The 144,179-nt window shown below is 39.6% G+C and overlaps 2 protein-coding genes across 3 annotated transcripts in view; one reads left to right on the plus strand and one right to left on the minus strand.

The window, feature by feature from the left end:
* Nucleotides 1–32,305: 32,305 nt before the first annotated feature.
* CSTF2 (cleavage stimulation factor subunit 2) lies at nucleotides 32,306–92,266 on the minus strand. 2 transcript variants are annotated; one of them, XM_016194510.2, is made up of 14 exons: nucleotides 92,117–92,266; nucleotides 90,773–90,851; nucleotides 90,206–90,375; nucleotides 89,420–89,556; nucleotides 87,454–87,573; nucleotides 87,204–87,338; nucleotides 83,550–83,673; nucleotides 57,103–57,168; nucleotides 51,388–51,529; nucleotides 50,285–50,460; nucleotides 49,499–49,836; nucleotides 41,029–41,139; nucleotides 40,159–40,285; nucleotides 32,306–34,969 (listed from the first exon to the last, which is right to left on the minus strand). In XM_016194510.2, exons 1-13 carry the CDS (start codon nucleotides 92,172–92,174, stop codon nucleotides 40,163–40,165), a joined length of 1,779 nt encoding a protein of 592 aa, XP_016049996.1. In that variant the 5' UTR covers nucleotides 92,175–92,266; the 3' UTR covers nucleotides 32,306–34,969; nucleotides 40,159–40,162. The 2 variants fall into 2 exon arrangements, with proteins under 2 accessions (XP_016049996.1, XP_060039024.1); XM_060183041.1 differs by lacking the exons at nucleotides 50,285–50,460; nucleotides 51,388–51,529.
* A 50,930-nt stretch (nucleotides 92,267–143,196) lies between these two features.
* Nucleotides 143,197–144,179, plus strand: part of LOC103126604 (small ubiquitin-related modifier 2-like) — a 4,562-nt gene continuing 3,579 nt past the window's right edge. The window contains exon 1 of the mRNA XM_060182662.1: nucleotides 143,197–143,559. Coding sequence (XP_060038645.1) covers nucleotides 143,271–143,559 — 289 coding nt within the window. The 5' untranslated portion in view covers nucleotides 143,197–143,270. The remainder of the gene's footprint in view (nucleotides 143,560–144,179) is intronic.

A 144,179-nucleotide genomic window follows, 5' to 3' on the forward strand; every position in this document is an offset into this window, starting at 1 on the left:
GTCTGAAATGAAGCATGCTGAGGTGGCACTCGTGTTGATTGCGTTGTGATCCGCGGATGCAATATTATTTGATTTGAATTAGAGAAGCATGCAGGAAAGTGGGCCCCACCCTGAGGTTCCAGGACCGGGGGAAATATAGGCTCTATAGTAGAAATGTGAGGTTCCTGCTGTCTTAGGGTTCAAGAAGACAATGGATAGTTATTGTTATCATCACATTATTTGGTGATTGGGTTAACTTTGAAAAGACCCTGTGTTAGGGTTTGCTATATACAAAATGCACAGCATCTTGTATATAGCTGTGTTACCAGTTGCTTCTGTTCTCCCTGGTCTAGGCTTTTGAGAGAGTCAACGTATCAGAGACAGCCTATGTACTAAAAAGACTCAGTCTGAGTTTTAAGAAGTTCTAGACATATGACCAATTTTCCCCCTCTCATATTAATTAAATAGTGGTTTATATGACTACACTTTAATAGAAGTGTACATAAACACCATTCCCACCACCAAAAGACTGTGTCCCATCACAACCACCACCACCACCACCACCACCCCGCACCACTCCCCCCTCACCGTGCCGGGAAGCTCAATGGCTACCCTCCCTTTCACCACAGGGTTTTTACTTTGGTGCCCTGCTCTCAATTTAATCAGATCCTGCTTTTAGTTTCCCTCTCTGTTCTTCTTTTTCAACTTCTGTTGATGAATGGGGACATCCCATACTCATCTTTATCTTTCTGGCTTAGCTGACTTAACATAATTCCTTCTAGCTCTGTCCAAGATGGGTCAGATAAGGTGGAGTCATTGTTCTTAATAGCTGCATAGTATTCCGTTGTATATATATACCACAGCTTTCTCAGCCACTCATCTGTTGTTGGGCACCTGGGTTCTTTCCAGGTTTTAGCTATTGAATTTGCTGCAATGAACATAGATGTACACATATCTTTTTGGTTGGGCATTATGGAATCCTTGGGGTATATCCCCAGGAGAGGAATTACTGGGTCAGAATCCATTTTTTCTCCACAGCTTTGCCAATGCCTGTTATTTCTTGATTTGTTGATTACACCTCCCCCCCTTTTTTTTACAGTTGAAGAAATAGATATTCAGTAATGCTAAATCACATCCATCTAAGAATGTAGAGCTAGAAAGTGGTGGCACTAGATTTTGAATCCAAGGTGTTTGATTACAATATCACATTTCAAATCGTATGATAAGTTGCTGAAAGTGTGCCAATGGTCCAGATCTAGGTAATGCTATTGACTATGGCCTTGGATGGAAGCCATTTACTCATGGTTGAGATGGTTCTGACCTGCTCTGGGATGGAGTCATATTTTAGAGGCATCCAGTTATCCTATAGTCCTGCTCAGTTATAGACTAATACCTCCAAGTTTGGGCTAGAATCCAATTTGTTGGTCTCCAAAGCAGTGGGCAGTGAGTTCTAAGTGCCCCCCTTATACAATGTGGAGGCAGGGCTTGTGATAAACAAAAACACTCTTCAGAGCTCAAATGAATCCAAAGCAATGATAAGTTAATTTGAAAAGAGACTCACAATCTAAAAGCAGGAAAATGTGTGGCACAATGTAATTAAAGAGGCTGCCCCATCTGACATGGTTTAATTCTTTTCAGATATGTATTGTTATAGATGTTAATTTTATTCTGTTTCTTTAGAAATCTACTTATTCACTTGTCATCGTTTAGATGCAATGATTCAATGCTTTAGTCCAGGAGTTAGCAAAGGCTAAGTAAGAACCAGTAGAGATCTAGGCAGTACATATGTTAGATTCTGCAGACCATATAGTCTCTGTCACAACTACTCGACTCTTTCGTTGTATCACAAAAGCAGCCATAAATAATTTAGAAATAAGAATGACTAAGTTCCAGTTCCGCTTTATTATGGACACTGAGAAGTAAATGTCATGTCATTTTTCATATGTCAAGCAATACCTTTTACTATGATCTATTCTACCACTTAAAATGTGAAAATAAAACAAAGCAAAACAAAGTATTCTTAGCTTGCTGGGTGTATAAAACAAGTGGCGAGCCACATTTGGCTCATGGGTGTTAGCTTGTTGACCATTCTCATTAGTATGTCTCAACATGCTAACTCACTTTGAAAGTAAGTTTGATGCTTGCAGAATTGCTCTCATTTAAAACACAAACAGATAAATAAAAAATAGTCAACAGTGTAACAGTATTTCCTATACCTAATCTATGGTTTCACATATGTTTCACATATGTGTTTCACATATGTGTTTCACATACTGTTTCACATATGTTTCACATCACTTTAGTCTTTGTTTTTTTCCTTCCTCTATGCTGCTTGGTTGGGGCTAAATATCTTCCTGTTTCTACATGCCTTATTGACATATGACAAAGCCAACAAGTTCTTTTACACAAGAGAAATCCTAGGGGTAAATATCACAGTTGTAATGTGGGAATTCCCCCCCTCCCCGCCCCCTCGGCACCTCCCCTCCTTATCTCTGGTTCTCACTCCTTGAGAACAAGTACTTGATTTCTTCTAGGCCCAGGATTAAAATATAGGGTGCCTAGTAAAAATTAAATTCTAGAAAAGCACTATTTTATTTTGCTATATTTCAAATATTGCATGGGAATATAGGTATACTAAACTTATTTTTTAGTCTGAAATTCTAATTTGTCTGGCTGTTCTGTATCTGACAACCTGACTAAGGAAAATTTCCTGGATCCAGTAGTGAAAACACACAATAAAGGAAAATGTGTTGCAGTAGTTTTTAAACTTACTTCTGTGGAGACTCAATAGTTCCAACCATACTGGTTGTGAGGGAAAGGTTAACTGGACAGACTCTTGCTCCTTCTCCAACCAAAGCAGTCTTTTCCTGACTTAGAAACTCCTTATAGTTCTAAGGAATTTGGTTAAAAGCAAAGATGAAATAGGGAGTAAGGGTGAGGTGGAGTAAGAGGGGAGGGGAGGTAAGTGGTCTGTTTTGTGTGATAGCACAGGAAATTTGATGTGGGGGTATGGTGAGTGGCACACACACAAGCACACATATGTGCGTGTGTTTGTGAAACTATACTAAAATTTTATAGTACTGTAAGCCAATGTGAAATTAATAAAAATTAAACGTTAAAAAAGATTTGAAAATCTTTGTTGTGGACTGACATTACAGGAAAATACCTGTCTATCCACCTAAAGGGACACTGGGGAGGTCTTTAGAGTGGGTGGTGTGATATAAGTAAAAACCTGCAGAAAGGCAGGGTTAGGTTAGAGTAAGTGATGGAGAATTTTGAGGAAGTGGAACATTTAAAACAGAAGAGGGAGTCAGGAAATGACTCACCTAGTAGAATTCACACTTTACCATGCAGGAGGACCTGCATGGGATATATGCAAATGGAATTCTTCATGAATAGTGAAGCATTACTGTGGTTTCTATCCTCCTTCTCTGTGTGTGCATCTTTCACTTTCTCTGTCTTTCACCATCTTTTAACTCTGAAAAAGCAAATAAAAGGGAAAAAATAGAGTCTGACAGCAGCAGTAGAGTCATACAAACACAGAATCAGAGAAGACCTGGAGGCAAAAATAGAAAAAAAATAATGAAAAGAAAAATTAGAAAAAGAAGAAAAAAGACAAGCTAGGAGGGGTGAGGAGTAATTAGGATACACTGTTATAGAGGTGACTGGTTAGAAGCCAGAGGTGATAATGGTTCTTACAGGCTCATCAATCTGGTGATGATGTGAGTAGAAAAGCAAATTTGACTGCTAACTCTAGCTCACTACTACCAGGTACAGGATGCAGTTATATCACTTTAATCTTGGTGGTGCATCTTTTTTACATTAGCTTTCAGCAGAAACCCACACAATGTACATATTTAAAGACAGCTTCCTCTTTTTAAAAACACTCCTTTTCTCTTCATAATCAAAGAATTCATGTTGTGATCACAACTAATTTGAATGTTCTGTTCATGGTTTATTTTACCCTGCTGTTTTCCACTTCAAGTGATGGTCCTTGATTCATCTTTGAAAATTATGACTCCAAAGGAAGTGTTAATGCGTTTTAAAAATAGCTTTTTATAAAGAGAATGATATAATAAATATGATTTGTTATTAAGAGGTGAATTGCTTCATTACCAAAATGTCAGCCACAGCAGCAAAATGAATCATGCTGCTTTCCTATGGATATTTCATTTTTAAAAGTCTTTCTCTATAGAATAATTTAATTATAAATAATGTTGCTCTCAATGAGATCAAAAGTATAAAAGTGTATAAATAAAAGGTGAAAATTGCCCTCTGTCTCACTCCCTGGAGAGAAATGTTCTTAGTCATTTGATGTGTGTGTGTGTGGCTGTGTGTGTGTGTGTGTGTATGTGACTGTTTACATATAGACACAGTTATGTATGTTCACAAATCAGACACAAAAGTTTTGTTTTAGAGGTAGCTATTATCTTTGTTCACTATTAAATATTTTTTGTGTATATTATAATTTGATATTTTGGTTTATCATTTTATAAATGGACTTTAAAAACACTGAGGACAGTTTTCTGTTTTACACTCTAACTCTCAAAAGAAAGAGTTATACATTTTTCCTCACACTTACTCTGTCTCAGATATCTTTCCATGTAAATGCATAGTCAATAGTATACCGGAACCTGGTCATAGTAGCTTACTATAGACAGTTGGACACATCATCTCCCACTTAATAGTGGTCTATAACAGCACATTATTATCTTGAAATCTATCATTGTATTTTTATATCACATAAGTTGAAAGCCTAGAAATCAAGATCTTCTCTGCATCTGAAAGCTGTGGCGTCAACTCTCATCCTCTTACAATAGACTGTAGTACTGATATATCATGACTTATTCAATAAGTCTATACGGTATTTATAAAATAATGCCCCCTTTCAGAAAATCTAGAGAAATAATTCACCATTAAACACAACAATTAGAAGAGGAAGGAATTTAAGTTTATATCCAAGGAGAAATTAATGACACCAGCAGTTCAATTAGAACATCAGTTTATATTGAGTTGAACAAAAATTGGAATATTTCAATGTGCTGAAATGGGAAAAATAGATTTGGTCTAAAAAGAATTTATCCATACAGATAGTTCCTCACAAAATATGTTACTGTGAAATTATAGTATTATATTTTCAATTCATTTGCCATTTTCAGTTCTAAGAAACCTCTGTAACTCAAATAAGCAAGTTGTGGGAACCAATGTAAAAAGGCAGAAGCTAGGAGTCGGGTGGTAGTGTAGCAGGTTAAGCGCACATGGCGCAAAGCGCAAGGACTGGTGTAAGAATCTTGGTTCGAGCCCCAACTCTCCACCTGCAGGGGAGTCTCTTCACAGGCAGTGAAGCCGGTCTGTGGGTGTCTGTCTTTCCTGCCTCTCTGTCTTCGTCTCCTTTCTCCATTTCTTTCTGTCCTATCTAACAACTACATCAACAACAACAACAATAGTAACTACGACAATAAAAAAACAACAAGGGCAACAAAAGGGAAAATAAATAAATTTAAAAAAAACTGGGACCTTGGAACCTCAGGCATGAGAGTCCCTTTGCATAATCATTATTCTCTTTTCCTCCACCCACTGTTCTTTCTTTTGGGGATGTTTCTTTAGTTCCAGAGTAACAGGGACCAGATCAGGCTCTTCCCCCAAAATAACAAATATATGCAACTACCAAACATAACAAAATACACCAACTACAGCTGAGACATCACAGAAACACCACAGCCTTAGATGGGTGCTTTCATGAGTGGTTGGGGTAAGAATGGGCATGGGACTGAAGTCAGGAATACTGAGCTCCAGCAGGGCATGGCTCCATTTTTCCTCTATACTCAATAGCAATCAAGGCAACATAGTGCTGGCAGTGAGAGAATGAAACTTATGACCTCAGGGGCATTAGCCTACTGAATTACAGGTAAGGATACACTAAAAAAAGCAGGGAGCATTTGTAACCAAAATAAATCTGGTTTGTTGCCAAAATATTTGAGGCAGCTGATAATGGCTAACCAATAAAGTTAACCCTGCTTCCATAAACACAGCTGAAGCCCAGCAACAAACACCTGAGGCTTGGTTTCAGATTGAAATCATACAGAGAAACCATGTATTCACACTGAATGAAGCACAATACAGTTAAAGGAAACAACAAAAAAACATAATCTCAACCCCCTCACCAGGTAACATAAACAAAAGCAAGTCCAGAGCCCATATCAATTTCATCACCTGCTGAGCAGCAATAATCAGTACAACAAATGTATAAATGGAAATACTGCAGAAACAAACTCCCAAACATGCCAAGTCAGAAAGATAGAAAGGAAACAGAAAAAATCCAAGAAAATACAGACATATAGGGACTATCAAAGAAAGACTACAGAAAGCTCAATATGCAGACTCTCTAAGAATCTAAGCATAGTGTGGAGAAACATATTCAAGATTTCAAAATATATTTCACTAATAAGTTAGGAAACACAAAAGAACTTCAAACAAATTTCTCTAGGAAACTAGAAAACATGGAAAAAGAACTTCAGTCAGAGTTCACTAAGCAGCTAGGAAGCATGAAAGAAAAAAAAATTCAAACAGAATTGAAGGGAGTAAAAAAACATTTTGAGTGTAGTACAAGGTCAGGTAGAAGGCTTATGATATAGACTCACTCATGCATTGAGAAGATTCAATTCATCTAGAAGATACAGTTAACCCACTCTTTGAATTTGAAGATGAGAGAGGGGAAAGGTTTAGAAATAATGAAGCAATTCTCTGTAAAATTGTAGACTCCATCAAAAGGTCGAATGCAAAAGTGATAGGAATTCATGAGGAAAAGGATGGGACTAAAGATGGGACAGAGACCCAAGGAAATTTTAGCTGAGAATTTTCCTTCCTTATGTAGGAAATCCTCAAAACATTTTCATTCAAAAGACAGAGCATACATTCAGGCACATGAATGCAAAATGACTAACACTAAGCACAACATTATCAAAACTCAATGACAAGGAAAATTTTTGCAGGCTGGTAGGGAAAGAAGTATAAAGATACCATAACAAAGGGACTTTTCAAAGTTAACCCAATTACCAAATAATGTGATGATAACATTAACTATCGATTGTCTTTTTGAACCCTAAGACAGCAGGAACCTCACATCTCCACTATAGAGCCCCTACTTCCCCCAGTCCTGGAACCCTTGGATAGGGCCCACTTTCCTGTATGCATCTCCCAATCCAAACCAAATAATATTGCATCCGCCGATCACAACCTAACCAACACAACGATTGCCACCTCAACATGCTTCACCTCAGACTGTGTCCAGAGACTTCACGTGTGGAATGACAACCCTTCAGCTTCATTACTCGGGTGAGACCTTTCCTTTTATAGTACACTCTAATTTCATCTCAGGTAGTTCACTTTCTAACAAAGTCCCATAACCTAGATATACACCAGTTTCTGTGAGAGAGAGCTTATGTGCACACATATCCATAAAATACTGCAAAATATATACCTGAAAGCAGAAGTACACTAGAGTTTGCAGTGAGTATCCCCCTAACACTTCCTCTCCACTATTCCAAGCTTGGGATCCATGATTGCTCAACAAATTGTTTGGCTTCATATGTTAACTCTCTTTTCAATCACCAGGTTCCAGATGCCACCAGGATGCTGGCCAGGCTTCCCTGGATTGAAGACCCCACCAATGTGTCCTGGAGCTCCGCTTCCCCAGAGGCACACCTTACTAGGGAAAGAGAGAGGCAGACTGGGAGTATGGACCGACCAGTCAACGCCCATGTTCAGCGGGGAAGCAATTACAGAAGCCAGACCTTCTACCTTCTGCAACCCTCAACGACCCTGGGTCCATGTTCCCAGAGGGCTAGAGAATGGGAAAGCTATCATGGGAGGGGGTGGGTTATGGGGATTGGGTGGTGGGAATTGTGTGGAGTTGTACCCCTCCTACCTTATGTTTTTGTTCATTAATCCTTTCTTAATAAAAATTTTTTTTAAAAAAAGAAGTATAAAGATACAAAGGTAGATTTATCAGGCTTTCAGCAGACATTTCTTCATAAACTTTAGAGGCAAAGAGAGTGGAATGACATATTCAAATTACTAGAGAGAGAAAATTCTAGCCACATATTTTGTAACCTGCAAAATATTTCCCAAATATGAGGGGAAAATAAAGGTCTCAAATATCTAAAAGCTAAAGGAATTTGCCATCATCAACCTCACCTTACAAGAATTACTGATAGCTGTTCCATAAGAAAAAGAGAAGCAAAAGGAATACACGTTCTAAGTGGGGGTGAACAGCAATACACTAGAACAAAGAACACAATAAAAAAAAGGAAAGAACAATAAAAACAGAAAGGGGAGAAAAATGGACAAAGTGGTTCTATCAAATGTTAGTTAATCACGACCAATTTTAAAAAAGACTTTTTAAGATACACTATGTTAGTTATTACACTTATAGTAACCACAATACAAAAAAACAAAACAGATTTACAGAAAGTAAAAGAGAAATCAGTGATGAACTCATCACAGAAACCCATCCATACAAAATGACAGATAGAAACAAATGGGAAAATAATCAGTAGCCTAAAACAATTTTAAAACAAAAATCAGAATAAATGTAAGTAAACCGTACATACCTATAATTACCCTAAATGAATGGCCTAAATTCACCTGTCAAAAGACTCAGAGTAGCTAACTGGATTAAAGAACACAACAGAAACTTAAGTTAAGAAGATGGAACAAGATGTTCCAATAATGCAGGGAAAAGGGCAGGAACAGTAATTCTGTTCTCAGATGAAATACACTTTCACGTAAAGAAGGTAAATAGAGCTAGAGAAGGATATTACATAATTTTCAAAAGATCAATTGAAAAAGAAGACAAAAATTATAAATATATATGCTCCAAATTTAGGCACACCCAAATATATAAAACATGTACTCATTAAACTTATGGGAGAAATTGACAAACACAGTAATTGTAGCAGATACACCACTCTAAGAAAGACTGATTATCTGAACAAAAATCAATAGGGAAATAGCAGTTTTAAATGAAACTATAGATGAAATGTATCTAACAGATATATATATATATATATATATAACTTTACATCCTAAGGAAATGAATACACATTATTCTCAAGTATACATGAATCATTCACAAGGATTGACCATATGTTGGTCAATAAAGACAGCCTAAACAAATGTGTGAATATTAAAATCATAAAACATCTCAGATCATGATGATATGATGCTAGAAATCAACCACAAAGAGAAAAGAAGGGGCTGGGTGGTAGCACAGTGAGTTAATTGTACATGGCACAAAGACCAAGGACCAGTGTAAGGATTCTGGTTTGAGTACCTCCAGGTGGGTTGCTTTGTAAGTGACAAAGCAGGTCGGCAGGTTTCTATCTTTCTCTCCACTTCTCTAGCTTCCCCTCTTCTCTCAGTTTCTCTCTGTCCTATCCAACAACAACAGCAATAACAACATCAATAACAACAAAGCATCAAAATGGAGAAAATGGCCTCAAGGAGCAGTGGTTTCATAGTATAAGCACCAAGCCCCAGTGATAAGCCTTGATATCAGTGGAATTCAAGAAACTATTATCAGACCTTATGGGGCACAGCAAAAGAAATCTTGAGAGGGAAGTTCATAGCAATACAAGCCACTTTAATAAAAAGGAGAAATCACTAATAAACCATATAACAACCCAACTGAACCAATTAGAAATAGAGCAACAAAAACATCCAAAAGTTAGCAGGAGACAGAAGATAGTAAAAATTAGAGCAGAAATCAATGAAGTAGAAAACAGTAAGACCATTAAGAAGATTACTGAGATCAAGAGCTGGTTATTTGAAAGGGAAAAAAAAAATAGATAAACCACTAGTTACACTCACTAATACAAAAAGAAAGAGAGCTATAGTAAAATTAGTCAGAAATGAGAGTGGAATATTACAAGAGACGAGGCAGAGATACAAAGGATTGTGTGAGACTATTATGGACATCTACATGGAAATAAAATTGACAACATAGAGAAATAAATGCATTCTTAGAGTCATACAACTGCCAACCTTGACACAAGAGGGTACAGAAAAATTTAACAGGTGGTTCACTTCCCAACAAAGTCCCAAAACCTAGATATAGACCAGTTCCCATGAGATAGGGCATATGTTCACATGTATCCACAAATTAGGGAAAAATATATACCTGAAAGCAAAAGTGAACCATATTATGTATAGAGTCAGTATATGCAGCAAGCAAGTAGAAAGACCTAAAAAGACACCATAAAGTTCATAATGAAATAGTTTCTACTTAGACTTAGATATCTTCCTCACCTACTTCCAATTATACTTTCCTCACTCACTCCAAAGTTAACCTTATAAAAGCAAGGTCTGAAAAAGCTAAATAAGGGGAAGAGACTGGCAAACTGTAATGATGACTCTTTTTTAAAATTTTTTATTTATAAAAAGGAAACATTGACAAAGTCATAGGATAAGAAGGGTACAACTTCGCACAATTCCACCACCAGAACTCTGCGTCTCATCCCCTCCCCTGAAAGCTTTCCTATTATTTAACTCTCTGGGAGTATGGACACAAGGTCATTGTGGATGCAGAAGGTTGAAGGTCTGGGTTCTGTAATTGCTTCCCCGCTGAACATGGGCGTTGACTGGTCGATCCATACTCCCAGTCTGTCTTTCTCTTTCTCTAGTGGAGAAGGGCTCTGGGGAAGCGGAGATCCAGGACATATTGGTGGGGTTGTCTGTCCAGGGAAGTCTGGTAGGCATCATGCTAGCATCTGGAACCTGGTGGTTGACAAAAGATTTAACATACAAAGCCAAACAAATTGTTGACCAGTCATGTGTTGATATGCTTCTAAAAACCCCTTCTGTTTCATTTGGTTTAAATCCCCCCTGCTTAACACTGCATTCTATTTACATAACCACTGTATTCTATTTACATAACCTCTGTTAACAAGCACCACTCTCCCTCCAGGGCATTAGTGGTTCAGTGGCAGAATTCTCACCTGCTCCACCCCCTCTCCTTGTCATACCCTGATTTTCACCAGTCACTTTTCTCTCCACCCTCTCTGTGTCGCATCCTGTTCCCACCCTACTGGACTAGTATATTTATAAGGACAAGATTGTAGTTTTTAGTTTAGCTTAGCTTGGTATAGATTGTGCTGCGTCCTGCATGAATAAAGAGATACTGCGTACAACCCAGCCATGAGTCCCAGGTCGTCTGTTACCCGCCCGTGAAGCCAGCCCGTTGAAAACAACAGTCATGGACCTAACAGCTGGAATAGTGCAGATCAAGAGTTGGGGGGTCCTTCATTTTGTGGATAGCTAGTAGGCATATTTTAGTTAAATTTCATAGGGCCTGTGGCTATACTAGGTTTTTTTTTTTTTCCTTTTTCTTTTTGTCCCTGAGCCTGAAATTTGATATGCCAGTGGATCCAAGTTATTGTCTGGTGAGATAATGTCATAGCTGGAAAAAGTACCAGAAAGCTGGATCAGGGAAGAGAATAGCTCCCTAATATGGGAAAGGGGTATAAATACTGTTGACTGTAAACCCCATTGATTTGATATGATCTGGGGCCCATAATTAGCATAGGAGCCTATGTGACCTCTGCATGCAGTAGATCTGAGCTCACATTCTGTGGTCATGAGTAGGAACATTCCATGCTGCCCCAATATTGACCCATCTTTCTCAGGTGTAGCATAGAGTATGTCATCCATCCTACCTTCCGAGGATGGAACATTCTCTATCATTGTTGATCCAGGTTGAAGGCAAGGTCCTATGAGGGTCCACAATGACTCTTTAGTCACTATCAGGCCACCCCATTAGCTGGGGGCCTAGTAGGGAAGTCCTGAGATTCCCAAATAGACATGACGGGCCTAGACGTTGAATAGATCTCTCTCTCCATTGTTACTGGTCATTTTTATCAGGAACAACACAATAGAACCCTTTGTGGGCCCCCATAGGACCTTGCCCTCAACTTGGACCAACAACGGTAGAGAATGTTCCATCCTCCGAAGGTAAGTTGGACAACATACTCTACCTTCCACCTGAGGAAGATGGGTCCTGATATTGGGGCAGCTTGGAACATTCCTAATCATGACTACAGAACATGAGCTCAGCTCTACAGAGATGCAGAGGTCACATAGGCTCCTGTGCTGAATACGGGCCCCAGGTCAGATCAAATTGATGGGGTTACAGTCAATAATATTTATACACCTTTCCCATATTTGGGAGCTATTCTCTTCCCTGCTTTCTGGTCCTTTTTCCAGCCATGACATCATCTCCCCAGACAATAACTTTGATTCACCTGCATATCAGATGTCAGGCTCAGGGAAAAAAAAAACAAAAAAATACCCAAAACTAGTATAGTCATGGGCTCATTGGAATATAACTAAAATAGGTCTGCTAGCTACTTCCAAAATTGTGACCCCCCCAACTCTTCATATGAACTTTTCCAGCCTGTAGGTTCATAATTAGTCAACATTTTTTGGCTCTGTATGTTAACTCTTTTTTCAGCCACCAGGTTCCAGATGCTAACATGATGCCAACTAGACTTCCCTGGGCAGAGGACTCCACTAATGTATCCTGGAGCCCACTTCCCCAGAACCCCGCCCCACTAGGGAGAGACAGACAGGCTGGGAGTATGGATCAACCTGCCACCACCTATGTTCGTCATAGGGAAGCAATTACAGAAGCCAGACCTTCCACCTTCTGTACCCCATAATGACCCTGGGTCCATACTCCCAGAGGGATAAAGAATAGGAAAGCTATCAGGGGAGGGGATGGGATATGGAGTTCTGGTGGTGGGAATTGTGTGGAGTTGTACCCTTCCTATATTATTTTTTAAAATTTTTTAAATATTTATTTCCTTTTGTTACCCTCATTTTCTATTGTTGTAGCTATTATTGTTGTTGTTATTATTGTTGGATAGGGCAGAGAGAAATGGAGAGAGGAGGGGAAGACAGAGAGGGGGAGAGAAAGATAGACACCTGCAGACCTGCTTCACCGACTGTGAAGCAACTCCCCTGCAGGTGGGGAGTGGGGAAGCTCCAACTGGGATCCTTACGAAGGTCCTTGCGCTTTGCACCATGTGCACTTAACCGGCTGCACTACTGCCCTACTCCCATCCTATGTTTTTTGTTAGTGTTTCCTTTTTTTTGTTTGTTTCCGTTTTATTTATTTATTTATTTATTTATTTATTTATTTTTTATTTAAGAAAGTATTAATTAACAAAACCATAGGGTAAGAGGGGTACAATTCCACACAATTCCCACCACCCATTCTCCATATCCCACCCCCTCCCCTGATAGCTTTCCCATTCTCTATCCCTCTGGGAGCATGGACCCAGGGTCATTGTGGGTTGCAGAAGGTAGAAGGTCTGGCTTCTGTAATTGCTTCCCCGCTGAACATGGGCATTGACTGGTGGGTCCATACTCCCAGTCTGCCTCTCTCTTTCCCTAGTAGGGTGGGTCTCTGGGGAAGCGGAGCTCCAGGACACATTGGTGGGGTCTTCAGTCCAGGGAAGCCTGGCCGGCATAGTGTTTCCTTTTTTATAAATAAAAATTTAAAAAGAGGAGTTACAATGCTTCAATTCACTCATCACCAGCAAAATGCACATTAAAATCACATTGAGATACCACCTCCCACTGTGAGTATGACCTCCATCAATAAATCAGGAGAAAATAAGTGTTGGAAAGAATGTGGACAGAAAGTAACTCTATGGGGGCCAGGTGGTGGCACACCTGGTTGAGTGTACACGACACAGTGTGCAAAGACCCGGGTTCAAGCCTCTGGTTCCCACCTGCAGGGGGAAAGCTTCATGAGTGGTAAAGCAGGGCTGCAAAGTGTCTCTCTGTATCACCCCTTTCCATCTCTCCCTCCCTTTTCAATTTCTCACTGTCTCTATCCAACAAATAAATAAAGATTTTTTTTTTTAAAAAGGAACTCTATTACACGGCTGGTGAAAATGGAAACTGGTTTAACAAGTATGGAGAACAATATGGAGAATATTCAAACAAATACAAATGGAAATACCTTATGATCCAGCACTTCTACTCCTAGGTATTTATCCAAAAGAGATAATACCACTAATTCAAAGGGATATATGTATTCCTATGTTCATAGCTGCATTATTCACAATGGCCAAAACATGGAAACAAACAAAATGCCCTTCAACAGATGTCTGGATAAAAAGTTATGGGACATATACTCAATGGAGTGTTAGCAATAAAAAAGATGACATTGTGTCCTTTGGAATAAGTGGATGGAACTGAAGAATTATGTTTAGTAAGTTAATTAAGGAGGTAAAGGACAACTACAGAATGGGTTCACTCATATGTGAAATATAATGAATTGAACATAGAAACATGAAACAAACATACAAAAAAAAAAGGGTCTCCTCACTATTGATCAACCTGTCAAGTCCATATCCAGCAGGGAAGCAATTACAGAAGTATTAAATATATTTAATACTTCAAGTTCTCTAACTGCCTATATCATACCTCTGAATATATATATATTCTTTTTTATTTATTTTCTTTTTCTTTTATTTTTATTTATTGTTAAATATAGAAAGGGAGAAATTGAGAGAGGAGATAGAAAGGAAAAGAGACAGAGACACCTGTAGCACTGCTTCACCACTCATGAAACTTTTCCCCCTGCAGGTTGGGACCAGAGACTTGATTGAACCTACATTTTTGCACACTGTAATGTATTCACTTAACCAAGTGGTCACCTGAGTATACATATACTCTTTAGCCTAAGTATTAAATGTTTCATATTTGTAAAATGATCAAATTCTGACACTGGACTTAAATAGTTTAGGCAGTTCTCTCTCTATCTTTCTCTCTCTCTCTCCCTCTCTCTCTCTTCATAAATATATATTGTCCATTTTTTCCTATGGTACTACCCCCTATTCCTTTCTAAGGAAGCAGTCGACTACTTTTTTTTTTTTACAGCCATTTTTTCCCACCTTATTGAACAGGACAGAGTGAAATTGAGAGAGGATGGGAGATAGAGAGGCAAAGAGACACTTTACAGGTAAAGTACAAGAACAAGTGCATTCTAAAGGTCAGCAGTTACTTAAACTAATTGATGGTTGTACTACAGAACTGCAAGTCAGCATTAACAGGTTTGTTGGTCTTTTAGATCTTTTTGGTGAATATTCTATTCATATCCTCTCCCCATTTTTAGATGGGGTCATTTGTTTTCTTGTTGCTGAGTTTGGTGAGCTCTTTATATTTGGCAAACCGTCAATTCCAAAAATGATAACACACCCTGAAATCTGTTCATGAACAATGAGGGAAGAAGCCTATGCACACATACGGTGATCAGAAAAAGAATTCATGGAGGCTGTGAGGACAGAGGAACCCTTCCACACTGCTGGTGGGAATGTAAATTGGTCCAGCCTCTAGCAGTCTGGAGAACTCTCACCAGGCTAGACATAGATCTTCCATATGGCCCAGTAATTCCTCTCCTGGGGATATACCCCAAGGATTCCATAATGCCCAATCAAAAAGATATATGTATACCTATGTTCATAGCAGCACAATTCATAATAGCTAAAACCTGGAAGGAACCCAGGTGCCCAACAACAGATGAGTGGCTGAGAAAGCTGTGGTATATATATACACAATGGAATACTATGCAGCTATTAAGAACAATGAGCCCACCTTCTCTGACCCATCTTGGACAGAGCTAGAAGGAATGTTGTTAAGTGAACTAAGTCAGAAAGATAAAGATGAGTATGGGATGATCCTACTCATCAACAGAAGTTGAGAAAGAAGAACAGAAAGGGAAACTAAAAGCAGGATCTGATTAAATTGAGAGTAGGGCACCAAAGTAAAAACCCTGTGGTAAGGGGAAAGGTGGACATTCCGCTTCCCGGGGCGGTGGGGGTGGTGGGGGGTGGTGGTGGTGGTGGGTGAGTAGGATGGGACACGGTCTTTTGGTGGTGTGAATGATGTTTATGTACACTCCTATTAAAGTGTAGTCATGTAAATCATTATTTAATTAATATGAGGAAAAATTGATCGTAAGCCTAGAACTTTTTAAAACACAGACTGAGTCCACTCCCCAATAAAGTCCCCAAACCTAGATACAGACCAGGTCCTCTGAGATAGAGCATATGTTCACACGTGTCCATAAACCAGGGAAAAATATATACCTGAAAGCAGAAGTACACAAAAGTCTAACACTTCATCTGCACTATTCCAGCCTTTAGGTCCATGATTGTTCAACAATTTGTTTGGCTTTGTATGTTAACTCTCTTTACAGCCACCAGGTTCCAGATGCCAGCATGATGCCGACCAGACTTCCCTGGACAGACGACCCCACCAATGTGTCCTGGATCTCCACTTCCCCAGAACCCTACCCTACTAGGGAAAGAGAGAGGCAGACTGGGAGTATGGATCAACCAGTCAATACCCATGTTGAGCGGGAAAGCAATTACAGAAGCCAGACCTTCCACCTTCTGCAACCCACAATGACCCTGGGTCCATACTCCCAGAGGGACAGAGAATGGGAAAGCTATCAGGGGAGGGGATGGGATATGGAGACTGGGTGGTGGGAATTGTGTGGAGTTGTACCCCTCTTATCCTATGGTTTTGTTAATGTCTCCTTTCTTAAATTAATTAATTAATTAATTTAAGAAATATATTTAGTGACTCAGATTCAGATGAACCTGGGTTCAGTTCTGAAAACTAGAGCTAGACAATCCCTGAACTTCAGATTCTATGTTAATCTATAAACATAGGACGTATATTATTATTTTTAAATTTTATTATTTGATAACACAAAGATAAATTGAAAGAGGAAATAGGAGAGCCACTTGCAGCACTGCTTGACCACTCGTGAATCTTCCCCCTTGCAGGAAGGAACTAGGGACTTGAATTCAGGTACTTGTGCATGGTAAGGTGCACTTAACCAGGTGAGCCATCACCCAATCCCCCATATTAAATGCCTATCTTACTCACTTGCAGGATTACTGTAAATATTAAGTGAGAGTGTATAAAAATGTATGGATTATAAAGCAGTATATACTCAATAAACTATGTAATCACTGTGTCCAATTGACCATAGTTAAAGTTGTTAGAGTGAATGAGATTACTAGGAGAGTGGTAAAGGACAGAGTATTAAGGATTATGTAACTGATGTGGAAAGAAAAACCAAGTGGGGGAAAGTGGGCAAGTGTTATAGAAGCCAAGGTGGGGGGGTGGAGTGGGGTTGGAGAAGTGTGTTGGAGGAGTGGTAAGATTAAATATGTTTCTTTATATCAACTATGAAGTATTTTCTTTATATCTTTCTTTGTGATTTAATAATAATTAACAAGATGGTGGGTTAAGAGGGTTACAATTCCATACAATTCCCACCACCAGAGTTCCATATGACACCCTCTCCATTGGAAGCTTTTCTATTCTTTATCCCTCTGGGAGTATGGACCAAAGATCTTTATGGGGTGTAGGTGGTGGAAGGTCTGGCTTCTGTAATTGCTTCTCTGCTGGACATGGACATTGACAGGTCAATTCATACTCCCAGCCTATTTCTATATTTCCCTAGTCGGGCAGGGCTCTGGGGAGATGGGGTTCCAGGATAAATTTGGCATCATGGTAGCATCTCCAACTTGGTGGCTAAAAAACATTAGCGATCAAATTCTTTATTAAGCAGAAATGAGAGCCAGTAGATAGGAATGAAATCAGTATGTAAAATGGAAGGGTGTTTGGGATAACCATAATAAAAGAATTGGCAAATAGGTGGGGAAATAATAGAAGGGTTTCTCCTACACTGCTTTTGGGAATATGATGTGGTATAGCTGTTGAGGGACCCTCAACGATTCTTCAAAATGTTACATGTAAAGTCACCATATAACCCAGCAATTTTGCTCATAAGTATATGCCTAAGAGAGATGGAAACATTTCCACGTGAAAACTTGTATGTGAATGTACACAGGATGGTAAAAAACTGGAAACAACCTATGTATATACACAACAGACTGACAAAATGTGATGGAGCCACAAGATGGACTATAAAGTGCTAATACATATTACAACATAGATGAACCTTAAAACATTTTACTAAGTACAAAAACCTAAACAAAAAGGGCCACATACTGTGATTTTATTTATATGAAATGTCCAGAGTTAGAAAATCTACAGAGAATGTAGATTTGATTGTCTAGGGCTGGTGGAAGAAGTTTGGGGGAAATAAGTGACTGCTAGTGCATATGGGGTTTCTCTAGGGAAAGATAAAAAATGATCTTGTGTTAGTGGTGATGGTTATGCAACTCTGTGACTAATAAAAGCACTAACTGTACACCTTAAAAGGATAAATTTTACAATGTGAATTATATTTCAAATAAAAAAGAGGAAATAGATGAAGGTATAAAGGAGAAGTTGAGACCCAGAGTATGTTTGGTAAGATATAATCTTGCCATCACTAACTCTTCAGTGTGAGAATATTTTTAAAATATTTCTTTCACAAGAGACATTGAGAGAGAGTATGTGAGTTGGGTGCTAGTGCACCACTCTGGCATATGTGGTAAGGGGACTAGAAGTCAAGGCCTTATCCATATACCAAATCTTGCATTTTACCACCTCACCATTTCCCCAGTTAGTGTGAAAAATTCTGAAGCAGGGCTAAGTAAAAAAAAAAAAAGTTATCTTTAAAATGACAACCAACACATAGAAAATGTTTTACAGAACTAGGAATACCAAAGGAGACCACCCGGGACCGAAACAAGACAGGACTAGAATGACCACAGGAACCCACTAAATCACCAGTGAGTACAAACACGTGTGGCTGGTGACAGAGAGGAGTGTAGGGCTCTCCCTACATTAAGTGGCTCTCCCTACATTAAGTGACTGCTAACAGTCCAGCAGTTTATCAGTTGAGACACCATCTCCAGTCTGCTCCACCAACAAGCGGACAGCTGAAGATAGGAGAGGACTCCCCAGAGACTCACCAAGTGCAACTCTGAGTCTCCATTGCTACTTCCCTCAGAATCTGGAGCAGCGACAGGGAGGGACACCAGGGGACAGAGATCTAACCAGGAACCTCGGTGGCATAGCTGTGGGGCTGTGAAAGTCTCTGTGCATAACCACTGGATTATCTCTGCCACACCCTGCTTTGTCTCTTGGTCAGGAGTCAGTGATTAAGCTAAGAAGCCTATTGACAGTTTAAAAGCCCTCAGGCTCCCATAGCCTACAGGGAAGGAAAAAAAAAAGAGGCTTTTAAACCACTGAGCTCCAACACAGGGATTAAAATACTAGTGAAACAACTGTTAACTTCCACCACTGTGAACCCTTTAATTACCTTACTTAGACACAAGTCAATCCAGGAAATAGTGATCAGTAATTTGAAAAGTACTGATAAAGGGAACTCATAAAATAATATATACAATGGTTAAGACAAGAAGAAATATTGGAGAAATGAACCAGGACAAGAGTCCAGCTAAAAGTTCCCCAGAGGGTGAAGCACAAAATAATGAGTTCAACATCCAAACACTAGCTAAGGAAATAATCACAGGAGTGAGTAAAGAATTTGAAAAAATTGTAATCAGAAATACAGGAACAACAAATGAGACTATGGAAGAAAACACTAATTATCTCATGGTTATTAGAGAGCTGAAAGCTGAAATCACTGAGCTAAGAACACAACTAGCTGAACAAGCTAAAACAGTATCAGAACAGGGCAACAAAATAGATGAACTCCAGAAAACAGTAGAGGGCAGAGAGAATAGAATCAATGAGGCTGAAGACAGAATTAGCAAGATTGAGGACGCATTAGAGACAACTAAAAAAGAAGTAAGAGATCTCAAAAAGAGATTAAGAGATGCTGAAAACAACAACAGAGTCCTATGGGATGACTTCAAAAGAAACAATGTACGCATTATTGGCATACCAGAGGAAGAAAGAGAAGGAGAGGAAGAAAGCATTTTCAAGGCCATAGTAGCTGAAAACTTCTCTAGTATAGACAACATCAAAGACATAAAGATTCAAGAAGCCCAGAGGGTCCCAAACAGAATTAACCCAGACCTAAAGACAGCAAGACACATCATATTTAGAATGGAAAGGAATAAGGATAAAGAAAGGATCCTGAAGGCTGCAAGAGAAAAACAGTCACCTACAAAGGAAAACCCATAAGATTAGCAGCAGACTTCTCCATACAAACACTACAGGCCAGAAGAGAATGGCAAGATATCTATCGAGTGCTCAATGAGAAAGGCTTTCAACCAAGAATACTATATCTTGCTAGACTGTCATTCAGACTAGATGGAGGCATCAAAACCTTCTCAGACAAGCAACAGTTGAAGGAATCAATTATCACCAAGCCTGCCTTGAAAGAAGTTCTGAAAGGTCTCCTATAAATAATCAGACCACCATAAATAGAACATATATCAGAACACTCTAAAACTCTACAAGAATGGCATTAAAATATCTTCAATCTTTGATATCAATAAATGTCAATGACCTGAATTCACCTATTAAAAGACACAGAGTAGGAAGATGGATCAGAAAATACAACCCAACAATATGCTGTCTACTGGAAACCCACTTAACTCAACAAGACAAACACAGACTTAAAGGGAAAGGATGGAAAACTATCAGGCAAGCCAATGGCCCACAAAAAATGGGCAAAAAAGCTATTCTCATATCTGACATGACAGATGTTAAAATAGATAAGATTTAAAAAGTTAGGAATGAACACTACTTAATGCTCAGAGGATCAGTCAATCAAGAGGACTTAACAATTATTAACATCTATGCACCCAATGAGAAGCCATCTAAATACATCAAACTTTTACTGAGAGATACAGCAATATATTAACAGCAATGCAATCATAGTAGGGGACTTCAACACCCCACTCTCTGAACTTTACAGATCATCCAGGCAGAAAATCAATAAAGACATAAGGGAGCTAAATAAAGAGATAGATAAAATAGAACTATTGGACATTTTCAGAGTCATTCATCCCAAGAACCTGGAATACACATTTTACTCAAATCCACATGGGTCATTCTCAAGAATAGACCATATGTTAGGCCTCAAAGACAGCATCAGAAAATTCAAGAGGATTGAAATCATCCCAAGCATCTTCTCAGACCACAGTGGAATTAAACTAACACTTAACAATCAACAAAAGATTAGTAACAGTCACAAAATGTGGAAGCTCAACAGTCACTTCTTAATAACTTCTGGGTCAAAGAGGAAATAAAGGAAGAAATCAAAATGTTCGACAATTTAATGAAAATGAAGACACAAGCTATCAAAATATTTGGGACACAGCTAAGGTAGTACCAAGAGGGAAGTTCATAGCTATACAAGCACACATTAGGAAACAAGAAAAAGCACAAATAAACAGCCTGATTGCACATCTTAAATACCTAGAAGAGAAGAACAAAGGAACCCTAAAGCAACCAGAAGGATGGAAATCACTAAAGTTAGGGCAGAAATCAATAACATTGAGAATAAGAAAACCATACAAAAGATCAACGAAAGTAAATGTTGGTTCTTTGAAAGAGTGAACAAAATCGAGAAACCTTTAGCCAGACTCACAAAACATAAAAGGGAGAAGACCCAAATAAATCGGATACTAAATGAAAAAGAACTTATCACAACAGACACTGAAGAAATTCAACATATCATGCGAGGCTTCTATGAACAACTATATGCCACCAAGCTAAAGAACCTGGAAGAAATGGATGATTTCCTAGATACCTGCCAACTTCCAAAACTAAGGAAAGAGGAAATAGATAACATGAACAGGCCCATCACAGCTAATGAAATTAAAACAGTTATCAAAAATCTCCCCAAAAATAAAAGTCCTGGACCAGATGGTTTTACAAATGAATTCTACAAAACTTTCAAAGAAGAACTAATACCTCTACTTTTAAAAGTCTTACAGAAGATTGAAGACACTGGAATACTCCCTGCCAGCTTCCATGAAGCCAACATCACCCTGATACCAAAAGCAGACAGGGACACAACCAAAAAAGAAAACTACAGAGCAAATCTCTGATGAACATAAATGCAAAGATATTGAACAAAATTCTAGCCAACCAGATAAAACAGTATATCAAAAATATTGTTCATCATGACCAACTGGGGTTTATCCCAGGCATGCAAGGTTGGTTTAATGTGATCCACCACATCAACAAAAGCAAGACCAAAAACCACATGGTCATATCAATAGATGCAGAGAAAGCCTTTGACAAAATACAACATCCCTTTATGATCAAAACACTACAAAAATGGGAATAGATGGAAAATTCCTGAAGATAGTGGAGTCTATATATAGCAAACCTATAGCCAAAATCATACTCAATGGTGAAAAACTGGAAGCATTTCCACTCAGATCAGGTACTAGACAGGGCTGCCCACTATCACCATTACTATTCAACATAGTGTTGGAAGCTCTTGCCACAGCAATCAGGCAGGAGCAAGGAATTAAAGGGATACGGATTGGAAGAGAAGAAGTCAAACTCTCCTTATTTGCAGATGACATGATAGTATACATGGAAAAACCGAAGGAATCCAGCAAGAAGCTTTTGGAAATCATCAGGCAATACAGTAAGGTATCAGGCTATAAAATTAACATTCAAAAGTCAGTGGCATTCCTCTATGCAAACACTAAGTTAGAAGAAATTGAAATCCAGAAATCAGTTCCTTTTTCTATAGCAACAAAACAATAAAATATCTAGGAGTAAATCTAACCAAAGAAGTGAAAGACTTGTACACTGAAAATTATGAGTCACTACTCAAAGAAATTGAAAAAGACACAAATAAGTGGAAAGATATTCCATGTTCATGGGTTGGAAGAACTAACATCATCAAAATGAATATACTACCCAGAGCCATCTATAAATTTAATGCTATCCCCATCAAGATCCCAAACACATTTTTTAGGAGAATAGAACAAATGCTACAAATGTTTATCTGGAACCAGAAAAGACCTAGAATTGCCAAAACAATCTTGAGAAAAAAGAACAGAACCGGAGGCATCACACTCCCAGATTTCAAACTGTATTATAGGGCCATTGTCATCAAAACAGCTTGGTACTGGAACATGACTAGACACACTGACCAGTGGAATAGAATTGAGAGCCCAGAAGTGAGGCCCCACATCTATGGACATCTAATCTTTGACAAAGGTGTCCAGACTATTAAATGGGGAAAGCAGAGTCTCTTCAACAAAGGTGTTGGAAACAATGGCTTGAAACATGCAGAAGAATGAAACTGAATCACTGTATTTCACCAAATACAAAAGTAAATTCCAAGTGGATCAAGGACTTGGATGTTAGACCACAAACTATCAGATACTTAGTGGAAAATACTGGCAGAACTCTTTTCCACATAAATTTTAAAGACATCTTCAATGAAACGAATTCAATTACAAAGAAGACTAAGGCACGTATAAACCTATGGGAGGTATAAACCTACATCAAATTAAAAAGCTTCTATACAGCAAAAGAAGCCACTACCCAAACCAATAGACCCCTCACAGAATGGGAGATCTTTACATGCCACACATCAGATAAGAGTTTAATAACCAACATATATAAAGAGCTTGCCAGACTCAACAACAAAACAACTAATAACCCCATCCAAAATGGGGGGAGGACTTGGACAGAATATTCACCACAGAAGAGATCCAAAAGGCCGAGAAACACATGAAAAAATGCTCCAAGTCTCTGATTGTCAGAGAAATGCAAATCAAGACAACAATGAGATACCACTTCACTCCTGTGAGAATGTCATACATCAGAAAAGGTAACAGCAGCAAATGCTGGAGAGGGTGTGGGGTCAAAGGAACCCTCCTACACTGCTGGTGGGAATGTAAATTGGTCCAACCTCTGTGGAGAACAGTTTGGAGAACACTCAGAAGGCTAGAAATGGACCTACCCTCTGACCCTGCAATTCCTCTCCTGGGGATGTATCCTAAGGAACCAAACACATCCACCCAAAAAGATCTGTGTACACATATGTTCTTGGCAGCACAGTTTGTAATAGCCAAAACCTGGAAGCAACCCAGGTGTCCAACAACAGATGAGTGGCTGAGCAAATTGTGGTATATATACACAATGGAATACTACTCAGCTGTAAAAAATAGTGCCTTCACTGTTTTCAACCGATATTGGATGGACCTTGAAAAATTCATGTTAAGTGAAATAAGTCAGAAACAGAAGGATGAATATGGTATGATCTCACTCTCAGGCAGAAGTTGAAAAACAAGATCAGAAGAAAAAAAAAACACACAAGTAGAACCTGAAATGGAATTGGCATATCGCACCAAAGTAAAAGACTCTGGGGTGGGTGGGTGGGGAGAATACAGGTCCATGAAGGATGACAGAGGACCTAGTGGGGGTTGTATTGTTATATGGGAAACTGGGGAATGTTATGCATGTACAAAATATTGTATTTACTGTTGAATGTAAAACATCAATTCCCCAATAAAGAAATAATAAAAAAAAAGAAAATGTTTTACAAATTATATGGCTTTTGCTCTCTGGAGGATATTCTTTTTATTCATATTTTGCAGGCAGGGAAATAGGAAAATTGAAGCACAGAGAGGCTAAGACACTGTCTAAAGTTACACAGGTGGGACAAGTGTTAAGAGTTAGGATCTGAACTCAGTTGGGCTCAAGACATAAACATTTAACCACTAACTACTTTGTACTATTATCTCATGAATGTTTTTTATTGTCACTGGGGCTCAGTGTCTGCATGGTTAATCCTCCACTTCCAGCAGCTGTTTTTTCCTTTCCTTTTTTTAAAAAAATACTTATTTTATTTATTTATTCCCTTTTGTTGCCCTTGTTGTTTTATTGTTGTAGTTATTATTATTGTTGTTGTCGTTGTTGGATAGGACAGAGAGAAACAGAGAGAGGAGGGGAAGACAGAGAGGAGGAGAGAAAGATAGACACCTGCAGACCTGCTTCACCGCCTGTGAAGCGACTCCCCTGCAGGTGGGGAGCCGGGGTTCGAACCGGGATCCTTATGCCGGTCGTTGTGCTTTGCGCCACCTGCGCTTAACCCGCTGCGCTACAGCCCGACTCCCCCTTTTTTCCTTTTCAATTATATAGGGGTAGAGAGAAATCAAGAGGGAAAGGAGAAATAGAGAGGGAGAAACAGAAACAGAGACCTGCAACACTGCTTGTGATCCCCCCTCCCCACCGCAGATGCTTGAACCTAGGTTCTTGTGCATTGTAACATGCGCAGTCAACCAGGTGTGCCACTGTCTGGCCCCATATATATATATATATATATTTTGAAAGGAGAGTGGGAAATAATGAGAAGGGGAGAAAGGGGGAAAAAAAGGAATAGAAAGGCAGGGGATAAGGAGGGAGGACCGTAGCACAGCTTCACTGCTTATAAAGTTTCCTCCTTCAAGTGGGGAGTAAGGGATTGAATCTGGGTCCTTGTGCATGATAGTGGATGCTCAACAGTTGTGCTACTCCCTCATTTATTTCCTAATAAAATAGATAAGGCTGAGTGCAGAAAGAGATAAGGACCCATGGTGAGAAAACTATGATGAAGAATGTGAAAGGAAGCCCAGCTGAATTTCTTTGCAAGATTGTTGGGAGTAGAAGATGCCTAGTGTCATCAGTTTCTTCATTCTCATTGACTTATTCAGCCTGGTTGGCTACATTCTAATATATTCCCACAGGTCTGTAGTGGGAGTCTTCTTGTGTGGTCCTCAGATTTTGTCAGATTCTTCCTAACTGTTGTCACCGGTACTCCAGCCCAGATCCTAGGAAAGTTCAATTTTACATCAACAGAGAGTTTCTGAATTATAAGAATGAGGACAGTAAAGTGCATTAATCCCTCTTTTGTTTTCAATAACTTAGTTGGTCTGGAAGGGCTTGAGAAGGTACTTAAAACTAGTTGTGATACATATACACAATACTGAGCTATTAAGAATAATGAACCCACCTTCTTCGATCCATCTCGAATGGAGCTAGAAGGAATTATTATTATTATTATTTTAATATTTATTTTATTTATTTATTCCCTTTTGTTGCCCTTGTTGTTTTTTATTGTTGTAGTTATTGTTGTTGTCGTTGTTGGATAGGACAGAGAGAAATGGAGAGAGGAGGGGAAGACAGAGAGGAGGAGAGAAAGATAGACACCTGCAGACCTGCTTCACCGCCTGTGAAGCGACTCCCCTGAAGGTGGGGAGCTGGGGTTCGAACCGGGATCCTTATGCCGGTCGTTGTGCTTTGCGCCACCTGCGCTTAACCCGCTGTGCTACAGCCCGACTCCCCAGAAGGAATTATTTTAAGTGAGATAAGCCAGAAAAGAGAAAGATGAGTAAGGGATGAGTCCACTCATAAATAGAAGTTGAAAAACAAGAACAGAAATGAAATGGAAATACAAAACAGAATTTGACTGAGTTTGGAGTATTGCACCAAAGTAAAAACCACTGGTGGGGGTGAGGTTGTATTTTCAGTTCCACTGTAGGGGGTAGGAGTGGGGATAAGGATATGGATCTTGGGTGGCAGGGATAATACTAATATATATTCCTATTAACTTATAATCCTATAAATCACTATTTAAAAAAATTTTATTATCTTTATTGGATAGAGATAGTCAGAAATTGAGAGGGAAGGGGGAGATAAAGAGGAAGAGAGACAGAAACACCTGCAGCACTGCTTCACCACTTGCAAAGCTTCCCCCCTGTAGGTGGGGACCAGGCCTTCAATCTGGGTTTTTGTGCATTGTATCATGTGCAGTCAACCAGCTACACTACCACTTAACCCCATAAATCACTATTTTAATCAATATTAGAGGGGGAAAATAGGATGGCTTGAGATTTTTTAATGATTTCAGTTCTGAGTATATATTCATTTCATCTAAGCTCTTCAGGATTCAAATTAGTAAACTGATTGAATTCTAATACTGGGGTTAAATTTAATTGCATTTCTAATAATAATTTTTAAAATATTAAATCACCTATAATCTTTGACCAGAAGCAAATGGTCCTGTCAGTATATGATATAGTTATTTGTAAGCATCATTAAATGACATAAATCATGGTAAGATCTTGTATAGTATAGTAAATCCTAACCATGGGATTTACAAAGTAAACCAACTTCCAAAAAAACTTGGGTTATAATAATAATAATATCTGGAGTAGGGCACCAAAGTAAAAACCCAGGGGTGAGGGTGGACATTCAGCTTCCTGAGGCGGCCGGGGAGTGGGGGTGGGAGGGTGGGATGGGGCACAGTCTTTTGGTGGTGGGAATGGAGTTTATGTACACTCCTATTAAAGTGTAGTCATATAAATCACTATTTAATTAATATGAGGAAAAATTGATCGTAAGCCTAGAACTTTTTAAAACACAGACTGAATCTTTTTAATACATAGGCTGAGTCTTTGATATGTTGACTCTCTCAAAAGCCTAGACCAGGTAGAACAGAAACAACCAGCAGCACAACTATATACAAGATTCTGGGTATTATACAGCAAACCCTAACAAAGGGTCTTTTCAAAGTTAACCTAATTACCAAATAATGTGATTATAACACTATCTATTGTCTTCTTGAACCCTAAGACAGTAGGAACCTCATATTTCCACTATAGAGCCTATATTTCCCCCAGTCCTGGAACCTTAGGGTGGGGCCCACTTTCCTGCATGCTTCTCTCAATTGATACCAAATAATATTGCATCCGCCGATCCCAACCTAATCAACGCAACAAGTACCACCTCACCATGCTTCACTTCAGACTGTGTCCAGAGACTTCAGGTGTGGAATGACAACCCTTCAGCTTCATCACTCGGGTGAGACCTTTCCTTTCATAGTATTCTCTAATTCCATTCCAGGCGGTTCACTTGCTAACAAAGTTCCCAAACCTAGATATAGACCAGGTCCCATGAGATAGAGCATATGTTCACAGGTATCCATAAACTAGGGAAAAATGTATACCTGAAAGCAGAAGTACACTAGATTTTGCAGTGAGTACCCCCTCAACACTTCATCTGCAGTATTCCAGCCTTTAGGTCCATGATTGTTCAACAATTTGTTTGGCTTTGTATGTTAACTCTCTTTACAGCCACCAGGTTCCAGATGCCAGCATGATGCCGACCAGACTTCCCTTGACGGACGACCCCACCAATCTATCCTGTAGCTCCGCTTCCCCAGAGACACACCCTACTAGGGAAAGACAGAGGCAGACTGGGAATATGGATCAACCAGTCAATGCCCATGTTGAGCAGGAAAGCAATTACAGAAGCCGGACCTTCCATCTTCTGCAATCTACAATGACCCTGGGTCCATACTCCCAGAGGGATAAAGAGTGGGAAAGCTATCAGGGGAGGGGAGGGGAGGGGATATGGAGATCTGGTGGTGGGAATTGTGTGGAGTATACCCCTCCTATCCTATGGTTTTGTTAATGTCTCCTTTTTAAAATAAATAAATGAAAATAATAATTATCTATTGCCACCTTAAACTCTAAGGCAAGAAGAAGCCTTCCTCACTTTCTGTAAAATCTGTTATTTCTCCCAGTCGTGGAACCTCTGAGGTTTTGCTTGTTTTCATTCATGCTTCTCTTGATCCATACCATTTGATACTGCATCTACTGATCTCAACCATTTCAATGCAATCAGTGACACCTCAACATGTTTCACTTCAGACAGTGTCCAGAGATGCCAGGCTTGGAATGTCAACCCTCTAGCTCCAATAATCTGCCACCAAGTTGCAGATGCTACCATGATGCCAACCTGACTTCCTTGGGCAGACAATCTTACCAGTGAGTCCTGGAACCCCACCTTTCCAGAGCCCTGCCCCAATGAGGAAAGACAGAAACAGGTGGGGGGTGGTGGGGTGGAATGGAGATGGATCAACCTGTCAAAGCCCATGTTGAGCAGAGAAGCAATTATAGAATTGCAATTATAGAAGCCAGACCTCCCACCTTCTGCACTCCATAAAGATTTTTGGTCCATACTCCCAGAGGGATAAAGAATAGAAAGGCTTCCAATGGAGAGGATGTGATATGGAACTCTGGTGGTGTGAACTATATGGAATTGTATGCCTCTTATCCCACAAGCTTATCAATCATTATTAAATCACTAAAAATAATAATGAGGACTTCTGGAGGCTGGGGTAAGGAGCAGTAGCAGCTTTGTTTCTCTCCTCTCTTCTCCTGGGTCAACTAGGAATACCAAAGGAAATCATCTGGGACCACAACCAGACAGGACTAGAAGGACTTCAGAAACCCTCCAAATCACCAGTGAGTTCAAATACATGTGGCTCATGGACAGAGGAGCCTAAGGAGAGATTAAGTGGCTGGTAATAGTCCGGCAGTTTACCAGTTGAGACACCACCTCCAGTCTGTTTCACCAACGAAAAGATGGCTGAAGGGAGGTCTCCCCAAAGACTCAACAAATGCAACTGTGAGTCTCCATTGCTACTGCCCTCAGAAGCTGGAGCAGCAGAGGGGAGGCCCTGTGCTGACACCGGGGGACAGAGAACCAACCAACCAGGAAACTCAGGAGAAGTTCTACCCTGGTGATATAGCAGTGGGGCTGTGTGGTGGGAACCTTTCCATGTTGTTCTCCTGATGAGAACATGGTGAATAATAGCCTCAGAACCTACAGAATATAAATGGGACTTGTTTAGAAACCCATAGGGCCCAGCAGTGCTGTCCAGCTTGGCAGAGAAGCTAAATTGAGCCTAGAACTTTAGATCCTTGAGGTGTGAGAGTCTCTGCATAACCACTGTATTATCTCTGCCTCACCCTGCTTTATCTCTTTGTCATGAGTGAAGGATTAAGAAGTCTACTTATAGTTTAAGAAATAATGGTTTAAACCAACAACAAGAAATATTGGAGAAATGAAGCAGGAGTTCAACTAAAATCCCCCTCCCCAAAAGTTGAAGCACAAAATACTGAGATCAACATCCAAACACTAGTTAAGGAAATAATCACAGGAGTGAGTAAAGAATTTGAAAGAATTGTTATCAGACATGCAGAAACAACAAATGAGGCTCCAGAAGAAAACACTAATTATCTCAACGTCATTATAGAGCTGAAAGCTGAAATAGCTGAGCTAAGAACACAAATAGCTGAACAAGCTAAAACAGTATCAGAACAGGGTAACAAAATAGATGAGCTCCAGAAAACTGTACAGGGGAGAGAGAATAGAATGAATGAGGCTGAAGACAGAATTAGCAAGATTGAGGACGAAATAGAGACAACTAAAAGAGATCTCAAAAAGAGACTAAGAGATACTGAAAACAACAACAGAGATCTAGGAGATGACTTCAAAAGAAATAATATACACATTATTGGCTTACCTGAGGAAGAAAGAGAGAAGAAAGCATTCTTCAGGACATAATAGCTAAGAACTTCTCTAGTCTAGACAACATCAAAGACATAAAGATTCAAGAAGCCCAGAGGGTCCCAAACAAAATTAACCTAAAGACACCAAGACATATCATATTTAGAATGGAAAGGAATAAGGATAAAGAAAGGATCCTGAAGGCTGCAAGAGAAAAAGAAAGAGTCACCTACAGAGGAAAAGATTAGCAGCAGACTTCTCCACACAAAAACTACAGGCCAAAAGAGAATGGCAAGATATATATCGAGTGCTCAATGAGAAAGGCTTTCAACTGAGATTACTGTATCGTGCTAGACTGTCATTCAGACTGGATGAAGGCATCAAAACCTTCTCAGACAAGCAACAATTTAAGGAATCAACTACCACAAAGCCTGCTTTGAAAGAAGTTCTGAAAGGTCTCCTATAAAGTCAGACCACCATAAATATGCCATATGTCAGAACACTCTAAAAACTACAATAATGGCGTTAAAACATCTTCAATCTTTGATATCAATAAAAGTTAATGGCCTGAATTCACCTATTAAAAGACACAGAGTAGGAAGATGGATCAGAAAACACAATCCAACAATATGCTGTCTACAGGAAAACCACCTAAATCAACAAGAAAAACACAGCCTCAAAATGAAAGGATGGAAAACTATCATACAGGTCAATGGCCCACAAAAAACAGCAGGTACAGCTATTCTCCTATATGACACAATACACTTTAAAATAATTAAAATTTAAAAAGATAGGGATGGACATTACTTAACGCTCAGAGGATCAGTCAACGAAGAGGAATTAACAATTATTAACATCTATGCACCCAATGAGAAGCCATCTAAATAAATCAAACTTTTACTGAAAGAGCTACAGTAATATATTAACAGCAACACAGTTATAGTAGGGAACTTCAATACCCCACTCTCCCAACTTGACAGATCATTCAGGAAAAAAATCAATAAAGTGAGTGAGCTAAATGAGGAGATAAACTAAACTATTGGACATTTTCAGAGTCATTCACCCCAATAAACTAGAATACATATTCTACTCAAGTCCACATGGGTCATTCTCAAGAATAGACCATACGTTAGACCATAAAGACAGCAAAAGCAAATTCAGAGCATTGAAATCATCCCAAGCATCTTCTCAGACCACAGTGGAATTAAACTAAGATTTCACACTCAATAATAGATTAGTAATAGTCCCAAAATGTGGAAGCTCAACAGTACACTACTTAAGTACTGGGTCAAAGAGGAAATAAAGGAAGAAATCAAAATGTTTCCTGAGTTCAAGGAAAATGAAGACATAAGCTATCAAAATATTTGGGACACAATTAAGGCAGTACTAAGAGGGAAGTTCATAGCTATACAAGCACACATTAGGAAACAAGAAAAAGCACAAATAAACAACCTGATTGCGCACCTTAAAGACAATAAGTCAGAAACGGAAGAATATGGGATGATCTCACTCTCGGGCAGAAGTTAAGAAACAAGATCAGAAGAGTAAACACAAGTAGAACCTGAACTGGAGTTAACGTATTGCACCAAATTACAAGACTCTGGGGTGGGGGGAGAATACAGGTTCAAAAAGGATGACAGAGGACCTAGTGGGGGTTATGTGGAAAACTGAGAAATGTTATGCATGTACAAACTATTGTATTTACTGTCGAATGTAAAACATTGATTCCCCAATAAATTTTTTAAAAAGAATACATAATAAAAAATAAAACAATAATTATAATGAAAGAAGAAACAAATTTGACTTCAGAAGACTTTGGCATTTTCACTTGACTGAATTCATCCTTGCTGTCAAACTCAACTTCAGAAGTTACAGTATTTCCAAAACCTATGTAATCTTTCTTGAGAAAATAAACAAATCCGTTGGGACTGCAGCAAGGCCTGAGACCTGAAGTGATTAACACAATTTAAACCAAGCTAAGTTTGATAACTGTAATTGTTACAATCTTTTTGACTTTGGTTCATTTCCTCCCACTTTCAAAGAAGATTTCTAAGTAAGGTGCATTTTAAAATAAAAATTTATTGAAGGATTAACAGTACAATAATTTGCATAAATAGTGTAACAAACATTAGATTACCAAGAACCCCATTCCTATGTAATGCTATGTACATTCCTATTGTTATTTTAAACAGTCTTATCCAGTGTAAATAGCAATTTCTGCTTTACTTTTTGCTTTTCAAAAAATCTTTAATGAATGCACTTTTTCTAACTTAATCTGTACTCTCCATTTGGGAAAAGAAATCCAGGGAGGATAATTATTATTGAAATTGCATTGTAATTGAAAGTCAGCTATGCTGCCATCAACTGGCATCGTTTTCATGGAAATAATTGTCAAAACTTGAACTCCACCTTTTTATGACTTATTTAGCTGATAGGGGCACCTTTTCACTATTTCTAGTAATGGACTTAAGTTTTCAAATATTTTATTAAGGAGTTTTAATGTTTTAAAAGTAGGTAATTTAGCATTCTGATAATATATTTTTTGGTTCCTTCCTACCTACCTACTAAGGAATAATTAAGCAAAATACTTTTTACCTTTTTTCTATCCACCCAGCCCTGGGAACGTAGTAGTTACAGTAAACTGCTAGGAGGAAAGAAAATCAGAAACAAAAAGGGGGAAAAACTACACAACATTGTGCCCAATAACACTTCAGCTTATTATTATAGTCTTAGAATTAGCATTATAGCACCTATTCCTCTAATTTAAAAGTGACCAAGAATGAGTAGAAGGTTGTTTCTAATGATACAGAAACCTATGTATCTTGAAGAATGATTTTTTTTTCAGTCATTGGTGAACAAAATAAAGGTAGCTCACGAAAATTCACAATAGATTATTGTTTTACTTATTAATTGGATACCAGTAAAAAAAAAATACCAGTGGCTTTTAGTAGAAATAGATTGGGATATCTTCCCCTTTGGAAATTTCCTGAAATTTACCTACTTAAATTTAATAAGGCTTTAGGAAAATATAATGTGGAACCATAATAATATGGTTCTAGTTAGACAACTGTTGATCAAATAGTAATTTGATCTTCAATGACTTTGATTTGGAATCTTTGTATCAATCACTCGAAACTTTTAAGTTCCCAATGAGAAAGGCTTTACTCTTGGTCTCAGTGTCTTAGAATCGACAGTTCAAGATGACTGTTGCTAAAATTAACACATCAAGGCCTAGAAATGTATTAATGGTAGAAGGCAGAAAAGGTAATGGTAGTAAATCAACATCCAAGTCCAAATTAGGGGAGACTGGATACCTAGCAAGCTTCTCAGCTTTACTGAGCAAGTTTTTCTTTTTAGGTTGTAATATTAAGTACCTTATTCAGCAAATGTTGTTGTAAATGTCTTACATATAAGAGTAAAAAAAAAAAATTCTCAATTTCAACATTTCTCATAAAGTCGATTATTTGCATTCTTTTGCAAGACAGGTAAGCAATATGCTATTACATTCTCTAAGCCTATGGCGGGCCTTTAATTCACTAGACCATAATCCTAACCTGGGAGGGGTAGGGTTCTGAGAATATAAATAGACTCAAGAGTAGTTCTAGTAGAACTTTACTTATTAAGGCACCTCTTAAGGTTGGCCTGATGAAGAGAAACCATGTTCCTCTTTAAAATGCCACCATGAAAGAGAGAATACTAGGGTGGGAGAGCCATAGGTTAGAGCTAGTGGCACTAATTGTTTATATCTGTCATAAATCAGGCAGGGGAAGGACTAATGATAATCTGACTGCTTGTCTTCTACACTTGGTCCTCTTAAAATAAAGAAGAAAAATATAAAAGGTCTTCTGCTTTAGTTCCCTAGAATAAATTTGGTTATGGGAGCTGTAGGTTAGTGATATTATAGAAAATAAGATGAAATGTATTTTGTACATCTGCTTTTTGTTCAATGCTTATTTCATGCCAAATATGCAAAAATGTGGCTTTTAAAACCTTTTTTTAAGTTTAACTACCCAGATAGAAGAGTTTTAGAATAAATGTCATTAGTCTTTTGTGTTGTTGACATACTTAAACCAGTGCCAATGCAAGTCTTAACTCTTTAACTAGGCATGTGAATGGGTCTGCTAAGTGAAGTTAAAAAAGAAAGTATTTTGATATTTGTATTTTTGAAACTAAATGTACTTCTGGAATCTTTGCTTTGTTGGTCTTTTAACTGTTTACAGCTCTAAGCATGTGTTACTTTCTCCCAGTAGACTCAAAAGTTCTAGTAAGCTCTCAAAGGGCGAATTTTATTATTCCTGTTGGAAGCAAATTAAGTAAAAGTCAAGTTTCAGAAAACATTGCTTCTGATAAATTCTCAAATATTATTAAGAAGAATAAATGTTTAACTTACAAAAAAAAGTTGTGGCAATATAACATTTAAGTACAATACTGCTGACCACTAAGGGTAGAAAACACATCTAAGACTTTACCTTTGGTGGTCAGCAAGAAGGTTGCATGTATTAATTTGCAGTGTAATAAAACTTTTCAAACTTTATTTCAAGTTACAGAAAATATACAAACTAAGACAACAGAATGAATTGATTTTGTTCTCAGAGGTGATGGGAGTCCTCCACCTGGCACCAATTTGAATCATTCAAGGGTTAGGATGTAAAGTCGTCTTTTAGTGACATCAACAAAGTTATGGAAATAATTTCCAGATTTGTTGCCAGGTAATTCTGAAAACCTGTAAGGAAAAGTTGGGGGAAAGCTATTAGAAGTGCAAACAAAGTTTTCTTTCCCAAACAAGAGGAAAGAAAATCAATAAAAGGCTAAGGGGGAAGGAAATGCAAATAAGCAAATCATCAGGGAAAGATTTCTATAATGTCTGTATCCTGTCTCCCCAAATAATTGCTCATTATAGTTAGGCTTTTCAGGCTCTACACCACTGACCTTTAGTGCCAGAAAACCTTCTTTTTAATATTTATTTTATGTATTGCCTTTTGTTGCCCTTGTTGCTTTATTGTTGCGATTGATGTTGTCTTTGAATAGGACAGAGAGAAATGGAGAGAGGAGAAAAGAAAGATAGACACCTGCAGACCTGCTTCACTGCCAGGGAAGTGACTCCCTTGCAGGTGGGGAGCCTGGGCTCTAACCCCTGCTGTGCTATGGCCTGACTCCCTAAAACCTTTTGCTTTGCAAATGTCATTTGATGACAAAACTATCTCTAGATAAGAACAACTACTCTAATGGTAATGGCATATGAGCCTGTCAGTGATAACAGAGAAGGATCACAAGAGCAAAGTTCATGATGAAGGGAAAGCCAACATTTTGGTTACAATATGCACAAATATAGAAATATACATATAAAACCTTGGCCATGTAAAACTGCATAAAATCACACACACACACACACACACACACACACACACACACTTAAAAACAGGGTGAAAAAAACAGGAGGATCAGTCAATCAAGAGGACTTAATGATTATCAACATCTATGCACCCAAGGAGAGGCCATCCAAATACATCAAACATTTACTGAAAGAGCTACAGCAATATAATTTTTTAAAATTTATTTTCCCTCTTGTTGCCCTTGTTTTTTTATTGTTGTTGTAGTTATTGTTGTTATTAATGTTGTCATTGTTAGATAGGACAGAGAGAAATGGAAGGGGAGGAGAAGAAAGAGAAGGGGAAAGAAAGACTGACACCTGCAGACCTGCTTCACCACCTGTGAAGAAACTCCCCTGCAAGTGAGGAGCCAGAGGCTCGAACTGGGATCCTTACGCTGGTCCTTGTGCTTCGCTGCACAATTGCTTAACCCACGGCGCTACCGTCTGATTCCCAGAGCTACAGCAATATATTAACAGCAACACAGTAATAGTAGGGGACTTCAACAGCCCTCTCTCAATTTCACAGATCATCCAGACAGAAAATCAATAAAGAAACTAGTGAGCTAAATGAACAGATAGGTAAACTAGAACTTTTTTTTTTTTACCAGAGCACTGCTCAGCTCTGGTTTATGGTGGTGCAGGGGATTGAACCTGGGACTTCCGGAGCCTCAGGCATGAAAGTGTGTTTGCATAACCATTATGCTATCTACCCCTGCCCGATAAACTAAAACTATTGGACATTTTCAGAGTCATTCACCCCAAGAAAATGGGAATATGCATTCTTTTCAATCCATATGGGTCATTCTCAAGGACAGACTGTATGTTATGTCAGAAAATTCAAGAGCACTGAAATCATCCCAAGCATCTTCTCAGACCATGGTGGAATTAACACTTAACAATAAACAAATAATTAGTAAAAGTCCCAAAATATAAAAACTCAACAGTACGCTACTTAACAACTACTGGCTCAAAGAGGAAACTAAAGAAGAAATCAAAATGCTTCAGGAGCTCAATGAAAATGATAACATGAGCTATCAAAATATTTCAGATACAGCTATGGCAGTACTAAGAGAAAATTCATAGCCATACAAGTATACATTCAGAAACAAGAGCAAGCTCAAATAAACAACCTGATTGCACACTTTAAAGACTTAGAAGAACAAAGGAACCCTAAAGCAACCAGAAGGACTGAAAGAACTAAAGTTAGGGCATAAATGAGTAACACTGAAAATAAGAAAACTATACAAAAGATCAATGAAGCTGGATATTGGTTCTTTAAAAGAGTAAACAAAATCAACAAATCTTTAGCCAGACTCACAAAACAAAAAAGGGAGAAGATCAAATAAACCAGATAATAAATGAAAGAGGAGACATCACAACAAACACCGCAGAAATTCAACATATCATGCGAGGCTTCTATGAACAACTATATGCCACCAAGCTAGAGAACCTGGAATAAATGGTTCAGTTCTGTGATACCTACAAACTTCCAAAATTAAGTAAAGAGGAACTAGATAATACAGAAACAGGCCCATCACAGCCAACGAAATTGAAACAGTTATCAAAAACCTTCCCAAGAATAAAAGTCCTAGACCAGATGGTTTTACAAATGAATCTTACAAAACCTTCAAGGAAGAGTTAATACCTCTACTTTTAAAAGTCTTCCAAAAGATTGAAGACACAGCAATACTCCCTTCCAGCTTCTATGAAGTCACCATCACTCTGATACCAAAAGCAGACAGGGATACAACCAAACACAAAAACTACAGACCAATATCTTTAATCAACATAGATGCAAAAATATTGAACAAAATTCTAGCCAAACAGATTCAGCAGTGTATTAAAAAGACTGTTCAGCATGACCAAGTGAGGTTTATCCCAGGGATGCAAGGTTGGTTTAATATACATAAATCAATCAACGTGATCTGCCACATCAATAAATGCAAGACCAAAACCCAAATGGTTATATCAACAGACGTAGAGAAAGCCTTTGACAAAATACAACATCCTTTTACAATCAAAACGCTACAAAAATGGGAATAGATGGAAAATTCCTCAAGATAGTGTAGTCCATATATAGCAAACCTACAGTGAACATCATACTCAACGGTGAAAAACTGGAAGCATTTCCCCTCAGGTACTAGACAGGGCTACCTACCATCACCATTACTATTCAACATAAGGTTGGAAGTTCTTGCCATAGCAATCAGGCTGGAGCAAGGAATTAAAGGCATACAGACTGGAAAAGAAGAAGTAAAACTCTCCCTATTTGCAGATGATATGACAGTATACATAGAAAACCTAAAGAATCTAGCAGGAAGGTTTTGGAAATTATCAGGAAATATAATGTCAGTTTACAAAATTAACATAAAATGTTTTAATGACAACATTAATGAGTTAAAACGATATACTGAGCCAGCAAGATATCCCACCTGAGAAAGCACCTGACCTGCCAACCACACAACCCAAGTTCAAGCCCGGTTCCTATCACATTGGGGGAAGCTTTGGTGCCAAAATGTTCTCCCTCTCTTCCTCTGTCTCTATTTGAAAAAGTTGGCCTGAGTGGTGATGCTCCAGCAACAGGGAAAAAAAAAGATACATTATATGGATAGGGACTATAATATAAATGGAAATTAAAAATAAGATATTCAAGCTAATATTGGGACAATGTAATTTTTAAACTATATTTAGCAAACAGAATTACTTATAAACCATAATTTTATAATGTTTGTAGAGCTGTATAAAAGTGTTTATAAAATACAAGTTGTGGAATTTTTAATAGAAATGCTAGTATCCAGTTAAGTTACATGACTATTTCTAAAAGTTACCTTACTGTTAAGCAAGGAAAATAAGTGTAACAGTGCCTAGCAATTTCTAAGATGAACAGGGACTGATGGCAATAGTGTACATCTACTACTTTACATTATGTGCTGTAACAGTTTAACATCAAAATATTCAATATACAATAAATACTGGAAACTAAAATATTTACCCATTTAAATGCTTTGTATTGTCCCCATGCTGATGCACAGCTTGGTATAATACAAATGATTATGGAAGGATAATACATCAAACTACATTTATAAGTTAAGTCTTAGGAATAAGATGTGAAAATTGTAGAGTTGGGAGTCAGGCAGTAGCGCAGCGGGTTAAGCATGTGGTGCTATGCTAAGCGCTTGGACCAGTATAAGGATCCTGGTACAAGCCCCCGGTTCCCCATCTGCAGGGGGGTCACTTCAAAAGCAGTAAAGCAGGTCTGCAGGTGTCTATCTTTCTCTCCCCATTTTCCCCTCCTCTCTGCATTTCTCTCTGTTCTATCCAACAACAAACACATCAATAACAACAAAAATAATAACCACAACAATAAAACAATAAGGGCAACAAAGGGGGGGGGGAGAATAGCCTCCAGGAACAGTGGATTTGTGGTTCAGGCACCAAACCCCAGAAATAACCCTGGAGGCAAAAAAAAAATTGTAAAGAGTTTTTACTCTTACCTTTCTTCATTTTTGTAATTGATTAATTTGGTTAAACTGATCACATATTACTTTTTTCCATTAGAAAAGAAAGGCTAAAAAGCTTACAACTAATTCAGTAACTGCACAAATACTCTGTGACCTTCCCTATCCTGATGGGAACTGATCTTCTTTTTTTTAATTTATTTTTTAATATTTATTTATTTATTCCCTTTTGTTGTCCTTGTTTTATTGTTGTAGTTATTATTATTGTTGTTATTGATGTCGTCGTGTTGCATAGGACAAAGAGAAATGGAGAGAGAAGGGGAAGACAGAGAGGGGGAGTGAAAGACAGGAACATGCAGACCTGCTTCAACACTTGTGAAGGGACTCCTCTGCAGGTGGGGAGCCGGGGGCTTGAGCAGGGAGTCTTATGCTAGTCCTTGTGGCTTTGTGCCTCCACGTGCGCTTAACCCACTGTGCTACCTACAGCCCAAGTTCCAGGGACTGATCTTCTAAAGAGTAAAGAGTCTAGTCAAAAGAAGCGAGGGCCGGGAGTCCGGCAGTAGTGTAGAGGGTTAATCACAGGTGGCGCAAAGCACAAGGAATGGTGTAAGGATCCCAGTTTGAGCCCTGGGCTCCCCACCTGTAGGGGAGTCACTTCACAGGTGGTGAAGCAAGTCTGCAGGTGTCTATTTTTCACTCCCCCTCTATGTCTTCCCCTCCTCTCTCCATTTCTCTCTGTCCTATCCAACAATGATGACATCGATAACAACAATAACTACAATAAAACAAGGGCAACAAAAGAATAAATAAATAAATATTAAAAAAAGAAGTGAGGGCTTCAGAGCCTTTACAAATGAGAATATTTATTTACACATATACACACACACACAGGCAAAATGCACTGCTCCACCATGTGTGGTGGTGGGGACCAAACCAGAGGCCTCAAGTATGCAAACTATGGACACTGAAGTCACTTTCCTGGACTTCAAAGAGTCTCGATACAATGGGAGTTGTGGCTATGGTTGAAAATAAACATTCCAAATGCACATTGACTTCCTATGCAAGTAGGATAAGTCTTCTCACCTTTTCAGGGAGCACCTGTGGATTTCTGGATCTGCTCCTTTAAGATCAGGATACTCTGCCTCTGCTCAGGAGGCAACATAGCGATCTGATCTGCAGTCAGTTGAAGAACCTGCATGATCAAAGCAGCCTGTGCAGAGGAAAAAGTATGTAATGAATTTTAGTTATGTCAGATAAAGAACATCACCAGCTTCTGTTCAGACATAAAGAATGCTACACACACATCCATGGCCAAAAAAAAAGAAAAGAAAAAAAAAGAAAGAAAGAAACCTCAAGACAACCAAACCAAGCAAACAAAACCAGTTGGGAATAAGAGGCACCAAAAAAAGCATCATGTAGCTACACCTAATATTACAAAATTCAAAACAGATAGCTTTTGAAATCTTTTTTTTTTTTTTTTTTTTGCACATCAGTTCTCTCTCTGAGCCCTGGGAAGTCTTTAATTTTTCAATTCTGTTTTAAAAGTTTCTCCTTTATTTTTAACAAGTTTTAGCCTTTCCATTGAACATGAGCTCCCCACAATGGTTACATATAAAGAAATAGAAGATACATTTATGCAGAATTTCTTATCATTTTCAGGGATAACGTATAAAAGGGGAAAAATAAAGAGACAGGAGTTTTAGGTCAAGGTGGCATGCACAAAAATACTGCTATTGGCAGATGGGCTAGAAATGTAAGGTTTTCTGTCATTTCTATCCACTCAAGCAGTTTAGGTCACGTACACAAATTTTCAGTTAACAAGATCATAAAAGAGCTCAAGATTAGAGTAAATATTACTTCTAAAGAAATTCTGAAATTCAATAGTTAACTGTTAAAAAGAGGAATAATAGAAAGAAAAAGTTTATATAGACGCAGTCAGACAGCACTGCTTACCTTCTCGTGGTCTTGTGGAGTGACTTGGTTCTGCCCAGGACTAAAGCCACCAGGTTGCCCTCCACCCTGAATACCTGTTCCTTGCATACTTGTACCCTGCATGACTGGGACCTATGTGAACAAAGAAAGATGAGATATTTTTCACAGCTCATAAATGGGTAATCAGAATATGATAAGAATGTCAAAAATTTTCATCTGATTATGGATACTGAAATAGAAAAGTAGATGAATATAAGTTTATGATTCCCATATGCTTTATAGTAATTAGGGACTGCAGCTGCCATCTGCCTCCACATTCCTAAGCAAGTCAGCTCAAGGCAATATTGCACTGAGACAAGGACAGGTAGGGAAGAAACCAGCCTGGCTGGAGGAAATAAGATCCAGACCCCGTATCTAACTAGCACTAGGGCCAGGACTCATGTATCTGCAGTGTGCCAATGTCTGCATTTTCTTTGTAACTGGAATGTAAGACTCTATATAAGCCTGTGCTGTTCCTTTGTTCAGGGTAGAGAGAAATTCCTGGAGCTATGCAATTCTCTTGCCTACCGGTGTATTAAATTCCACTCTTTACACTGCATCCGGCTCTGGTCTCGTGTTTGGGGATAATTTCTGCAACAACATGAGTACAAATAGCAAACTGATGACTATGAAGATCATTTCCTACTGTGTAACAGCAGAAAACAGGGTATAGCCAGAGATAAGTTAGCAAGTTAGACAAATTTGCTTATAACAACTCTAGTATCATCAACAATCATCACACAGCACAACTGGACACCACCAAATCAAGCCAAAATCAGCCATATACGCAAAAAGAAAAAATGAAAACATCCCAGAAACTAGTGCTCAGTGGAAACAGAATTTTTTTTTTTTTGATATCAGGGTAATTGCTGGTACTAAGAATCCATTGCTCCCAGTAGCCACTCCCCCAACCCCTTTTTCTATTTTTATAAGACAGGACAGATAGAAATTGGGGGAGTGGAGACAGAAAGAGGGGAAGAAAGATACCTGCTTCACTGCTCATGAAGTGATGTCCCTGCAAGCAGGGAGTGAAGGTTTGAACCCGGATCCTTCCACATAGTAATGTGTATGCTTAACCAGGTGCACCATGACCCAGCCCCCCTGGAAATAGAAGTAAAAGCCAAAATATTCTAGAAATAATGTACACAGGCCCATTGGGAAACAGGAATCCTACCTACCACTAGTTCAATCAGACAAATGTAGTTGATCCCAAAGGGATCCTGAAAGTAATGCAGGGATGCTCAAGATAGCAGAGGCAGAAAAGAGATGCGAAGGCCTCTAGTGAAAAGGTGTTATGAATACAATATTTGCTTTTTATAACTTTCTATATAGTATATGCTGCAGATACTTTCTGCTAAGTATAGATTAAAAAAAATGAGTGTCCTGGGTTGAAAGAACAAAGGGCAACTATGTCACAACTTATTGGTATTTAAGATCCTCTGTAAATCTCATCCTTTGGGGACTATTAAAACTCAAAGAAAAGACATCAGACCACCTAGAAAACTATCAAAATGTTTCTATGCTGGAATTATATTCACACATGCTCATTCAGTTAGAGCTAAGGTAGGCTTATTAAACACAAAATGTTAACAAACTTGCTACTTTCCTCCATGGATTAAAGCAACACAACATAAAGTAAGTATGTACGGGATGGATAGAGGCACACCCAGTAGAGTGCATAAGGACCCAGGATTCAGTCCCTGGCTCCCACCTGCAGGGGAAAAACTTCAAGAGTAGTGAAGCAGTGCTACAGGAGGAAGGTAGGAAGAGTGTGTGTCTCTCCCTCCTCCTCTCAGTGTGTGTATGTGTGTCTGTCTCCCTCCTCTTCTCTCAATTTGTCGTGTAGACACTGAATCCCATGATAACTCTAGTGGCAAAATAAAAAACAAATAAAAATATCAAAATCATTAGGAACAGATATTATGGAAGCAATGTGAATAGCCAGGCAGCATGTTGGAGAAGGAGACCAGAAACAAAAAAAGGTAATTATGATTTCTTTTCTTTACTTTTTTTTTTTTTGCCTCCAGGGTTATCACTGGGGCTTGGTGCCTACACTACGAATCTACTGCTCTTGGAGGCCATTTTTTCTAATTTGTTGTTGTAATTGCTGTTGTTGGACAGGACAGAGAGAAATGAAGAGAAGAGGGGAAGACAGAGAAGAGAATGATAGACACCTGCAGACGTGCTTCACTGCTTGTGAAGTGACCCCCCTGCAGGTGGGGAGCAGAGGGCTTGAACTGAGCTCATGTTGGTCCTTGGGCTTTGCGACATGTACACATAACCCAGTGTGCTATCGGCTCCCCCCAACTATGATTTCTATTACAACATATACAATAATGGGTATATTTATAACCTTGAGTAATCAGAAGTTATTTAAAATAATTTTTTGTATTCCAAAGTGTTATACACTTTATAAACTGTTCTTTTCCCCATTAAAAGATATCAAACCTTGCAAGAATGGTTCTATTACCTAAAAATTTACTTACATGCATTAACTCATTTAAGGCCCTAGATAAAAGCAAGCATTATTGTCGATTTGTACAGACTTCTAGAATATTACTACTTTGTTATTTATCAATACTACATTCCAAGATGGGTCTGAACCTTGACTGTCTGTTATGAATCTGAAACATCTACATGACTAAAATAATTTAAGCTTCAGTTGATGGTAGTAATTTGAGGTTCTTTAACCAATCAATAATAGCCATTTCAAGATTCCAGGAATACCTGTAATAATGTATGACCATATATTCAGACTTGCTAAGACAATGGTAGTTTACACATTTGCCTCAAAGTATTTACTAAACAGCATTCAAATTTCACTCAGATATATCCTTGCTTAAATGATAAAATTACCCTAGTGATACACTTTTTATTAACATATCCTTTAAGTATTTATTTATTAATAAGAGGGAGAAAACCAGAGTATCACTCTGGCACAGCTGGCGTTAGGACTAAAACAGTATCTGATGAGTGCAAATCCTGTGCTTTACCACTGTGCCACTTCTTGAGCTGCATACTGACATGTTTCTAACTTTTTGGATTAGAGCCAATTAAAAAGTCTAATTAAATTTATAAACTAAGGGTATACTATTAAATAAAAAACAAAGTACAGGGAGTCGGACGGTAGCGCAGTGGGTTAAGTAAGTGCACATAGCGCAAAGCGCAAGGACCGGCCTAAGGATCCTGGTTCGAGCCCCCCAGCTCCTCACCTTCAGGGCAGTCGCTTCACATGCAGTGAAGCAGGTCTGCAGGTGTCTATCTTTCTCTCCCCCTCTCTGTCTTCCCCTCCTTTCTCCATTTCTCTCTGTCCTATCCAACAACAATAACAACAATAACTACAACAATAAAACAAGGGCAACAAAAGGGAATAAATATTTAAAAAAATTAAAAAATAAAAAACAAAGTACTGAACAGCAAAGGGAAAATAAGAATGGATAGTCTTATTTGCAAGAAAGATCCATTAAAAATCTTGTAACTATAATCTATTAGAGACAGAGGTCATGGGGTGATGGGTACAGGAGAAGTGTAGTTCTTATTGCATACCTATTACTTAAGAATGAACATATTTTATACACTTATTTATAAGTAAACATAAATTTAAGCAATTAAAAAGGTGTAAAAACTTTTATACCTGAAGCACCAAAGGTCTCAGGATCAATCCCCAGCACCAATTTAAATCAGAGAAAAAAAAAAGTGTGAACAGTTTTATTTTCCTCTGAAAACTACATAAACCTGTTATTTGGGTAATGAATTCAAAGTGTTGAGAGAATATACATTGTCCAGAAGTATTCCAATTTTCATTTTCAATTTTTTCATTATCTGTATTTGTTTATTGAATAGAGACAGCCAGAAATCAAGGGGGAATAGGGAGATACGGAGGAAGAGGGACAGAGAGATACCTGCAACCCAACTTCACCACTCGCAAAGCTTTCCTTCTGTAGGTGGGGATTGAGTACTTGAACCTAGGTCCTTGCACACTGTCACATGTGCACTCAACCAGGTGCACCACCACCCAGTCCCCAATGTTTTCTTCATAGAATCATTGACAGCACATCATACACACAGTTACAAGTTATCTGTCTCTCCAACTAGAATATAAGTTCCATGCAAGGAATTCATTTTGTTCATACTACTGTACCCCTAGTACCTACAAGTCTGTTGGGCACATAGTAGGTACTCAACAAATATTGGAATGACTGAATGAATTAACAAAACAAGTTTTTATTATGTGACTATTGCACAAAAAAGGCCTAATTAAAGCCAAGGCTCATGAACACAATTTTTAAAAAGTAAAATTTAATAGAACAGTTTTTTTTTAAAAAAGTATTTATTTTGCAAACAGAGAGAAATTGAGAGGGAACATGTGTGTGTGTGTGTGTGTGGGGGGGGGGGGGAATCTGCAACACTGCTTCACTGCTTGTGAAGTTTTCCCGCTGTAGGTGGAGACCAGGGGGCTTGAACTCTGGTCCTTGTGCACTGAATCAGGTGTGCCACCACCCAACCCAGAACAATTTTATTTTACACATACCAGAAACATATTTACATTTTTTATTAAAGAGAGAGATAGATACACATATACAACATGCAGTTAATAAGACAGAGAGACATGTAGTAGAGAAGGCAGTATATTGTATTCCTCACTCTGCCATTTTTTTAGTTTTGTTAATTTAGACAAGACACCTGAGTTCTTGGGTCTAATTTTCCATACCTACAAAATAAGAGAAAAAGAAGTGTCCAACAACAAATGAATGAATAAAGATGGTACATACAATGGACTACTCTCAGCTTCAAGAAAAGATGAAATATTGCCTTTGGCCATAACATACATAGAGCTAGAGGGGGTCGCGGAAGCAGTCAGCAATAAAAAACCCTTGTGATCTCATTCACATGAGATCATGAAAAATTAGTTAATTAATTAATTAATTAATTAGGCATGCACCATGCTGCATCTGTTAGAATGCATGCTATTCTGTGCAAGGACTTGGGTTCAAGGCCCCTGTCCCCAACTGTGTGTGGGGGGGGGTTGTTCATGAGTTGTGAAGCAGTATTGCAAGTATGTTTCCTTCTGCCTTTCTTTCCCTCTCTGTCTCACCTTCTAAAGAAAAAGGAAAAGACAAGGAAAAAAGAAAAGGAAAAAAAAAACAAAAAAAATAGACCACTGAGAGCAAGGGAGTAAACATGCAGACACTGAGCTCCAGTGAATCCTAGTAGTAAAAATAAATGCAGAAGACAGGAACAAAGTCAAACAAACAAACAAAAAACACCCAAGAGTCTGAAACTAGATTTAGGTTATGTGAATAGTAAGTGGGACGGAGAGAACAGAGGGGGGTTAGAAGAATTTGGAAGATTAACACCTTAGTCTATATGTGGTATGGCACCACAGAATTTAAAGAGGTGAAATGGTTCACCTAAAGCACACAGTCTTATAAACTAACATTTACTTTCCCTTTTTTATGTTTTTTTTTTTTAAAGATTTTCTTTATACATTCAAGAGAAAAACAGAAGGAGAGAGAGAATGGGACAGACATCACTCTGGTACATGTGCTGCCTGGGATTAAATTTGGGACCTCATACTTTAGAGTTTAATGTTTTATCCACTGTACCACTTCCAAGACCACCCAACATTTCCTCAACAAAATTGAGAACTGAATTAAATGGGTTATTGACATGCATGTTCCAACTCTGACGTTATCTCTTACACACTCACTCACTCACTCACAGAGAGGGAGAGGGAGAGAAGCAGAGACATGAGGCGAGCGAAGCATACAAGCATATGGAAGAAGGAAGGGGGGGGGGCTGGGTGATGGTACACGCAGTCAAGTGTGCATAGTACTATGTGCAAGGACCTGGGTTCGAGCCCCTGCTTCTCACCTGCAGCAAGGATGCTTCACAAGTAGTGAAGCAGGTCTGCAGGTGTCTAACTTTCTCTCTTCCTCTCAATTTCTCTCTTTCCTATGGAATAAAATGGAAAAAAAATATGTTCTACTTTGACCCATCACCTACTTCCTGTTTCACTTCCCTCAATCACTTAAGTCTAACCCTATCAAATAAAGGACAAAAACTGGATAAAGGCAAGAGACTAGCATACTCTAATGATGGGCCTTCTGGTCACTACCAGGCCACCCCAACATCTGGGGCCCTAGTCAGGGAATCCTAGGATTCCCACACAGATATAATGAGTTAATATCTCTAACAGATCACTCCTTACACCATCACTAGTCATCTCCAACAGGAACAATATCATAAGCCCTTTTGTGGGCCTCTATAGGACCTTGCCCTCACTGTAGAGCAACAGTGGTAGAAATTGCCCCACTTTCTGCAGGGAGGCTGAGTTAATAAACTCTGCTACTTGAGGAAGATGGGTCCTGAAATGAGTGCAGCTTAGAATGTTCCTAATTAAGATCATGGAATGTGAGTTTAGTCTGACAGGGATGCAGAGGTTACACAGGGTCCAATGCTGAATATGAATAGACATTGGGCCCTAGATAAGATCAATGGAGTTTACAACTAACAGTATTTATATACTTTTCTCATATTTGGCAGCTACTTTCTGTCCTGATCCTGCTTTCTACTCTTATTCCCAATCCTACCAGATAGTCCGTTTAGCCCACTTGCACACTATCAAGCTTAGGCAAAAATTAGTAAAGTCATGGGCCACTTGGAATATACCTAAAATAGATTTCTTAGCCTCTTCTAACATGAAGACCCCAAATCTCATCTGCTTTATTCTTTTCCTTAGGTTCCTGATTATTAAAAAAAAAAAAGAAAGAAAAGAAAAATGTTCTGCTTTATTCTTTAATGTTTTGTTGTTTTTTTTTCCTCCAGGGTTATTGCTAGGCTCGGTGCCTGCACCATGAATCCACAGCTCCTGGAGGCCATTTTCCCCCCTTTTTGTTGCCCTAGTTGTTGCAGCCTCGTTGCAGTTATTATTGCCATTGTTGACGTTGCTTTGTTGTTGGATAGGACAGAGAGAAATGGAGAGAGGAGGGAAAGACAGAGAGAGAGGGGGAGAGAAAGATAGACACCTGCAGACCTGCTTCACCGCCCGTGAAGCGACTCCCCTGCAGGTGGGGAGCCGGGGGTCTTTAATGTTTTTTCTGCCACCAAGTTGCAGAAGCTACCATGATGCTAACCTGACTTTCCTGGGCAGATGACCTCACCAATGAGTCCTGGAACCCCACCTCCGCAGGGAAAGATAGAAACAGGGTGAGGGCATGGATTGACCTGTCAGTGCCCATGTCCAGTGGAGAACCAATTACAGAAGCTAGACCTCCCATCTTGTGCACCCCATAAAGATCTTTGGTCCATACTCTCAGAGGGATAAAAAATACGAAAGCAGGGACCAGATGGTGGCGTACCTGGTTAAGCAAACACATTACAGTGCACAAGGACCCAGGTCCAAGCCCCTGGTCCCCACCTGCAGGGAAAGCTTCACAAGTGGTGAAGCAGGGCTGTAGGTGTCTGTTTCTCTTCCTCTCTATCTCCCCCTCCACTCTCAATTTCTCTCTGTCACTATCCAATAATAAATAAATAAATTAAATAAAAAGATTTAAAAAATTAAAAACTATTAAAAAAAAGAATACAAAAACTTCCAATGGAGGAGATGTTCAACTCTGGTGGAGGGAATTGCATGGTGCCCTCTTTTCCCACAATCTTGTCAATCATTATTAAATAACTAATAAAAAATTAAGAAAATGGGGAGAAAAAAAGAAAAAAATGGCTGCCAGGAGCTGTGGATTTGTAGTGCTGGCACTGAGCCCCAGTGATAACCCTGGAGGCAAAAAATAAAATTAAATAAATAAAGAGATGTACCTTGAAGGAGGAAAATACATAAGAAAAGGCAAGGCAAAACAAAACAAAACAAAACAAAACTTGGGGAACATACATATATACCACCTTTCCACAGCCAACTGGAGATGAAGACGGAGAAGATGACAGTACAAAGATAATCATGGATCACAATACATACATAATTGGAGAGAGTGAAATAAATAAAAACAGGGTAAGAATCCAGTTCTACCAATTAAAGGTAGTACTAAATTGCCATTCAGCTTCCACTATGCATTTAAAGTAAATCTAAGAATAATGAATTAAGCACTAATGGTGCTTTATATTTCTTTAAGGGGTATTAGAAACATTTAAGAGAAGTTTTCAAATTACCCAGACCTAGATTCCACTGATGTACAATCTGTCCTCATTAGGTGCACAGATGCAGATGAAAAAGCCCCTGAAATCATGGGGGTTGCAGATTTTACTTTTTAGACTCTATTCCTAGTGGCTATAAAGTCACTACTGTAGTGGCAGAGAAATTAACAAAATGGAAATCCATGTTTTTCTTTTCTAAAAAAGAAATAGCCCTAATCAAAAAGCACTAATAATCAGATTCAATAATTCATTCTTGAATAAATCAGTATTTGAGATATAAGCTAAAATTGAATGTTATACATACCTGCCTGGGTCCCTGGGGGCCAACTGCTCCCATGTTTATTGGACTAGGACCCTGCATTCCACTAGGTATAGGTCCTCTAGGGCCAGGACCCGGGCCCCTTACATCCATGCTTCTGGCTTCCATCCCTCTGACTTCCATTGCACGGGCTTCCATTGCGCGGGCTTCCATTGCGCGGGCTTCCATTGCACGGGCTTCCATTGCACGGGCTTCCATTGCGCGGGCTTCCATTGCACGAGCCTCTAACCCTCTGGCATCTAATCCTCTTGCCTCCATGGCTCGTGCCTCCATGGCTCGTGCCTCCATCCCTCGTGCATCCATGCCTCGGGGATCTCGTCCACCTATAAAAAAAAGTTGCAAGAAAACCATTGTGTTAGCTATTAGCTATTTACTTTTAGTCCAAGAATCAACAACTGAAGAAAGATAGAAATTCATTGCTATTTTTAATAGATTTTATTTATGAGGGAGATCACACATAAGAGAGAGAACCAGAGCACCACTCTGGCATATATGGTGTTAGGAATTGAACTTGGGACTTAATGCACATAAGACTGGTGCTTTACCTGCTGTGCAACCTTCTGGGTGGTAGAAACATTTGTTGTTGTTGTTGTTTTCCACTACATAAGACTTTTTTCTCTTTCCAAGTTTCTCATACTAGCAAATAGACTTTAAATGAGCTTGTCAATCTCATTTCCCCAGAATTCTTTATCCCAGATTAGAGACCACAACATCTAAATTCATTATCAGTTCAAAATTACCAGTCTGCCTTGTGATGTGACCTCCCCTTACCTCTGCCATCCAAAGGTGGACCCCTCTGATCAAGCATGGGTCCTCTTGGCTCTGCCATTAGAGGTCTAGGCTCAGCTAATGGCCCCCCCCTCATGTCATGTGGGGGTGGGCCACGACTGTCATGGCCAGGGATAAGGTGCATCGGTGGACCCTGATGAGGTGGTCCCAGGTAACCTCTAGAGGTGGAGGAAAATGTTTTATTTTAAAATAGAACAAACCAACAAAAAAGAGAGAGAGAGAGAGAGAAACCTAGGAGATCGATAAATAAAAAGCAGTATAGAACTGATGCTAACAAGAGAATAACACAAAAACTGATCAAAGAACAGCTATGGATCATAAATCTGGGTACTCTAGAATTTCATGTTTGCCTGGAGCACTCATAATTAAGGAGGAATTAATGGGTATCTGTTATATATAATGAAGATGTAAAACAGTGCTTAAGAACATGAGTTCAGATCTAGATTCTATCACTTTGCTATGTGATAGTGGATACTTTTAACTTCTTTATGCTTCAGTTAATTCACCTGTAAAATGGGACTGATACTGTCTGTATCACAGGATTTTTATGGATTTAATGAAATGATCTAAGTAAAACATTCAGAATCAGAGGTATACTCCTCACTGATGTTGTTACTAGTGAATTAATATTACTACTACAAATAAGCAGCATACGTTTTTCCTTTTAGGTACATGTGCTAGATTTTTTAAATTTCTTAAGATGCAACAGCCATGGATGATTAGCTCAAAACGACATATTCAACTACACAGTTCTGCCCTAGGAGAAGTTTTTAGTCCTTAACAGTGGCTATGAATACTTATCTTTGGAAGTAAGCAAATAAGCACAACTGGTACAGAGAGAACTTTGCTTTGTAAAAGATTTATTTATCTTACTGGAAGCAAGAAAACAAGCCAAGAAAGAGAAAGAGAACCAGAGCATCATTCTGGCATATGCAGAACTAGGGATCAAATTCAGGACCATACATATACAGCACTGCACTGCACTATATCACTAAGTCATTCCCCCCTACTGATGAAAGACTTTATTCTCAAAGCAAGGAAAAATGATGATTCCTCCAGTCTTTTCTTTCTATGTCAGTGCTTACCTTGGCTCTACCTCTCCAGTTACAGTAAGTAAAGTGCCTCCACGTGGGTCATTCGGAGCATCTCCTAACAGACCTCGAGGAGTTGGGACGTTGGCAGGCAAGGCCCCACGCTGCATAGCTGCTCTGGGGTCTTGCATCGGCACTGACAGAGAAACAGAGGAGGAGTTACTGCTGTGAAGGACAAATAAGGAAACAAGAAATGACTCCATATACCACTGACAACATCATCCAAACACCTCAGAGCAGGTAAATCTCACCACAGCAGACTCCTCTAACTCAAGAATAGAAGCAAAGATAGGCAGAATCTGTACTGTATCAGAGTACAGATGGAACTATATAAAGAGCAAACTGGGGCAAGCCACCAATGACTAGCAATGCAACCTGAAGAAATGTATGCTCCTGATTTTCCTTACAATCAATCTTAGTTCAAGTACCAGTCTCAAGGAGAAGTAAGGTCTTGGCATGTCTTGGCATATGTGAACACTGCCATGACTCTGTAAGAACTTCTACAAGAATCTCTTTACAGACTGCTATTTCCGCTAAGCCTCTTGACACTAATAAGGAAGAGGTACAGCCTTGAAGCAGATGTCTATTTCATCCATGTTCTCAGTTCCTATGCAAACAGGCCAATCTCAGGCTTATGGGCTCCACAGGGGGGGAAATTGAAAGGGAAAACAAGCAAACGAACGAACAACAACAAAACAGAAATCCCCAAACTACTCCATTTAGGTGCCAAATGGGAGGATGACTGCCAAGCAGTCCTTATCCTCTTACTGTCCCACCCTGAACACTATAAGCAAACCAAAACTGGCAGATACAGCAGGTACCTTGAACTCGCTCAATTGATGCAGGCCCGGTGGGTCCCACAGGCGAATGCTGCAGGGTTCCTAGGCAAGCAGTAAGTATAAGAGGAGAAAGAGCAGACACTTAAAATATTTCACATATACACATGCTCACACTTGCATGCACACATATACAGACACTGAAGATTTACACATGCAAGTTAGGAAGCCAAGGATCTGTTATTTAGCCCAGTTTGCAAAATCTTTCTAAACTGTATTAGTTTTTTTTTTTGGGGGGGGGGGAGTAGGAATCTGAAGGTGTTCTCCTTTGACAAGAAAGCTTCTTAAGGCAAAGACCACAGATTCTATTTGGGCAAGGAATAACCAACCACTTTCATCTCTAGTACTACAATTATCCTTAAATCTTGTGATACTACTAATCAAAATATAAAAAGGATGGCTTTGAGTCTCTGCTCAAACAAAGAAACATAAGTAAGAGGTCAAAGAAATGCATTGAGAAATGAACTGGAAGGCAAGATTTATTCTGGAGCATGGAGCAGTACTCTTTTTCTGCCATACCATACAGCACAAACATTTCTGCTATTGAAATATATCAAATGGATAAATGAAGTGAATGAATTTTAGACCAAGAAAATATCATCCTTCAAGAAATGTTTTGCCAGGGCAGGGGAGAGAGCATAACAAAAAAAAAAAAAAAAAAAGACTTTCATGCCTCAGGCTCCAAAGTTCCAAGTTCAATTTCTAGCACTCTAAGCCAAAGCTGAATTATTACCTTGGAAGTAAAGAAAAGAAAGCAGGAGGTAAGAAGGAGGTAAGAAAGGTGGGGGTAAGAAGGAAGGAATGAAGAAAGGGAGGAAACTAAAGTTCTTTTATTGAAATTCTAATAGTAAGCAAACATTATGACAACAACAAATAGAGACTAATGATATGACAACGGCATCATGATTAAACAAAGGTAGCAGAAGGTAAGAAAAAACTACTTCTTAGACATCAGACAATGTACAAAAGTAATATGGATTCTAGGAAAAGGAAAACAAAATCCACACTAGGCACAGATAAAGAAGATTCTTGTTTCCTCTACAAGGTACCAAGAGAATATTATAAAATTCATGTCACTTTGGCTCTTCATATAGACAACCTTCATATATCATCAACTCAAAAATCATTTTCTTTCGTTAACTTTAAAAAAATATTTTATTTATTTATTAATGAGAAAGACAGGAGGAGAGAGAGAGAAAGAACCAGACATCACTCTGGTACATGTGCTGCCAGGGATTGAACTCAGGACCTCATGCTTGAGAGTCCAATGCTTCACCCACTGCACCATCTCCTGGACCACTTTTGTTACATTTTTGACCAGAAACATAAAGATAAACTATAGCAGGGAGGAAGATTTGTTGTAGAAGTGTATATTAGATAGTTAAAAGTTCATCAACTGATGACCTAGGAAGAGGTAAATAAATGCTTGACTGAAACTCAAATCCCTTCTGACAACCACAATACTATGGGTACACACACATTCTGATGTCAAGAGTAGGCGCACAACAGCACAAAAGTATGGGCTGCTCAAAGGAGGTATCTGGACAGCAAGCCACTACTAGTTTTATTGGTTCAACAACCAATCCCAGTACACAAATCACAAATATAGAAGGTCCTTCAATAATACTGATTCACTATGAGTTTTAGAAGAAACAATTCCAGCTAACATTCAATGAAACAAAGTTACCTGAGTACCTGGTTTCATTAAGTACTGTTTTACTTAAAGTAATGATTTCCAAGAACCTACTGATGACATTAAATGAGAACTTTCTGTATAATACACAGGCTTATTGTAACTGAACATTTTGCTTTTTTTTACAACAACCTAAATGCCCACTGATAGATGACTAGATAAAGAAATCGAGATATATATTCCATGGAATACAACTCTGCAATCAAAAAAAGATATTGTATCCTTTGTGACAAATGGGATGGAACTGGAAGTAATTATGATTACTGAAGTCAGTGAACGACAACTAATGCATGGTTTTGTTCATTTGTGGAATACAGATATTGAAACACATGAACTTAAAGAGAGACAGAGAGAGAGACAGAGAGAGAGAAGAGGGAGGGAGGGAGGGGAAGGGAAGGAAAGAAGAAAGAGAGCCAAACTGTCTCCAAGACTTTGTGAGAAGTTATGAAGGGGAGGGACACACATAAGACTTTGGTGGGGGGAGTCGGGCTGTAGCACAGCGGGTTAAGCGCAGGTGGCGCAAAGCACAAGGACCGGCATAAGGATCCCGGTTCGAACCCCGGCTCCCCACCTGCAGGGGAGTCGCTTCACAGGCGGTGAAGCAGGTCTGCAGGTGTCTATCTTTCTCTCCTCCTCTCTGTCTTCCCTTCCTCTCTCCATTTCTCTCTGTCCTATCCAACAACGACAACAACAATAATAATAACTACAACAATAAAACAACAAGGGCAACAAAAGGGAATAAATAAATAAAATAAATATTAAAAAAAGACTTTGGTGGTAGGTACTGTGTACAAGTATATATCCTGTAATATTATAATCATGCAAACATTGTTAAATCATTAATAAATTAAAAATAAAAAACGAGTTTCACTTACAAAGAAAAAAGCATATACTTATCATACTCCCTTGATTACATATCTTAAGACTCTGAACTTTATAATCTTTTTACCTATACAAATGGGGTGCTGACACTTAACTCACAAGGCTGTTTATGAAAACTAAGTGGTTGGTCTAATGTATGCATTAAGTTTTCCTATTTCTTGTTTTCTCACTTGCTTCTTGATACTGTATCCAACTAACCACCATATTCCCTTTTTCTTGTTAATATGTACAATAACATGGAATTTTTGGAGTGGTTGCCACTGTAGGATATGCTGTTAACTATCACAGTACAATGTACACTTGTCAATTATGCACCAGATACCTTTCGCCACTGTCTAGTTTCCTCTAGAGTTTAAATTCAATATTCTACATACTAGCAACATTTATGTTCATTAGTAAAAGTCCTTATGGCTATAAAAGATGGGTAAAAGCAAGAGTCTGGATCACTTAATACTGAACTTTTTGGTCAATACTAGACCACCTTATCATCTGGGGCCCTAGTCAGGGAATCCTTGGATTCTCACACAAATATGATGGCCTTAAACCTCTATTAGATAGCTCTCTCTCTTCCATCACTCATCACTTCCATCAGGAATGTCATCATAAGCCCTCTTGAAGACCTTCCCAGGAACTTGCCCTCATTATAAAGCAGAAATGGTAGAGACTGCTCCACTCTCCAAAGGGAAGGTGGGTCATCCTGCCCTGTCACTCAAGGAAGACTGTTCCCAAAATGAGTGCAGCCTGTAATGTTCCCAGCTGTGGCCATGAACTGCAAACTCAGACCAGCAGAAACTCAGAGGTTACACAGACTTCTCTAATATATAGGTTCTGGGTCAGATCGATAGGGTAAACCATTAATTTTATTAATAGATCTTTTTTTTTTCAAGATTGGGAACTACTCTTGGCCCTAATCCAACTTTCTAGCCATTTTCTCTACTGACACTATCTTCTCAGACAATATTTTTGTCCAACTCCATGTTAGCTACTAAACTCAAGCAAAAAACTGCAGTAGTTGTGGTGGGCCCCTAGGAACATGCCTAAAATGGAGTTCCTAGCTTCTTTCTACTCTAAGATCCCTATTCTTATCAGCTCTGTTCCTACTTTTTAGTTGCTGTTCATAATCATTTTGTCCTGCTTTATATCTTCCTGCCTTTCAGCTACCAAGCTGCAGAATCTATCATGATTCTATCCTGACTTCGCTGGGCAGATGACCTCACCAATGTGTTCTGGAACGTCACCTCTCCAGAGCCCTGCCCCACTAGGGAACGACAGAAACAGGCTGGGGGTATGAATAAACTTGCTAATGCTCATGTCCAGCAGAGAAGCAATTACAGCAGCCAGAAATCCCACCTTCTGCACCCCCAAAATAATTCTGATCCATACTTCCAGTAAGGGAGAAATGATGGGGGGGGGGGATGACCAGAGGGCTCTCAAGTCCAATTACATCAGGACCTGGAGAGAAGAGGAAAAAGGGTGGGACATTTGGATGTAGTAATAGGTGTATGTGTGACTTGGAAAGGAAGAGAAGATGGGACCACAGAGGTAAAAGAAGGGCAAATATATACAAATATAGACAGTTTTAGAAATAATAATTAACTCATATTCGCAACCTTAAGAGAACTGCTGTAGCCTACAATGGAGGGATTGGAGATTCAGAACTCTGGTGGTGGGAATAGTGCAGTTGTTCCCCTGTTATCTTCTAATTTTGTAAATCAATATTAAATCACTAATAAAATTATTTTTTTAAAGTCCTTACTCAAGTAACCAGATATCCAGATAGGGAGATATAATAAGTCGGAAGAGTTGCTGGACTTAAAGGAAAAACAAATTCATTTGAAACAAAGGATTACTTTGCTGCATTAATTCTTGTAGACCTGGGCTCTGAATCACAAGATGTAGATCAGGCAGGACTAACTTAAATAATTTTCCTCGATAACAGAAATGGGGTGAATGCATTTGCAATGCTCAATATGGTATCCACATGTGGCTACTGAGCACCTGAAATGCAGCTACTGTGAACAAGGAACCCAATTTTAGACATTATCTGATTTTGATTTAATGTAATTAATATTAAAATAGTTATATGTATTCAGTGGCAGCTACATTACAGAATGTAGATATAGAACATTTTTAGTACACACTAACAAGACATTAGTACTTATTTACCTAGGGCCAGGGTAAAGCACAGCAGTAGCATACAGGGCTTGTATTTAAGATATCCCAAGTTTGATCCCTGGTACCACCATATGCCAGAGTTAAATGGTGCTCTGATTTAAAAAAAAAAAAGTATTTGTTTACCTTGTCCTCGCTCCATGGGCACTGGACCACCTCCTGGCATTCCAACTGGGGCCTGCATTCCTCCTACTGGAAAGCCAGACAAGAGAACACACAAATTAGAACAGTATGGAAAATAATTAGCATAGTAGTTAAGTTTACAAATTTCTTCTTTCTGCCCCACAAGTAGAAACCTATAAAGGAAGATCTTTACCACTATACAATGCAATTAGATAGAAGACAGAGCCTGTTAATATACATCAGGCTTCAGGAATAGAAAACTAAGTTAAATAGTTTCATTGCTATTAGCACCAAGGTAGTAAGTTCATGGCTCTTATCTACATAACTCCTCTCATAAACAGTACTACTCCTAGGGTAGTCTGTAATTGTTTGGGTGTACTGTTTGGATGTAACAAAAATTTGAAGGAATTCAGCTGGAATCTAATGAAAAGCTGACAAAGATATTAAAAATCCTGTGATGCATGAGGTAGTTCTTCCAAATCAAGAATTAACCTGTTTTGGTGTTGGCATGGTTGTGGAGTAAAAGGGACTCTGCTACACTAATGGTAAGAATATAAACTGATACAGCTCCTTTGGAAGACTGTATGGAGAGTTTTTAAGAAAATAAAAATGGAATTACCTTATGATTTTTGCAGTACCACTAATTCAAAGGGACATATGCACCCCTATGTTTATAGCTGCATTAGCTACTATAGCCAAAGAGCAGAAGCAGTCTAAATGCCCATTAAGAGATGACTAGCTAAACTTGTGGCATGAGGCTAGGTAGTGGTGCTCCTGGTTGAGCGCACGTGTCACAATGTACAAGGATCCAGGTTCAAGCCTCCAGTTCCGACCTACAGGGGAAAAGCTTCACAAGTGGTAAAGCAGTGCTGTAGGTGTCGCTCTGTCTCTTTCCCTCTTTACCTGCCCCTTCCTCTCAATTTCTGGCTGTCTCTATCCAATAAATAAAGATAATAAAACAATTAAAAATAAGTTACAACATATATATTCCATAAACTACTACTCTGCAATAAAAAAAGATGCTATTGTACCCTTTGGAACAAAATGGAAAGAACTGGAGGTGATGAGTGAAACAACTACCAAATAGTTTCACTCATAAGTAGAATCTAGAAATCAGATTACACATGAACTTAAAAAAAAGTGAACTGTCTGTAAGACTTGTGAGAAGTATCATGGTTATCTTTGGGAGGTGGGAAGGTGATGATACAGAACTCTGGTGTTGGGTGTGGTATGGAACTATGCACTGTAATCTTACAATCTTATAACCTACAATTAATCACAAATAAAAATAAAAGGAGGCATGGCAGTTTTGCACCCGGTTAAGTGTATTATCATCATATGCAAGCATGCAAGATGGGAACGCTGAACATTGGTGGTGGGCATGATCTGGAACTATACCTTGTAATCTTGTAATCCACTATTAATCATTGATAAAAAAATAGAAAAAGAAAAAAAAGGATTTAACCTGTCTTGTTAAACTTACATACATCTTGAACATTCACACAAATGAAAATAGGTTTAGTCACTTGCCCTTAGATTATACATCGATTCCATGTATAAATAAAAAGTTCCTTTGAACCCTCCTGCACTGCTGGTGGGAATGTCAATGGGTCCAACACCTGTGGAGAGCAGTCTGTAAAACCCTTAGAAGGTCAGAAGTGGACCTACCCTATGACCCTGCAATTTCTCTCCTGGGGATATAGCCTAAGGAACAAAATATACCCATCAAAAAAGATTTGCGTATACCTATGTTCATAGAAGCACAATTTGTAATAGCCAAAACCTAGAAGCAACCCAGGTGTCCAACAATAGATGAGTGGCTGAGTAAGTTGTGGTATATATACATAATGGGATACTACACTCAGCTGTTAAAAATGGTGATTTCACCATTTTCAGCCTATCTTGGATGGAGCTTAAAGATACCATGTTAAGTGAGATAAGTCAGAAACAAAAGGATGAAATGGGATGATATCTGTTGTTAAAATTCGGAAGGCTCTTGCTGGCCGGGCTAGCTTCACGGGCGGGTAACAGAGACGCGGAGACAATGGCTGAGCAGGGAAGCTGTATTTCTTTATTCAGGAACAAGGATTCATAAACTAAGACAAACTAATCACCAAACAGAACTCTGCTGTCTCTTTGCGGCAGCGCAAGCACTCTCTCTAACTCCGGAATCCAGGAACCCTCTCTCTCTTACTCTGCAACTCTGGAACTCTGGCGGGTTTCCTTGGGGCGGGGCCAAGCGGGACCGCGAAATTAGCAGGCCTGATCTAATTCTCTTGGCGGGGGAGAACTAGAACCCAATGTAAAGCATACAACAATTCCCCCTTTTCTTTTAACTAAATGGCTACAGTATCAAGGGTGTGGGGTGAACAGAAACATATATCATACAGGCATTTTTAAAAAAGAAACTGGCACAAACATGGAGAAACATGCAAGCAAATAACAAGAACCAGCGTGTTGCCAAGGGAAGGCCTGAGGGGGCCATATCTGCCTCTGTGGGCTAAACTTTATCAGCTTAAAAAAAACATTTCTTGCCTCTGGGGGGCGTACTTTCTTGCCTCTGGGGGGGCTACTTGCCTCGACGGGCATTTGCATGGGGGCGGGGAACGGCCTAGAGTCCCAAAGGCAGCTGGCTGCAATTTACTTACTATGAAACAAAACTTGTTATTAGCATATCTACTGCAGGATCCAACGTTTCTAATAGAGAAGGAATTTGAGACTTTTACGTATCAACAACGTCTTTTAACCTTTTGTTACACCCATTCAAGATGGAGTCACGTTGTACTCAGGAAAGGAAACCTCAGGCATGAGAATAATTAGCATAGCCATTGTGCGATCTACCATTTCTAATAGAGAAGGTAATGGAGAGTTTTACACATCAACAAGTCTATTTAACCTTTTGTTTAGACCAACTTAGTTAAAATATATTGACTGTTAACTAATTTTTACCTCAGACTTTAAATGTAAGTTAATTTTATCTTTATGAGAATTACGTTGAAAACCTTTTTCATTTAACTTTGACTAGTAAGAATTTAGCCTTAAAGTTACTGTTTACCAAACTTTAAACATACACATAAACATGGTCATTAAAACACAAGGAGAGAAACCTTTGTTACGAAGACATGTCATTTTAAACACGAATTTAAATCTGTACTGTCTTAGTTGTTGGGGGGGGGGGTCACCATCCGGAGGTGGCTTCCCGCGCAGCTTTACTTCTAGGAATTGCAGGTTGCGATCTCTGCACAAATCTCTGCGTACTCCAGCTTGTCTGCCTTCAGACTGGACCGGCAGCTGGAGATCTCGTGTGCCCAGATTCGGTAGGGAGCCCGGGGGTCCGGGAGGCCCGGGATCGTTCCAGAATTTATAGCAAGAGGGCAGGCAGGCCAGGCTTGTAGAAGGTGTGGGCCTAGGTGCCCAGGGGTGGCAGCCGTGATAGGCCACCGCGGCCCTGCCCCATGGCCCTGCCATGTCTGCTGCCCTGCTCGCAGTGGCCGAGCAGCGTGGAGGGATCACACGTCCAGTGCCCTGCACCACGCGGTGGAGAGCCGGCTCCTGTGGGCTGGCCTCGGGCTCTTGCGTGTTGGCATCGGGTTCCAGCGTGTTGGCATCGGGCTCCAGCATGTTGGCGTCAGCCTCCTGCGGGCTGTGGGGCTGTGGGCGCGGTGCGTGGGGTTGTCTGGGCACCGCCGGCTGGCTGTTCTGAGTTTGCCCGAGTGAGTGGAAACCACAGAGTGGTCCAGAGATAAATGTTCCAGAAACAGCAAAACAGTCTCGTGAAGAAAGAGCAGAGGCCTTTGGAGATCTCTTCACAAGCAGAAGAGAAGGCCATAGTACATAGGTAGCCAAATTGTCTTCACTTATCTGAGAGATGCGCAGGTCAGGTCCACGTGGGCGCCATTTGTTGTTAAAATTCGGAAGGCTCTTGCTGGCCAGGCTAGCTTCACGGGCGGGTAACAGAGACGCAGAGACAACGGCTGGGCAGGGAAGCTGTATTTCTTTATTCAGGAACAACGATTCATAAACTAAGACAAACTAATCACCAAACAGAACTCTGCTGTCTCTTTGCGGCAGCGCAAGCACTCTCTCTAACTCCGGAACCCAGGAACCCTCTCTCTCTTACTCTGCAACTCTGGAACTCTGTCGGGTTTCCTTGGGGCGGGGCCAAGCGGGCCCGCGAAATTAGCAGGCCTGATCTAATTCTCTTGGCGGGGGAGAACTAGAACCCAATGTAAAGCATACAACAGATATCACTCAGACAGAAGTTGAAAAACAAGATCAGAAGGGGAGACACTAAACAGAACTTGGACTGGAGTTGGTGTATTGCACCAAAGTAAAGACTCTGGGGTGAAGGGGGAGGGTTCAGGTCCTGGAACATGATGGAAGAGGAGGACCTAGTGGGGGCTGTATCGTTATATAGAAATGTTATACATGTGCAAACTATTGTATTTTACTGTTGACTGTAAACCATTAACCCCCCAATAAAGAAATAAAAAAGAGTTCCTTTGTTGTGCCATTTATATGTATAAATTTTCTAAATGCAATTACTGAGTAAAATATGGGTGCTATATTTTGTTTTGTTCGAATCTTATCAAGAGTATTCACTTGGGCTTAGACCTCAAATAAATTTCTCTCTCCATTGTTACAGGTCATCTCTCTCAGGAACAACAAAATAGACCCCTTTGTGGGCCCCACATAGGACCTTGCCCTCAACTTGGATCAACAATGGTAGAGAATGTTCCATCCGAAGGAAGGATGGACAACATACCCTATGCTACACCTGAGGAAGATAAGTCAATATCGGAGCAGCTTGGAACATTCCTACTCATGACCACAGAATGTGAGCTCAGATCTACAGGCATGCGTAGAGGTCACATAGGCTCCTAAGCTGAATATGGGCCACAGACCAAATCAAATCGATAGGGTTTACGGTCAACAATATTTATACCCCTTCCCCATATTACGGAGCTACTCTCTTCCCTGATCCAGCTTTCTGTCCCTTTTCCAGCCATGTCATCACCTCCCCAGACAATAACTTGGATATACCTGCATATCAGATTTCAGGCTCAGAGAAAAAACAAACAAAACTAGTATAGCTATAGGCCCTTTGAAATATAACTAAAATATGCCTACTAGCTATCTACAAAATGGAGGACCCCCCAACACTTCATTTGCACTATTCCAGCCTTTAGGTCCATGATTGTTCAACAGTTTGTTTGGCTTTGTATGTTAACTCTCTTTACAGCACCAGGTTCCAGATGCTAGCATGATGCCGACCAGACTCTTCCCTGGACAGACAACCCCACCAATGTGTCCTGGATCTCCACTTCCCCAGAGCCCTTCTCCACTAGGGAAGAGAGAGACAGGCTGGGAGTATGGATCGACCAGTCAACGCCCATGTTTAGTAGGGAAGCAATTATAGAAGCCAGACCTTCCACCTTCTGCATCCCACAATGACCTTGGGTCCATACTCCCAGAGGGCTAAAGAACAGGAAACCTATCAGGGGAAGGGATGGGATACAGAGCTCTGGTGGTGGGAATTGTGTGGAGTTGTACTCCTCTTATCCTATGGCTTTGTTAATGTCTCCTTTTTAAAATAAATAAATAAAAGAGTATTCACTACCTCAGAAAATCACATGATCAATGTCAATAGTTCTTGTGGTATCTGACTGGCAAAGCAGCATTTGTCTACAGGTATAGTTTTTACATTCATGATACAGGTAATCAGCTTCTCTCTCATTAATAATATTTTCAAAATATTTAATTATAATAATTTCTTTTTACTTCTCCTTACATTTTAGTTAAGTACTTAGTATATGGATTTTTAAAATCATGTCAAATAGGCCATATCATGTGTGTATTTCATTTTAAGATACAAGACAGTCACTGTAAAACATCTTGTTATGGAGTCAGGGAGAAAGCATAATGGTTATACAAACACCTCTCAGGCCTAAGGCTCTAAGGTTCCAGGTTCTATCCCTGACACAATCATAAGCCAGAGTTGAGCAGTACTCTGGTAAATAAAAATTGTGCTGCTTATGAACATAGGTATGCATAGATCTCTTTGGATGGATGTGTTTGTTTCCTTAGAGTATATCCCCAGGAGAGGAAATGCTGGGTCATAAGGTAGGTGCATTTCTAGACTTCAGAGAGCTCTCCAAATGGTCTCTGTGGAAGACTAATTTACATTTCAATCAGCAGTGTAAAAGGGTTCCTTCTTTAGCCCTGCAGCCTCTCCTTCATTTGTTGTTACTGTCCTATCTGATGTATGACATTCTCATAGGAGTGAAGTGATTTTTCATTGTCTTTATTTGTTTCTCTGATAATCAGTTAACATACCATCCAAAAGACAGGGAGAAGGGTGGAGTGTGCTATCAGGTTCTGGACCTAATTTGGGGATGAGAGTGTTTTACAGACACCTGTCTTGGTTAGATGAGAAACTGTATCCACGTGCCAACAACTATACTATAAACCATTAATTCCCAATAAAAAAATACAGAAAAAAGAATCTTGTTATTACAAGAAGCCACTGGGTCTAGTAGGGTTGAGAACAACTGGTCTATTTCAGGTACTGTGACTTCTATGTAAACATTCATGTGCCACAAGTCCTTGTTTGTACCTTCTCACATAGCAATCGTTCAATTTTCCTCAAAGGAACAATAAATACTGTGTGTGGGGGGATAAACTGAAAGATATGTGGTTTATTAATAATTATCATGCACACGTCATATTCTCTTATTCCATTTAACATGCCAAGCACCTAGATTATTAACTTGAATTTGCCAAACCTTGAACTTGTCCTACCTCTTCTACTAAAATAGTGGTGACGTTGAACAAATGATCTGATAAAAAAAAAAAAAATCCAACATACTCCTAAGCTTCCTCACCTGTAAAGGGAACAAGCTGGTCTGAACCAGTGGTTCTCAGAATGTGGTGCCTAAGCCTGAAGGATTAGCATTGCCAGAGACCTGTTAGAACTGCAAATTCTCTTGGTTTAATATACGTAAATCAATCAATGTGATCCACCACATCAACAAAACCAAGACCAAAAACCACATGGTCATATCAATAGATGCAGAGAAAGCCTTTGACAAAATACAACATCCCTTTATGATCAAAACACTACAAAAAAATGGGAATAGATGGAAAATTCCTGAAGATAGTGGAGTCTATATATAGCAAACCTACAGCCAACATCATACTCAATGGTGAAAAACTGGAAGCACTTCCCCTCAGATAAGGTACTAGAAAGGGCTGCCCACTATCACCATTACTATTCAACATAGTGTTGGAAGCTCTTGCCATAGCAATCAGGCAGGAGCAAGGAATTAAAGGGATACAGATTGGAAGAGAAGAAGTCAAACTCTCCTTATTTGCAGATGACATGATAGTATACACAGAAAAACCTAAGGAATCCATCAAGAAGCTTTTGGAAATCATCAGGCAATACAGTAAGGTATCAGGCTATAAAATTAACATTCAAAAGTCAGTGGCATTCCTCTATGCAAACACTAAGTTAGAAGAAATTGAAATCCAGAAATCAATTCCTTTCACTATAGCAACAAAACAACAAAATAAGTGAAAGACTTGTATACTGAAAATTATGAGTCACTACTCAAAGAAATTGAAAAAGACACAAAGAAGTGGAAAGATATTCCATGTTCATGGGTTGGAAGAACTAACATCATCAAAATGAATATACTACCCAGAGCCATCTATAAATTTAATGCTATCCCCATCAAGATCCCAAACACATTTTTTAGGAGAATAGAACAAATGCTACAAATGTTTATCTGGAACCAGAAAAGACCTAGAATTGCCAAAACAATCTTGAGAAAAAAGAACAGAATCGGAGGCATCACACTCCCAGATTTCAAACTGTATTATAGGGCCATTGTCATCAAAACAGCTTGGTACTGGAACATGACTAGACACACTGACCAGTGGAATAGAATTGAGAGCCCAGAAGTGAGGCCCCACATCTATGGACATCTAATCTTTGACAAAGGTGTCCAGACTATTAAATGGGGAAAGCAGAGTCTCTTCAACAAAGGTGTTGGAAACAATGGCTTGAAACATGCAGAAGAATGAAACTGAATCACTGTATTTCACCAAATACAAAAGTAAATTCCAAGTGGATCAAGGACTTGGATGTTAGACCACAAACTATCAGATACTTAGTGGAAAATACTGGCAGAACTCTTTTCCACATAAATTTTAAAGACATCTTCAAAGAAACGAATCCAATTACAAAGAAGATTAAGGCAAGTATAAACCTATGGGACTACATCAAATTAAAAAGCCTCTGCACAGCTAAAGAAACTACTACCCAAACCAAGAGACCCCTCACAGAATGGGAGAAGATCTTTACATGCCACACATCAGATAAGCGTTTAATAACCAACATATATAAAGAGCTTGCCAGACTCAACAACAAGACAACAAATAACCCCATCCAAAAATGGGGGGAGGACTTGGACAGAATATTCACCACAGAAGAGATCCAAAAGGCCAAGAAACACATGAAAAAATGCTCCAAGTCTCTGATTGTCAGAGAAATGCAAATCAAGACATCAATGAGATACCACTTCACTCCTGTGAGAATGTCATACATCAGAAAAGGTAACAGCAGCAAATGCTGGAGAGGCTGTGGGGTCAAAGGAACCCTACTACACTGCTGGTGGGAATGCCAATTGGTCCAACCTCTGTGGAGAACAGTCTGGAGAACACTCAGAAGGCTAGAAATGGACCTACCCTCTGACCCTGCAATTCCTCTCCTGGGGATATATCCTAAGGAACCCAACACATCCATCCAAAAAGATCTGTGTACACATATGTTCTTGGCAGCACAATTTGTAATAGCCAAAACCTGGAAGCAACCCAGGTGTCCAACAACAGATGAGTGACTGAGCAAGTTGTGGTCTATATACACAATGGAATACTACTCAGCTGTAAAAAATGGTGCCTTCACCGTTTTCAGCCGATCTTGGATGGAACTTGAAAAATTCATGTTAAGTGAAATAAGTCAGAAACAGAAGGATGAATATGGGATGATCTCACTCTCAGGCAGAAGTTGAAAAACAAGATCAGAAGAAAAAAAAAAACACAAGTAGAACCTGAAATGGAATTGGCATATTGCACCAAAGTAAAAGACTCTGGGGTGGGTGAGTGGGGAGAATACAGGTCCATGAAGGATGATAGAGGACCTAGTGGGGGTTGTACTGTTATATGGGAAACTGGGGAATGTTATGCATGTACAAACTAATGTATTTACTGTTGAATGTAAAACATTAATTCCCCAATAAAGAAATTTAAAAAAGAGAACTGCATATTCTCAAGGCCATATGTCAGATATAGTGAATTAGAAACTCATGGGACTTTCTGCTTTAATAAGCCTGAGGTCAATCTAATGCACACTATAGGTTGAGCAGACAGAGATGCAAAAAACAAAAACAAAACAAAAAAAAACCCTACCAAACATACAAACACACTGATATCCCTGATGAACATAGATGTTAAGATACTGAATGAAACTGAAGCAGGCCAGATACAGCAATACATTAAAATATTGTACATCAGGACCCAGCAAGATTTAACCCAGTGATGCAAGGATGGTTCAATATATGTAAGTCAACAAATGTAATCTACCACACATCAACAAAACGAAAGCAGAAATCACATTATTATTTTAACAGATGCAGGGAAACTTTTAAAGAGATCCAACATCCCTTCATGATCAAAACCTTGAAGGAAATGGGGATCAACAGAAAATCCTATAAGCTAGTTCAGTCTATATATAACAAAACTACAGCCAACATCATACTCACTGCCAAGAAATTGAAAGCTTTCCTTCTTAGATCAGGTACAAGATGGGTTTTCCACTGTTACCATTATTATTCAACATAATCTGGGAATTCCTAGTGACAGCAATTAGGTAAGAGAAAGGGATAGGTATATGGACTGGAAAAGAAGGAGGAGAGCTGGCACTATTCACAGATGATATAAAAGCATATAAAGAAAATGCAAAATAGCCCAGTGAAAAACTCCTGGAAATTATCAAGCAATATAGTAAAGTAGTAGGCTACAAAATTACAGAAATCAGCAGTATTCCTCTGTGCAAATAGTAAGCAAAAAGGAGAAGAAATGCAGAAATCAATTCCATTTACAATAGCAGGGAAAACCTTAGGTATCTAGGAAGATACACAAAAGAGTGAGAAATATATGTACACTGAACACTGAATTACTACTAAAGGAAAATATGCAAAGATATCTGATGCCAACTGACTATCCTACCCATTGCTATATAGATTTAATGGAATCCTTATAAAAGCTCCACTGACTGTCCTTAAAGGAATAAGACAAAACCACAAAAGTATATCTGGAACCAGAAAATTCGTAGAATTGCTAAAGCAACCCTAAGAAAAAAGGCAAAAATGAAGGCACCGTACTTCCTGGTGTCAGACTACAAGACTATTATAATAAAAACTCCATAGTACCAGAATAAAGATAGACATACAGAACAATGGAATAGAACTGAAAGTTCAGAAATAAACCCTCACAACTATGCACAACTAACTTATGCTGGGGTGGGGGTGGGGGCAGCAGCAGAGCATTAAATGGAGAGAGTCTTTTCAACAATTGGTTTTGGAAAAATTGGGTCGAAAGATGCAGATGAATGAAACTGGACCACCCCATATCACATTGCACAAAAGTTAACTCCAAATGAATCAAAGACACAAAAATTAGACCAGAAACCATCAAATACACAGAAGAAAACAGTGTTAGAACACTCCAGGAGTGCTTCAGAAACATCTTTGATAAGGGCAAGAGACCAGCACACTTTCACAATACCAGGCTACCCCATCATCCGGGGCCCTAGTCAGGGAATCTGGGGATTCCTACACAGATATGATGAGCCTAGTCCTCCAACAGATCCCTTTTCTGCACCATGGCTGGTCATCACCAACAGGAACAACATCATTAAACCCTTTTGTGAGCCTCTACAGGACCTTTCCCTCAATGTAGAGCAAAAATGATAGAAACTGTTCCACTCTTTGAAGGGTGGTTACCTACTTTGCCACTTGAGGAAGACTGGTCCTGAAATGAATGCAACCTAGAATGTTCCTAGATATGACCATGGAATGCAAGTTCAAACCGGAGGGATGCAGAGGTTGCACAGGCTCATGTACAAAGTATGGATAGACATGAGTCCTAAGTCAGGCTGATGGAGTCTATAGTTAGTGTTATTTATATACTTTCTCCATATTTGGGAGCTACTCTCTGCCCTATCCAACTTTCTACTCCTATTCCCAACTCTTGACTCCATCTAGACAATACTTTTAGCTCACCTGCATGTTAGGTGTAGGGCTCAGGCAAAAATCAGTAAAGTCATGGGCCCTTTAGAATATACCTAAAATATACTTCTTAGCTTTTTCCAACATGAAGGCCAAAAATCTCATCTGCTCTATTTTTACCTTTAGGTTCCTGATTACTAAAAATTTTGTTCTGCTTTATATCTTGATGCTTTTCAACCACCAAATTGCAGATGCTACCATGACACCAAACTGACTTCCCTGAGCAGATGACCTCATCAATGAGTCCTGAAAACCCATTTCTGCAGAACCCTACCCCACTAGGGAAAGATAAAACAGGCTGGGGGTATGCATCAACCTGCCAATGCCCATGTCCAGCAGAAAAGCAATTACAGAAGCCAGAACTCCCACCTTCTGCACCCCATAAAGATCTTTGGTCCAAACATCCAGAGGGATAAAGAACAAGGAAGCTTCCAATGGAGGAGATGGGATGTGAACCTCTGGTGGTGGAATTGTACACCTCAGTATTTTTGCATGACCATTACTACTTACCCCTACCTAGAACTAATGCAAACTGAAAAGTTGCACAGCAAAAGAAACCATCACCAAAACAGTAAAGCACTCTACTAAACAGGAGATCCTAACATGCCATACATTTTGCTTATAGCTAAAATACATAAAAAACTCACATAACTCAAAACAAACAAAAGCAATCCCATTAAAAGGGGGGAGAAGACATTGACAGAATCTTTAACAACTAAGTCATCCTGATGACTTATATAAGTCATCCTTTAAACTATTATGAAAAACTATTTTTAAAAATTAGAAAAAATATTCAAAGTCACTGATTATTAGAGAACTGCAAATAAAGACAAAGATGAAACAGCATTTCACACCAGTGAAAAAGTCATATATTAGGACAGAAACAAATGGTGGTACCAAATACATAGAAGAAAACATTTGCAGAACACTTTATAATCCATGGTTCCTAAATGTCTTGAAAGATTCAAACATAACAGGAACGAAAATTAAAACAAAAACAATTCAATGGGGCTACATCAAATTGAAAAATCTTCTGCACAACAAGGGGCAGCACCACTCAAACAGGAAGATAGAGTCGGAGATCTTTCTTAAAAAAAAAAATCTTTATTTATTTATTGGATAGAGACAGCCAGAAATTGAGAAGGAAGGGGGTGATAGAGAGACACCTGCAGGCCTGCTCCACCACTTGCAAAGCTTTCCCTCTGCAGGCGGGGACCTGGGGACTCAAACCCAGGTCCTTGTGCATTGTAACAAGTGCACTCAACGAGGTGTGCCACCACCCGGACCCTTTCTACAACATACTTCAGATATTCAGATAAAGACTAGTAACCAGAGTAAAGAGTTCAGAAAATGCAGAAGAATGAAACTGAACACTACATTTCACCACATACAAACATAAACTCCAAATGGACCAAGGACTTGAATGTTAGACCAGAAACTGTCAAGTACTTAGAGAAAAATATTGGCAGAACTTTTTTCCATCTAAATTTTATAGCACTCTTCAATGATACAAATCCAAAAGTAAACCAGTCAGACTACATTAAATTAAAAAGCTTCTGCACAGCAAAAGAAACTACCATCCAAACAAAGAGACCACTTACAGAATGAGAAAATATCTTTATAAGCCTTTTTATCAGACAAGAAGCTAATAACAAAAACAGATAGAGCTTACCAAACTCAGCAACAAAACAAACAAACAAACAAAAAACCACAACCAAATATGGGGAGAGGATATGAACAGAATATTCACCACAGAAGAGAATCAAAAGGCTAACACACATGGAAAAATGCTCCAAATCATTGATTGTCAGAGAAATGCAAATAAAGACAATGATGGATACCACTTCACCCCTATGAGAATGTCATACATCAGAAAGAACAGCAGCAACAACAAATGTTGGAGAGGTTGTGGGGACAAAGGAACCCTGCTGTACTGCTGGGAGGAATGTAAATTGGCCCAACCCCTGTGAAGAGCAGTCTGGATAACTCTCACAAGGCAAGAAATGGACCTTCCCTATGACCCTGGAATTTTACCTCCTGGGGATATATCCTAAGGAACAAAATCACCCATCCAAAAAGATCTGTGTCTACTTATATTCATAACAGCACAATTTTTAATAGCCAAAACCTGGAAGCAATCCAGGTGAGTGACTGAGTAAGTTGTGATATACACACACACACACACACACACACACACTGGAATACTACTCTGCTACTGAAAATGGTGAAATTGGGAGTCGGGCAGTAGTGCAGTGGGTTAAGCACATTTGACACAAAGTGCAAGGACTGGCGGAAGGATCCCAGTTCGAGCCCCTGGCTCCCCACCTGCAGGTGGTGAAGCAAGTCTGCAGGTGTCTCTCTTTCCCCATCTCTTTATTCCCCTCCTCTCTCCATTTCTCTCTGTCCTATCCAACAATGATAACATCAATAATAATTACAACAATAAAACAACAAGGGCAACAAAAGGAAGTAAATAAATATTTTTTTTAAATGGTGAATTTATTTTCTTTACTTCATCTTGGATGGAGCTTGAAGAAATCATTTTAAGTGAGATAAGCCAGAAAGAAATGGATAAATATGGGATGATCCCACTCATAAACAGAAGTTGAAAACTAAGAACAGCCAGGAAAACACAAAGGTGAACTTGGACTAGATTTGGCGTATTACACCAAAGTAAAGAACTCTGGGGCAGGGGGGAGTATTCAGGTCCTGGAACATGATGGTGGAGGAGGATCTAGGTTAGAGTGTTACATGGAAAACTGAGAAATGTTACATATGTATCAACTACTGTATTTTACTGTTGACTGTAAACTATTATTAATCCTCCCAATAAAGGGGGGATCAGAAAAATTAATACACATACAAAAAAGAATATGGGGCAAAGTAAAGGACAGTATTTTCACTGAGGAAAAATTCAAAAAGCCAGCAGGAACATGAGAATGAGCTGAAAGTTACCTATTTGCAGAGAAATGCAAATTAAGAAAATGAGATAACACTTAACACCTGTGAGAATGTTCTACATTAGAAAGGATTGTAACAACAAATGTTTGAGAGAATGTGGGGAAAAAGGGATATTTCTGCACTCTTGTGGGAGTATAAATTGGTCTAGCCCTAATGGAAAACAGTCTGGAGAGTTTCAGAACACTAGAAATGGACCTACCTACCTTACAATCCAGAAGTTCCTCTCTTGGGACTTACCCAAAAGAAACAAAAAACACACATGTTACCAGGTCTACCACTATCCGCTCCCAGCCCCCATCAGAATTGATAAATGTATATGTATGTTCATAGAAGCACAATCTGTAATCACTAAAACTTGGAAGCAACCAAGATGTCCAAAGACAGATGAGTTGCTAAAAATATTGTGGTATATTTACAAGATGGGATACTATTCGGCTGTTAGAAATGAAGCCATCTCCTTTGCATCATCTTGGTTAGAGCTAGAAGGAATTATGTTAAGTGAACTAAATCAGAAAGACACAGATGGGGGCCAGGTGGTGGCACACCTGGTTGAGCGCACACATCTCAGTGCATAAGGACCCAGGTTCAAGCCCCTGGCCCCCACCTGCAGGGGGAAAGCTTTACAAGTGGTGAAGCAGGGCTGCAGGTGTCTGTCTCTTTCCCTCTCAATTTCTCTCTGTCTCTATGCAATAATAAAAATAAATTAAAAAAAAAGACACAGATGAGTACGGGATGATCCCACTCATAAACAGTTGAGAAAGAAGAACAGAAAGGGAAACTCAAAGCAGGATTTGACTGGGTTTAGAGTAGGGCACCAAAGTAAAAATCTCTGGATGGAGGGTGAGAGTGAATGCTCAGCTTGGGGGAGGGGTTGAGGATGGGATGGGACACAGTCTTTTGGTGGTGGAAATAGTGCTTATGTACACTTCTATTATCTTACAGTCATATAAATCACTATTAAATTAATATGAGGGGAAACTTAATTGAAAGTCTCAAACTTTTAGTGCACAGACCATAGGCTGAATCTTTGAAATGTTGACTCTCCTAAAAGCTTAGACCAGGGAGAATAGAAACAACCGGTGGTATTACCTTAAAAGATACTGATATATAAATAACATCAAAGGACATAAATTATGGTGAGGTCGTGTATGATACAGCAAATCCTAACAATGGGATTTTCAAAGTTAACCAAATTGCCAAATAATTTGATTACAGCAATAACTATCTATTGCCTTCTTAAACCCTAAGACAGCAGGAACCTCCTGCTTCCTCTATAATGCCCATTATTTTCCCCAGTCCTGGAACCTCTAGGGTGGGGCTCACTTTCCTATATGCTTCTCTCAATTCATACCAACTGATACTGCATCTGTTGATCCCAACCTATTCAATGCAACCAGTACCACCTCAACATGCTTCACTTCGGACTGTGTCCAGAGACGCAGGCGTGGAATGTCAATCCTTCAGCCTCATTACTCGGGTAAGATCTCTCCTTTCATGGGCTTCTCTAATTCCATTCCATATGGTCCACTTCCTAACAAAGCCTCAAAACCTAGATATAGACCAAGTCCCATGTGACACGGCAGATGTTCAGTTCACATGTATCCATAAATTAGGGCAAAATATATACCTTAAAACAAAAGTGCACAATAGTTTGCAGTGAGTCAATAAATGAAGCAAGCAAGTAGAAAGAACTAAAAAGATACCTTAAAGTACCTAATGAAATAGTTTCTACTTAGACCTAGATACCCTCCTTACCACTTCCTACTATACTTTTTCCCTCACTCACTCCAAAGCTAACCTTATCAAAGTAAGGACTACAAAAGCAGAATAAGGGCAAGAGACTTTGCATACTTTAATGATGACTCTTTAAAGTCACTATCAGGTCACCACCTTATCAGCTGGGTCCCTAATCAGGGAGTCCTGGGATTCCCACAGACATGATGAGCCTAGACCTTGAATAGATTGTCACTGGTCATCTCCATCAGGAACAACATAATGGACCCCTATGGGGGCCCCCATAGGACCTGGCCCTCAATGTGGATCAACAATGGTAGAGAATGTTCCACCCTCCAAAGGGGGGTTGAATAACATACTCTATCTACCACCTGAGGAAGATGGGTCCCGAAATAGGTATAACTTGGAACGTTCCTACTTATGACCACAGAATGCGATCTCAGACCTACAGGGATGCAGAGGTTACATAGGCTCCTATGCTGAATATGGGCCCCAAATCAAATCGATGGTGTTTACAGTCAATAATATTTATACATTTTTCCTATATTTGGGAGCCACTCTTTTCCCTGATCCAGCTCTCTACCACTTTTTCCAGCCATGACATCATCTCCAGAGACAATAACCTGGGTCCACCTACATATGATGTCAGGCTCAGGCAAAAACTAATAGTCATGGCCCTTTGGAATATACCTAAAATAGATCTACTGTCTATTTCCAAAACGGAGACCCCAAATCTTCATCTGCAATATTCCACCCTTTAAATTCATGATTAGTCAACAATTTGTATGGCTTTATATGTTAACTCTTTTTCAGCCACCAGGTTCCAGATGCTACCACAATACCAACATGACTTCCCTGGGCAGATGACCTCACCAGTGTGTCCTGGAGCCTCACTTCCCCAGAGCTCTGCCTCACTAGGGAAAGAGAAAGACAGGCTGGGAGTATGGATCGACCTGTCAACGTCCATGTAAGCGGGGAAGCAATTACAGAAGCCTGATGTGTGCATGGGGTTAAAGAATAGGAAAGCTATCAGGGGAGGGGATGGAATTCGGAGTTTTGGTGGTAGGAACTGTACTCCTCTTATCCTATGGTTTTGTCAGTGTTTCCTTTTTATAAATAAAAAATTTTTAAAAAGGGAACTTGACGTCATCATGTTACTTGAGAGAAGCAAAAAGAGAATGATCGTTACCAAATGATCTCTTATGAGTGAGAATTAATAAATAGGGGTAGAGAGGAATAACACAAAGTGAAAATGGACTGGGCATGTTGCATCAAAGCCAAGGATGCTGTGTGAGGGGAAACAGAAGAGAAATTTGGTGTCATATTGCATAATGAAATTATAAGCACGTGTCAATGATTGCACAGTAAAGCCTTCACTCCCTCAATAAAATGATTTTTTAGGAAAAAAAAAGGGACAAGTGGTGATAAGGATGCATACAAAATGGAACCCACCCTTCTATACTGCTGGTGGGAATGCAAGTTGGTCTAATCTCTGTGGGAAACAGCCTGTAGGTTCCTCAGAACTCTAGAAATGGACTTACTCTATGATCTAACAGTTCTTCTCCTAAGGATCTATACAAAGAGCACAAAAACACTTATACAAAGAGACCTATGTACACATATGTTCACAGCAGCAGAGTTTGTAATAGCCCAAACCAGGAAGCAATCAAATGTCTAATAACAGATGAGTGGCTAAGAAAGTTGTATATATAAACAATAGAGTACTACCCAGCTGTGAAAAATAGTGAAATATCCTTTGCTACATCATGGATGGAACTTGAAGGAATTTTGTTAGGTGAGATGATCCAGAAAGAGGACAAATACTGGATGATGGCATTTAAAAGTAGAATTTAAGAAAGAGGAAAAGGGCTGGGGAGATAGCAGAATGATTATGCAAAAAAGTTTCATGACTAAGGCACAAAAAGTCACAGGTCCAATCCCCAGCACCGTCATAAACCATAGCTGAAAAGTGCTCTGGCAAAAATAAATAAATAAACAAACAAACAAACAAATAAAAGGAAAGGAAAAGGAAAAGGAGTTGCCAGCAGTGAGTGCACACATTATCATGCACATGGATTTAGGTTCAAGGCCCTAGTCCACACCTGCATTGAAAGAGTTTCATGAGTGGTGAAGCAGGTCTTACAGGTGTTTCTCTCTCTCCCTTCTTTTTCAATCTCTTTCTGTCCTATGAAAGGAAGGAAGGAAGGGAGGAAGGGAGGGAGGGAAGGGGATGGGAGGGGAGGGGGAAGGGAAAGGGAAGGGAAAAAGAAGGGAAGGGAACGGAGGGGAGAGGAAAAGGAAAGGGGAAGGGGAAGGGGAAGGGGAAGGAAAGGAAAGGAAAGGAGAAAGGGAAAGGAAAGGAAAAGGGAAAGGGAAAGGGAAAGAGAAGGGAAAAGGAAAGGGAAAGGGAAGGGAAAGAGAAAGGGAAAGGGAAGGAAAAGGAAAGGGGAAAATGACTGCCAGGAGCAGTGGGTCTGTCATGCAAGTACTGAGCCCCAGAAATAACCAAGGTGGGAATGAATGAATGAATGAATGGAAAAGAAAGAGGAAAATAAAAGGCAAACAGGTAAAATGGTAAAACTTGGACTAGGTATTGTATATTTCAGAAAAGCAAAGAATTCTGGGGGAGGGGGAGGTGAGGATAGAGATGGCATAGGTAACTCAGTGTAAGATGGTGGGAAGGACTTCAGTTGATGGTGGGAGTGGCATGTACACACTTTTGACAAAGACACAGTGTTCCTTTGTGTCAGTAAATATCCTATAAACCATCATTTCCTCTGACAAAATGGAGGGAGAGAGAGAAAGGTACCATAGCACAGAGGTTTCTGCCAGTGCAATGGGGCCAGGCTTGAGCCAGGGTCACATATATAGCAAAGCCGGCAGCCTCCCAGGTGAAGTTCCTTCCAAAATACTTTCTTCCTTCCCTCCTTCCCTCCCTCCCTCCTTCCTTCCTTCCTTTCTTCCTTTCTTTCTTTCTTCCTTTCTTTCTTTCTTTCTTTCTTTCTTTCTTTCTTTCTTTCTTTCTTTCTTTCTTTTTCTTTCTACTAACACACAAGTTAGCTCTGGCTTATGGTAATGCCAGAGTTTGAATCTGGGACTTCTAAGTCACAGGCATGAAAGTGTTGAATAAAATAGTTGGTCCAAAAACCAATAATTTTAAATTAAAAATTAAATAAAGACAATAAAAAGGTGGTCCAAAAGCTTTTACATTTTTAATTTTATAGTTTACTATACAGTCAATTTTTTAAGTGTTCCACAGTCACTGGGGAGTGCAATAGGGAGGGAACATATGTTCTTTAATCAAGAATATAAAGATAAGACGTTCTAAGCTTATTGATTTCATTATTTCACTTCTCAATTTTGTCTCCAGGGACTCACTTATTACACTTAACTCAATATATTGCTCTGGGTTACTTTTTTTTTCTTAAACTTTATTTCATACAACAGGGAGAAATTATGAGAAAGACAGAGACACCTGCAGCACTGCTTTACCACTCATGAAGCTTTCCCCACTACAGATTAGTACTAGGGGCTTGAACCATGGCGATAGGTGCACTTAACCAGGTATGCCACCACCCTGCCCCTCTGGGTTACGTTTTTCATTAAGACAAAAAGAGAGGGATAATCACTATAGCACTTAAGCTTCCTCCACTGTCACAACACCTCTGATGTGTTGCCAGGGCTTAAACTTGAACCATGCAAATGACAATGCAGGTACCTTACCTAGTGTGCTCCCTCTTTGGCCATGGCACATACTTTTTATCCACGACCATGTTACTCAAAGTATGATCTTCAACATGATGCTGATACACATAATGTGTTAACAATTGACGATTGGGGCCGGGTGGTGGTGCACCTGGTTGAGCACACTTTTTACAATGTGCAAGGACCCAGGTTCGAGCCCCTGGTCCCCAACTGCAGGGGGAAAGCTTTGCGAGTGGTGAAGCAGAGCTACAGGTGTCCTTCTGTCCCTTCCCACCTGATTTCTGGCTGTCTCCATCCAATAAATAAAGATAATAAAAATATTTAAAAAAACATTCATGATCATGTAAATACAAAAATAGTGAGCAGACATTTAGAAGTTGTTGTAGCAATATGACATTGCCATGACATTTAAGTGCACGGTTAATACACCTGTCTTATTAGAGCATAGAGCAGGTTGAGCATTTTTCAACTAATGTACAAAAAACTGCCTGATGATGCAGTAGTAAGGTGAGCTATCAGCTACAGAAGGAAAAAAAAAGTACACAAAATATGAAGAATAGGGAGTCAGGCGGCAGCACAGCGGGTTAAGTGCAGGTGGTGCAAAGTGCAAAGTGCATAAGGATCTTGGTTCAAGCCCCCGGCTCCCCACCTGCAGGGGAGTCACTTCACAAGCGACTCTGTCTTCCCCTTCTTTCTCCATTTCTCTCTGTCCTATCCAACAACAACAATAATAACACAACAAGGGCAATAAAAGGGAAAAGATAAATTTAAAAAATCATTTAAAATATGAAGAATAAACAAAATGCTTCTGAATAATACCTGAATCACTGAAGAAATCAAGAGAGAACCTAAAAATTATTTGTAGATCAAGGAACATGAAGAAACCAATTACCAGATTCTGGGGAATGCAGCAAAATCTGTCCTTAGAGGGAAGTTTACAGCAATACAAGGCCACATCAACAAACAGCGAAGATCTCAAACACGCTATCTAACAACACAACTGAACCATGTAAAATAGGTGCAATGAAGGGACTCATAAGTCAGCAGGAGGAAGGGAATAGTCAAAATCAGAGCAGAAATTAAACAGAATCCAGAAAGATGATCCAAAAGATTAATGAAATCAAGAGCTGGTTCTTTGAAAGAATAAATAAAATGAATAAACTACTGTCTAAACTCACAAAAAGAAAAAGAGAGAAAGCTATGATAAAAACAATCAGGAACGGGAGTCGGGCGGTAGCACAGCAGGTTAAGCGCATGTGGTGCAAAGCACAAGGGCCAGCTTAAGGATCCCAGTTCAAGCTCCCGCTCCCCACCTGCAGAGGAGTCACTTCACAAGCGGTGAAGCAGGCCTGCATGTATCTATCTTTCTCTCCCTGTTTTCTCCTCCTCTCTCCATTTCTCTCTGTCCTATCCAACAATGACATCAATAACAACAACAATAAAACAAGGGCAACAAAAGGAAATAAATATTTTTTAAAAATTTAACAACAACAACAACAAAAAACCAATCAGGAATGAGAGAAGAAATTACAACCAAAGATAGGAAGATAAAAACTACATATGATGGGGTGGGTGGGGTGAGAATACAGGCCCAAAAAGGATGATAGGGGACCTAGTGGGGGTTGTATTGTTATATGGAAAACTGGGAAATGTTATGCAAGTACAAACTATTGTATTTACCGTTGAATGTAAAACATTAATTCCCCAATAAAGAAATTAAAAAAAACACATGAGTATTATGAGCATCTCTATGTAAATAAATTGGGACAACCTAGATCAAGATGCTTTGATTCCACTAAAACTCTTCCAGAAACTTGAACAGGGGGAAATCACTCCCAAACATGCTCTATGAGCCCAATTCCATAATGATTCCCAAAGAAGGATGGACTCTAGCCAAAAAAAGAAAACTATAGCTCTATATTTCTGATGAACATTAACAGAAAGATCTTCAACAAATCCCGGCAAATTGAATCCATCAAGAAAATAATTCACAAAAGAAAATAATTCACAAAGACCTAGTGAGAACCATCCCTGGGAAACAGGGATGGTTCAACATCTATAAGTCAATCAATGTAATCTACCATATCAACAAAAGAAAGATAAAGATCACATGGTAATATTAATTGCTGCTGAAAAGGCATTTGCCAAGGTCCAACATTCATTTATGATAAAGACACTCCTGCAATTGAGTATAGAAGATCAACTCCTTCACAAAATAAAAGCCATTTACAGTAGCTTCACAAGCAGTGAAGCAGGTGTCTTATCTTGGGAGTAGGGCAGTAGGGCAGAGGGTTAAGCGCAGGTGGTGCAAAGTGGTAAGGATCCTGGTTCAAGCCCATCTCCCCACCTGCAGGGGAGTAGCTTCACAAGTGGTGAAGCAGGTCTGCAGTTGTCTTTTTCTCCCCATCTTTGTCTTCCCTTCCTCTCTCCATTTCTCTCTGTTCTATCCAACAACAATGATATCAATAATAACTACAACAATAGAATAACAAGGGCAACAAAAGGGAATAAATAAATATTTTTTAAAAAGCCATTTACAACTAACCCACAGCTATCATCATTCTCATTGGGGAAAAACTGATAGCTTTCTCCCTTAAATTGGGAAACAGACAAGCATGTCCATTACCACCACTATTATTCATCACAGTCCTGAATGTCCTTGTCACTGCAATCAGACAAGAGATATCAAAAGTATACATGTTGGAAAGGGTGAAATCAACATATCCTTATTTGCTGATGACATAGTAATATACCTAGAGAAACCCAAAGACTCCACTAGAAAAACTACTGGAAGTAATTAATAAATTGAGTAAAGAAGCAGGATACAAAAATCAATACACATATATCTGTGGCATTTCTATATAAAAATGAGGAATCTATAAAAGGGAAATGAAAGGTGCAATCCCATTTACAATTGATCCCAAAACGAGAAAATGCCTTTGGGTAAATCTCACAAAGGAGGAAAAGGATCTTTACAGGGGAAACCACAGGACATTGTTAAAGAAACAGAAAATGACACACTGAAATGGAAGAACATTTCTTTTTCCTGGATTAGAGGAATTATTAAACAGCATTATTAAAATAGACATTCTGTGGGGCCAAGTGGTGGCACACCTGGTTGAGCGCACATGTTACAGTGCACAAGGACCCAGGTTCGAGCCCCCAGTCCCCACCTGCAGAGAGAAAGCTTTGCAAGTGGTAAAGCAGTGCTGCAGGTGTCTCTCTGTGTCTCTCCCTCTCTATCACCCCTTTCCCTCTCAATTTCTGGCTGTCTCTATCCAATAAATACATAAATAAAGATAATTAAAAAATAAATAAAACAGTCATTCTTCTAAAAGAAGTAAAAATAATTGGGCCAAAGGGTTGGAGAGATAGCAAAATGGTTATGCAAGACTCTCATGCCTGAGGCTCCAAGGTCCTAGGTTCAACCCCCAGCACCACCACAGGCCAGAGTTGGGCAGTACTCTGGGCTTGCTCTCGCTCTCTCCTACAATCTCTCTCCCTCTGTGTCTCTGTCTCTCTCTTAAAAAATTTGGGCCAAAGAACTAAACAGTTTTCGAAAGAAGAGATATACATGGCCCACAGACACATAATGAAATATTCCACTTCAATTATCAGAAAAATACAAATTAAAACTACACAGAGATACCATTTCACACCTGAGAGAATGGCTTACATCAGCAAATCAGGAAATGACAGGTATTGAGGTTGTGGAGAAAAAATTAACTCTGCTACACTGCTGGTGGGAATGCAAACTGGTGCAACCCTTTTGGAAGATTGTATGGAGAGTCCTTAAACAAATAAAAATGGAATTATCCGATGATAGCACTCTTAGGCATTTGTCCAAAGGACACTGAAACACTAATTTGAAGGGAAATATGCACCTCTATGTTTATAACTACATTTTCCACAATAAACTGAGTGAAAGCACCCTAGATGCCCACCAACAGATGACTGGCTAAAGAAGTTATAGGAGGGGCCAGATGGTGGCGCATCTGGTTAGGTGCACATATTACCATGAATAAGGACCTGGGTTCAAACCCCTGGACCCCACCTACAGGGGGAAAGTATCACAAGCAGTGAAGCATGTCTGCAGGTGTCTCCCTGTCTCTCTCTCCCCCCTCTATCTCCATTCCCTCTCAATTTCTCTCTATTCTACCAAATAAAATAAAATGTTAAAAGAGAAAGAGAAATTGTAGGATATATATTCCATGAAATACTACTACTCTGCAATCAAAAAAAAGATGATGAGAGTCGAGCGGTAGCGCAGCAGGTTAACCGCACGTGGCGTGAAGCGCAAGGACCAGCATAAGGATCTCGGTTTGAGCCCCCGGCTTTCCACCTGCAGGGGAGTCAGTCGCTTCACAGGCAGTGAAGCAGGTCTGCAGGTATCTATCTTTCTCCCCACTGTCTTCCCCTCCTCTCTCCATTTCTCTGTCCTATCCAACAACGACAGCATCAGTAACAACAACAATAACTACAACAACAATGAAAAACAAGGGCAACAAAAAGGGAAAGTAGAAAAAAAAAAGATATGTGTCCTTTGGGACAAAATGGAAGGAACTGGAGGTGATTATGCTTACCGAATAAGAGATGAAAGACAATGACCAGATAGTTCGACTCATGTGAAATCTAGAGATCTGATACACATACATTTGAAAAAAAAAAAAAAAAAAGCAGAAGCAAGCAAACTGTTTCTAAGTCTGTGAGAACTATCACAGTTATCTTTGGAAGGAGAGAGGGTAGGGATACAGAACTCTGGTGGTGGGTGTGATGTGGATCTATATACTGCAATCTCTAATCTTGTAACCTACTTTTAATCACAAATAAAAAATTAAATTAAAAAAATGGTCATTTTATTAAAGCAATTTACAATTTCAATGCAATCCCTATAATGATCCCAATGACATTTTTCAAGGGAATTGAACACTTGTCAAAAATTTGTGTGGAACTACAAAAACCATGAGAAGCCAAAGCATTTCTGAGGGAAAAGGGAAAAAAATAGAAGTATCACTCTCCTCAACTTTAGTTTATACTACAAAGCAATAGTAATCAAGATAGCATGGTACTAGAATAAAAACGGACACTTGAATCAATGGAGCAGGATTGAGAACCGAGAAATGAACCTACACATACACAATCACCTAACATATGACAAAGGGGGCAAAACAATTCAATTGGGGTAAAGAAGTTCTCTTCAGTAAATGATGCTGGGAAAATTGGACAGCTACATGTAGATATACCAAAATCAAATAAAAATGGATCAAATACCTGGATGTTAGATCAGAAACTCTAAAATATCATTGAAACACTGCAGGATCTTTCTTTATGTCAAAGATATATTTAATATTTAAAGAGTCAACTCCATGGACATGGAATATGAAAACAAGAGTAAATAAATGGGACTGAAAAACTAAAAAGCCTCTATTCATAAAAAAAAGCACACCAAAAGCCCACTATACAAGATAACCAAGCAATCCAGTAAATTTAGAAGATTTGCACATCACATATCTGAAAAGTGACTGATATCAAACATCTATGCAGAATTTATAAATATCTACAGAAGAAGTAAAAATAACCCAATAAAACAGTGTGCCACAGAACTAAACAATTTTCAAATGAATTGCCATATATGGCCCACACACAAATTAAGGAATGCTTCACTTCACTTATTATTAGAAAACTACAAATTAAAACTATATTGAGATTCCATCTTATTCCTAATGAAAAGAAAGAAAGCAAAGTGTTTCTAAGGCTTTGTGAGAACTATGGTGGTTATTTTTGGGAGGAGGAAGGGTGGGGAATGAGAACACTGGTGTTATGCGTGGTGTAGAACTATACAATGAAATCTTACAATCTTGTAACACATTATTAATTACAACTAAAAATGGTCTGAAAAAATAAATTAAAAATAAAATGGAAAACTATTTCCTCCCCTTTTTTGTGGAACCAAGGCCTCATACATCTGCAATTTCAGAGCTCCAGTTAATAAAGAGTATTATTATCATTATTTTTTTTTGCCATAGAATCTCTCATCCATCTGGTGCTGAGGCTCGAACATGAGTCATGGACTTAACAATGCAGGCAACCTAGCAAGTGATTTATCTCTCCAGCTTTACCCCTTTCTCTTTTAAAAAATTTATTAATTTTCTGGAGAACATTAATTATTGAAATTAGTTTTCATTCTGTTGATTGATCTGATTAAATTTAATAAAATATGATCTTATATCTATTAAATATAGTAACAAATGTGACCATATATTTTATGCTTGCTTCACTTAAGTGGTTTTTAACTTAAAATTCCCTGACTTTTAATAGGGTAATTCAGTTCATTCAGATTGAGTGGAATAAAACCATCTTACTAGATTTTAGTACTTCCATCTTGCTCTAGGTTCATTATTTACTTTTTACTTATAATGACATTTAGCTTTGTACTGTTTTCCCTTCACTCCACCTTTCCCTTAATTTAGATGTTTTACTATACTTTTTCACTTTATAATTTTTTTCTGCTCTCATCTGATATATACTTTATGCATGTAAGAAATCAATCAATTCATCCACCAAGGACATACACTTTCTGTATACTAACTTTACAACAATATATCACTACATAATAAATTGGCTAAATTTTGCCTTAGATTTTACTGTGAAAGACTTTAGCAAAATATCAAAATGGTTAAAACTCTACAAAAAACATACCTCCAGGAGCTAAGGAACCAGGACCAGGTCCTGTCACAGCAGTTGGCATTTGCCCTGGTGCTGGAAGTCCAGACTGCATAGAAGCTTGCATCAAAGGAGGTGCACCATTGACATGTATTCCACTCTGATCAAGAGAACAGAAAAAGTATGTACATGTTTCTGTGGGAACTGGACAAAGTCTATGATCTGGAAAGACTTTCTGATAAAACTGATATCTCCAAATATTCTATCAAATATTCTTTTTTATAGTATGTCTCATGCAGCATAATATTCATAATGCATTTTGAATAAGAGTTGCAATACGTAGTGATTCTGGCTATACAGAACACAAATAAGATGCACCAGTCTAAAACCAGACGACTGACAAATCCTGTCTCAATGTTAAGATAGCTAAATAGCACTTATTACTGAAGTCATGATTCAAGGCCGGCAATCAGCATAAACTACAAAAGCACCTTGAACCCAATGGAACTAAGAGGGGTATGAAACTTCTTTAAAAGTGACTTATGAAAAGTCACACTTTTAAGAGGAAAATTCTATTTCACCAATCTTTTCTAATCTCTATACTTAGATATAATTATGATTTAGAGAGAAATTCTAACGTCTAATGCAAGACTGAAACTCCTAAAGGGGAAGGAAATGTTTTTTATTTGTGTATTTCTCAGATAACTGAGCAGTCCCTTGGAGTAGAAAGAGCTCAATACTACCCTACAATCAAATAGGAAAAGATTGTGGAGGACAGGCGGTGGTGCAAGGATCCCTGTTTGAACCCCTGGTTCCCCATCTGCATAGGGGTCGCTTCACAAGCAGTGAAGCAAGTCTGCAGGTGTCTTTCTCTCCCTCCTCTCAATCTCTGTCCTATCCAACAACAGCAACAGCAACACAATGGAAAAAACAAACAAACAAAAAAGACTGTAACACTTGGGGAAAAATAGAACTGGAGGTGATTATGCTGAGTGAAATAAGTAAACAGGTGAAGAACTACCAGATGATCTGTTCACATGTGGAATACAGATGACTAAAGTAAACAATATTGGGGGGGGGGTAGATGCATAATGGTCATCCAAAGAAAGACTCTCATGCTTGAAGCTCTGAGGTCCCAGGTTTAATCCCCTACACCACCATAAGTCAGAGCTGATTAGTGCTCTGGTAAAAAAAAAAAAAAAAAAAAAAGAAAAAAAAATAACCAGATTATCTCTTGTATACTACAAATACAAATATTTTTATTGTCACTTAGGCTTAACCACTCTGGTATGACATTTCTGGATAGGAAATGGAGAGACAGAGGGAAAGCCATCACAGCACAAAAGCTTCCCACAGTAATGTTGTTCAAACCTGGATCAAATACAGGGTAAAGCACACACCCTCTAGGTAAGCTATCTTGCCAATCCTATTAACATTTTTTCAAGACTTATTTAACATGTTTATTTATATTGCCAACAAGGTTATCACCAGAACTCAATACCTGTACAACAAATCCACTGCTCATGGTGGTAATTTTCCCCTTTATCTGCTAGGAGAGAGAGAAATGAAGAGAGAAGGATACATAGAGAGGGAGAGAGAGAGACATGTATAGCACTACTTCATGACTAGCAAAGCTTCCCCTCTGTAGGCGGGGACCAGGGGCTTTAACCCAGGTCCTTTAGCATACTAACATGTGTGCTCAATTGAGTGTGCTACCACCCAAGCCCCCATTAACATTTTTTGAGTTATTCTAGTTCATCTTAACTGCTATTGGAATTATGTTTTTAATTAAAAAGTTTCTCATGTTGACACATGTAGTTTGTTTTTCTGTTATATAGTGTGTTATTGGATAAACATATGACATTTTCTCCATTCTTTCACTGATGTACATTTTAGAATGCTTCCAATTTTTCACCATGATAATATACTAATAAGCATTTTAACACAACTAAGGGCTATTTATTAAGAAGCATGCTGCCCATATCATGTGTTTCAAATACTTTTCCTCATATTCCCATTTGTCTTTGGTGTCTATTATTCTCTATAGTGGAATCTGTCAGTATTCAAATTAATCTGTATGACTTAATGGTTTGGTGTCACATCTAGAAAGTGAGCTTGACTTAAAAAAAACATTCTTGGTAGTCAGGTGGTAGCACAGCGTGTTAAGCGCATGTGGCACAAAATGCAAGGACTGGCATAAGGATCCTGGTTTGAGCCCCCGGCTCCCCAATTGCAGGGGAGTTGCTTCACTGGCAGTGCAGCAGGTCTGCAGGTGTCTATCTTTCTCTCCCCCTCCTCTCTCCATTTCTCCCTGTCCTATCCAACAACGATGACATCAACAACAATAATAACTACAACAGTAAAAAAAAAAAAAACTAGGGCAACAAAAGGGAATAAATAAATAATATTTTTTAAAAATTCTTAATGAAAGAATTGAGGGGGGGAGCAAGGGCACGAGACAGTGAGCACCAGATCATGTCTAGCATGTGTGTTTCCAAGGATTAAACTCTGGATTCCATATCTACCTCTTTGCACTGTGCTACCTCCTGGGTCAAAAACTACTATTTTAGATAGACAGAAAAATTGAGAGGGAAGGGGAAAGATTGAGGGAGGGACAGAGGGGATGGAGGGGAAGGAGGGGAAAAAGAGAGGTGGTGGGAGAGAAAGAGACATCTGTAGAACTGCTTCATTTCTCGTAAAGCCTCCCCCTGCAAGTGGGAAGTCTCGAAGCTGTGTCTTTGCATACTATAATGTGTGAACTCAACCAAGTGTACCACTACCCAGCCCCTAAGCTTTACTTTTTATAGTGATAAGAATGGAGATCATTGGAGCTGGGTGGTGTGCACCATGTTGAGCGCACATGGTACAATGCGCAAGGACCAGGGTTCAAGCCCCTGATCCTCACCTGCAGGGGGAAAACTTCACAAGTGGTGAAGCAGAACTGCAGGTGTCTCTCTATCTCCCTCTCTATCTCCCCCTTCCTCTCAATTCCTGGCTATTTCTTTCCAATAAATAAATAAAGATAATAAAAACATTTTTAAAAAAGAATAGAGATCCTAAGAGTGCAAACATCATGTAATTCTTCTATTAAGTGAAATAATGTATATGGAAGAACAAATAATGTCACATATGCACACACACAAAATTAGTTTATTAAAAAGGGTATACTGATGGATCAGTGAAATAGCTCCTTGGACAGTGTACTGCTTTGCCATGTATGTAACCAAGGTCCAAGTCTGGCTCCCACCACACTGAAGGAAGGTTCAGTGTTGTGGTCTCTTTCACTCTCAGTCTCGATCTTAAAAAAAAAAAAAAGTACACTGAATCTTTTCTGTGATAACTATGGGCTTCACTGCTCTGAATCTATACTGTTCAGTTCAAAAAACAGAGTTAGAGATAGACAGAGGAACAAAGGGAAAAATATCACAGAAGCAAGGCTTCCCACAGTGCAGTGGGGACCAAGCTAGAACCTCAGTCACATGCATGATAAAACAGGGACACTATTCAGATGAACTATCTTGCTGGCCTTGGAAGAATCTTTTTGTTCAACTAACTTGGAACCAAATCTGTTTATTCAGATGTTATGTACTTTGCAACCAGAAAAATATTTTGTGCATGCAACTTGCAGTTATTTTCGCTGCTTCTTTTAATATAGGCTCCTAAGACAGATGAAAGAAAACAATGTCCTACCAATGACTGGGCCTGAGAGACCTGAGGATTCTGCTGGTTCATTACCACATTAGGTCCTGAGATAGGTCCAGCACTGTGAACTCCCTGAGGGTTGCCTGCAATCAGTGGGATATTTGTCTGGCGATGAAGAATTTTCTAAGAAGTGAAAAAGATAAAACTATAAGCTGCCTATTAAACAAAGAAATGAGATAGTTCCAGCCCCACTCCAAGTTTACAATAGCATTTTCATGAAAGTACCAGAAGGACTTACCAGGGCAATCTCTGGATCCACAATTCTCATCACTACTTGTGCTTGCAGCAAAGCATAAGCCAGCTGGGGGTTCTGAAGCAACATATTCCGTGCTTCCTGGGGACTATTCTGAACACAAAGCTAAGAAAGTAAACAGATTCATTTTCAGGCTCAACAGTTATTCAGAAAATTACAGTGAATTAGAACCATTCCCATCCGAAAATTATAATATACCAGAGACCTTTAAAGTTAACTTGGGTTATTGCATAGTATATACATTATTTTTTATTTTTATTTTTTTTAGTATATACATTCTTGGTCACGGAAGGCAAGAGGGCGAAGAGGCATTTCAAATAACAAAATACCACCATTTAATAATAACACTTTTTTTTATGCCAAGTCTTATAAACTATTGATGTGCTATTTCCCTGACCCAAAGTGGTACTTTACTGGGTTTTTTTGTTTGTCTGTTTTTAGTTATAAGCCATTTCTTCCAAAATATTGACTTTACAGATGAGGAAACCAAGGCACAATATTTTTTTTCTATTTTTTAACTTGATAGGACAGAGAAAAATTGAGAAGTGAAGAGAGATAGAGAAGGAAACAGAAAGAAAGATACCTGCAGACCTACTTCATGGCTTATAAACCTTCCACCCTACAGGTGGAGAGAGGACTTGAACCCTGGTCCTTGTACATGGTAGCATGTTCAAGTGCAGCATTACCTGGGTCCAGCTCAATATTGTTAAACATCTCAAATCTCACACAAGTCATCATTTCCTCAATCCTTATACCTTTTTCTTTGATTACAGGAAACAGCTGTCTTCTGGGATTTTTCTGCAGGGTGAAGGCCACATTTAGGTGTGATTTGTGTTTGCTAGGCTAGCAGGGAGTTCTGGCTAGTTGTAAAGTCCAGACTTAGTTTTCATAGTGGCAAGATGCCAGAAATAGCCATTATTTTCATGAATGTTGCAACCTCTGCTTTTTATCAAACATTCAGTGTGCCAGGCATTATGCTAATAAACATTTGTGCTACCTACTTTTTAAAAATTTTATTTATTTATTTTCCCTTTTGTTGGACTTGTTTTTTATTGTTGTTGTAGTTATTATTGTTGTTGTTATTGATGTCGCTGTTAAGACAGGACAGAGAAATGGAGAGGAGGGGAAGACAGAGGAGGAGAGAAAGATAGACACCTGCAGACTTACTTCACCGCTTGTGAAGCGACTCCCTTGCAGGTGGGGGGCCAGGGGCTTGAACCAGGATTCTTAAGCCAGTCCTTGCATTTTGCACCACTTGCGCTTAACCCGCTGCACTACCACCCGACTGTCTGTACTACCCAAGGTGCAGTTTGACTGTTAAAAAAAAAAGATACACTTTCTAATTGAGACCAGACAATAATTTTCATTAATTTTATGACCAACTCATTGAAAATCTTATGTGATTAAAAAAATATTATATTTATCTATTGGACAGAGACAGTTAGAAATCAAGAGGTAAGGGGGAGACAGAAAAAAGAGAGAGGGGATCGGGAGGTAGTGTGCACATAATACAAAGCACAAGGATCCTTGTTCAAGCCCCCTGCTCCCCACCTACAGGAATCAATTCACAAGTAGTAAAGCAAGTCTGCAGGTATGTTTCTCTCTCTATCTTCCCCCCCTCTTAATTTCTCTCTGTCCTATAAATAAATAAATAAATAAATAAATAAATAAATAGGCTGCAGGAGCAGTGAATTCACAGTATAGGCACAGAGCCCCAGTGATAACCCTGGAGGCAAAAAAATAAATTAAAAAAGGAGAGAAACAGCGAGACAAAGCACTGCTTCACCACTCACAAAGCTTCCTCCCTACAGGTGGGGATGGGGATGGGGGTTCAAACCTGGGTCCTTATGCATTGCAACATGTGCATTCAGTGAAGTGTTCTATCACCCAGCCCCCAAAATCTTACGTGATTTGATTCAGCAAAAATTCATAACTTAACACCCCTTCCCACCTTCATTTGTTTCATAAGCTCAAACATTTGTTCTGGTGGAAGACTGGCAACTGCTTTGCTAATGGATTCAGGTGCATCCTCAGGATTAATGGTATCTCCATAAGGCGATTCGATGACAGGGGCACCAGTGCCAAGGCCTGATAAGAGAAAAGCACAAAATTGTGAATGAGACAAAATAAAGCGTTAAATAATTTGAAGTACAACAAATCCATAAATAACATTATTCATTCAAAGTCAGTTTCTAAGAACCTATCAATGATATCAAATGAGGGCTTACTGTATTTACTTTCCAGAGCTACTGTAATAACCAGTGGTAACTTTAAATTCTCTAGAACCGAAACCAAGATCATTTAGAAGAATGATAACCAAAGTTAAGAACTAGGGATAGCACTTTCCTTAAATAAGTTTTCAGAAGCAAAACACATTTCAAAATGGAATTCCCAAATGGATTACCTTAAGGGGAAAAAAGACTTTTAGACTATCTTAGTATTCCAATGTCCCGTAAAGTAGTTGAATATAAGTGGCAAACAATTATGACAGTTCACATTACCAATGGTTTGGTGAAGCTGAAGTCATTGTCACCTATAAATCAACTCTGTGAAAAACAAAGAACTTCTAATGTAACTTTACCTTATTTTTCAGATACGAACTTCACTAACATAAGTACCTCAGGCTATTTAACTAAAGTTGTGTAGGTTGATTATTTCAGCAGATAATAGAACATAATAATTGAAAAATCTTAAGTCAAATGTCTACTGATTGCATAAAGCCTGGATTTATACTCACTCTTCAGCTCTTCTTTGTTCTTTTCACTGGCAGCATTGTCCACACGAAGTGCTCTCCCACTGAATTCACGCCCATTCAGGTTTCTCATGGCACTAAGTGCAGTCTCTTGGTCTTGATATTCACAGAAGCCATAGCCTTTTGGCTTTCCTGTCTCCCTATCATACACTAACCTAGAGAGCAGAACCAAGTATCAGGCAAAATGTTACACAGGCACAGGACTCCTATTAACATTGTTATGCTCTAATTTGGTCCACTATATAACAAATATACTTATAAATCTGATTGCCTCACTAAAATAAAGTTACCAGAAAAAAAAACCTTAGTATTGGCTGTCTCCTATCTTGAGACAGGACTCCAGCCCCATCAGAGTATATTATTAATCTATACTTTCACTTCTGCAAGTAAATTCTTGTTGTTTCCCCCAAAAAAACTTGTTATTTATTACTAGGAATAAAATCTGCAATTTTTTAAATTTTTTATTTATAAAAAGGAAACATTGACTAAACCATAGGATAAGAGGGGAGCAATTTTTAAGAAACTGCCAACAAGAAATAAAAGAACTCTCACCTGAAACTAACAACAGGTCCAACCTCAGAAAATATATCTTTTAATTGTTCTTCAGTGGCCTCATAAGGAATGTTCCCCACTAAAGAAGAAAACAAGTAACATTAAAATTCTGAGCTTATAATGTTGTTGTGCCATCTTATATCGATAATATAAATGGCTTAAAGTGCAGTGTTTCTCCAGTCGCCGTTCCATGAACACCATTAAACAAGATTTAAATCTTGTCTGCTGAAATGAATTGCTCCTTTTTTTAAAAATTTTTTTATCATCTTTATTTATTGGATAGAGACAGCCAGAAATCAAGAGGGTGATAGACAAGGAGAGAGACAGAGAGACACCTGCAGCACTGCTTTACCACTCGCAAAGCTTTCCCCCTGCAGGTGGGGACCAGGGGCTCAAACCCGGATCCTTGAGCACTGTAATACATGCGCTCAACTAGGTATGCCACCAGCCGGCCCCTTGAATTGCTTCTCTTATAAAGAATAATTTTTTTTAAGGGGAGAGCAATATGTATTCCTAATTATCAGTTCTCATACAGACTGCCAAGTGCTAGGTGTTTCTTTGGCGAAGCTAAATACTTTGGCACTGGTATTTTATGTGAACGTCTGCAAAGTTTTATCAGTGAAAATACAGTCATTGTAATTTTTTAAACCAGCTCATAAATTTGTAATTCTATAAATACACACACTAAAAAAAAAGAGCATGAATGTAGTGAAGGATGTTTAAAAATTATTCTGAACTGTCATGTCTCTTTCATAAGGTGCTTTAAAATCGCCACAGACTTCAAAACTATTTAGGCTAAGGATTACACATAAGAGATTCGATCCTCTAACATTTCTTTGACATGGTCTCATTCATTCATTCATTCATAAGCTACTAGGTAGCCGCTACCACTGTGGAGGAACTAAAATGTTATGGAGAAAAAGCAAAGGATGAAAGTGCTTATGAGAAGGTGGTAAATGGTCACAGGGGGACAGGGGCCATACCCTCAGCAAACAACCCGAATTTTGGATAGGGAACAAGTAGCAGTACGGGACAGTTGTAAGGAGTCCTCACTTCTACAAAATAATTGAAGCTCGGGGAAGGAGAAAAGAATAAAAGCTGAATACTAGTTTAATTTCTTCAACTGCTTCGTGGAAAAGCAGATAAGCCTTCAGAGGAATGAGAATCACTTTGCCCCGAGTTCACTAGGCTGGTAGCCGGCCCCACAGGATAGTCAAGTAGCACTGCACCCGACCCATCATCATAGGTTCTTGTGGCGATTCATGAGGAACAGGGGGCGTTTCTCGCCGCTCCCTGCTTCTTAAAGTCCCTCCCCGGTGCTTGGTTCCAACGAATTACTCTCACCGAACACCGAACGTAAAGACCGATCCACCGCAGGGTCTCTCACACTCAAACCCGCCATCGCTCTCTTCAGACGACTTCCGATGTTCCTCAGTACACTTCCGCACCGCGCAAGAGCCCAGTGCCTAATGTACTTCAGAATGGCGCGTGAGCCGGAAGCGCTAGGGCTGGGCGGCCGCTGGCCCCGCCCCCGACGTCATTACGTCATGGCCTGATCGGCGTACCGAAAGGCTCAAGTCACGGTCTCTAGGCGGGACTACCACTGAAAAAGGAGGCGTAACAGACTTGAACGGGTGGAAACTAGTTTGTAGACTTTTTAACGTTTTTTCTGTACTCAGTTTTCTTCTAGGCTAATGCAGGTCTTCTTCGCCCACGATAAACATGGCGGCCGCGACTTTAACCATGATAACAGGAAAGTTACTTGCTAACTACCATGTTGCTTACATTTTAATTCTGCCTAGTTAGAGGAGGGATGTACTGACTCTTCCCCAGCAGTGTGCTTATTTTGTAAAAGCTGTGAGTGTACGGAGATGAGTGTTCAGCAAGGCTCTGATATAACTGAGGAAAGGGGGGAGGCAAAGGGAGAATAGACTTAAGAGGAAAAACAGACCCCAAACTGGAGTCTGCCTACTAGCCTCTGCACTCCATGTGCTTGGTGTTGGTCAAGAGGCGGAAAAAATATATATATTGTTTATTAGACTTTGAAGAACTATGGTGTTTATTAGAAGGGAGGGGGCGGTGATATCTACATACCATATAAGTGTGTGAAACTGCCCTCGAAATCTTAGTTTTGTACACCGCTCTTAAATCACTAATAATAAAAATTCCCAAAAATACCCGTCTCAGCAACGTTTTTTGTTTGTTTGTTTTACATCTGCATTTATAGTGTTCAAATTAAAGTTAACTTGGTCAAAAGATAATACTTATTTAAGTATAAAAGACCAATATGTCAAAAGGAGACATCATCTTAATGTCACATCTCTCAAGTATATTGCATGGTGTTACTAATATTGTATTAATTCCACCCTGCTTAACATTACATCCCTAAGACTTTTGTTTTATATCGTGAAGTTTGTTATTTTTATTTACTATTATTTTAAACTTTCCTGAATATGAAAATATTAATTACAAATATATGGAAAATAAAATTCCAATGGCAAAATATGACCATTTTTATTTTGTTTTACATATATTTTATAGGACAGAGAGAATTGAGAGGGAAGGGGACATAGGGAGAAAGACTTGCAGTACCATTCCACCTCTCTCCAAGGTCAAGCTTCCCTCCCTGCAAATGGGGGACTGGGGACTTGAACCCTGCTCATTGCGCTAAACCAAGTGCACCACTTCCAGGAACCAACATAATTATTTAAAACATTTTAGCTTATAGCTTAAGTAAAAGAATTAGAACTTAATTCATTATAACTTCATTACTTCTTCAAAAGTATTTTATTCAGTTTTATAGATAACACTATAAGGCTACTTTTAATGTATCAGAATTTATACATGAAAATAACCTGTTCTTAATATGCAACTTTGATGAAAATATTTTTCATAATACTTTTTTGAAATTCAGTAGTTTTACATATTATAGTTATATTGGACTGTTGGAAAAGTTGTGACATACATTTCTATGAAAAAAAAAAGCATCATGCATGACTTTTCTGTCAACACAAGAGTGCTACAATGGACATTAACATTCTATAATTTTGTCAAAACCTTTTTTTTTAGTTTCTCCATTTCCATTTTTTTCCCTGAGTCATGATTCTATATCTACAAATCTAATGTGAGTTGTATTAATTATTAGCAGAAATTGTCTATTATTAAGAATTTAGGAAATCCACTATACCACTTCCTGAGCTATTTAAGATAACATTTATAAAACTTCTAGTAAGATGTGCTGACATTTATAGAATAAGTATTTTAATTCCATTTTCTTAGAAAATTATAAAGCAAGAAGTCATTCTTATTATTTATTTATTTTTATTTTTTTACCAGAAAACTACTCAACTTGGGCTATCATTTATGCTAAGGATCAAACCTGGGATTTCTCACAGGCAAGTCCTATAACCTTTGCAAAATATTCCCAGTCCCATTCTACTTTTATAATCTCTTCTATTTCAATTTTACTTCTAGTCAGCACTAATTTTCAAAGATTTAGGCATGGAATTCTACTAAAATTGAATGTTCACATGTCCCCTTTCTGGAGAAAATACATACCACTCCCTAATGTGATATTTCCCCCCGTATCTTTTCTCTTATAAAAATGGCCCAATTTCTGAGTTACTACACTGAGCAGATACTTATATATGGAGAGTGCAAGCTTCTACCGGGTCTGGCTATCAGATAGATGGGTCAATTCTGGTGTTACTCTTGACCTTGTTGTACATTCTTCTGCTGAGGAGCAGTTCTCACTGTCATAGGTCTGTCATCCCATCAGAGTTTCCGTGAGAAGTCCTTTCTTCAAAGTTTGTTCCTTTTGACTACCCACACTTGTTTCTCTCACACCCTTCCAGTTACTGCTCCTGGCAATCACCAATCCACCAATGTGTTCTCTGTGGGGTTTTATTGTTGTTTTAAAATTCCACCTATAAATGAGATTCCATTTGGGACAAAGAGGTAGCTCACTTCTTAGATTGCCTGCCTTGCATTGTAGGTTGCCCAAGTTTGAGCCTCTCTGTACCACATGGGAGTGTCATTGCTGTGTGGAAGCTCAGGTGCTATGGTGTCTTTTTTAAACTAGTGATTTACAAGATAATAAGCTTATAATTCTAAAGCACTCCCAGAGCCCCTCATACTCCTCCACTGGTAACCATCAGAGTTCTCCCAAGGTCATAGACATGTGTTGGGAAAAAAAACAACAAATATATATATCCCATTTTTATTCACTTCTATAGCCCTGCCATCAATTCCTTTCTAAGCTACACCTACATTTATTACAACTTTCAAGTGTACTTCATTTTTCCTCTTCCCTCTCAGAAAAGAGAAACAGCACTTGACTTCCTCAGGTTCTCCAGATTCTTCTTTTTCAGTGATGATATAAAAATAAATGTTCCCGGTTACAAGCATTCCAGGTCCAGATGTAACTGGGGTTCAGAGCCCTCTGGTCATCTTCCTCTAACAGTTCTCTCCTCTGGGACTATGAACCAAAATTCTTTTTAGAGTGGAAAAGGTTCATCTATATCCTCTGCCTGTTTCTGTCACTAATAGGGTAGGGTTCTGGAGAGGTGAGGTTCAGGGGCACGTTGGCTAGGCCATCTGCCTAGAGAGGTCAGGATGGAATTCAGCATCTGCAACTTGCTGGCTGAAAGGCAATAAGTTATAAAGCGGGACAAAATGTTTAATACATAGTGACCAAAGAGTAGTAATAGAGCCAATGAGAATAAGGGACCCTAGTATGAAAAGAAGTTTAAGATGACTATTTTAGGTATGTTCCTAGGAGCCCAGGACTTTAGTAATTTTTGTTTGAGCTAGAAAGCTAACAGGTGTACTAAACATATAATCTGAGAGGATGATGTCATAGTTGGGAGAATAGAACTTGAAAGCTAAATTAAGGCAGAGAATGACTTCCAACCTTGATCTGACCCAGGGCCCATGTATATTCATATTTGTGCTTTGGTGTCTTTACCACTCTGTCTTATATTGTCACAAATAGTAAGAGTTCCTTCTTTTTATGACAGAATAATATTCCCTAGTGTATAAATGCCACATTTCTTTATGCATTGATAAACAAGTTGTTTCTGTATTTTTGCGATTGTAAACAAAGGCTGCAATTATGAAAGTGCATATATCTTTTCATGTTAGTCATTCAAATAACATTGTCTGATTATCTTTATTTATTGTATAGAAACAGCCAGAAATATTGTATAGAAACAGCCAGAAATCGAGAGGGTAGGGAGCGATAGTCAGGGAGAGAGACAGACACCTAAAACACTGCTTCACCACTAGCAAACCTTTCCCCCTGCAGGTGGGGACCAGGGGCTTGAACCCTGCTCCTTGCACATTATATCATGTGTACTCAACCAGGTGCACCACCACCCAGCCCCCAAATAACTTTTTTTTTTCCTCCACGATTATTGCTGAGGCTCTGTGCCTGCACTACGAATGCCACTGCTCCCGGAGGCTGTTTTTTCCCATTTTGTTGCCCTTGTTTTTACCCATGTTGTTATCATTATTGTTATTGTTGCCATTGATGTTGTTATTGATGGATAGGACAGAGAAATGGAGAGAGGAGGGAAGACAGAGAGGGGGAGAGAAAGATAGACACTTGCAGACCTGCTTCACCGCTTGTGAAGTGACCCTCCTGCAGGTGGAGAGCCAGGGGCTCTATCCCGGATCCTTACACAGGACCTTGCGCTTCACGCCATATGCGCTTAACCCGCTGTACTACAGCCCAACCCCCCAATAACATTTATCAAATTTATTTATTTATTTTTATTTATTTAATTTTTGCCTCCAGGGTTATGCTGGGGCTCGGTGCCTGCACCACGAATCCATTGCTCCTGGAGGCTATTTTTCCCCTTTTGTTTTCCTTGTTATTCTGGTTGTTATTATTATTGTTATTGATGTCGTTGTTGTTGGATAGGACAGAGAAATGGAGAGAGGAGGGGAAGATGGGGAGAGAAAAGACACCTGCAGACCTGCTTCACCACTTGTGAAGCGATCCCCCTGCAGGTGGGGAGCCGGGGCCTCCAACCAGAATCCTTAATGCTGGTCCTTGCGCTTTGCTCCAAGTGCACTTAACCCACTGCGCTACTGCCCAACTCCACCAAATAACATTTTAAACACCACTTGGAGTAATGTAAGGAGTTCTAATAATTTCTCTAATGTCTCTTGAACATTATTATTCAATTTTCATTCCATATCATCTGGTTTTTGATATGTGTATAGTATAAATAATACTCAGAGTATTCAGCTTTGGGTTATATTTTACTTTTTATTTAAAACTGTTTTAATTTGTATATTACTTGAAGAAAGTAGAGGGAGAGGTGTCTGGGCGGTGGCACAGTGGGTTAAGCACACATAGCCCTAAGTGCAAGGACCGGCATAAGGATACAATTTGAGCTCCTGGCTCCCCACCTGCAGGGGAGTCACTTCACAGATGGTGAAGCAGTTCTGCAGGTGTCTATCTTTCTCTCCTACTCTCTGTCTTTCCCTCCTCTTTCGATTTCTCTCTGTCCTATCCAACAGCAATAGCAACAATGATAAACAACAAGGGCAACAAAAGGGAAAAAGTAGCCTCCAGGAGCAGTGGATTCGTAGTACAGGCCCTAAGTCCCAGCAATAACCCTGGAGGTAAAATAAATAACAAAAGTAGAGAAGAGAAGAGACTTGACCAAAATACTGCACTGTGGTATGTAGTGCAGGGAATCAAACCTAGGGCCTTATGAATTCATAAGTTGCACTTTACCTACTGAGAAACCTCCCCATATACACTCTGTCTTCTAAATATCTGTTTTAATATCCTCCAGTACTTGAAGAATATGCATATGAGTACTCAATCAAGATAGTAATAAAATACTGAGAAGTAAGGTATTCACAAACTTAAATAAGGATGACATCTTTTTAATCACTATATTGTAGAAAATGATGGTTTACAAGGTAGTGGTTTTCATGTATGTGCAGTTTCTTTTTTTATTAGTGATTTAATATTGATTTACAAAATTGTAAAATAATAGGGGTGTAATTTCACACAGTCCCCACCACCAGAGTTCTGTGTCCCATCCCCTCCATTAGAAGCTATGGTAGTTTTCCCAGGGTCACTGATATAGGCTGATTCTTTTTTTTTCTTTTATTATTATTATTTTTTAAATTTTATTAGTGATTTAATATTTATTTACAAAATTATGTGTCAACAGGAGTATAAATCCACTCCATTTCCACCACCAGAGTTCTGAATCTTCAGTCTTCATGATATTTTTTTCAAAGTTAATAAAATAAAAGGGTACTTTTTGGTAAAGCTTCCTTCTCTTTCTTTATTTTTCATTCCTAAGGAAAAAACAAAAAGGTCTGAAAATTGGTGAACGTCATACACACATCATACACATATGAATCTATTTGACAACAACTACTATTGGTTATTTATTTGTTTATCCCTAAATTGACAAAAATGAAATTGATGTCCATTTTTTCCACAATTGCAGTATTGCAATTACATGCCACCACAGTTCCCCTAAGGTTGTAGACCTGGGCCAACCATCATCTCTACAACTATCTGTCTACATTTATACATAAAGGTCTCCTTTTTCTTCCTGATGCAATCCTCTCTTTGCCTCCAAGCCACTCTCTACAATATTACTACCTTCATATGTCCCTCTCCTTTTCCTCCTCTTTCTGTACTGATGGAGCTGGAGTTAATCTTCTTATCTTCTTCCTCCTATCACTTCTCCTCTGCTTGGAGTATGGATCAAGGTTGTTTTTGGAGTACAGAAGGTGGGATTTCTGCCTTCTGTAATTGCTTCTCTGCTGGAAATGGGTATTAGCAGGTGGATCCATCTCCCCAGCCTGTTTTTATCTTTCCCTAGTACGGTGTGACTCTTGAAAGGGAGGTTCTAGGACACACTGGTGAGGTTGTCTGCCCAAATAAGTTAGGATTAAATCATGTGGTAGCATCTGCAACTTGTTGTCTGGAAGGTGACAGGACATAAATGAGACAAAATGGTTAATGAACAGGAACCAAAAAGTAGGAATACAGCAGATGAGCTTAGGGATTTTAGAGTAGAAGAAAGCTATAAAGTCCATTTTAGGCATGTTCCTGGGGGCACATAATTAGTTTTGCTTGAGTTTGATAGCTAGCCTGAAGTTGGATGAGAATATTGTCTGAGAAAAAGGTGTCAGAGTAGAGAAAAGGGCTAGAAAATAGGATTAGGATAGAGAATATCTCCCATTCTTGAAAAAATTCCGTCACCCACCTGACCCAGGGCGCTTATATATATTTATATATATTTAGCATCAAAGCTTGTGTAACCTCTGGGTCCCTATTGGTCTGACCTCTCAGGACCAGTCTTCTCCAGTCACAGGGCAGGATGGTCCAGCCTCCCTTTGGAGACTGGGGATAATCCCTACTGTCACTGCTTTATGGTGAGGGCAAGATCCTGAGAGGACACACAAGAGGGCTTATGATGCCATTCCTGATGGAAGTGACCAGTGATAGTTGAGAAAGGGATTACAGCTCTAGGCCCCATTGTATTTATGTGGGAATCCAAGGATTTCTTGACTAGGTCCTCAGATCATGAGCTGGTGCAATATTGACCAAAAGTGCCATTCTTAAATGGGCAGTTTCTTTCCCTTATCCAACTTTTGTAGTCTTCTCTTTATATGATGATCTTAGACTTTTTCCCAGTTGTTTAAGCATTGAGTATCATTTGTTGAACCCAACCAGAATTAGGTTTTTGGGATCTGTCTTCTTCTTTTTTAAAAAAAATTTCTTTATTGGGGAATTAATGTTTTACATTCAACAGTAAAAACAATAGTTGTACATGCATAACATTTCTCAGTTTTCCACATAACTACACACCCCCCTACTAGGTCCTCTGTCATTCTTTTCTGGGACCTGTACTCTCCCCCACCCCCATACTCCAGAGTCTTTTACTTTGGTGCAATACACCAACTCCTGTTCATATTCTATTTGTGTTTTCTCTTCTGATTTGTTTTTCAACTTCTGCCTTAGAGTAAGATCATCCCATAGTCATCCTTCTGTTTCTGACTTATTTCACTTAACATTTCTTCAAGCTGTGTCCAAGATGGGCTGAAAATGGTGAATCACCATTGTTAACGGCTGAGTAGTATTCCATTGTGTATATATATACACAAGAACTTGCTCAGCCACTCATCTATTGTTGAATACCTGGGTTGCTTCCAGGTTTTAGCTATTACAAATTGTGCTGCTATGAACAGAGGTATACATAAATCATTTTGGATGGGTGTGTTAGGTTCCTTAGGATATATCCCCAGGAGAAGAATTGCAGGATTATTGGGTAGGTCCATTTCTAGCCTTATGAGAGTTCTCCAGACTGCTCTCCACAGGGGTTGGAACAGTTTACATTCCCACCAGCAGTGCAGTAGGGTTCCTTTAATCCCACAACCTCTCCAACATTTGTTGCTGCTACCTTTTCTGATGTATGACATTCTCACAGGAGTGAAGTGGTATCTTATTGTTGTCTTTATTTACATTGCTCTGACAATCAAAGACATGGAGCATTTTTTCATGTGTTTCTCAGCCTTTTGGATCTCTTCTGTGGTGATTATTCTGTCCATGTCCTCTCCCCATTTTTGGATAGGGCTGTTTGTTTTCTTGTTGTTGAGTTTGGCAAGCTCTTTATATCTTTTGGTTATTAACCTCTTGTCTGATGTATGGCATGTAAAGATCTTCTCCCATTTTGTGAGGGGTCTCTTGCTTTGCGTATTGGTTTCTTTTGCTGTGCAGAAGCTTTTTTAATTGGATGTAATCCCATAGGTATAACTCAAGACCCATATATACTCATATTTATCACTAGAGCCTGTACAACCTCCAAGTCCCTGTCAGACTGAACTTACAGTCCATACTGACAGCTGGGAACATTTTAGACTGCACTCACTTCAGAACCAGTCTTCCTCCAGTGGTAGAGTCAAATGACCCAGCCTCCCTTTGGAGAGTGGGGCAGTCCCTACCATTGCTAGTTCATTATGAGGCTCTGGTCCTGAAGAAGTCCACAAAATGGCTTATAATGACATTCCCAATGGCTGTGACCAGTGATGGTAGAGACAGGGATCTATTAGAAGTCTATGCCCATCATATCCAAGGCTTCCCTGTCTAGGACCCTCGGTGATGGGGTGGCCTGATAGTGGCCAAAAAGGCCATTATTAAGTGAGCCAGTCTCTTGTCTTTATCCAGCTTTTGTAGTTCCTTCTTTATCTGAAGAGCTTAGACTTTCTCCCAGTTGTTAAAGCATTGAGTATCCTTTGTTGTATCCAAACCAATATTATATTTATGGGATCTGGCCTCAAGTTAGTGGGGTAGTTGACCTAGGATTTTAGTGAGGTTTACTTAGCCACAAGATTTCCTGCATTTACTTGTTTGATGATTCTAATAAAGGTTTTCATAGGGGCAATAATTGTCCTATACTTGAAATAGAGTTTTTTTTCCCAGTATATCTCTTGGTCAATTGAATAGTGTTTCCTCTAAACTCTATCAGTGGTTAACAATAATGCTGATGCTGAGATAGAAGAGATTTAAAAAGATGGAAGAATATTTATTACTTCCTTTTGTATAGTTACTTGAGTAGATAGAGTGATTGAGGGAAGTAAGGGGTAGGTGAGGAGGGTGTCTAGGCCTAAATAGTAGATATATTATTAAAGAATTTATAATGCATCTTTAGGCCATTCTAATAGAATGCCAGGCTTATTAGGTCTAATTATAGTAACAGAGGGCTATTAAGCACCTTTACTTTGAGGTATATAATTTCCCCTTGCTTATGGATACATGTGCATATGTACCCAGTACCATAGGCTCTAACCTGTATTCGTATCTGTAACTTTGTTAGAAAGTGTGTCATCTGAAATGGAACTAGGTAGCTCTATGTGTTAGGAAAGATTTCACCAGGTTAGAGGAGTTGGGAGGTTGACATCTCAGGCTTGGCATCTCTGGAGACGATCCCCTGTAACAAATTAGTAGTAGCATAATGTTGCATGCCGGCTCTGGTAGTGTTGATTAATTGAGGTCAAGAGAGGTGGTATAACAAGGTAAGAGATCAGAGAGAAGAAACTTCAAGAAATAAGAGCACAGTCTCAGAGGTTCTAGGAGAAATACAAATCTTAAAGAGAATGGGAAGGGTTCCTTGTAATCTCAGAAAGAGTTAAAAATAGGAGTAGTTAATTATTATTATAACAAATTAGTTGGGAGCTTGTTTTTCTTTGAAAATCTATGAAAACCTCACTATTCTTTATGCCATTTAAGGGTATCTACTAATCACCATATCGTAGATACTGACAGAACCAGTTGGTTTTGATCTATTTAGCCTGAGGTTGTTGGTAACTTAGGTATTAAATACATAGATATAGATATAGGGGCTGGGCGGTAGCGCAATGGGTTAAGCGCACGTGGCATAAAGCGCAAGGATGGATGTAAGGATACTGGTTCAAGCCCCGGCTCCCCACCTGTAGGGGTGCCACTTCACAAGCAGTGAAGCAGGTCTGCAGGTGTCTATCTCTCCTCCCTCTCTGTCTTCTCGTCCTCTTTTGATTTCTCTCTGTCTTATCCTGCAATGACAACAATAATAATAACAACAACGATAAACAATAAGGACAACAAAAAGGTAAAAAATAGCCTCCAGGAGCAGTGGCTTCACAGTGCAGGCACCGAGCCCCAGCGATAACCCTAGAAGGAAAAAAATTATATATATATATATATATATATATATTTTTTTTTTTTTAAGAGCTGCTTAAACAGTTAAAACCTAGTGTCAGTATCTGATCACCTTCCAAACCTGAAACATTAAATACTTAGGGTAAAGAACATATGTAACTTGCAGCTATTATCTATGCAGTTAGAGAACCTGACGTATTAAATTTATTTTCCCCTGACATTGACTTGATAGTGACTTATAAGATTATAAGTTAATAGAAGTGTATATTGTGGTCTGGGAGGTGGCGCAGTGGATAAGGCATTGGACTCTCAAGCATGAGGTCCTGAGTTGAATCCCTGGCAGCACATGTACGAGAGTGATGTCTGGTTCTTTCTCTCTCTCCTATCATTTCTCATGAATCAATAAATAAAATTTAAAAAAAGAAGTGTATACTGACACCATTTCTGCCACCAAAGGTCTGTGGGAACTTCTTTTTTTTAATTATAAGAGTTTTCCTTTTTTTCTACATTTAAGAATTGGTCATAAGTTTTAATGCTCAATTTTAAAAATCATTTTAGTAGTTCTTGTTTGTTTTTGAAGTAGTATTGGTTTATGTGCCTATAAATTTTACAGAAGTGTGTTTTTTTTTCATGTCTTCAAAATGCATTACCCTCATGACCAACCACACGAAAGCACTAGTATCTCTATTCCAAAGTTCACTGGACCACTTCTGCACTTATAGCCCATCCTTTTAACCCTTTGTTGACCTCAGTTCTGATGTTGAACTTATGGTTTTCTTTGGGCTTTGCTTATTTCCTGTTTTGTCTTCCGCCTATGGATAAGTTCATTCTATGTTTTCATTTCATGTGATTCCCTTTATAGGCCTGGCTTAGTGATAATGAATTCTTTCAACTGTTGCTTGTCAGAAAAGCTCTTCATGCTTCCTTCAAATCTGATTAATAAATTAGCAGGATAAAGTATTTTTTAAAAAATTCTTATCTTTATTTATTGGATAGAGACAGCCAGAAGTAGAGTGGGAAAAGGGTGATAGAGGGAGACAGAGAGAGACCTGCAACACTGCTTCACCACTTGCAAAACTTTGCCCCTGCAGGTGGGGACCGGGTGCTCAAAGCCAGGACCTTGGGCAAGATGTCATGGCTGGGAAAAGGACCAGAAAGCTGGATCAGGGAAGAGACTAACTCTATAATATGGGAAAAGGGTATAAATATTACTGTAAACCCAATCAATTTGATGTGATCTGGGGCCCATAATTAGCTTAGGAGCCTGTGTCACCTCTACATCCCTCTAGATCTGAGCTCACATTCTGTAGTCATGAGTAGAAACATTCCATGCTGCCCCAGTATCGACCCATCTTCCTCATGTGTATCATAGAGTATGTTGTCCATCCTCCCTTCGGAGGATAGAACATTCTCTACCATTGTTGATCCAGGTTGAGGGCAAGGTCCTATGGAGGCCCACAGAAGGGTCTATTTTGTTGTTCCTGATAGAGATGACCGGAAACAATGGAGAGAGGGATTTATTTGAGGTCTAGGCCCATCAGGTCTGTTTGGGAGACTCAGGACTCTCCAATTAGGGCCGCATTATTATGGCCTGATAGTGACTAAAGAGTCATTGTTAAAGTATGCCAGTCTCTTGCCCTTATTCAGTTTTTGCAGTCCTTGCTTTGCTAAGGTTAGCTTTGGAGTGAGTGAGAGAACTGTAATAGGAAGTAGGTGAGGAGGGTAAGTCTAAGTGGACACTATTTCATTATGAACTTGATACTGACTCACTAAAGACTTGTGTATTTTTGCTTTCAGGTACATGTTTTGCCCTAATTTATAGATACATGTGAACATATGCTGTATCTTACGGGACCTGGCCTATATCTAGGTTTTGGGACTTTGTTTGGAAGTGAACCTCCTGGAATGGACTTAGAGACTACCATGAAAGGAAAGGTCTCACTGAGTGATGAGGGTGAAGGGTTGGCAATCCATGTCTGATGTCTCTGTACACAGTCTGAGGTGAAGCATGGTACTTCGATGGTACTTGTTGCATTGATTAGGTTGGAATCAGCGGATATAATATCATTTGGCCTGACTTGAGAGAAGCATACAGGGAAGTGAGCCCCACCCCCAGAGGTTCCAGGACTGAGAGAAACATAGGCTCTATAGACGAAGTGGGAGATTCCTGTTGTCTTAGGGTTTAAGAAGACAATAGATTGTTATTGCAATAATCACATTGTTTGGCAATTGGGTTAACTTTTAAGAATCCCTTTGTTTGGATTTGCTGTATCATACACACCCTCACCATATTTCATGTCCTTTGACATTGTTTGCATATAGCTATGCCATCAGTTGCTTTTGTTCTCCCTGGACTAAGCTTTTAAGAGAGTCAACATATCAAAGACTCAGCCTATGTATTAAAAAGACTCAGTCTGGGAGTATGGACCGACCAGTCAACGCCCGTGTTCAGCGGGGAAGCAATTACAGAAGCCAGACCTTCCACCTTCTACAACCCACAATGACCCTTGGTCCATGCTCCCAGAGGGATAGAGAGTGGGAAAGCTATCAGGGGAGGGGGTGGGATATGGAGATTGGGTGTTGGGAATCGTGTGGAGTTGTACCCCTCCTACCCATTGGTTTTGTTAATTAATACTTTCATAAATAAAAAAATAATGTATAAAAAAAAAGACTCAGTCTGTGCTTTAAAAAGTTTGAGGTATTCAATCAGTTTTTCCCTCTCATAGTGATTTATATAACTTCAAATTAATAGGAATGTATATAAACACCCTTCCTACCACCAAAAGACTATGTCCCATCCCCTCCCCTCCAGTCCCCCCCCCATGAATCTGAACATTCACCCTCACCCTCCAACCAGGGTTTTTTCTTTGTTGCCTTACTCCAAATTCTGTCAACTCCTGCTTTGAATTTCCGTTTCTTTTCTTCTTTCTCAATTTCTGTTTATGAGTGATATCATTCCATACTCGTCTTTATCTTTCTTGTTGTATGCTTTACATTGGGTTGTTCTAGCTCCCCCCCCCAAGAAAATTGGATCAGTCCTGCTAGTTTCGCGGGCCCACCTGGCCCCGCCCCCAGGAACCCCGAGAGGGTTCCAGAGTTAGAGAGTTGGAGAGTTGAAGAGTTAGAGAGTGCTTGGCGCCGTTGGAGGGGAAAGAAGCAGCAGAGTTCTGTTTGGTGATTAGTTTGGTTTAGTTTATGAATCGTTGTTCCTGAATAAAGAAATACAGCTTCCCTGCCCAGCCGTATGTCTCTGGTCGTCTCTGTTACCCACCCGTGAAGCTAGCCCGGCCAGCTGGAGCCTCCGAATTTTAACAACAAATGGCGCCCACATGGACCTGACCTGCGCATCTCTCAGATAAGTGAAGACAATTTGGCTACCTATGTACTATGGCCTTCTCTTCTGCTTGTGAAGAGATCTCCAAAGGCCTCTGCTCTTTCTTCACGAGACTGTTTTGCTGTTTCTGGAACATTTATCTCTGGACCACTCTGTGGTTTCCACTCGCTCGGCTGAACTCAAAACAGCCAGAGGAGTCGGGAAGAGTCAGCGGGCAAGAGTGGAACAGCCAGCCAGCTGGCTGCGCCCAGACAACCCCACGCACCGTGCCCGCAGCCCCGCAGCCCTGCAGCCCACAGGAGGCCAACGCCAGCACACAGGAGCCCGACGCCAGCATACAAGAGCCAGATGCCAGCACACAGGAGCCCGATGTCACCACACAGGAGCCCGATGCCAACATGCTAGAGCGCGATGCCATCACGCAGGAGCCTGATGCCACCACACAGGAGCCCAATGCCAGCACGCAGGCCAGCCCACAGGAGCCGGCTCTCCACCGCGCGGCGCAGGGCACTGGACGCGTGATCCCTCCACGCTGCTCAGCCACTGCAAACAGAGCAGCAGACATGGCAGGGCCATGGGGCAGGGCCGTGGCGGCCTATCATGGCCGCCACCCCTGGGCACCTAGGCCCACGCCTTCTACAAGGCTGGCCCGCCCGCCCTCGTGCTATGAATTCTGGAATGATCCCAGACCTCCTGGACCCCCGGGCTCCCTGCCGAAACTGGGCACACAAGATCTCCAGCTGCGGGTCCGGTCTGAAGGCAGACAAGCTGGAGTACGCAGAGATTTGTACAGAGATCGCAACCTGCAATTCCTAGAAGTGAAGCTGCCCAAGAGACCACCACTGGATAATGCACCCCCCCAACAACTAAGACAGTACATATCTAAATTCGTGTTTGAAATGACATGTCTTCGTAACAAAGGTTTCTCTCCTTGTGCATTAATGACCATGTTTATGCGTATGTTTAAAGTTTGGTAAACAGTAACTTTAAGGCTAAATTCTTACTAGTGAAAGTTAAATGAAAAAGGTTTTCAACGTAATTCTCATAAAGATAAAATTAACTTACATTTAAAGTCTGAGGTAAATATTAGTTAGCAATATATTTTAACTAAATTGGTCTAAAGACCTGCGCACACCTAGGGTGTGTCTCCATCTTGAATGGGTATAACAAAAGGTTAAATAGACTTGTTGATATGTAAAACTCTCCATTACCTTCTCTATTAGAAATGGTAGATCGCACAATGGCTATGCTAATTATTCTCATGCCTGAGGTTTCCTTTCCTGTGCACACCTAGGTTACATCTCCATCTTAAATGGGTGTAACAAAAGTTAAAAAGACATTGTTGATATGTAAAAGTCTCAAATTCCTTCTCTATTAGAAACGTTATATTGCGCTATGGTTATGCTAATAAGTTTTGTTTCATAGTAAGTATTGCAGCCAGCTGCCTTTGGGACTCTAGGCCATTCCCCACCCCCATGCAAATGCCTGTCGAGGCAAGTACGCCCCCCAGAGGCAAGAAATGTTTTTTTTAAGCTGATAAAGTTTTGCCCACAGAGGCAAAATATGGCCCCCTCAGGCCTTCCCTTGGCAGCACACTGGTTCTTGTTACTTGCTTACATGTTTCTCCATGTTTGTGCCAGTTTCTTTTTTTAAAAATGCCTGTACGATATAGGTTTCTGTTTACCCCACACCCTTGATACTGTAGTCATTTAGTTAAAAAGAATAGGGGGAATTGTTGTATGCTTTACATTGGGTTGTTCTAGCTCTCCCCCCCCAAGAAAATTGGATCAGTCCTGCTAGTTTTGTGGGCCCGCCTGGCCCCGCCCCCAGGAACCCCGAGAGGGTTCCAAAGTTAGAGAGTTGAAGAATTAGAGAGTGCTTGGCGCCGTCGGGGGGGAAAGAAGCAGCAGAGTTCTGTTTGGTGATTAGTTTGGTTTAGTTTATGAATCGTTGTTCCTGAATAAAGAAATACAGCTTCCCTGCCCAGCCGTATGTCTCTGGTCGTCTCTGTTACCCACCCATGAAGCTAGCCCAGCCAGCTGGAGCCTCCGAATTTTAACAACACTTTCTGACTTAGTTCACTTAACATAATTTCTTCTAGCTCCATCCACAATGGGTCAGAGAAGGTGGGTTCATTGTTCTTAATAGCTGCGTAGTATTCCATTGTGTATATTTACCACAGCTTTCTCAGCCATTCATCTGTTGTTGGGCACCTGGGTTGCTTCCAGGTTTTAGCTATTACGAATTGTGCTGCTATGAACATAGGTGTGCACATATCTTTTTGATTGAGTGTTAGGGAGTCCTTGGGCTATATCCCCAGGAGAGGAATTACTGGGTCATATGGAAGGTCCATGTCTCGCCTTGTGAGAGCTCTCCAGACTGCTCTCCACAGAGGCTGGACCAATTTATATTCCCACCAGCAGTGCAGAAGGGTTCCTCTGTCCCCACAGCCTCTCCAGCATTTGTTACTGCTGTCCTTTTTGATGTATGACATTCTAACAGGAGTGAGGTGGTATCTCAGTGTTGTCTTTATTTGCATTTCTCTGACAATCAGCGACCTTGAGTAATTTTTCATATGTTTGTTAGCCTTTTGGGTCTCCTCTATAGTGAATGTTTTGTTCATATCCTCTGCCCATTTTTGGATGGGGTCATTTGCTTTTTTGTTGCTAAGTTTGCTGAATTCTTTGTATATTTTGGTGATTAGTTTCTTGTCTGATGTATGGCATGTGAAGATCTTCTCCCATTCTGTGAGGGGTCTCTTTGTGTGATAGTTTCTTTCGCTGTGCAGAAGCTTTTCAATTTGATGTAGTCCCACTGGTTTGTTTCTGCTTTAGTCTTCCTTGCAATTGGGTTTCTTTCATCAAAGATGTCCTTGAGGTTTAGGTGAGAAAGTGTTCCACCAATGTTTTCCTCTACGTATTTGATGGTTTCTGGTTTAACATCCATGTCTTTGATCCATTTGGAGTTGATTTTTGTTTCTGGTGAGATAAGGTGTTTCAGTTTCATTCTTATGCATGTTTCAAACCAGTTTTCCCAGCACCATTTATTGAAGAGAGCCTCCTTCCTCCATTTAATACTTTGGGCCCCCTTATCAAAAATTAGATGTCCATAGGTATATGTTTTTTTATTTTTTATATTTATTTTCCCTTTTGTTGCCCTTGTTTTTTTCATTGTTGTTGTAGTTTTTGTTGTTATTGATGTCATCATTGTTAGATAGGACAGAGAGAAATGGAGAGAGAAGGGGAAAGAAATATAGACATCTGCAGACCTGCTTCACTGCCTGTGAAGCAACTCCCCTACAGGTGGGAAGCCGGGGCTCAACCGGGATCCTTATGCCAGTCCTTGAGCTTTGCGCCACTTGCGCTTAACCCGCTGAGCTACCGCCCAACTCCCCCCCCCCTTTTTAAGGTTATTGTCTTGATCTAACTTTGCAGGTAAATTACATCATCTTCCCATTAATTTTCTGCAAAGGTGGTTGAGGAAGTAGCTAGCAGGACTCTAGATGCCAACAACAGATATAAGAGATCTAGCTAGAATCAGGAGAGCTATACTGGGCTGAATTGAGTATGAACTGAACTCGGCTTAAATCAGTAGAGGGGTCTATCTGGATGCTAGGCATGGCCTGGAGATAGGTAGGCTGGAGCAAAAAAGGCTGGAAGCAGGCAGATGGGAGCCTGGAGCCAACAGACTTTGGTAGACATCATAAATACTGCTGGCCTGGAGTAGGTGGCTGTGGCAGAGGTGGTACCAATGCTAGCTGTAGCAACAGAAGCATCCAGAGCTGGCAGTATTGAAATCTGAGTAGAGCAGATGATTGTAACAATGGGATTCTGGCCTCTGTGGTATGGAACTGAGCAGGGAGAAAATATTTTACCATAATTATGAGTCCCTCTGTCATCACTGCCTGGATTCTGAACTTTCCCCCCCTTTGTTTATTTTGTCTGAGCTCCAAGCTTGTTTCTATGCTTTTTTTACATGTATATTGTAAGGTAGGTGTGTGTGTGTGTGTGTGTGTGTGTGTGTGTGTGTGTGTGTGTGTGTGTTGGTGGTGGCAAGAACAAAAAGGTTGCTAGTCCACTACCATTTTGGCTGGAAGTCCAGGAGGAATTTCTAATATCTAAGATTTTACAGTACCTCTTTTAGTTCCTTTGACATGACTATAAGAAATTAACTCTCAGTTCAGTCCAAAGATAGGTTTTTCCCTCAAGGAGACTATTATTTCTAAATCTGATAACTTGAGACTTTTATTTTTGGTTCACCACTTGAGACCCAACACCTCAAGGAGTGTCTCATCTTTCTTAGGCTTCTATTTTACTTTTCCTACACACACACACACACACACACACACACACACACACACACACACACACACACACACACTTTAAGTACTAGGGGTGCAATCATTCTGCTAAATGTGAACACAGGAAACCTTTAACTGCTCCCAGCAAAATTGCTGTCTAAGAAAACACAGTTGTTTTTGTTTTTGTTTTTTTACACTCCCCCTAGCTTTGTATTGGGACATTTTGGGTTCAGCCTTTGAGTTTACTCTGTTGGTTATGCCAAGAGACTTGCACTTCAGATTCCATTTTACTTATTTAATAATATTTTTATGAAAGGAGAGAGACGGACAGAGAGAGACAGACAGAGAGAGAGACAGAGAGAGAGAAAGAGAGAGAGAGAGAGAAAACGAGAGAATTGTGTGTGAGAAGAAGGACCAGAAAACTGTTTAGCACAGGCATAAGATGATACCAAGGGTTGAACCTGTAGTCTCTGCATCTGATAGGCTGAGTTCCTGAGCCTAGTATTTTGGCTTTCTGTAGGGATTGATTGTTTTACATTGCATTCCTAGTTCATGTTGGTGATGCATTCTTCCATACTTGTTATTGTAATTTCACGCTGTAGCTATTGTGAAGGGAAAACAATCCAGAGATAAGTGGAGTATAAAGTTGGTGCCAAATATACTTTCAGGATAGAAGGAATGTTGGTGGTCTTACATTTTTCTAGTAAATAATATGGTTGAGCATTTTATATTTGGGGTCCATTGCACCTGTTTTCTAGAAAGTGTCTATTCAAATCCTTTGTCCATTCTTAAGCTGGGATGTGTGTTATTATATTTATTGTTGAAAAATAAGAACTCTTTATATATTCTAGATATTAAACTCATATCAGATATATAATCTGGAAATATTTCACTTCATCTGTGGACTTTTAAAAATGTTATTAGGGGGTTAATGGTTTACAGTGTGGTTGTTGATACATGCATACATTTTCTCATCTCCCTATGATGTTTGCAGAACACTCTCACCCCCAACTTATGTCAGTTACCATCATCATATGCCAAGATCCCAAGGCCCTCTTTACCCCCTCCCACCCCATCCTTCCCCAAAGTCTTTTGCTTTGGAACAAAACACCCCACCCAGTCCAAGTTTTTCTTTGTATTTTCCATTTCTGTCTTTGTTTCTTAAATTCTACCTATAAGTGAGATCATATGGTGTTTGTCCTTTTTCTCTCTGGCTTATCTCACTTAACATAATGCCTTCCAGTTCCATTCAAGATGAAGCAAAAGAGTTTATTTCATCATTGTTAACAGCTGAGTGTATTTCATTTTATATGAATATCACCTTTCTTAGTCACTCATCTGTCATTGAACATCTGGATTGACTACTATTAATTGTGTCAAGGTTCAATCCCAGCATCACCTTATGCCAGAGCTGAACAATGCTCAGGTCCGCTCTCTCCATTTCCTTTCTGTATTTCTGACAAAAATAAATATTCTTTAAAAAAAAATTGTGCTGCTATGAATGTATATGTATAGGGATCCTTTTTGATAGATAGTTTTCCATATGAGTAGGACCAATTTCCATTCCCACCAGCAGTGTACCCACCAGCAGTGTAAAAGGATTCCTTTTACACTGGTGGACTTTTTTTAAAACTTAATTTATTTTAGAGAAGTCACCTGTTCACAGCAAATTTTGAGAAAAAGATATGTGTACCCTTTACCCTTTACTCTTGAACATGCATAACCTTTCCAAATTTCAACATCCCCTACCATAGTGGTACTTTCTTTTTCTTTCTTCTTCTTTTTTTTAAACAATTGATGTGTCTACATTGGCACACCATAACTACCCAAAATTCATAGTTTACCTTAGGGTTTACTCTTAGTATTGTACATTCTGTGACTTTGAACAAATTAAAGCTGAATGAGAATCCAAACTGTCATATCAGTTTTTTTTTTCATAAAGGGAAATTTGCCTTATTGTTCAAGGATCTAATGGAGGATAGAACATTGCTCAAATCAATCTCTTACCCTCCAAGAATTGTCAGCCTTTTATACAGGTTGGATTGAGAATGATAAGAAAGCCAGGAAATGGATTTAGAGCAAATCAGGAGGATATGAAGGCCTCCAAATTTTCATACCTCTGAGAGTCTATCAAATGGGCATGACCAGCAGAAACAAGGAGATGCTATTCCTCTCACTTCAGGGCCATAACTGACAGTTCAGGCCCAGTCATCTCCCATCTGGATATTTCCCTATGAGACAATAAAGCACTTTAAAACCCACTCTTTGTAACCTTCTACAGTATTGACTATTACAGTGGGTTCTCTATAACACATAGACACATTAGGGATTAGGATTTATATGTGAATTTTGGAAGGCCTAAAAATTCAGTGTTTATCATTATGCTCCAAGTAGTGGTGTGCCAGTTAGTATTCCCATAAACACTGCACTAGAGTCCTTTGTTCTCCACATCCATGCCAACACTTTGTCATATTTTGTTTTGTCAATGTAGGCCATTCTTACAGGTGTAAGGTGGAATCTCAGTGTGGTTTTAATTTGTATTTCTCTAATGATAAGTGATGTGGGACAGTTTTTTAAAATGTATATTCCTTAAAGAACTGTTCATATATTTTGTGTCTTTTTTATTGGATAGATTTTTGTTATGTTGTTGAGCTGGATGATTTATTTATAGATTTTTTTTGAAAATCAGATGTGTGATGTGTATATATCTTCTGCCAATTGCTAGGTTGCTTTTTTCATCCTTATGGAAGTTTCTTTTTTTTTCTTTTCTCTTTTGTTTTTGTCACAACTAGGACTTTACTGCTCTAAGCCAAATTTTCATATACATGTACATATACATACACAAGAGAGAAAGACATCACTGTGCTGAAGTGTTCCCCAGTATGGTGGTGGCTGGGCTCAAACGTGGGTCTTGTCTATGGCAAAGCAGGTACTCCCCCCACCCCAGCGAACTATCTTGCTGGTCCTCCTTGTAAGGAGCACAAGCACAGCAGATTAAGTGCACAAAGGACCAGCATAAAGATCCATGTTTGAGCCCCCAGCTCCCTACCTGTAGGGGAGTCCCTTCATAACAGTGAAGCAGATCTGCAGGTGTCAGTCTTTCTCTTCCCCCTCTGTCTCCCCTTTCTCTCTTGATTTCTTTCTGTCCTATCCAACAACAACAACAATAACAACAACAAGAGCAACAAAAATGGGGGAAAAAAAGGCCTTCAGGAGCAGTGGATTTATAGTGTAGTTACCAAGCTCCAGTGATATCCTGGAGGCAAAAAAAAAAAAAAAGAAAGAATATATGAGTTCAGTCTCCTAAACTTTATTATGACTTCTTTTGTGATCTAATGTATGATCTAACCTAGAGAATGATATATGTGTACTTGAGAAGAATGTATTTTCGACTGTATTTAGTGTAGTGTTCTGTGCATATCTGCTAGGCTTGTTTAATCTGTGGTATTGTTCAAATCATCATTTTCTTATTTTCTGTCTAGATGTTTTATTTGTTCTTTAAAGTGGAGTGTGTAGTAATGTCTCCTACTATTGTGGTATTGATGTTTATTTCTACCTTTAACTCTAGCTGTTTTTTTAAAATTTATTTAGATGTTCTATATATTCTTGTTTAATTGATCCTTTCATTTTACCAAATGATAAAAAAATTAATAGAAGGGAAGATGAGAAAATATCTAAAGATAGATTAAATGAAAACACAGTGTACCATAGCTGCTGCTTCTCCTCCTCCACTTTGTTCTTCCATTCCTTTTGCTATCACTGGGGCTTTACCACTCCAGAAAGACTTTTACTTTTTTTAAACATAGAAATATATATAGAGAGAGATTGAGGAACTGGGTACTGGTGAACCTGGCTGAGTACAATTCTCACAATGCACAAGGACCTGGGTTCGAGTCCCCGGTCTCCACCAGCAGGGGAAAATCTTAATGAGTGGTGAAGCAGGTCTGCAGGTGTCTCTTTTTTTTGAAGGTTAAAGCTTTAATTTTCTTTTAATTAATCTCATATGTATACACCAAGAGAGAACAGATAAGTTCAAAAGTTAGCAACAAAATGATAAAAACAATATATTTTACACAAAATGGGTCATGTTTCTGCTGTTCAAATGACTCCATCTATGACAGGTGGGAGAAATTAGTAAAGTGGTCAGTTACTGTGAAAATGTTAATATTCTTTTTAAAAATTTATTTCTTTATTGGGGAATTAATGTTTTACATTCAACAGTAAATACAATAGTTTGTACATGCCTCAGTTTCCCATTTAACAATACAACCCCCACTATGTCATTTATCGTCCTTCATGGACCTGTATTCTCCCCACCCACCCACCCCAGAGTCTTTTACTTTGGTGCAATAGCAGGTGTCTCTTTGTCTCTCTCCCTATCTCCCTCTACCCTCTCAATTTCTGACTGTCTCTATGCAATAAATAAAGGTAATAATTAAAAAAATTAAAAGAGAGAGATTGAGAGTCAGAGAGTAAGACACCAATATACTGAAGCTTCCTTCAATACTGTGCAAGCGGGGCTTGATTCTGAGCCATGGACATGGCCAAGTGAGTTATCATACCGGCCCTTGTATATAACTACTTTTTTATTTTGTTTATTTATTTTGATAGAGACAGAAGGTAAGAGAAAATATGGAGACAGAAACACCTGTAGCACTGCTTCACCACTTGTGAAACTCACTGCAAGTGGGATCAGTGGCTTATACCCAGGTCCTTGTGTATGGTAATGTGTATACTTTACTTCCTGGTCCCAAACAGCCTAACTTTTTATAGCTCAAGGAAGTTTTCAAAACGAAAGAAAAAACTAAGACCAAAAGTAGAAGGAGTAAAATAATAAAAATTAGAGAGCAAATAAATGAAAGAGATTAGGGAAAAAAGCAACAAAAGACTTGGCTTTTTTTAGAAAAAAAAAAAAAAGGCAGACTGGCAAAGAAAAGACAAGGCTCAAATAAATACAATTAGAAAGGAAATAAAAAGGTGGGGGAGATAGCATAATGGTTATGCAAACAGCTCTCATGCCTGAGGCTCCAAAGTCCCAGGTTCAATCCCCCACACCACCATAAGCCAGAACTGAGCAGTGCTCTGGTGTTTCTCTCTGTCTTTCTCTCTCTGCATCTCTTTCAAAAGTAAAATAAATAAAATATTTTAAAAAAGAAAGGAAATAAGAGATATAACAGCAAATGCCATAGAAATGAAGAGTATTAGGGAACTGGTTGGTAGCGCAGCGGGTTAAGCACATGTGGTGTGAAAAGCAAGGACCGGCTTAAGGATCCCAGTTTGAGCCCCCAGCTCCCCACCTACAGGAGAGTCACCTCACAGGCGGTGAAGCAGGTCTACAGGTGTCTTTCTCTCCCTCTCTGTCTTTCCCTCCTCTCCATTTCTCTCTGTCCTAACATCAGTAACAACAACAATAAAACAACAATAAAAAAACAACAAGGCAACAAAATGGAAAATAAATAAATATAAAAAATTAAAAAAATAAATGAAGAGTATAAGATAGTACACTGATTGATTATATGCCAACAAAATGTATAATCTAGAAACATTCACCCTACCATGACTAGATCATAAAAATATAAGAAACCTGAATTAATAGCAATTTAGAAATCTGGATTAATAATCAAAAGACTCCCAAAATAAAAGACCAGTTAATTTGACTGGAGATTCTACCAAAAACTAAAGGAAGAAATAGTGCTAATCTTCTCAAACTCTCCCAAAAATACATGGGAAGAAACATTTATAACTGATAAAATCAGGACTGTCCTGATACCAAATGCAGACAGTGTCAAGAAAATAAAACTATGGACCTGAGGCATGGAAGAGATTAATGTTACCATCAATAGTTAAAAATGCAAGGGTGAAGTTTTTTTTTTTTTTTTTTAACACATCCACATTCAACTCTTTGCTTTGCCCTGTGTAGAAATAAGATGGATCTTGAAAAATACATTTGTCTTCTGCACAGTAGATGATTACAAGCTGAACTAGGTCATGACACTAATTGAAGCTGATGTCTCAGATGTTGTTTTATTACTTGAACAAACTAACATATCCTCTGATTCTTGGTATAAAACTATTGATCTGGCAAATGCCTTTTTTTCCCCATACCTATCCATTAGGCCTGTCAGAAGGTTTTTCAGACTCACAATGCTATAACATACCTTCAATATCTTATCTCAGTTGTATGTCAGATCTTCAGTTCTGTCATAATTCAGTCTACAGGGTCCCTGAATGTTTTTCTCTTCCACATGTTATCACAGTTGGTCCATTGTACTGCTAACATTGTATATTGGACCTAGTGTAGATAGTAAGTAATTTATATTTATTGGTTAGGCAGCTGTGTGTCAGAGAATCAAAACTTTATCCAATTGAAAGTCAAGGGCCTTATATCTCATGGAAATGTCTAGGGATATAGTAGCACACAGCATGTAAAACATCTTTCCTAAGTTAACAGATAATTTATTTTGTTCTCTCTACAACCAAGAATGAGATGCAATGACCAGTGGAAGTCTTTGGATTTTGGAAGTAACATATTCCAAAGTATATTATGCCAGTCCATTTACTGAATGACCTGAAAAGTTGCTAGTTTCAAGTGAAGTTCAGAGCAAGAGAAGGCTCTACATCAGATTCAGTTTTCTGTTTGTGCTGTTCTGTCAGAACTAATGGTATTAGAAGTGTCAGTGACATATATAGATATTGTTTAAAGCATTTTTTAAGCCTCAATATATGAGTTTATAGACCTTTAGAATTTTGGAACAATGCACTGCCATCATATTTATTTGGTATGTGTGGTGAAATAATAGAATGATGTTAGTAAATCATAAAAAGTAATGAAAGACTGATAACCATACTATAGTATGGATAAACCTTGAAAGCAAAACAAGCCTTAATAGGTTATTCATATAATCTGCATTTATTTATTAATCTATTTTTATGTTATAAGAGAGGTGCTCATCTCTGGTTAATGGTAGTGCTGAGATTAAACCTGGGACCTAGGAGCCTCAAGCATGAACATCTTTTTTTGTATAACCCCTATACTATCTCTCCTACCTCTGCTTTTAGAATTCACTATCTTTAATCTTTGCCATTTTAACTATAGTCTTGGTGTAAACATATTTGGGATTATTTTGTAGTGATATCATCCCTCTAACAGACTTTTGTCTTATGTTAGGGGAGCCTTTCATTATTATTATTATTTTATTATCTTTATTTATTGGATAGAGACAGCCAGAAATTGAGAAGGAAGTGGGTGATAGAAAGGGAGAGAGACAGAGAGACACCTGCAGCATTGCTTTACCACCCACAAAGCTTTCTCCCTGCAAGTGGGGGACGGGGCCTTGAACCCGGGTTCTTGCACATTGTAATGTGCCCCCAACCAGGGCCACCACCTGGCCCTGGGGAGTCTTTCTTGAGAAGTTTTTTTTTTTCTTCTCTGTATCCTGATATCCTGGATGCTGACCCTTTGACCCTTGATATGAAAGCTTGTTTGTCAGGGTTTCAGGACTGTTTCTGTGCATATTGCTCTATGTTTTGATATAAGATTACTGTTTTTGTGAGAGGAGGTGTCAGGCAGTCCCCCTACTCCATCCTCCATTGCTGACACTATGGCCTATTTACATGATCATTGTTTTGCCTGAAAGATTCCCCACCAATTCCTTTGATCTATGTTCTTTCTACCTGGAGACCCACCCTGCCTGCAGGGTACATTAATCCCACCACTTAAAACCCTAGCAACCGTTGCTATGGAAGCTTTCTACCTTCCTCTCTTTCTTTTCTCCACCCCCTTTCCCAGCCATCTCCTTTCCTGACTTGCCACTTCCAGTTTTACCCTATAAAGTCTACTTCTGCTCCTGGTTTCACTCTCTTCCTCTTTTCTCTCCCACATCCTGACCTGGAGAAGGGCTGGCGTGCAGAGTAGAAGGTGGCCATTGCGGTTTGGCGCCACGTGGCTTAACCTGCTGTGCTCACACCCAACTCTGGAGCTCCCACATGAATAAAGAATTGTATTACCATGCCGCCAATAGTTCCTGGTCTCTCTCCTGCAAAGCTAGCCTGGCAAGGAGGTAAGCACAGGTCCTCTACTCAGTCACCTTAGTCCCATCCTCATCAACTATCTTGCTAAGAAATCAGCAAGATAGTTAAGAGGTCCCAGTACCCCAGGCCAACATGAAATCAACCATATCAAAGTCTGGTAGAAAAATACCTGGCACTAGAACTCCTTCCAGCTGCACCCCAAAAAGAATTTAAGTCCATACCCCTATAGGGGGGACATATTAGGGAAAGATGACCAGAGGGCTCTGTACCTCAGTTCCACAGGGACCATATATGTTTGTCACCAGGAATCTTTGTTTTTATACCATCACTGAAAAGTAGGTGAATCTGAAAAATACCAGAGGAAGTCAGGCACTGTTTTGCTTGTCTGAGAGAATAGGAAAACTGAAGGACACTCAGAAGTAGTAATAGGTGTAGGTGTGACTTAGAAGGAGGTGGAGGAAGGACCATAGGAAAAAGTGGTGTGTGTGTGTGTGTGTGTGTGTGTGTGTTAGACACAAATAAAGATATAGGCAGATGAAGATATAAAGTCAACCCATATCTGTGAACTTGGGAGAACTATTGAGTTTCTGCTGGAAGGGGATGAGAACATAGAACTCTGGTGGTGGGAATGGTGTGGAATTTTACCCGTTATCTTATAATTTTGAAAATCACTATTAAAACATTTTAAAAAAGAAAATTTATTTTTTTACTTAAGAAAGGAGACATTAACAAAACCGTAGGATAGGAGGGGTACACTCCACACGATTCCCAACACCCAATCTCCATATCCAACCCCCTCCCCTGATAGCTTTCCCATTCTCTATCCCTCTGAGAGTATGGACCCAGGGTTGTTGTGGGTTGCAGAAGGTGGAAGGTCTGGCTTCTGTAATTGCTTCCCTGCTGAACATCGGCATTGACTGGTCGATCCATACTCTCAGTCTGCCTCTCTCTTTCCCTAGTAGGGTGGGTCTCTAGGGAAGCGGAGCTCCAGGACACATTGGTAGGGTCGTCAATCCAGTGAAGTCTGGTTGGTATCATGCGGGCATCCGGAACCTGTTGGCTGTAAAGAGAGTTAACATACAAAGCCAAAAAAATTGTTGAACAATCATGGACCTAAAGGCTGGAATAGTGCAGATGAAGTGTTGGGGGGGTTACTCTCTGCAGACTCTTGTGTACTTCTGCTTTTAGATATATATTTTTTCCCTGGTTTATGGACACGTGTGAGAACATATGCTCTATCTCAGGGGATCTGGTTTATATCTAGGTTTGGGGACTTTATTGGGGAGTGGACCGCCTGGAATGGAATTAGAGAATACTATGAAAGGAAAGGTCTCACCCGAGTGATGAAGCTGAAGGATTGTCATTCCACACCTCAAGTCTCTGGACACAGTCTGCAGTGAAACATGCTGGGGTGGCACTCATTGTGTTGATTAGGTTGTGATCAGCGGATGCAATATTATTTGGTATGAATTGAGAGAAGCATGCGGGAAAGTGAGCCCCATCCTAAGTTTCCAAGACTGGGCGAAATGTAGGCTCTATAGTGGAAATGTGAGGTTCCTGTTGTCTTAGAGTTCAAGAAGACAATGTATAGTTATTGTTATCATCACATTATTTGGTAATTGGGTTAACTTTGAAAAGTCCCTATGTTAGGATTTTCTGTATAATACCCAACATCTTGTATATAGCTGTGCCACCAATTGCTTTTGTTCTCCCTGGTCTAGGCATTTGAGAGAGTCAACATATCAAAGACTCAGCCTGTGTATTAAAAAGATTCAGTCTGTGCTTTAAAAAGTTTGAGACATACAATCAATTTTCCCCTCTCATATTAATTAAATAGTGATTTATATGACTACAGATTAATAGGAGTATACATAAACACCGTTCTCACCACCAAAAGACTGTGTCCCATCCCACCCACCCACCGCTGCCTTAGGAAGCTGAATGTCCACCCTCCCCCTCACCACAGAGATTTTACTTTGGTGCCCTACTCTCGATTTAATCAGATCCTGTTTTAGTTTCGCTTTCTGTTCTTCTTTCTCAGCTTCTGTTGATGAGTGGGAAAAGAAAATTTATTTTTAAAAAGAAAGATGGATGGCACTTACTAAAATCTCTCTTTCTCTCTCCCAACACAGTGGAAGTGACTTAGTTCCCAGTGAGGAGAGAAGGGAACATATATCCAACATTTTAAAAAAATTTTTTTATTTAAGAAAGGATTAACGAACAAAACCATAAGGTAGGAGGGGTACAGTTCCACACAATTCCCACCACCCAATCTCCTTAACCCACCCCCTCCCATGATAGCTTTCCCATTCTCTAGCCCTCCGGGAGCATGGACCCAGGGTCATTGAGGGTTGCAGAAGGTAGAAGGTCTGGCTTCTGTAATTGCATCCCCGCTGAACATGGGCGTTGACTGGTCGGTCCATACTCCCAGTCTGCCTCTCTCTTTCCCTAGTAAGGTGTGTCTCTGGGAAAGCTGAGCTCCAGGACACATTGGTGGGGTCTTCAATCCAGGGAAGCCTGGCCAGCATCCTGGTGGCATCTGGAACCTGGTGATTGAAAAGAGAGTTAACATACGAAGCCAAACAAATTGTTGAGCAGTCATGGATCCCAAGCTTGGAATAGTGGAGAGGAAGTGTTAGGGAGGTACTCACTGCAAACTCTAGTGTACTTCTGCTTTGAGGTATATATTTTTCAGTAGTTTATGGATACGTGTAAACATAAGCTCTCTCTCACAGAAACTGGTGTATATGTAGGTTATGGGACTTTGTTAGAAGGTGAACCACCTGAGATGAAATTAGAGTATACTATAAAAGGAAAGGTCTCACCCAAGTAATGAAGCTGAAGGGTTGTCATTCCACACGTGAAGTCTCTGGACACAGTCTGAGGTGAAGCATGTTGAGGTGGCAATCGTTGCGTTGGTTAGGTTGTGATCGGTGGATGCAATATTATTTGGTATGGATTGGGAGACGCATACGGGAAAGTGGGCCCTATCCAAGGGTTCCAGGACTGGGGGAAGAAGGGGCTCTATAGTGGAGATGTGAGGTTCCTGCTGTCTTAGGGTTCAAAAAGACAATGGATAGTTAATATTATCATGACATTATTTGGTAATTGGGTTAACTTTGAAAAGTCCTTTTGTTAGGGTTTCCTGTACAGTATCCAGTATCTTGTATATAGCTGTGCTATTGGATGCTTCTAATCTACTTGGTCTAGGCTTTTGAGAGAGTCCGCATATCAAATACACAGCCTATATGTTAAAAAGATTCAGTTAGTGTTTTGAGAAACTTTGAGACGTACAACTGATTTTCCCCCTCTCATATTAATTAACTACTGATTTATATGTCTACATTTTGCTAGGAGTGTACATAAACACCATTCCCACCACCAAAAGACTGTGACCCATCCCTCCCACCCACTCACACCCCCCACTGGCCCAGGAAGCTGCCCCTCACCACAGGGTTTTTACTTTGGTGCCCTACTTACAATTTGATCTGGTCCTGCTTTTAGTTTCCCTTTCAGATCTTCTTACTCAACTTCTGTTGATGAGTGGGATCATCCCATACTCATCTTTATCTTTCTGACTTAGTTCACTTAACATAGTTCCTTCTAGCTCTGTCCAAGATGGATCAGAGAAGGTGGGTTCATTGTTCTTGATAGCTGCATAGTATTCCATTGTGTAAATATACCACAGCTTTCTCAGCCACTCATCTGTTGTTGGGCATCTGGGTTGCTTCCAGGTTTTAGCTATTATGAATTGTGCTGCTATGAACATAGGAGTACATACCTCTTTTTGGTTGGGTGTTATGGAGTCCTTGGGGTATAACCCCAAGAGAGGAATTACTGGATCATATGGAAGGTCCATGTCTAGCCTTGTGTGAGTTTTCCAGACTGCTCTCCACAGAGGCTGGACCAATTTGCATTCCCACCAGCAATGTAAAAGGGTTCCTCTGTCCCCACAACCTCTCCAGCATTTGTTGCTGCTGTCCTTTTTGATGTATGCCATTCTTACAGGAGTGAGGTGGTATCTTAGTGTTGTCTTAATTTGCATTTCTCTGACAATCAGTGACCTAGAGCAATTTTTCATATGTTTGTTAGCCTTTTGGATCTCCTCTGAGGTGAATGTTTTGTTCATATCCTCTGCCCATTTTTGGATGGGGTCATTTGCTTTTTTGGTGCTAAGTTTGCTGAGCTCTTTATATATTTTGGTGATTAGTTTCTTGTCAGATGTCTGGCATGTGAAGATCTTCTCCCATTCTGTGAGGGGTCTCTCTGTTTGTTTAATAGTTTCTTTGGATGTGCAGAAGCTTTTCAATTTGATGTGGTCGCATTGGTTTGTTTCTGCTTTAGTCTTCCTTGCAATTGGGTTTGATTCATCAAAGATGTCCTTGAGGTGTAGGTGGGAAAGTGTTTTACCAATGTTTTCCTCTAAGTATTTGATTGTTTCTGGTCTGACATCTAGGTCTTTGATCCATTTGGAGTTGATTTTTGTTTCTGGTGAGATAAAGTAGTTCAATTTCATTCTTCTGCAAGTTTCAACCCAGTTTTCCCAGCACCATTTATTGAAGAGAGCCTCCTTTTCCCATTTAATCCTTTGAGCCCCCTTATCAAAGATTAGATGCCCATAGGTGTTGGTATTTATTTCTGACCTTTCAATTCTGTTCCACTGGTCTGTGTGCCTATTTTTGTTCCAGTACCATGCTGTTTTGATGATGATGGCTTTATAATATAGTTTAAGGTCTGGGAGTGTGATGCCTCAGTTTCTGTTTCTTTTCCTTAAGATGGTTTTGGCTATTCTAGGTGTTTTCAGGTTCCAGATAAATGATTGTAGTGTTTGTTCTATTCTCTTAAGGAACCTTGGTGGAACTTTGATGGGTATTGCTTTAAATTTGTATATGGCTCTGGGGAGAATATTCATTTTGATGATATTTATTCTTCCAATCCATAAGCATGGGATATCTTTCCATTTCTTGGTATCAGTTTCTATTTCCTTGAGTAGCGACTCATAGTTTTCAGCATACAAGTCTTTCACTTCTTTGGTCAACTTTATTCCTAGGTATTTGATTGATTTTGCTGAAACAGTAAATGGGAGTGATTTCTGGATGTCTTCTTCAGATTTAGTGTTTGCATAAAGAAATGCCACTGATTTTTGTACATTGATTTTGTCACCTGATACCTTGCTATATTGCCTAATAACTTCCAGTAATTTTCTACTGGATTCTTTAGGTCTTTCTATGTATACTATCATATCATTTGCAAATAGTGAGAGCTTGACTTCTTCCCTTCCAATCTGTATTCCTTTGATTTCTTTCTCTTGCCTGATTGCTATGGCAAGAACTTCCAATACTATGTTGAAGAGTAACGGTGACAGTGGACAGCCCTGTCTAGTCCCCGATCTGAGGGGGAATGCTTTCAGCTTCTGTCCATTGAGTATGATGTTGGCTGTAGGTTTGCTATATATAGACTCCACTATCTTGAGGAATTTCCCATCTATTCCCATTTTTTGTAGAGTTTTGAGCATGAATGGTTGTTGTTATATATCCAACATTTTGACTTTTTTTTTTTTAATGAGAGTGCTGCTCAACTATGGTTTATGGTGATGCTGGGTACTAAACCAGCCCTCTCAGGGCCTCAGGCCTGAAAGTTTTTTGCATAACCACTATGTTGTCTCCCTAGTGCATAAATTTTTGTTTTGATTGTTTTCACTGGAGCTTCACCACTCTAGGCCAACTTTTATATATATGCCATAGCACTGAAGCTCCCTTCGTTGTGATGGTGTCTGACTTCACCCTGGGTTGTGCTCATGACCAAGGATGACACTAACCAAGTGAGGTTGTGCCAGAAGGTTTTTGTTTGTTTGTTTCTTGTCTGAATATAGTCTCTGAGAGTATAGTGGGTCAGGTTGGTGCAATAGTTGTTCATTTTGGGGTGGCACCTATATATTTTGCAGAACAATTTTGTAAATCAGACCAGAGTCGTCTTTATCAGCTGATCATGGGAAACTCCGCATGCTGCCATAAATGCAGGTTGTGAGAAAGAAAGCAGAATGGGGACCATGAACATTTGAGTCATTTCTTCATGTAGCAGTACCTATGCCACCAAGGGCCTTCTTGGGTCAGATCACAAACATGCTACTTTGATTTGAAGATAGAGTGCTGCTGTGAAAACCCAACTTTATTATGAGAAGCCATAAAGTTATCACCAAGACCATATGGGCAGTTCAGGTAACAGTGGGTTACATGGTAGACCACAGTCAATAATTCAATCTCTAAGGCATGACAGCAGGCCTAGAGCTGTTTCTTTTTAATTGTTTTATTATGGAACAACAGTAAAGTGCAAGGGTTAACAGGCACCAGTATATGTAATATCTCAAATAAACACTAGATGGAGCCCCAGAACTAAGGTGTAGAGATCAAGTACTGCAGTAGTGCTCCTAAGATGCTAGTGTGGAACAAAAATAGGCACACAGACCAGTGGAACAGAATTGAAAGTCCAGAAATAAATCGCTACACCTATGGACATCTAATCTTTGATAAGGGGGCCCAAAGCATTAAATGGAAGAAGGAGGCTCTCTTCAATAAATGGTGCTGGGAAAACTGGGTTGTAACATGCAGAAGAATGAAATTGAACCACTTTATCTCACCAGAAACAAAAATCAACTCCAAATGGATCAAAGACCTTGATGTTAGACCAGAAACAATCAAATACTTAGAGGAAAACATTGGTAAAACACTTTCCCACCTACATCTCAAGGACATCTTTGATGAAATAAACCCAATTGCAAGAAAGACTAAAGCAGAAACAAACCAATGGGACTACATCAAATTGAAAAGCTTCTGCACAGCCAAAGAAACTATTAAACAAACAAAGAGACCCCTCACAGAATGGGAGAAGATCTTCACATGCCATACATCAGAAAAGAAACTAATCACCAAAATATATAAAGAGCTCAGCAAACTTAGCACCAAAAAAACAAATGATCCCATCCAAAAATGGGCAGAGGATATGAACAAAACATTCACCTCAGAGGAGATCCAAAAGGCTAACAAACATATGAAAAATTGCTCTAGGTCACTGATTGTCAGAGAAATGCAAATACTAAGACAACATTGAGATACCACCTCACTCCTGTAAGAATGGCATACATCAAAAAGGACAGCAGTAACAAATGCTGGAGAGGTTGTGGGGACAGAGGAACCCTTTTACATTGCTGGTGGGAATGTAAATTGGTCCAGCCTCTGTGGAGAGCAGTCTGGAAAACTCTCACAAGGCTAGACATGGACCTTCCATATGATCCAGTAATTCCTCTCTTGGGGTTATACCCCAAGGACTCCATAACACCCAACCAAAAAGAGGTGTGTACTCCTATGTTCATAGCAGCATAATTCATAATAGCTAAAACCTGGAAGCAACCCAATGCCCAACAACAGATGAGTGGCTGGGAAAGCTGTGGTATATATACACAATGGAATACTATGCAGCTATCAAGAACAATGAACCCACCTTCTCTGACCCATCTTGGACAGAGCTAGAAGGAACTATGTTAAGTGAACTAAGTCAGAAAGATAAAGATGAGTATAGGGTGATCCCACTCATCAACAGAAGTTGAGAAAGAAGATCTGAAAGGGAAACTAAAAGCAGGATCTGACTAAATTGAAAGTAGGGCACCAAAGGAAAAACCCTGTGGTTAGGGGTAGACATGCAGCTTCCTGGGCCGGTGGGGGTGGGAGTGGGTGGGTGGGATGGGACACAGTCTTTTGGTGGTGGGAATGGTGTTTATGTACACTCCTATTAAAGTGTAGTCATATAAATCACTAGTTAATTAATATGAGACGGGGAAAATTAATTTTATATCTTGAAGTTTTTAAAACACAGACTGAGTCTTTTTAATATATAGGTTGTGTATTTGATATGTGGACTCTCTCGAAAGCCTAGACCAAGTAGAGCAGAAGCAACCAATGGCACAGCTACATACAAGATACTGGGTACTGTACAGCAAACCCTAACAAAAGGACTTTTCAAAGTTAACACAATTACCAAATAATGTGATGATAATATTAACTATCCATTGTCTTTTTGAACCCTAAGACAGCAGAAACCTCATATCTCCACTAGAGAGCCTATATTTCCCCCAGTCCTGGAACCTTAGGATAGGGCCCACTTTCCCGCATGCCTCTCCCAATCCATATCAAATAATATTGCATCTGCCGATCGCAACCTAATCAATGCAACGATTGCCACCCAACATGCTTCAGCTCAGACTGTGTCCAGAGACTTCACGTGTGGAATGACAACCCTTCAGCTTCATTACTCGGGTGAGACCTTTCCTTTCATAGTATTCTCTAATTCCATCCCCGGTGGTTCACTTTCTAACAAAGTCCCAAAACCTAGATATAGACCAGGTTCTGTGAGAGAGAGCATATGCTCACACGTATCCATAAACTAGTGCAAAATATATACCTGAAAGCAGAAGTACACTAGAGTTTGCAGTGAGTACCCCCCAACACTTCTTCTCCACTATTCCAAGCTTTGGGTCCATGATTGCTCAACAATTTGTTTGGCTTTGTATGTTAACTCTCTTTTCAGCCACCAGGTTCCAGATGCCATCAGGATGCTGGCCAGGCTTCCCTGGACTGAAGACCCCACCAATGTGTCCTGGAGCTCCGCTTCCCCAGAGACCCACCCTACTAGGGAAAGAGAGAGACAGACTGGGAGTATGGACCGACCAGTCAATGTCCATGTTCAGTGGGGAAGCAATTACAGAAGCCAGGCCTTCCACCTTCTGCAACCCACAATGACCCTGGGTCCATGCTCCCAGAGGGATAGAGAATGGGAAAGCTATCAGGGGAGGGGGTGGGAAATGGAGATTGGGTGGTGGGAATTGTGTGGAATTTTACCCCTCCTACCCTATGGTTTTGTTAATTAATCCTTTCTTAAATAAAAAAAGAAAACAGAATAAAAGCACCAATGGTCATCTGGAACCAGAAAAGACCTAGAATTGCCAAAACTATCTTGAGAAAAAAGAACAGAACTGGAGGCATCACACTCCCAAATCTCAAATTGTCTTATAGGGCCATTGAAAGCAATTCTTGGTACTGCAACATTAAGTAGACACACTATAGGTCCTATGTCTAGGTCCTTTCCCTGTTGACTTCTATTTGGGTTTGATAAAACAGATAGAAGTGGTAATGGACCCCCCCAATGTGAAAAGTGGGAAGGGTCACAGTATTTCCACTCTACTCTACTTGCTTTGAACTGCATTTTTGGCAGTAACCTTGTCCATGTACCTACTGAACTCTTCCTCTGGAAGTCACTGGGATCTGGAAGCTATTTCTTCCTTGAACTCCTTGGTTCTAGTGATGAAAATGGTTTATTCCTGTAACTATTATTGCTCACTATAAATACTCCTTTCACAAGTTCTATTTTTTTTCTAAACCATACACAGTGAATTATTTTCCTGGTGAGTTTGTTTATATCTTTACCCATTGCCTTATTTTCATAATCTTAAAGAACAATTATGCAGGAAGTAGAAAACTCCCCACTTGGATGTTTTTCTGTACACCTTCTGAACTGTTCTATAGTACTTGGAGATGGAACACTAGGGAAATAATATGACTCATCTAGGAAGGATACCTTTATAGCAGCAGCAAATGCTGGAGAGGTTGTGGGGTCAAAGGAACCCTCCTGCACTGCTGGTGGGAATGTAAACTGTCCCAACCTCTGTGGAGAACAGTCTGGAGAAGTCCCAGAAGGCTAGAAATGGGCCTACCCTATGACCCTGCAATTCCTCTCCTGGGGATATAGCCTAAGGAACTCAACACACCCATCCAAAAAGATCTGTGTACACATATGTTCTTAGCAGCATAATTTGTAATAGCCAAAACCTGGAAGCAATCCAGGTGTCCAACAACAGATGAGTGGCTGAGCAAGTTGTGGTATATATACACAAGGGAATGAATACTAGTCAGTTATTAAAAGCGGCGACTTCACCGTTTTCAGCCAATCTTGGATGGAGCTTGAAAAACTCATGTTAAGTGAAATAAGTCAGAAACAGAAGGATGAATATGGTATGATCTCACTCTCGGGCAGAAATTGAAAAACAAGATCAGAATAAAAAACACAAGTAGAACCTGAACTGGAATTGGCGTATTGCACCAAATTATAAGACTCTGGGGTGGGTGGGGAGAAGAGTACAGGTCCAAAAAGGATGACAGAGGACCTAGTGGGGGTTGTATTGTTATTTGGAAAACAGGGAAATGTTATGTATGCACAAACTATTGTATTTACTGTCGAATGTAAAACATTAATTCCCCAATAAAGAAATTTAAAAAAAAAGGAAGGGTACCTTTAAAAAAGTTTTTAAAAAATCTACACAAGCAATACATGGTCATAATGAATATTTAAGAAACAATCAAGAGAAAATGAAATCTCTAATAATTCCACTCCATATAAGTAGACACTGCTAACATTTGGATGAATATCTTTAAAATTAATTGTGCATTTTATTAAAACATCAACAATCCCTGAAGCATTGCCAGTTTCAGTTCTTATGCTACTGACATTTTTGCAACTGTCCCATGTTTTAATAGAGTATGCAAAGTGGGAAAAATTGGGGGAGAGGAAGCACAGCTGGGAGAAATCAGACACGGAGTGCTTTCAGAGTTCAGCCCCTATAGGGACTGTCATTTGATGCACTGTCTTGTACCCCACCCACACTAAATCCTTCTAGACTGGGATGGGCTTGTGTGTTCTCTGGGAGGGGCTGCATTCCCTAGTTCTCACACTCAGAGGAATCTAAGCCAGAAGCATGGGTAAATATGACACAGCTATACAGCTGGTTACCCTGTACAAGTTTCTTTGGAACACATGGGAACCTCTAGACCTTAAGACAGCCCAGAGAGAGAAGTTAAGAACCAAGAATTCTAATTTTTGTCTGAGTATATCAGCTAACTTGCAGGTGAACCAAGGTATTGTCTGGGGAGATGGTGTCAGAGTTGGAAATAAGACTAGAAGGCTGAATCAGGGCAGAACTCTCTGAACTGCTCCCAAATTTAGGAAAAATATATAAGTATCATTTTATGGTTTTTTTTCTTAGGTTTTTTTTTACTTGCTTGCTGTTTTGGGTCACTGCAAAGTATTTTGCACTATTGCTTTAAAGTGTATATTTTCCCCCTAACTTATGGGTACATATGGACATGTGTTCTGACTCATGGACCCTGATCTATATCTAGGTTGTGGCTTTGTTAGGAGGTTACCACCCAATATGGAATTGAAGAGCTAGGAACGGTCTCACCAGAGTGTTTGTTGGGGCTGAAGGGTTGACATTCCATGCTTAATGTCTCTGGACACAATCTGACACACCTCACCAATATACTGGACTCCCACCTCTCCAGAGCCCTGCCCAATTAAGGAAAGAGAGATACAGGCTGGGAGTATGGATTGACCTGCCAACACCCATGTTCAGCAGGGAAACAATTACAGAAGGCTGACCTTCCACCTTCTGCACTCCATAATGACTCTGAGTCCATACTCCCAGAAGGTTAAAGAATAGGAAAGCTTTCAAGGGAGGGGATGGGATACGGAACTCTGGTAGTGGAAATTGTGTGGATCTGTACTCCTCTTATCCTATGGTCTTGTCAATATTTTTATTTTGTAAGTAAATTAATAGTAATAAAAATTAAAAAAGAACCAGTAATTTCCCAGTAGTCTTGAAAAGATTAATCCCAAATTGACTGCAGAGCACAAATGTGTTCCTACAGGGCAGGATCTAATCTTATTGTGGGTAATAACTTTAACCCTGAGAAATGTTGGTTATTTTCTAGATTCCAGGGTAATTTTGTTTTCTTTCAAAATTTGGAGAGTCAATTTTTCAATTTGATTCCTATGTCTCCTCAAAAGAAATGACACTATTATATAATTGTAGCATATTTTGTCCCTATTCTCTGTATTTGTTGTTCCATTGTGCAGTATTATGTTTACCACAAATATTCACTTCTATTGTCAAATTTATTTCTAAAAAAATTTCAACATCAGTCTTTCACATCAGGTTTGTAAATTAGACTCATATACTGTAGAGAGGGGGGACTCTTCAAACGCAGAGAAGTAACAGACACTATATAGAGCTAACTGGTCAGGACCACAGAAGGCACAGTTTTTCTTCCTATCAGAGTGTGTGTGTGTGTGTGTGTGTGTGTGTGTGTGTGTGTGTGTGTGTGTGTGTGTGTCCTGTCAGATTATTTGTCTCACTAGTTAGAGGAACTACAATGTCAACTTTCTCCCAGTTTCCTTCCCTAGATAGTTAGCAGTAGCAACAAAAGAATGGAATTTGGATGTGTTCCTTCTTGCTTCTCCATTCCTTCTTGAAATCTCTATTATTATTCTTCAAGTTTCTAATTACACTATGAAAAGGTATTATTGTAAGTCTCAGTTTTGAAGACCTAAAGAGATAAATACCACGTAAAAGTTCACCAGATGTCAATCAAAAATCTTAGCATGCAGAGAAAACCAGTGTTCTCATTTATAAAATAAGTCTAATTTTCACTTTAGCTCTGCTAGTCAAGTACCTTTCCTTTGGAAATAATGTTATGCCTTTCCAGATCATGCTTAGATGAGATAGTTATAAGTTTACTGAACTGCAAATAGAATAGTATCTGAGAAGGGTGGACTCTCAGTAAACTTATTTGTTTGCTTAATGTGAGTGCCAGGATTCAACAAATTTGCTGAAGCTTCCTGGCAACTCCTTGCACATCTAATTGTAGTCTATTTTTATCAGGCTTCATTATCATATTCCAGTGACTATATATCAACAGTCAAGATGTTAAGCAGGCGTGTAAGAAGAACCACAAACAGGATTTTAGGAGAAGGAAGTAGGAATTACATTCAGGTAAAGAGAAGTGCATGTAGCCCCTTCTTGTGTGAACAGAGAATTTGGAACTCCATTATCAAAAAGGTATGACAGTAGGGACTGGAAATAGAGCTCTTTACTAGTGTGATACTTTGTCATGTGTACAACCTGTTTCCAGCCCAGCACCCACCACATTAAAGGAAGCTTCATGTTATACTCAATCTCAGTCTCTCTCTCACCCTTCATCCCTCCCACCTCCACCCCCCCCCCGTTTCCCTCTCTGATTCTATCAAACACACACACACACAAAAAAAAAAACCCTCAAAAAAAAGGAATGGTAACAAAAATTGGTGTAAATGTGTTCACAAGAGTCTTAAAGATGAAATTTGTGAGATTAGAGTAGTTATAAGCAAAGTGAGAAAAGTCAGAGAGTAAGGTTGAGGTGTGAAATGGTTACATTATATGCTACAGTATGAGCTCAAGCTGACATTTGTGCTAGGGCAACTGTTGAATATTGAGTAATTGAAGCATTTTAAGATATGCATAATCTTATTAAGATGACCATTGTCCCAATGAAGCATCATATACTGTGCAAGAATAGTCTTGTTTGGTCTTAATAATAGAAAAGTTGCACATTCTATGCTTTCCTTTAATTCTGGCCCCATGCAACAGCCACTGTCTTCATGTTTGTAAAGGATTTGTTTAGTTACATAAAAGGAATCCCTGTGAGGTCAGGTGGTGACACTCCTGGTAGAGCATATACATTTCATGCTGCAAGGACCCAAGTTCAAGCCTTGCAGGGGAGATGCTTCACAAGCAGTGAAGCAGTGCTGTAGTTATCTCTCTCCCTCTCTCTCTCCCCCTACCCCATCAATTTCTGTGTTTCCATAAACAAATGGGGAGATAAGAGGGAAGGGAAGGAGAGGAGAATAGTGGCTGCTATCCCGGTGGATTGCTTATGCAGGCACCAATCCCATGGATAATCCTGGTGACATTTTTAAAAGAAAAAGAAAGGGAAGAAGGAAAAGAAGCCTTTGTGATTGTTTTCTGGAGTATGAGGCTGTTTCCCACTTATGAGTAGGTGAGGGGCAGGAAAGTATTAATGAATATTCTAACATACAGAAATGCTGGTGTGTGTGTGTGTGTGTGTGTGTGTGTGTGTGTGTGTGTGTGTACATATAGTGATTTATGTAACAGACTTTCATGCCAGGCACAGAGGTCCCAGATTCAGTCCTTGAGACCACCATAAACCAGAGATGAGCAGTGTTCTGCTCAAAAGAATTTTTAAAAAAGAAAAAAGGAAAGAGTAAGAAATGCTGACTCCTACAGATATTTGATTAGGTAATAGTTCTGGACATGAGATGGAATCCAAAGACTCATCAGTCAACCTATTTTTTTAAAATATTTTTTAAAAGATTTTATTTACTTATGAGAAAGATAGGAGGAGAGAGAAAGAACCGACATCACTCTGGCACATGTGCTGCTGGGGATCGAACTCAGGACCTTATGCTTGAGAGTCCAGAGCTTTATCATAGCACTGCCTCCCGGACCACCAGTCAACCTATTTTTATCATAATCAAACTTTGTCATTTGGCTGATGAAAGACAAAGGAATAGTATGGTAAACATCACACTCATTTTCAATCTCATACTTAATGAGTTGACATCTTTTGACAGATATCAACTTCTTGTCTCAAGACCAGGTATGGGCATTGGGCATTGGCGCACCAGGTTGAAGGCACCCATTACCATGTGCAGGGTCCTGGGTTTGAGTTCCCACTCCCCACCCACAGGGTATACATTTCAGGAGCAGTGAAACAGGTCTGAAGGTGTTCTTCTCTATCTTCTCCCCCTACCCCAATTTCTCTTTGTCCTATCAAGTAAAATAGAAAAAGGAGAAATAGTGAAAAATGGCCAACAGGAGCAGTGGATTTGTAGTACTCAGCACCAAGTCCCAGCAATAACCCTGGTGGCAATTAAAAAAAAAAAAGAAAAGAAAGGGAGTCAGGGGGTGTGTAGCGGGTTAAGCACAAGTGGCGCAAAGCACAAGTACCAGCGTAAGGATACCAGTTCAAACCCCCGCTCCTCACCTGCAGGGGGTTCCCTTCACAGTTGGTGAAGCAGGTCTGCGGGTGTCTATCTTTCTTCCCCCCCCCTCCATCTTCCTCTCCTCTCTCCATCTCTCTCTGTCCTATTCAACAACAATGACATCAAAACAATGATAACATCAATAACAACAATAATAATAACTACAACAATAAAGCAATATGGGCAACAAAAAGGAATAAATAAATATATATTTTTTTAATTTAAGAAAGGATTAATTAACAAAACCATAGGGTAGGAGGGGTACAATTCCACACAATTCCCACCACCCATTCTCCGTATCCCACCCCCTCCCCTGATAGCTTTCCCATTCTCTATCCCTTTGGGAACATGGACCCAGGGTCATTGTGGGTTGCAGAAGGTAGAAGGTCTGGCTTCTGTAATTGCTTCCCCGCTGAACATGGGCATTGACTGGTGGGTCCATACTCCCAGTCTGCCTCTCTCTTTCCCTAGTAGGGTGGGTCTCTGGGGAAGCGGAGCTCCAGGACACATTGGTGGGGTCTTCAGTCCAGGGAAGCCTGGCCGGCATCCTGTTGACATCTGGAACCTGGTGACTGAAAAGAAAGTTAACATACGAAGCCAGACAAATTGTTGAGAAATCATGGACCCAAAGCTTAGAATAGTGGAGAGGAAGTGTTAAGGGGGTACTCACTGCAAACTCTAGTGTACTTCTGCTTTCAGGTATATATTTTGCAGTAGTTTACGGATACATGTGAACATATGCTCTCTCTCACAGAAACTGGTGTATATCTAGGGTTTGGGACTTTGTTAGAAAGTGAACCACCTGAGATGAAATTAGAGTATACTATGAAAGGAAAGCTCTCACCCGAGTAATGAAGCTGAAGGGTTATCATTCCACACCTGAAGTCTCAGGACACAGTCTGAAGTGAAGCATGTTGAGGTGGCAATCGTTGTGTTGATTAGGTTGTGATCGGCAGATGCAATATTATTTGATATGGATTGGGTGAGGCATACGGGAAGGTAGGCCCTATCCAGTGGTTCCTGGACTGGGGGAAGTAGAGGCTCTATAGTGGAGATGTGAGGTTCCTGCTGTCTTAGGGTTCAAAAAGACAATCGATAGTTAATGTTATCATCACATTATTTAGTAATTGGGTTAACTTTCTCTCCCCCTCTCTGTCTTCCTCTCCTCTCTCCATTTCTCTCTGTCCTATTCAACAACGACATCAAAACAATGATGACATCAATAACAACAATAATAATAACTACAACAATAAAGCAATAAGGGCAACAAAAAGGAATAAATAAATATTTAAAAAAAGAAAGAAAACAGATATGACTCTTTTGGAATACAGTGTCCCAAATGTAAATATATCAAAGGAAAAAGTTTGAAGAATCAAACAGAAGGATAACTGGATTTAGAGCAGATATTAAATAACTTCTTTTAAAAAAATAGGCAAGAGTAAAAAATAATGAATATACTAAAATATCTTTATCTTGAGAAATTGAGTTTTATGTGTTCTGTGTACTATGTAATATTAGAAAGACATTGGGTTTAAGTACTTGTTTAGTTGATCAGGGAGATAACATAGTGGTTATGCTGCAGATTGTCATGCATGAGGTTCCCAGGTCCCAGGTTCAATCCCCACCCAGCATAAGCCAAAGCTAAGCAGTGGTCTGGTTAAAAACAAACAGGAATAAAAAAAGACAAAAAATGTCTTATCATTGTGGCTTGGTGCCAGCACTGCAAATCCATTTTTTTTATTGCTTTTTATTTGACAGCACAGAGAAAAACTGAGAGAAAAGAGGTTGATAGAGAGGGAGAGAGAAAAATAAACACCTGCAGACCTGCTTCACCATTCATGAAGCCACCCCCTATGGGTGGGGAGCAGGGGCTTAACCTTGGTCCTTCCACATGGTGATATGTGCTCTTAATTGGGTGAGTCACCACCTGGCCCCCCAAAAACTTATTTCTTCACTGACCACAAGTGTGTTTCATAACTTGTCCAAGCTACAGCTTTTAAAAATTTTATTAATGCTGATTTACAAAATTATGAGACAATAGGGGTATAATTCCATGCTTTTCCCACCATCAGAGTTCTGTATCTCCATTCCCACTACTGGAAACTGCAGTAGTTCTCTCAAGGTTACAGATAGGGGTTGGTTATTATTTCTTTAACTATATATATATTTTTTTCTTCTATAGCCCTGCCTTTTCTTCCTTTCTAAATCACACCTCCATATATTACTGCTTCAGAATGTCCTTCTTTTTTACCTGTTCTCTCTCTGGGTTCTGATGGAATTGGAGTTCAGAGCCATCTGATCACCTTCTCCTAACATTTCTTCCCCTCTGGGAGTATGGACCAAAGTTCGTAATGGGGTACAGAGTTGGGAATTCTAGCTTCTGTAATTGCTTCTCCACTAGACATGGGCATTGGCGTGTCAGTCCATACCCACAGCCTGTTGTTTTCTTTTTTTATTATTGATTGAATAATGATCGAGTGGTGTGGGAGGTGGAACAGTGGATAAAATGTTGGTCTTTCAAGCATGAGGTCCTGAGTACAATCCCCGGCAGCACATGTACCAGAGTGATGTCTGGTTCTTTCTCTCTCTCCTATCTATCTCATTAATAAATAAATAAAAAATTTTTTTAAAATGATCGAAAAGACTAGGATAAAAGGGGTATAGTTCCACACAATTCCCACCATCAGAGTTCCATATCCCATCCCCTCAACTGAAAGATTTCCTATTCTTTGTCCCTCTGGAACAGGGATAATTATGGGGTGCAAAAGTTGGTGGGATTTTGGCTTCTATAATTGATTCTCCAATGGGCATGGGCATTGGCAAGCCAGGCTTGTTTTCTTCTTTCTTTTTCTTTACTTTTTGTTTGTTTTTCTTTTTTTAATTATTGATTTAATAATGATAGATAAGACCATAGAATAAGAGTGGTACAATTCCACACAATTCCCAACACCTGAGTTCCATATCCCATCCCCTTCACAGGAAGCTTTCCCATTCTTTACCCCTCTGGGAGTAAAAAAGATCTGGCTTCTGTAATTGCTTCTCCGCTGGACATGGGCATTGGCAGTCAGACAACCAACATGATTCTGTCTCTCCCTAGTTGGGCAGGGTTCTGGAGAGGTAAGGTTCCGGGGTACATTCGTGAGGTCATCTGCCCAAGAGAGTCAGGTTGGTGTCATGGTGGCACCTGAAACTTGCTGGCTGAAAAAGCATTAAGATATAAAGAAGAACAGATTGTTTAATAATCAGGAACCTAAAGGTAAGAATAGAGCAGATGAGATTTGGAGTCTCCATTTTGGAAAAAGCTAGTAGGTCTCTTTTAGGTATATTCCAAGGGGCCCATGACTTTACTAATTTTTGCCTGAGCCTGACAGCTAACATGCAGGTGGGCTATAAAAGTACAGTCTGGGGAGATGGTGTCAGAGTTGGAAATAGGACTAGAAAGCTGCATCAGGGCAGAGTAGCTCCCAAATATGGAAAAAGTATATAGGTACTGTCAACTGTAAACCCCATCAGTCTGATCTGGGGCCAGTATTCAGCACTGGAGCCTGTGTAACCTCTGCATCCCTGTAGGTCTGAGCTCACATTCTGTGGTCATACCTAGGAACATTCCAGGCGGCACTTATTGCCGGACCCATCTTCCTCAAGTGGTAGAGTATTTTGGTCCAAAATAGAGATGTCAAGTCTTCATCTTTTTTTCAGCCACCAGGTTCCTGATGCTACCATGATGCCAACCTGATTTCCCTGGGCAGATGACCCCACCAGTATGTCCTGGAACCCCACTTCCCTAGAGTCCTGCTCCCCTAGAGAAAGAGGGAGACAGGCTGGGAGTTTGGATTGACCTGCCAACACCCATGTTCAGCAAGGAAGCAATTACAGAAGCCAGACCTTCCACCTTCTGCACCCCATAATGATCCTGGGTCCATTCTCTCAGAGGGTCAAAGAATAGGAAAGCTATCAGTGGAGGGATGGGATACAGAGTTCTGGTGATGGGAACTGTGTGGTGTTGTGCCCCTCTCATCCTATGGTTTTGTCAGTGTTTCCTTTTTATAAATAAAAATTTTTAAAAATTAAAAAAAGAGGGGGTCGGGCAGTGGCGCAATGGGTTAAGCGCATGTGGCGCAAAGCGCAGGGACCGGCATAAGGATCGCGGTTCGAGCCCCCGGCTCCCCACCTGCAGGGGAGTCGCTTCACTGGCGGTGAAGCAGGTCTGCAGGTCTATCTTTCTCTCCCCTTCTCTGTCTTCCCCTCCTCTCTCCATTTCTCTCTGTCCTATCCAACAACGAATTGCGTCAACAAGGGCAATAATAATAACCACAACGAAGCTACAACAAGGGCAACAAAAGAGGGAAAAATGGCCTCCAGGAGCGGTGGATTCATGGTGCAGGCACCGAGCCCAGCAATAACCCTGGAGGAAAAAAAATTAAAAAAAGAATAGGAAGCTATCAAGGGAAGGGACTGGATATGGAGCTCTGGGGGGTGGGCAGTGTGTGGAAAATACCCCTCTTATTCTATGCTCTTGTTAATGTCTCCATTTTATAAATAAAAAGAAGGTAATGGGTAATTATTTTTATAAGCAAGTTACTTAGGAGCTTTGTTTACTTTAAAAATCTAATAATACGTGGGGGTAGATAATAAATGGTGGATAACATTTATTTATTTACTTGCATCTATAAGATAAATCCCACTTGACCATGAAGTACAGTCAATTTAAAATGCTATTGTATCCAGTTGTTTAGGATTTTATTCAGTCTTTTAGCAAGTAATCAGAGGTATTGGTCTACAGTTTTCTTTTTCTTTCTTTCTTCTTCTTTTTTTTTTTTTTTTTTGTTGTGTCCCTGTCTGCTTTTTGAATCAGGATGAAGTTGGCGGCTTCCTAGAAGGTGAAAGTGCCTTTCTTTTGGAAGAGCTTAAAAACCATAGGTAATAACTCTTCCTTGATTGTTTTGTAGAATTCATTTATAAAGCCATCTGGTCCTGCACTCTTATTGTTTGGGAGGTTCTTGATAAGTGTTTCAGTTACTTGGCTGTTATTGGCCTGTTCATGCTTTCTAGCTCCTCTTGGTTCAATTTTAATGGTTTATATATATATATATATATATATATATATATATATATATATATATATATATATCTAGGAACACTCCTATTTCATCCAGGTTCTCTAGCGTCGTAGCGTATAGTTGTTCATAGAAGCTGTGCACGATGGTGTATTGCACCAAAGGACTCTGGGGTGGGTGGGTGGGGGTGGGGAAGTTTTCAGGTCTTGGAATATGATGGCAGAGGACCTAGTGGGGGTTGTATTGTTATGTGAAAAACTGAGAAATGTTAGGCATGTACAAATTATTTACTGGTGACTGTAAACCATTAATCCCCCAATAAAGAAATAAAATTTTAAAAAGAAGCCGTGCATGATACTTTGTATTTCTGTGGTGTCTGTCAAACTACAGTTTTCTCATATGTATAATGGATGGAGGCAATAGTGGTGTCTATTTTATAATGCTGTGAAACTTAAGAACAATAATACATGGTTTTGGAGATAGTGCAACAGAATTGCACCTGATAAGCATGATTATGCTCTCAGATGTTCCAGGTTCACTTCCCTGTACAAAAATGTGCCAGAACTGAGCAGTGTTCTGCTTTCTTTGAAAACAAGTAAGCTTTTGAAAATAGAGTGATACTATATGTTTTGTATTGATAATACCTGTCATTGAATTTTGTTTCAATGAATGCCTATTTCTTTTTACTTTTTCATACACATAGAGGCTTGCCTAGAGTATTTAGCTTGAGTTGAAAATAATGGTTCTAAGTAGTATTTGTGAGCTGGAGGTCTCTAGTTAAATCAATGGTGCTGTATGTACTAAAGTGGTACTGGCTTTTCTCTCTGGTATAATTTAAATAATATATGACTATTTAAAAAGTAATATCTCTTGGTGTCCTGGTGTATGATGGTTGAGGTAAATTTAAGTTTGAGGAGTGAGTATATTCTAGACACCTATCATTGGGGATATGTAGGGTTGTATTTATATGTCAACAACTGTACTGTAAACAATGCCACAATAAAGTATAAAAAGTCGTGTCTCTATGTAAACTGGTCCAATCCCTGTGGAGAACACTCACAAGTCTAGAAATGGACCTTCCTTATGACACAATAATTACTCTCCTAGGGATGTATCTCAAGGAGTCAAACATACCCACCCAAGAATATATGTGTACCCCTATGTTCATAGCAGAACAATTACTAATAGCCAAAACCTTGAAACAACACAGGTGCCCAACAACAGATGAATGGCTGAGGAAGTTGTATATATACACAATAGAATACTACTCAACTATTAAGAATAATGAACTCACCTTCTCTGACTCATCCTGGATGGAGCTAGAAATAATTAAGTTAACTGAGATAAGTCAGAAAGAGAAAAATGAGTATGGGACGATCCCACTCATAAGCAGAAGTTGAGAAAGAAGAGAAGAAGAGAAAATGTAAAGCAGAATTTGACTGAGTTTGGTGTGCTGCACCAAAGTAAAAAACTCTGGGAGGGGGTGTGGGTGAGGGTAGATTTTTCAGCTTCACTATGGGGGGGGGCAGAGACTTTGGTGATGGGAATGGTGTTAGTATCCACTCCTGTTAACCTATAGTCTTATAAATTACTATTTAATCAATATAAGAGGGGAAAAATAGATTGAATGTCTCAAACATTTTGAAGCATAGACCCCAGGCCTGAGTATACATTCCTTTAATCTAAGCACTTAAGGCTTCAAATTGGTAACCTGATTGAATTTTAACAGTGAGCTTAAATTGTTAATACATTTTTAAAAATATTTTTATATTTATTTATTTATCTTTTTGTTGCCCTTGTTGTTTTTCATTGTTGTTGTAGTTGCTGTTGTTGTTATTGATGTTGTTGTTGTTAGATAGGACAGAGACAAATGGAGAGAGGAGGGGAAGACAGAGAGGGGATAGAGAAAGACAGACACCTGCAGACCTGCATCACTGCCTGTGAAGCGACTCCCCTGCAGGTGGGGAGCCGGGGGCTTGAACCAGGATCCTTACACTGGTCCTTGTGCTTTGTGCCACGTGCACTTAACTCACTGCACTACCGCCCAACTCCCGTTAATACATTTCTAATAATGATTTTTTTCTTTGAAATATTAAATCACCTATAATATTAGACCAGGTAGCCCAGAAGCAGCTGGTCTTGCCAATATATAAGAAACAGTTATTTGTAAATAGCATAAAATGACATAAATTATGGTAAGGTCTTATATAGTACAGTAAGTTATAACCATATGATTTTCAAAGTAAACTGGACTCTAAAATAACTTGGTTATAATAATAAATACCCATTGCCTTCTTAAACTCTAAGGCAGCAGGAACCCTCCCCATTCTCTATAAAACTCATATTTCTCCCAGTTCTGGAACCTCTGGAGTGTGGCTTGTTTTCCTTCATGCTTCTCTCAATTTTTACCATTTGATACTACATCTGCTGAGCTCAACCAAATCAATGCAACCAGTGCCACCTCAGCATGTTTCACTTTGGACTGTGTCCAGAGATGCCAGGAGTGGGATGTCAACCCTTCAGCTCCATTACTCTGGTGAGACCTTTCCTTGCTCATAGGACTCCTTAATTCTGTTTCAGGTGGCACACTTCAGACAAAGCCACAGAACTTAGATATAGATAAGGGCCCTTGCGATAGAGCACATGTGCACATGTATCCACAAGTTAGGGTAAAATATATACCTTAACAGAAAAGTTTACATTAGTTTGCAGTGACTCAATAAGTACAGCAAGCAAGTAAAAAGGCTTAAAAGACACCATAAAATACTTATTCAAATAGTTTCTGCTTAGACCTAGATACCATCCTCATCTACCTCCTATTTCACATCCCCCAAGACTAACTTTGTCAGATAAAATAAGGACTACAAAAGTTGGACAAGTGTCGGGCTAGCTTCGCGGGCGGGAGAGAGAGACAACCAGGGACTCATGGTTGAGTGGTACGCAGGTCAGTCTTTATTCATGTGGAACGCAGTGCAATCTAAGCTATCTCTAATCACAATCTTGTCCTTATATATCCTGAGGCGGAAGTGTCAAGTACGAAGAGGATGTACTTAGGATAGGGGATGGGGAGAAGGAAAAAGCGTGCAAAACAGTGAGGATTAAACCAATGCCCTGGAGGCAGGGTGGTGCTTAGTTAATAGTGGTTATGTAAATAGAATACAGTGTTAATCAGGGGGAATTAAACCAATGAAACAGAAGGGGTCTTAGAAGCAGAATTTAGAAGCATTCCAACAGACAAGGGCAAAAGATTGGCATACTTTAATGATGGCTCTTTTGGTCGCTACCAGACCAACCCATCATCTGGGACCCTAGTCAGGGAATGCTGGCATTCCCACATAGATCTGATGGGCCTAGACCTCTAACAGATCCCTCTCTCCACCATCACTAGTCATCTCCACCAGGAACAGCATCATGGACCCTTTTGTGGGCCTCTACAGGACCTATCTCTTAATGTGGAAAAACAATGGTAGGTACTGCCCCACTCTCTAAAGGGAGGTTGGACCAACATACTCTACCACTTGAGAAAAATGGGTTCTGCAGTAAATACAGATTAGAATGTTCCTAGCTATGACCACAGAATATAAGCTCAGACCTACAGGGATGCAGAGGTTACACAGGCTCCAGTGCTGAATGTGAATAGACATTGGCCCCAGATCAGATCGATAGAGCCAACAGTTAATGGTATTTATATACTTTTCCCATAATTGGGAGCTACTCTCTGCCCTGATGCAGCTTTCTAGTGCTATTTCCAACTCTGACACCATCTCCTCAGACAGTACCTTTATAGCCCACCTGTTAGCTGTTGGGCTCAGGCAAAAATTAGTAAAGTTATAGGCCCCTTAGAATATACCTGAAATAGACCTACTAGTTTTTTTTCCAAAATGGAGACCCCAAAGTTCATCTGCTCTATTCTTACCTTTAGGTTCCTGATTATTAAACAATTTGTTCTCCTTTCTATCTTAATGTTTTTCAGCCAGCAAATTTCAGATGCTACTATGACACTAACCTGACATCCCTGGGAAGTTGACCTCACCAAAGTGTTCTGGAATCCCACCTCTCCAGAACCCTGCCCCACTAAGGAAAGATAGAAACAGACTGGGAGTATGGATCAACCCTCCAATGCCCCTGTTCAGCAGAGAAGCAATTATGGAAGCCAGATCTTCCACCTTCTGCACCTCATAATGATCCTGGGTCCATACTTCCAGAGGGATAAGGAATAGGAAAGCTTTCAATAGAGGGGATGGGATGTGAAACTCTGGTGGTGGGAAATGTGTGGTCTTGTACCCCTCTTATCCGACAGTCTTTTCGACCATTATTAATATAAAATTATTATTAATAAAATATTGTAAAAATAGTGTCTCTAAAGACTTCTCTGAACTTACTTAAAACTCTTTGGTTCATTTATATAAAGGTTCATTCTCTCTGAAAGTGAGCATTTTCCCAAATGTGAATTTTAGCATATATTCATATGTGGTTTTGTTCATCCAGCAAGACCAAATTACATCCCAACCCACAAAAACTTTATCTTTATGACTTTTTTTCCCTCTTCATCACTATCTTAAACCACAGAAAAACTCTTAATTTCTCTGGCAGCTCTACAAGGCAGCTTTGTAACTGAGCATAAGTAAAAAAAAAAAAAGAAGGTTAAAAATTACACCTTGATTGAGGGGTTTTGCTTGCCCTAGTCTTGGGTTTCTTTTGCTACTGTTGAGATTTTTCAGTTGGATACTTCTTGCTATGGGTGGCTATTCTGCATACTATAGTATGTTTACCAAATCCCTAGCCCATACACATTGCCATTCCTTTATCTGTGAAAACAAAAACTGTCTCCAGACAGCTAAATGTCCTTTGAGTAGGGGGACACATATTGTCACCAGCTGAGTAATAATCCATGAGAATCTAATTAGTTATTTGACATGCAAACTCCATACAGGGTAAACTAATGGAATCTTTCATAATGACTGGTGATTCAAAAGATGAGTAGGAGAGGAAGAAAGGAGTTCATACAAAACTTTCTGAAGTCTGAAAGATGGTTTACTTCACATACCAGTTCCTTTTTTTAAATTTTTATTTATAAAAAGGAAACACTGGGGTGCTGCTTGTGTGCTGGTTTGGTGCGGACCTGGTACCTCTTTTGTGAAGGGGCAAGTGAGGAGACCCCGGCGTTCGCCATGGCCAATGAAAAGCCCAAGGAAGGAGTCAAGACTGAGAACAACGACCATATTAATCTGAAGGTGGCGGGTCAGGATGGTTCGGTGGTGCAGTTTAAGATTAAGAGGCATATACCACTTAGTAAACTAATGAAAGCCTATTGTGAACGACAGGGATTGTCAATGAGGCAGATCAGATTCCGATTTGACGGGCAGCCAATCAATGAAACAGATACACCTGCACAGTTGGAAATGGAGGATGAAGATACAATTGATGTGTTCCAGCAGCAGACAGGAGGTGTCTACTGTCGTATGCTTTAAAATTGTCGTATGCTTTACATTGGCTTGTTCTAGCCCTCCCCCGCCAAGAGAATTGGATCAGTCCTATTAATTTCGCGGGCCTGCTTGGCTCCGCCCCAAGGAACCCCGGGAGAGGGTTCCTGAGTCCGAGAGTTCGACAGTGCCAGAGTGGAAGGGTTCCTGAGTTCCTGAGTTCAAGAGTTTCAGAGTTACAGAGTAAGAGAGAGTTCCACAGTGGAAGAGTTTCAGAGGGTTCCCGAGTACGAGTTCGAGAGTTCCTGAGTTCCAGTACGAGAGTTCCAGAGTGCCAGAGTTGGAGAGTTCCTGAGTTCCTGAGTTCGAGAGTTTCAGGGTTACAGAGTAAGAGAGAGTTCCAGTGTCCCAGAGTTTCAGAGGGCTCTCAAGTACAAGAGTTCCAGAGTGCCAGAGTTGGAGAGTTCCTGAGTTCCAGAGTAAGAGAGAGAGTGCTTGCGCCGCTGCAAAGAGACAGCAGAGTTCTGTTTGGTGATTAGTTTGTCTTAGTTTGTGAATCGTTGTTCCTGAATAAAGAAATACAGCTTCCCTGCCCAGCCGTTGTCTCCGCGTCTCTGTTACCCGCCCATGAAGCTACCTGCCCGGCAAGAGCCTCCG

Source organism: Erinaceus europaeus, chromosome X (assembly GCF_950295315.1).
Source record: "Erinaceus europaeus chromosome X, mEriEur2.1, whole genome shotgun sequence".
In the NCBI taxonomy this organism is placed as follows: Eukaryota; Metazoa; Chordata; class Mammalia; order Eulipotyphla; family Erinaceidae; genus Erinaceus; species Erinaceus europaeus.

Bases quoted from the DNA above. Each gene is read 5' to 3' on its own strand.
- CSTF2 (XM_016194510.2), bottom strand. From the start codon at position 92,174: ATGGCGGGTTTGAGTGTGAGAGACCCTGCGGTGGATCGGTCTTTACGT. The intron at 87,574-89,419 runs GTGGGAAGGGGT...TTACTTTCTTAG, and splicing joins AGCTTATGAAACAAATGAAG to CTTTGTGTTCAGAATAGTCC. The intron at 57,169-83,549 runs GTATGTTTTTTG...CTGGCTTTCCAG, and splicing joins TGGTTCCTTAGCTCCTGGAG to TAGGAGGAATGCAGGCCCCA.